The sequence below is a fragment of the Bacillus rossius genome, assembly GCF_032445375.1.
Source record: "Bacillus rossius redtenbacheri isolate Brsri chromosome 4 unlocalized genomic scaffold, Brsri_v3 Brsri_v3_scf4_1, whole genome shotgun sequence".
In the NCBI taxonomy this organism is placed as follows: domain Eukaryota; kingdom Metazoa; phylum Arthropoda; class Insecta; order Phasmatodea; family Bacillidae; genus Bacillus; species Bacillus rossius.
The window spans coordinates 22727295-22850037 of NW_026962010.1; the positions used below are offsets into that span (position 1 = coordinate 22727295).

At 38.1% G+C, this 122743-nt stretch overlaps 1 protein-coding gene across 1 annotated transcript; it reads right to left on the reverse strand.

The window, feature by feature from the left end:
* Positions 1-37504: 37504 nt before the first annotated feature.
* On the reverse strand, positions 37505-110957 carry LOC134541500 (excitatory amino acid transporter-like). Its single transcript, XM_063384994.1, has 12 exons — positions 110817-110957; positions 78284-78401; positions 76116-76224; positions 59523-59721; positions 52035-52242; positions 49653-49716; positions 48789-48888; positions 47564-47690; positions 46824-47057; positions 45507-45701; positions 43397-43531; positions 37505-41911 (listed from the first exon to the last, which is right to left on the reverse strand). Exons 2-12 carry the CDS (start codon positions 78370-78372, stop codon positions 41725-41727), a joined length of 1647 nt encoding a protein of 548 aa, XP_063241064.1. The 5' UTR covers positions 78373-78401; positions 110817-110957; the 3' UTR covers positions 37505-41724.
* Positions 110958-122743: the final 11786 nt, after the last annotated feature.

A 122743-nucleotide genomic window follows, 5' to 3' on the forward strand; every position in this document is an offset into this window, starting at 1 on the left:
AATTTTTCCCTCGAAAAGAGAAATTTTTAATTTGTGGAATTTTTTGAGATTTTTTGGCGGAACTTTATTCCACAGACATGGAAATTTTGGCGATTTTTGAGGAATTTTGGGCAAATTTTGCCCGATTTTGGCGGATTTTGGCGGTTTTTGAGGATCAAATTTAAGGTCAAGGTCAAAGGTCAAGATCACAACCATCCAAGATTGCCGCCGTAATGACAGAGATGGACGTGACGTCAGAGATGTGGCTCGGCACCACGCACCACCGCCTGGCGCCTGTCCCCGGTCCGGCTATTGTATACTACTGATAACACTTAATATTTTTTTGTATGATTGTTTAATAATGATGGTATGACTATTTCAAATTAGTTAGCGGTATATTGGGGTCTTTATACTTGCAATGGTACATAGTTTATTTGAATAACATGCTATGTTTATAGCCAGGAACTAGTTTACTTATATGAAAGATAAATTAGTCAGAGCTGATGATAAGCATATGTATTACAGAGACCGTTTAAAACGACTTATGTTTATATTCCTACAAAGTTTGACTGTATAAACCTGCAGGTATTTAGTTTAGGGTATAACACGTTTTACTTACATATATATATATTATTTAATGGCTATACATACACTTTATTACTATATTTAATAACGTCTTGTGGCTATATCGCTTTGTACTTCCTATTTATTGCCGCAAATTTTTTTTTAATAATATTGTTATGAATTAATTTTTTTAATAATTAAATTTATGTTTATTTGTAAATTAATGTTTATTTTTGAAAATTATCAAAAACTAATGGTTAAAAGCAGAGTCCTTTTATTATAATAAAAAAAATGAATAAATTTTAAAATTTATTATTAAACTATTTTTTTTAATTAATTGAAACCTATATGTTAATTTGGTAAAGGAAATAAATTTATTTTAAGAATTTATTTTTACAACTTTTTAATTAATTTAAATCTATGTTGATTTGTTGATTTATTATCAAAAACTTATGGTTATACGTGGATTCATTTTATAGTAAAAATTAATATATTTATTTAACATTATTTTAATGTTTTATCTCACATTATTTCACTACCATCGACCGACAAATACTACGTTTTTTTTTTGTTTTCATCGTTTACTTTGAGATTTTTTTCCTTTAGGGTTCTTTATAAAAGATGTTGTAAAATATTGCCGCCGCTACGTAATGATTTTCCAGAGTTGACACACAGAATTGAAGAGCGAATTGCTTCCATTACTCTAAAAACGTTTTTAACCAATGTGTTTGCTCGCGTTAGCACTATTGTTCTATATTTAGATCACTTGTTATTGTGTTTAAGCGGAGGTATTTGCCTTTTTCTCGGGGTTCGTATCCCATCCGGTGGGTACGAGTGGTTAGTTCAGTGTGTAAATGTGGCGGACGTTGCTGTGAGCCTGCGAGTGTTCTCGAGTTGCTCTCGTTTCCCTTTTAAAAGCGGAATGTAGTTGACGTTACAATGCATCGGTGTGGGGGTTATCTCTAAGTTAATTGTATCAATCGTGGAATTTCGCAACCAGTATATAGAGCGAATAAGAGATATAAAGAGAGAGAGAGAAAGAGAGAGAGATATGAAGAGAGAGGTTTTGTAGGTTTTTCATTAATGGTTTTACTATTGTGAGTTAGCGCACATACTTTTTAATAGTTGTAATTAGATTTATTTTTTAAATACATTGTAATTTTATCCTCCTAATTTTGCTACACAACATTTATACACTAAAAGATTCCTGTGAGGATAGTAAAAATATATATATATATATATATATATTCTTAATGCATGTGGCTGCAGAGATGAAATTGATGGTACTATCTTCTTTCCACCCAATGGTGCTATGATGAATATTTGTCTGTATGTTCGCTAGCTTTTTTTAATATTTATTTTTTCTAGTTCAATTGTGCTCACTTTCAAATACAATGCTTGGGGTGTAATGGAATTTTCTGCTTCATTGGGGTTAGTATTGAAAGGGTACTTTGATAAATATGTTTTGAATTTTTGTGACTTCTATAGTATTTATCTATCATTCATGCATATATTCGTGTGTCATTGTATCTCGATGAACTTATATTTTGTGGAATACGAGTGTTAAGTTGGCTAGTGCGATTTCTTACATTGTATATATTTAAGGTTTAGGAATAGCTAATATTATTTTACCAAGTTGTGTTCCGGCCTATTTTCACTTAAACTATGAGACTGCTAGCCTGGTTTAACGTACATGTTTGATTTTTTAGATGCGTCTTTTACAATAATTACATATTGGTTGCGCACTGGCAACCCCTTCTGTCTGTGAAGGACACGTCTGGCAACTCCTGCTGGGCTGCGGTGACCGGCAGAGTTTAAGGTCTTTATATGGGTTTGTGAAAGTGATGGAGAATATTCTATTAAGTGTGCTTGTGTTTAGCTACTATCGGTGCTGTTGTTTATATATTACAGTTCTCGTTGTTAATCAATGTAAATTTAGATTTAAAATAAGTATAAAGGTTCCAAACATGATGGTGGAAACATCCTGGAAGTGGTGTGTGTGTGTGTGTGTGTGTTACGATCTAACCTTGTGTTTCGATACATATGTGGGACAATGTGTGCTACTGCAATGATTATCATCCTTTATCCGCGAGGGGAATTGGTCTTTGAAGCTTCATCTTACTGATGATGCGTTTTTTCACCTTTCTGTGTTTGTAATGTCTGAACTCTGTTTACTTTTTTTGAAGTGATTCCATATTATTGGTAATTTGGTTTGCTTTTTAATTGATATATTTATAACTATATGCTTCTGGATAACCTAAGTCATTGTTAAGTGCATATTTTTGTAATATTTCTTTCTGTTTGTAACCCCTGGATGTTCTATTATTACTTCATTATGTGTACAGGCAACTACTGATGACAGTATGGTTCTAGATATACGACATACCCGAGGATTTTTTTTATATGTTTCGTGTTTAAATTGTTATAATTGTATGGTTGGTATCTAAATATACATAATTCCGTATTTATCGTTTCTTGTCACTACATAGCACTTGAGCAAACATCAAATTTCTTACACTAATCCATTTTTTTCTCAACTTGTTTGCGAACATACATAATTAAAATGATTTGTGCGAACAAGAGTTCGCAATTCCATTCAATATACTTAATTATAATGCGGTAACTCTCTTCCATATGTGTTTTTGAACTTAGGTTTCGTTTAGGTGAACAAAAAACTTTTACTTTTAGATGATGAATTTAATTTATTTGGGATGTGACATTTATTATAGGAAACGTGTTTTGTCGCACGCTTCATTATATTCATTTAGCTTAGTCCTTTAACTTTTACACGTCTTTAACGAGTGATTGTCTTTTTTAAGTCAGTGTCTTTAACTCTTTCTATTTCACATGTATGTTATTAGGGATGGTGTCTATTATCATCGAACATTTTGTGTTGGGGAAGCGATGTCTGATCTTTCTGAATGAGTTTTTTTTTTTTTACGCTGGTAGTGTATTTTTTTAAATATATATTTCTACTTAATTGTACTCTCATGTGTATACGTCAATATTTACCTAATTTTCTGTTCAGTTTAGACTTTTGAAATTGCTCTTTTGGTTCATTCTCCTGTCTTGTGTTTTTTTGAGGCTGTGGTATTTAATGTATTGTTTCTTTTATATTGTCGCGGGTTGAAATTTTGCAGGGTTGTTGAAATCAAATTTAGGGACTTTACTGACGGGACTCTGGGCTGGCTGCTCTGTTCACTCGTCAGCGCAAGTGGCGTGACCATGTAATTGGGGCACGGGGCCGGCGCGGCGCGCTGCGGGCTTGCAGAATTTTGTTTGTTTGTTTGGCCGCGCGCTGGCGCAGCCACGGGCCGCAGTTACTGGGGCGCGCTGTCGTAACAAGCCGCGCGGTGTGGCCTGCACATCGGGGTAGAGGGGGGTAGTCTTCCCAGATGTTCTAGTTAGTTGTTTAGTAAATTTGACTTCAATAACGAGCTTTTGTTATGGTAGGCGCGGCAGGGCGCGCGAATTGAAGCGCAAGTGAGTGGTGACTCGGGGCTCACTCAGGCGGAGGCTATGCGTCTCACCTGTGGTCACGAGTTGTTAGTTCGTTCGTGATGTAGGAATTCAGGCTCACTCAGGCGGAGGCTATGCGTCTCACCTGTGGTCACGAGTTGTTAGTTCGTTCGTGATGTAGGAATTCAGGCTCACTCAGGCGGAGGCTATGCGTCTCACCTGTGGTCACGAGTTGTTAGTTCGTTCGTGATGTAGGAATTCAAGCTTTCGGGCGGAAGCTATGGCCGACGCCAGAGGCCACGAGTCGTTTAATTTAAGTTAGGTCATAATGTAGTCATCTTCAAGCTTTCGGGCGGAGGCAATGGCCCTTGTCACTAGTCGTTTAGTTATAATTTTTTAAAATGTAATGTTCGTTCGGATTTTAAGGGCAGGAGAGGCCCCTACGTTAGTTTTAAGTAATCGATCAAGAAAGGCTTTTCGGAAAATGTGAGTATGGACTTATCTTTGTTTTAATTTTAAGTATTAATTATGATTTGAGGTATTCGGAAGGACTAGGGAAGTGTTTAGTGAAGTTCTCTCATTCTCTCTCTTGTAAGGTCGTTCAATCGTTAAGGATGTAAAGAGATTATTGTTTTAAATTGTAATCCCGCTATTTAAATGTTCTTTAAAATGATGTTGAGTATTTGACTTTAAGAATAAAATAATTTTAATTAAGTATTATGTTATTTTGCAAAATCTCCTTAGTTCAGCTCTCACCAGACATCCTGTACGGGATGACGAACCTATGATCCTAGGTACAGTAAAGTATTTTATGAAGTTAAGACTAGTTGATGCCAAGCGAGTTGTTTCTATGTAAAGAGCTACGATTCTCGCCCCCCCCCCTCTGAAGGTGGATCGTGACAGAAATGGTGGAGGCGCCGGGTAGGTGCACGTGACAGAAATGGTAGAGTTCGCCGGATAGGTTCTATTTCTGGAGAGAGAGAGAGGTAGATTTTTATGTTTATTATTAAGTTAGTTTCAGCTTCTGATAGCAGGTTATTAAGAGTTTACTTGAGGAGAGGATTACGGAATTTTAGTCTATAGTGGAGGAAGTCTTTGAGATTTTTTTTTTGACGTAACAGATGTTTATTTGAGGATACTTGTAAGGATAAAGTTTATAGTGATAAGTTGTTTTAAGTCGTTGAATTTATTGTAGATTTATATCGGGGATTATTACGTGAGGAGAATACGTTATAAGTTAAATGCTTATTAGAGATAATGCAAGTGGTTTAATTTAATTGAAGTTCATTTTAAGATTGTAGGTTAAGAGAATTATAATTTAAAATAAAGTTTTTTGTCGTAAATAGGAATTATTTTCAAGAGAAGTTTGTTTTGTTTTCGTGCGCGTAGGAGACGAGACGTACGAATTAAATCAGTCGAGGAAAGGATAAACGTTAGAAAGGAATTAAAGAGAAAACGAGAGTTTATGTAAAAGAGAGTTATAGAATTTATAGTGATGTTTTGTTTTAATTAGAAAAATGTTGAGAGTTGTTTCAGAACGACACGTCAGTGGACGTGGCAGAATGAACACGTGACGGGGAGGTGCTGAGACCTAGCGGAGAACGGAGGAACCGCAAGCGAGGGTTGGCGCACCTGATGGAATTCGGTGACGTCACGGGCTCATACGGAGACGTGGACAGGCCGTGACCTTGTTTTGATCAGCTGTACGGTAACTTAGCGATAAGAAAATAGACTATTGGTTAAATACATTTAAATTTAAGTGTGTTTTAGGAGAAGAGGAACTTTCAGTATGTAAGTAATTTAATTTAAGAAGTGTATGATGTATAGGCTAGAAGTGTTTCGTTGTAAGTTGTTTATGTTTTTGTTAGTTAAATTCTACCTCGGTTTTAAAAATATTTTTTGGGATTTGTAAACTTTATTAAGGAGGTACACTATAAAATCGATAAGCATTGAGAAAACTGGGAAGGCTAGATTTTGTGTGTAGAGGGAATTTACTCCAAAAGAACAGAGAGACAAAATTAATGTTTTCATTAGGGCGAGGGACCCTAAGGTGAGGCGTTGTGTCCCTGGGAAGAAAGGGAATTGTAGCGCAGACCATAGGAGATGGGCTGACTACGGAATTAAGGGTCAGGAGAATCCTGAGAGTTGTGAGTAGTTTGGGGCAGGAGTTCCCCATGGTAGTACCGAAGTGGCTATCCTGTATGGGATAGGGTACCATTTCAATGAAGTTTGTTGGTGGGGTTAGAGCCCCCTGTGTAGTGGGCCTATAGCAGATAGGCACTACAGTGAAATTTTTGGTTATTTTGTGAGGTAAATTCCCTGGAGGTTAAGTAAGATTGGATTCAGTTAGGAAGGAGGGAAATGAGAAACATTGCTGTAGAGAGTTAGTGTACTTGCCTAATGTGAAATTGAATTTTACTAAATTAATTTATAAGAAAGTTTTGTTCGGTAAATAAATAATAATGGAAGATAGCTAGATAATTAATTAATTTTTTTTGAGTAAGGTGTTTTAAGTAATGAAATAAAATAATGTGAAGAAGTTTGAATAATTGGGGAGGAATTTCTTTAAGAGTTTAGATAATTGTTTTTGAATTTATTGAGATATTCAGCCAGTGGAGTTTGAGTATGAGAGATACAGTGAGATCTCAAGGAAATTGGTTGTTTATTAATTAGGACGAATGAGATTTTATGATTTAGAGTCAGTAAGCATAGTTAAATTTACGACATAATATTTGTTGACAGTTTACAGTTATTAAGGAGAAAACAGAGTAATCTATTTATTTTTATTTTAAGGGTTTGAAGATAAGATTATGAATTTTTTTTTTGAAAGTTTCTTGGGCATGTTTGAATAATTTTTATTTGGATTTTAAGAAATTACAGAGAAAATTTAATTGATTTACATTAGTTTGGAAGTATGGAGGTTTAGTGTTCGATTAGCCCTAACTTGATGGTCGGATCCCAAAAGAATGCCGTAAAACCGATAGCCAATTGAGAGGAATGCGGTAGGCGCTTGTGTAGAGAGGGGTTGTGGGAAAACTCCTTGGGACTGATGGCAGATCAGGGGCCCTAAATAGTGTGTGATGCTGTAAAACCAGTGCAGAGAAAGCCTGGTATGCTTAAATTTTTGGGCACAGGTTATGTAAACCTGGGGTTCCATGGGATTTAGTCATGTTAGCTGCTGTGAGACATTAAGATTTCCAGGCTCCATAGTAAATTCAATGTAAATTTTTGTTTTCTTAAAATAATAAATTTGTTTTCAATTTTTTTGAGATATTTGATTTGTAACAGTGAATACAGACCCCGAGGAATAAGAGTTGTCATGCTGTGAGAGGAGAAGGTGGTAGGCCTAAAAGGGTACAGGCACCACAGAGGTTATGTGCATTGCATAATTTAAATATAAGGAAACTTGAGAATTTGAAATTTTGTTGTTGGGTTGGACACCCATAAGAAGAGTATAGGCAGAATTTTTATTGTTATGAGATGTCTAATTTAATTGAAAAGAAGAAAGTTTAAAGATGCAAGGTAACATTATTATTGTAATAATTGAAAGAGATTAAGAGGTAGAGAGAAATAGGCAGTTTTTGTTTGTAAGTACTAAAGTTTACAAATAGAAATTTAGTAACTAAGAATGAATAATAAGTTAAGTCTAGTGTAAAAGTTTTTTTTAAGTTTGTTAAGTTAAGAGTCACAAGTAAATTTTTTTTTTAGAGAGAATGTCTTTGATAGGAAGTATTAGAAACTTATGGGAATTTTAGGGTAACATAAATAATGTAGGTAATGAATAATAAATAGATGGTAGGTCTTAAGTTAGGATTAACATTTGAAGCAGAATTTAATTAAGAAGAAGGAAAATAAATAGGCCTAATGAAAAGAACAAAAAAGGATTTTATGGTAAAGCATTTTTTTTAAGTAATAAACAATGAATAATAATGTTGTTTCAGGGTAATGTGTACTAATAATACAATTTTTTTTTAGGACCAAAGAACAGGAATTATGTAATTTAAATTAACATGTATTTTTGAAACTGTTACAGATTCCTTAAGATGAGCTGAGTAGCAGTCCAGTTTACAAGATGACAAGAGTTCGAGAGACAAGATACAAGATCACTGAAACAAGAGCCAAGACTGAAGATTCAAGAGAAGAGAAAGCTGGCAGCCATGGACTTACAAGTGGAGATTAATAAGGTCATGTAAAGTTTTATTTTTTTTTATGGAAGACAGTAACTGGAGTTTTTTTTTTGTTATAAACATTATTTACAGAACTTTTTAGGTTATAGTAATGTAATGGAACTAGTGAGTTGTGGTAGCTGTCAAAAAGAACTAATACCTTAAGTTTAATTTTTAAAGTTAATTTTCTTAATTTACAGAGGGATTAGTAGTTTTTTTTTAAACCTTATTTAGGTTGGAATTTAAATACAATAGCTTATTATAAATGTGTACGAACAGTTCAAGTTCACAGTACTGATAGGTAGGTCAGATGATCTTATTGATTTTGATGATTTGTTGTTTTGAGTTGATTTTTAAGTGTTGTGAATTAGACAATGAAATAGTTCTGAAAACTTAAATTATTTCAAGCTAAGAAATAGTAAAGTTAATTGTAACTCAAAGGACACCAGAATTTAATTTTTTTTTGAATTAGTAATGTTTGAAAATTTTATACTTTACAAGAAAGGTTATAAACAAACAGATCGGATGGAACAAGGATGCAGTAAATCACAATTTCATTTAGAATTATTGATTAGCTTTTGAGGTTATGAAGTAAAAGTAATTATAGTTTAAAAGTTTGAATAAAAAAAAATGTTTTTTTTTATTTGTTTGAAATAGAAAGTTTAAAAGTTAATTAGTCATGATCTAGGTGGGTGATGGGGTGGGAATTGGCCACTCTTTTTCCCTATAACCTCCCTAACATGGCCTTCTATTACAACTAACAGAAATAAAGAAGAAGAAAAATGAAGAATTATTAGTTAGAATGTTTCTTTCATGAAGATACCTGATGAACTTTTACTGTTTGGAAGAATAGAAGCAAGGTTAGTCAGATATTTTTACTCAGAAGAAGAAGAAGATAAAGCAGTTTTATGACTCGACAAGCCAGAGATTGGTGTTTCCCCTCTGCGCTTCTATTGACTACGTTGTTTACTCTCATGGGATAGCTGGTTCGGCACCATGGAGAGAGATTGGTGGGCATTGTGGTTGCCCCCAGAAGAAAAGAAGAGTAGAAGAGGTTATGGGTGGGTCATGTGAACTGACCTTCAACCCAGTTACTTCGTGGGGACTATTTGCTGTATAGAGAAGATCAAGACTCAAGAGGTAGGGAAAATCATTGGAGGTCATGTTTCCCTTCCTTAAGTTTTTCCTATCAAATTATTTGCCTGATTAGATTATGCTAAGGGTGGGATACTTTATGTTAGCAGTTGAATTAATTAATTTTATTTTTTTGTGTGTTTGCATCCTTGCCCATCGATTGCAGTTTAGTAGTTAGTTTTGTATTTGTCAGGCGTGATGGTAATGCCTGTTGATGATGTTTCAGAATTGTAATCTGTTCGTGATGAGGATGGCACAACTCCGAAGCAGATGTGGGGAGAAGTTGTGAGCTGCCCTGGAAGCCAGTCCAGTAGCTGTTGGAGTTGAGTGGTGTTTGCTGATGGCCAGCCCAGGGAGCTACTCTTCTCGACAACACTGACTTCGAGGAGTTGCACCAACCTTCACGAGATAAGAGTTTAATTAATTGAAACACTGTAAGGACACTTAATTTTTTTTGAAGAACGAAAGAAGTATGGTAATAAACGGAAACTGAAAAAAAAATAATAATAATTATCAAGAATTTGCACATTGTTTAACGAATACTGAGAAACTAAGAACAGTAATTTAATTTGTAAAGAGAGCTTCACTAACAGAACAATTTATTTTAGAATTGAGAACTCGAGCCTCTGAAGGTTCCTGTGAGAACAAACCAGATAAAAGTTTTACATTTAATTTTATGAATACTTGTTGTTTTAAAATAAATCTTATGCAGAATCTAGATGTATGTTCAGACAGCAAGGAACTAAGAAAATTATTATTTTTGTGAAATGAGGAATTTATAGTTATGGTTTAATGGAAAAAGACAATTTGTAATTTTGAGGTAGCTCGATGGGGCTCGAGCTCTGTGAGGGGAGGGTTATGTCGCGGGTTGAAATTTTGCAGGGTTGTTGAAATCAAATTTAGGGACTTTACTGACGGGACTCTGGGCTGGCTGCTCTGTTCACTCGTCAGCGCAAGTGGCGTGACCATGTAATTGGGGCACGGGGCCGGCGCGGCGCGCTGCGGGCTTGCAGAATTTTGTTTGTTTGTTTGGCCGCGCGCTGGCGCAGCCACGGGCCGCAGTTACTGGGGCGCGCTGTCGTAACAAGCCGCGCGGTGTGGCCTGCACATCGGGGTAGAGGGGGGTAGTCTTCCCAGATGTTCTAGTTAGTTGTTTAGTAAATTTGACTTCAATAACGAGCTTTTGTTATGGTAGGCGCGGCAGGGCGCGCGAATTGAAGCGCAAGTGAGTGGTGACTCGGGGCTCACTCAGGCGGAGGCTATGCGTCTCACCTGTGGTCACGAGTTGTTAGTTCGTTCGTGATGTAGGAATTCAGGCTCACTCAGGCGGAGGCTATGCGTCTCACCTGTGGTCACGAGTTGTTAGTTCGTTCGTGATGTAGGAATTCAGGCTCACTCAGGCGGAGGCTATGCGTCTCACCTGTGGTCACGAGTTGTTAGTTCGTTCGTGATGTAGGAATTCAAGCTTTCGGGCGGAAGCTATGGCCGACGCCAGAGGCCACGAGTCGTTTAATTTAAGTTAGGTCATAATGTAGTCATCTTCAAGCTTTCGGGCGGAGGCAATGGCCCTTGTCACTAGTCGTTTAGTTATAATTTTTTAAAATGTAATGTTCGTTCGGATTTTAAGGGCAGGAGAGGCCCCTACGTTAGTTTTAAGTAATCGATCAAGAAAGGCTTTTCGGAAAATGTGAGTATGGACTTATCTTTGTTTTAATTTTAAGTATTAATTATGATTTGAGGTATTCGGAAGGACTAGGGAAGTGTTTAGTGAAGTTCTCTCATTCTCTCTCTTGTAAGGTCGTTCAATCGTTAAGGAAGTAAAGAGATTATTGTTTTAAATTGTAATCCCGCTATTTAAATGTTCTTTAAAATGATGTTGAGTATTTGACTTTAAGAATAAAATAATTTTAATTAAGTATTATGTTATTTTGCAAAATCTCCTTAGTTCAGCTCTCACCAGACATCCTGTACGGGATGACGAACCTATGATCCTAGGTACAGTAAAGTATTTTATGAAGTTAAGACTAGTTGATGCCAAGCGAGTTGTTTCTATGTAAAGAGCTACGATTCTCGCCCCCCCCCCTCTGAAGGTGGATCGTGACAATATAATACTTACAGTTATGGCGGTTACACCTGTTCTTATTGGCATACATGTGTCTTTTTAGTACAGCATCTGTAGTATATGGAATGTAATTTCTCCTGACCATCTCTGTGGGTTTATGAAGTGTTTGGGTTTGAGTCTTATGGTCGTTTCGATGTAGGTTGCAATATGCCTGTAGGCGTTGTTTTGGTTTTTTTTGAGTTGACTTGTTATTTCTGGTAACTATATTATGATAATATTAAAAGATTATATATGTGATAGTAGAATTTCAAGGAACGTTTATGATGAGAATTATACAGTTTTGTTTGTGTACATGCTTCAGTTACTTCAATACTTATTATTAGTATTATCCTGACACTATGTTTATTTTAATGTAAAGATTTTTTATATAGAAGAGAATTGGTTATTTTATGTCTGGCAATACATGGATTAGCACTAGTAGGTAGTACATAGTTGGTGGGCAATGATTATTCGTACACCACATGTTTACTTTCATGTAATTATTATTTTCTTTTTTACTCCTTGTCACTTGAAAGTCGTTGTCGGGCTTCGTCGTTCACGTTACTTAGTTTAAAGGCATGGGTGGTGTAATTAATAGTTTGCAAGGCATCCTTGTTTTAGATATTTTAATATATTATTTTTTTCTTGTTGGAGGCTTGTTTTCGGGGGCGGCTGCGTGTGTGTTACTACCGTCTGCCCTCCAGGCAAGTGAAAGTTACTTACTGGTGACCTCACGAGGTTTGCCGAGGCGACTGTGGCGGTCTCTTGGGGAAGGCAGATATAATTTTTGTGTTTTCTGGACTATCGCCGAAGCGATGTGGTGTTTGAGACATGGAATTGCTATGTCTGTTATTCTGTAAACGATTTTGGCTAAGTGGTTATTAATATGAATCATCGTGTGTTCTTTCACAAACATTACTGGTGTGTTCTATTCTGGTTTCGTCGGAATGGGATTATAGTGCTTCTTATGCTTAATGGAATGCATAGTAGTAGATTATATATTCTTACCTGAACCAGTAACCTTTTATTTTACGTTTTGTTATTAACGCCAGAGCTTTCTATGCTTATTGGGTGTAGTTATATAGGTTATTTTTTTACCCCGATATATCCTTAATTATTATTTACTAGTATGAAGTCTATAGTTGGTCTCTGTTTATTCATCTACCATATATAGAGATTGTTTTTTATCTAGCCTTGATGGGAAGTGAACAATAATCTTATAAGCATTTACAATATGACTCATATAATATTCTTTCACTCCATATTTAGAACACCACACTCTATGTCATGAGCGAAAGGGAAGGATGGATAACACTTAATATTTTTTTGTATGATTGTTTAATAATGATGGTATGACTATTTCAAATTAGTTAGCGGTATATTGGGGTCTTTATACTTGCAATGATACATAGTTTATTTGAATAACATGCTATGTTTATAGCCGGGAACTAGTTTACTTATATGAAAGATAAATTAGTCAGAGCTGATGATAAGCATATGTATTACAGAGACCGTTAAAACGACTTATGTTTATATTCCTACAAAGTTTGACTGTATAAACCTGCAGGTATTTAGTTTAGGGTATAACACGTTTTACTTACATATATATATATATTATTTAATGGCTATACATACACTTTATTACTATATTTAATAACGTCTTGTGGCTATATCGCTTTGTACTTCCTATTTATTGCCTACACAAATACTATAAAGTATTTTATTTATTAATGAATGTATACTAGCTGGGCTAGCACTAAAGACTCGTATGTGCGTCTTTTTAACAAATGGGAATAGCATGTTTTGTCTCTGGTGTTGTGCCGTTCGTTCGCGAGGTCGTATGTGGGCTGTGGTGTATTTTTCGGTTGCTTAATAACATATTTTGATTATGTAGGTATTTATGGTTATTGATATTTCTTTGTGTTGTCATTTATCGGGTCATGCCATTTGGTGTGTTGGAGAGTGTGGTAGTTTTATAATATTGTTCTCGTAGATAAATTTTTTTAAAATTCTGGTTTTGGTTTATTGTGATTTACTTATGGGTTGTGTTTAGCCTAGTGGTATTTGGGGGTCCGTCCTTATTTATTTCATCAATGTGTTACTGAATTAGTATTTTTATAACCTTTCTTGCTTTTGCTGTCGATTGTTTATTTTATTACGTCATATCTTTATTTTCGCGTTTGTTTTATTTTACGTATAGGGATGTCTTTTTACTCTTTGCATCATGCTGTCTCATTAAGCGATTATTATTTCATGGGAGTTTTCGCTGCTGAGGTTTTATCTGCATTGTGCTGAATTTGCGTTTGTGAGTGTCTGCTATATAATTTTGGTTGTTATTTACACTTGATTTAATGTTTTTGTCACATGCATTCGGCGGTTTCATGTATTACTGGGCTGTACGTTTTTAATTGTGTTCCACGCTTAGGCTCTCCTGCAAGTTGGTATAGCGCGCGGGCCAGGGTCGAAAAATATCTTTCTTTTCTCGCTGGCTTTCGTCGCACCAGGAATTTGTCAACAGTTTTCAGAGTGCGTCTACGGAGTACAGACGTGCGCTCCCGCTTTGTAATATATTTTATAAATTTACTTATCGTTAAACGCTGTCGGTTGTGCGGGTTGCTCTTCACACGGCGTATATAGGTGTTACTATTTTTAATATATCTTTTCGTCTGCGTTTTTATTTTTTTAATTACATATCGCCGGGGTGTAGTGGGTGCATTCCGGTGAGTTTTTCTTTTATGTATGCTTATTTGCGGTGCGCGAACAGACTTACAGCTCCCCTACACGGTCGTTTGTACAACGTTTGTTTATATTTATTTGTTACAAGTCGCCGGGGTGGGCGGGATGCGTTCCGGTGAGTTTTTATTTTATGTATGTTTATTTGCTATTTTTTTTATTACCTCGGTAACATACGTAATTTGTTTCTGACGATCGTGCCGCTGCTACATTTTATTTTTTAATTACTGAATGTTACGTGTTAACTGCAGGGGTCCTAACTATGCTTATTCATGCTATCGCTATGGCATATGTTATCTGGTACAGTACTATTAAATGGTGATCTAAGTTTTTAAACTATTCTTATTTTTATGTATTTACAATATTATAACTTTAACTATGCTTATTACTTCAAGCATATTTTACGTTACGTTTCTCGCTCTCCTCTGTGACATTAAAGATGGCGGTGTGTGTATGTGGCACTCCATTTAGTCTTAGCTAGTATGGCGGGGGTTTTTAAGCATGGCTGCAAATGATTTAGGCATAGCTAGTATGGTTGGGGTTTCTTTTAGGCATACTTGGGGGTGGGTGTTTTAAGCATACTAGGAGTGGGGGTGGCACCTATAGTTTATTTTTTTTATTACCTCGGTAACATACGTAATTTGTTTCTGACGATATTGCCGCAGCTACATTTTATTTTTAACTACTGAACGCTTCGTGTTAACTGCAGGGGTCCCTTAATACATTCCTGGTCGCACGAGCGGGGCTCTCAGCACGGTGTTTGTACTCGACGTAAAGTAATGCTTAACACATTGGCAGAGAGCCGATTACTACACATTGTTTGTATAATATTTATTTTTTACTTGACGTAAAATAATAGTAACTATGCTTAATACTTAACTTTCTTTACATACTTTTAAGTTTTACCTATGCTTATAACACTAAAACATATTCGTGAGCGGGCCGCTCCCGCTTTGTAATATATTTTATAGGTTTACTTATCGTTAAACGCTGTCGGTTGTGCGGATTGCACTCTACACGGCGTACATAGGTGTTACTATTTTTTTTAATATATCTTTTCGTCTGCGTTTTTATTTGTTACACGTCGCCGGGGTGGGTGGGGTGCGTTCCGGTGAGTTTTTATTTTATGTATGCTTATTTGCTATTTTTTTTATTACCTCGGTAACTTATGTCGATCGTGCCGCAGCTAATTACTTAATGCTACGTGTTAACTGCAGGGGTCCTAACTATGCTTATTTTCTGTTTTCCTAATATTATATAATTTAATTATGCTTATTACTTAAAGCATTTTTTTAAAGACATTATTGTGCTTATAATATGATGTGTGGTGTTATAATTGCGCAGTTTATGAGTGACGCTCCAGCAGACAACATCTCCCTGTCTCTGCGTGGGATTTTTGAGGGTATGTTTCTTTAGTCATAGCTGGTATGGCGGGGCTTTTACGCATACTGGTGGTGGGAGTGGGGTAGACATAGTTAGTATGGTGCCATTTTTGAGGTTATGTTTCTCCGGGTATTTAGTCATAGCTAGTATGGCGGTGTTTGTTTTAAGCATACTGGTGGTGGGGGTGGGGTAGACATAGCTAGTATGGCGCTTTTTTGAGGTTATGTTTCTCTCAGGTGTTTCGTCATAGCTATTATGGTGGTGTTTGTTTTAAACATACGCTGGGTGGTGGGGTTGCGGTATTTGCTTTTCGATATTTAAACATGGCGGTATTTTATTTCTTTTCCAAATTTAAATATGGCTGTTGGAAATTTAAATTTGGCGGTTTGGGCATAGCTAGTATGGCGGGGGTTTCTTTTAGGCATACTTGGGGTGTGTGTGTGTTTTAAGCTTACATCATGGTGGCATAGGCATAGCTAGTATGGCGGGGCCTTTACGCATATTTTTTTTAAATTTAAATATAGCGGTATTTTATTTCTCTTCGAAATATAAATATGGCGATTAAGCATACTCGGAGTGGAGGGTTTTCGTCATAGCTAATATAGGGGTGGGGTTTTATAGACATAGCTAGAATGATTGTATCATTTAAACATTTTTTTTTTCGAAATTTGGTGGTTGGGAATTAAACATTGCGATTAAGCATACTTGTAGTGGGGTTGGAGGGGTTTAGTGATAGCTAATATGGTGGTATTTGATTTTAGCATATTTTGTAATTTAACAATATGGTGGTATGCTTTTCGAAATTTAAAACATGACAGTTAAGCATAATGGCGGGGGTTTTAGGCATACTTGGGGTGGGGGTTTATAGACATAAATTTTTTTTTCGATTTATTTCTTTTCGAAATTTAAATATGACTGTTTAGGCATAGCTAGTATGGCGGGGGTTTTAAGCATACAACATGGCGCCTTTATTATGCTTATAATATTATTGGGGGGTTATAATTGCGCAGTTTATGAGTGACGCTCCAGCGGACAACATCTCGCTCTCTCTGCGTGGGATTTTTGAAGTTATGTTTCTTTAGTCATAGCTAGTATGGCGGTGTTTGTTTTTTTAGGCATACTGGTGGTGGGGGTGTGGTAGACATAGCTAGTATGGTGCCTTTTTGGGGTTATGTTTCTCCCAGGTATTTAGTCATAGCTAATATGGCGGGTTTTTTTTAAGCATACTGGTGGTGGGGGTGGGGTAGACATAGCTATTATGGTGCTTTTTTGAGGTTATGTTTCTCTCAGGTATTTAGTCATAGCTATTATGGTGGTGTTTGTTTTAAGCATACACTGGGGGGTGGGATTGCGGTAATTGCTAACGGTTTAGACATAGCTAGTATGGTTGCATATTTTTTCGAAATTTAAAGACATGGCAGCATATGTTCGTTATTTAATTCCCCATACTTCATCTGGTCCCGTGGTCTAGTGGTCAAGGCGTCCGCCTCGTAACCACGACGTTGGTGCGTCCCCGGGATCGAATCCACCCAGCGGCCAGGATTTTTTGTATACAATTCCCGCCTTCGGAGCGACGTTGGCGCGCTCCGGTAACTAAAGGCTGAACTAAGATGGCGGCCGCCAGCAGACAGAACAAGATGGCGGCCCCAGTGGCTGCGACGGTGGCGGGCCCTGGTAGCCAATGTCAACAACAATGGCGGTCCCCACATGACAAGATGGCGGCGCCCATGAAACAAGATGACGGCCCCCAGGCTGTTACTGGGGCCGGTGTTTACATTTCTATGTTTACATCGGTCACAGTAACGGCTTACTGCCCCTACTATTACTAATTTACAAATCTCTAATATCTACTACTATACTACTAGTTAAATATAGAGGAACTGTCGGTGTATAAAGTTACAGGTGAATTAAGTCAAGACCTATTCGCATTTTGGTATTTGTTGCAAGCTTGCAATTCAAAATCCCATGTCTTTCAGAAACACAACCGGCACTGGTGGTAAAGCCTACCAGGCGAGCCATGCCCATCGGACATAGGGAGTCAGCCCTAACACAACAGGCAGTAAACTCCCGGGAGCCAAACTTACACCTGCGTGCTTCGGACCATTTTTAATCAGCAAATTATTTCATTAATGTCTATAATTTAAGTTTCAACTCGCGGGAGACTGATTGGCCGATCGCTCAGCCAGCCACAGCACACTACGTAGGTCTGTGAGCCAAGATTGAATTTGGCATTTTATATTTTCCATGCATCTCTGGATCTTATTCGCCCAGTGATGAAATATATGGGTTTCTGCTTATGGCACATTTATCATAGATTTTTTGCGCAGTTCGGAAATAATAATGTTTTAAAAGTTCGAGTTTGAGCTCTCTGTGCATAGCCCTTACGGGGCATTACACAGGCGCATCTGTCGCAATACGAATACTCTTATTCTGAATTCTCTGTAGCTTGATTAAGTGAGATTCCGCTGCTGTTGCCCACACCGGCGCTGCATACGTCATTATTGGTTTTATTAGTGCGTTATAAATTATTATTCCGTTTTTAACAGAGCTACCTAAACGTCTGCTCATGACGGGGTAGAGGGCCATGAGCCTAGTGAATGCTGTTTTTCTTTTCGACTCTATGTGATCGCGCCATAGTAGTTTCCTATCCATGTGCACGCCTAAATATTTAACCACATTTTTGTAAGGAATTTGCTCATTGAAAAGTGTTAGTCGTGGTCTATCTTCGAGTGGCGGGAAATGTTTACGCGTAAAAACTATAGCTTCTGATTTAGTAGGGTTTACCTTAATTCGCCATTTTGTGCACCACTGTTCTATTGAATTTAACGCGGTTTGCAATCTGTCTGCTGCGAGTTCTAGAATACTAGATCTGCTAAACAATACCGTATCGTCCGCGTAGCAGCCAAACTGAACTGATCGGTGTGCGGGCTTAGGCATATCATGGATATAAATATTGAATAAAACCGGCCCCAAAATGCTGCCTTGTGGGACTCCTGCTTTAATTATTTTAAATCGGACTGTGTTCCTTCTGTCGTGACTCTAAACGATCGATTTTCTAAATACGAGGCCAGTAATTTAATATAACAATCGGGGAAGCCAGTTTTATATAATTTATAAATTAAGCCTTCATGAAGTACTCTATCAAAGGCTTTTTCTATGTCCAAAAACGCTGCGAGATTATAGCTATTCTGATTGAACGCAGTTATTATTTGTTCTGTCATACGGACCAGTTGATGTGTTGTTGAATGCGCTTTGCGAAAACCAAATTGTTCGTCCGGCAGTACGTTATTTTCTTTAATGTGAGCATTTAGTCGCTGCAGAATTATGCATTCAGCTACTTTTGACAATGTACTCAGCGGACTAATAGGCCTATAATTTTGGGGCAGTGTCTTATCTTTTCCGGATTTATGAAAAACTATCACATTCGCTTCTTTCCACTGCGATGGAAAATACTGTAGTTTAAGTATTCCATTTATTAATTGAACTAGGTATTCCAAAATTTCGTCGGGCAGTTTCTTAAGGACTACTGCCTGAATGCCATCGTTTCCCGGTGCCTTACGTGGTTTCATACGCCTGATAGCCTGTTTAACTACCTGAGATTCAGTTAAGTAAGGTTTTGAAGTTAAAGGCTGATTAAGTTTAATTGTAAGGTCTCTGTATATTCCGGCATTAAATTGCGGGTCACTGGGTTCGATATTAGGTTGAAAGGCTAATTCAAGGGTATTCGCGAAGGCTTGTGCCTTGTCTGTCGGTGTAAAAGCGAACCCAGTGCGAGTTTGTAGCGGAGGTATTTTATCTATCTAATGAAGGAATCGCTTTGTCATACTCCAGGTGCTACCATCTTGCACCTGTAGCTGAGAGACTTTCGTCTCCCATTGGCTGCTCCTCCATAGAGTTATTTCATCAGAAATTATTTTCTGTAATTCATTAATTCTCGCTTTAATGTCGCGCTGCCTACGTCGAGTGTATTCGCGCCTTAATCTATTTTTCTGAGAAATTAAATCCCTAATATAGACCGGCAGTTCATCTTGCTTAAATCTAACCACCTTTTCTGGGATGCACGAGTTAATTGCAGTTTGAATTTTAACTGTAAGTTCAGTGACTGCTGATTCGATGTTATCTTTCGTTTCGAAGTTGGCAGCATCGGCTGCAGGCAAATTATCGACTAAATACGTCTGAAAGCCTCTCCAGTCGGCTTTCTTGTAGTCTTTAATTTTTCTCGGAGGACTGATGTCAGTGTCCACATCATCGAATAGTAGATGTACTGGAAAAAGGTCAGACGACATTTCGTGGAGGACTCTGAGTTAGAATCCCGTTTGAACTCTCTTATTTAATGCAATATCTAAAATATCGGGGTTGTGCCTTAGTACTCCGCTGTCGTGAGTGGGCTCTGAGGGAGCATGTACTTGATAATTTTTTTAGACTCATGTCTTTGCAGCAGTAGGCCATTGGCTGTATTGCTCTGACAGTTCCAGTCTTTATGCTTGGCATTAATATCGCCGACTGCTAGGAATGTGGGAGCTGAGCCATATAAGATGTCCAGCTCGTTTTCAGTTAGTGACCTGCCCGGTGGTGCATACATCGAAATAAGCACTATTTGTTGTTTATTGAATTTAAAAGTAATTGCAACAGCTTCTAATTGATTAAATTCAGGTAAATGAAATTCACTATGTTGTATACTTCTGTGGATTAGTAGGGCAACCCCTCCACTTCTGGTATCGCGGTCGCGCCTATATTAAATAGTGTAATTTAAGATAGTTAGACGATCTGTTGGAATTAAGTGTGTTTCGTTTATCGCCGCGATTCTAATATTATGTTTAATTAAATGATCGGTAAATTCGATTATTTTATTTCTAATTCCTCGTGCATTCCAGTAAAGGATGGTACTTAATCTACTGTCTACGGGGGTTGTATGAATTATAAAACCTAAATTAAGTGTGTGCGGCATTAAAGCTGGCTGCTTATGCTGTCACGAAGCCCGAGGTGGCTTTTATTTTGTCCTCTATTGACTTGGACGGATTACACCAAATAGCCATTAAAATGCACATTGGTTCAGGACGTGTGTCAGGTTAGGGTCCTGTGTAATGGCATCCGATTGGCCTACGAGCTTCAGAAAGTCGCTCAAGTCCATCGCTGGCTTCTCCGCGGGATTTAGCTGCGGTGAAGCAGTTGGCAATATTGTTGGTGAGTCAGTCTGCAACGGGCTGGCTTGTTGTTTCCCAAGCGCGACTTTCTTGGAATCACTGGGGGGAGGGGTGGAGTTGGGTGGCGCCTTAGTACCTGGCTGATCCGTCACCTGACCTTGCGCCCGGCCTTTACCGTTTTTGTGCCCCGAATGGTGTTTTTTCGGGGGCCTCTGGAGCAGGGGCTGGCCTCTAGGCCTGGGTGGGTTTGCCAAGACAATGTCACTAATAGGGTTTCCCCCCTTTTCTTTTTTGACCCAGCGCTCTTAGCCGTTAGGCCCTACCGCCCTGGGGCCCCCATGGGCATGGATGCGGATACGCCGCATACGCAACCAGGAAGAGCGTTAGAGCTTTTGGCTATGCAAAGAGGTTGAGGCTACCCATCCCAGCTTATGCACCACCTCCGGCCCCCTACTCCACTCAACTCACCAGCAAGTTGGATGCTCCCTTAGCCCTCTGGAGTTATCACTTCTGGCGCCTACCCCAGTCTCCCGCCTCACACTGGGACTCCTCAATCACCCAGTGAACCCGCGGTCTGGTGGAGGCCTACCCAACCTCTTCCAGCTGTCCATGCTGGTAACCGGAGCTGTCCTCGTCGCTCACAACGTCAGCACGTCAAAGGGCTAGGGAACCCTGATACCTGCCCCTAAAGCACTCGGGGCACCACTCCCAAGTACGAGTCCTACCCAACAAGAATCCTGGGCCTTCGAGGAAACCTCAGCGGGGCACCATTCAAACATGGTGGATTCTCCCCGTACTACGACCAACTTTTGGTCTACTCGGTAGACTGTTCGCCGGTAGCTTGACCAGACCATCACGCTTCAGAGTGCAGCCACGGGGTGTCCTCGTCGCCTCGAAAAAACCCTCCGACCCGCCGTACCTCGGCCCAACGGGTTTACAGCCGGTTAAGGCCCGGATGCGACTGCACTCGTCGGGCGACGACCGTCGTCAGCCCCAGCTGGAAAATGGCAACTACAGTGCCCGGGCTGAAGGCACCTGGGGGTTGCCTCAGTACCTCCACCGACTACAAGGCTAAAGGGGAAACCTCGTCGTGCAGTTTAGAGCCCGTTTTTAGGCCCGATCGCCCGACACCATAACCACCATACCCAGTCCTTCCTTTACCATGGGGCCTGATCCATTCACTATGGTGCCCTTTGGGGACCGATGCACCGAGGCTCGGCCGTCGAACCCCCTGGAAAGGTTTCTATCGCATCTGCTGTTGCCCACAGATTCAGCCCTTTCACCATTTCCGGTCTCATACATGCAATTGAGGATGCACTGCGGCAGAGTTGGACCCGGCAGAGCCCTCTTTAGTTAGAGAGGTGCTATGACCAGAGGTTGGGGAACCCTCCCAACTTAGTCACCACGATCCTCCCCCAACAGTGGTGCCAACGTGGAGGTTTGCTAAGACAGGATACTCCAGTTCATGCCTATCGCTCAACACTGAATATTGGTTATGGCTCTGCCATTGCATGGGGGGGGGGGGGGGGGTAGCTCGGGGCTCGCCACGGCTGCCCTGGGGGCTGGGGGCAGTAGCCTGAGAGGCCGGCTTGTTGTGGGGGCGGGCGGACTTGAGCCGCGGCTGCTGCTCGCTTGTTTTCGCGCACTGCGCGTGTGGACTGCAGCTCTCTGTCTTTCCGCTCCTGTTGCGGGAGGTGACGCCAGTTCTCCCTCTTGTAGGCCATGCAGCCTCTATAATTGATGCAATGCGGGCCTTTATATCGCGCGCACTTTGCCTTCGTCCTGTCACCTCCCTGGGGGCAAACCTCGGTTTTGTGCCCTTGGCTGCACCATTGGCACACAGGGGAGGCTCTGCAGCCTTTTGCGGGGTGGCCAAACCTCTGACAGTTGCCACACTGGAGGGGGCCTTTGGGGTGTCGATAGTCCTTAACACGAATGCTGAGGCCTCCGAATGACTTCAGGTCGTAAATCCTTTATGGATTTATGGCCTTTGGAAGCTCTACGACTAACTTATTTATAGGCTGCCTGGTCTGCCTGTTGTACAGAAACCAGAAGTTCTGCACTGGAAGACCCATTGCGGCGAACTCGGCCTGAATGAATTGTTTGTCGGTGCTGCTATGCACTCGACAAAACACAAACTTGTTCGGGATCTCGTCCCGTTGCAGCAGCACAGAGTGTTGCACTCCGGCCTGCTCCAGTGCACGCACTGCCCTGTAGTACTCCTCCACAGTGGCAGTGTGAATCATGAGCTGGTCATGGCCGCGACTGACGCACTACCAGCGCTCCTGCAGTGCTGCATCCAACACTGTTTTAATGGCCGGGTAGCTGTGGCCAGAATCTACGAATACATACAGGGGTTTCACCTGCATTTTCTTTGCCTGAGGGGCAGGGTTTGGCGGGGCAGGGCTCGAACCTGCGGACGTGTTGGCGGCCGTTTGACTGGCCGAGTTGTTTGCCCTTCTGACGGGCTGCTTGCGAAGTCGCTCGGTCTGCTGCCTGGCGATCGCGGGGTTCGTCAGTGGGGAGCGCAGTCTTTCGTCCTTTCCTCTCGTTTTTTGATTTTTTGAAACGACTGTAGTGAAGCCGTCGTCGCTAGACATTTCAGTTTCGTCGTCACTCGGCAGGGGCACATCGATGCACTCCTGCATCACCTGCTCGTCGCTTAACTGGTCAGTCATGTCGCTAGTGTACACCCTACAACCTACTAACACCCACTGACCACGCACCCGGGATTAAGCCGGGTTGTGGCTAGTCTGTAGGGTTAGCTACAACCCGGGTTGTTTTGCACGCTTACACTTCCTAGAAAAACCTGGGAATACCACCTGGCCTGTGTGCGAGTAAACAAGCTGTTCCTGGAATCTCGCAGCTCCGCTTGATGCGTCCGTCCTCGGCCAAGGCTCGAAGCGAACTCGCCGAACTACTGATCATAGTCAGCGATAGGCGAAAACGCCCGAAATTGACCGAATCCTTAAGAAAGCCAAGCAGACCAGAATCCACCACAAAATCGTAGAACCATAAGAATAACATCGGCCATTATTTATACTCACATGGCATTATTTTATGTTGCCGGACCGCAGCAGAAGAAATGGCTGAACAAGTTGTGTGAAGCACCAGTTGAAATTATAGACCTGCAGACCGACTATGGCTGTTCTTCCCTTCGCAAGTTTAGTGCAATGTATGGCGCGAAGCAAGTTTAAACGAGTATGTGCCTGTACAAACTCGCAGCTTATGCGGATGAAATGGCACTCGCAGTGTGAGTAGGAGCCTGCATATATAAAATGCATGCAATGGTTCGAGCCTTCAGTTGTTGTCTGATCTGAAAGAAGATGTTTTCGTTTCATCCTGCTAACATGTACGTGAGCGTAAGACCTAGCTTCAGCAGTGTCGAGTACAGCTACTGGGATGCCGGGTATCTGCGCACATATATGGAAACTTGTGATGGAGGCGCACAGTACTGGCGGTTTTCGCACTTTCTTGTGTCTTAAGAACAGACTTAGCAGCTACTAGAATGCTGTGGACCTGGAAACTGTGTCGTCTATCATATGAGACTGCACACAATCCTTCCAGCTAACTTCGACGAGGTAGTCGCCTAGTCTGCACATGTAACACCAAACTTGGATGTGTTTCAACCTGTTGCGACCTGCGATGCTTCTACTCAGACATCCAAACGACATGTTTCTCGTCTTAGTTTAGTCAGTGATGCTGTATCAACAAGCACTAAGTCAAAGCAAAGTTGCAGCTGTGGTCGTAGACGTCGTCCATGTCTCATCAAGGCAGTCGTCGTCGAAGAATATGACCTGTCGGATACCTGTGTTCCTGTTGTAATGAAATTGTATTGAATTTTGTTAATAGACAATTTAATTAGTGTATTTTTTGATAACACCAGTTATATTCTTTTGATTCTAAATTACAGCATTAATCTATGCTTGTTCATAACATCTCTGTGGAAAAATTTATGTTTTGTTCTATAGACTAAACACTCTTTGTAATCAAATGTTTTAATTTTAAAACAAGCGCAGGCAGATGAAGGAAGGTTTTAAGAACATTAGCCTTGAAAAATGTTGAATGAAAAATACTAAAAAGTACTGTCAGTTTGTATGTGTTGATATATTTGTTAATTTGAGTCCTACCCTGAAGTTTTAAGGACTATCTACGGAGCAAGATTGGTGAATGTAAGGTTCACACTAGTAAATACATTAATAGGCGATTAGTTAACTGAAGAGTCGCTGATTTTAAACTAATTCTACCACATACTACTACAAGACTGCATCTGATACGTCGCTGCGTACTATCTGGATTGAGATAGTTTTCTTCAGCAGCAGTATCATCATTCTTCGAGTACACCAGCTTCGTCTAACTATTCTGAAAGACTAAAGATATTTTTTTTAAGATATTGTATTGACGAGATATTTCTTCAAATGTATGTATGGTAATGATATAGTGTTGATACGGTATATGTATATTTTTAGTTTGTAATAGAGTAATATTGTGAAATATTTAGTTGTATCCAAAATTTCACTTATTTTCATTAATTTCTGTTAAAGTTTGGGAAATTCATAATTTAAAGTTAACTTTGATTAATTAGGTATACTTCTTAACTATTCCAGGTAAAATTAGTATTTTCCCTCTGTAGTCTTGAGAGATTTAAAAATATTCTTTGTGCTATTAAAAGGAGCTAGTTTTTTTTTTTTTTACTGAGGCGAATAACTGTTTTGCAAGTATAATTTTTAATTGATTTTCATATTATTTAAGTATCTACCAGTAACCAGGTTTTGGATACAATTAATTAATTAGTAGTAATTTACTTAAAATTTAAGGATTTTTCTTGAAATATTTTTCTTTTTATTGATGAATTTTAGAATACCATTGAGTTAATAGGTAAAGTTTTTTATCAATGACTTGATATGAAAAGAATAGAGGAGGCCGGGGCTAGTTGCAACACTTTTAATATTTTGCATTGTAGTATTTATGTTTCGATAATAATCAAACTATAATAAAAGGAATGTTTTCTTAGAAACTCTTAGGTGTCACATAACATTACCAGAACATAGAAAGCAGTTAAGTATTAAAATCCTGAGCTATGTATTCATGGTGATGTAAGTGTTGCAATTTGCCCCAGATCTGGGGCAAGTTGCAACACCAGCTGGGGTAACTTGCAACACATACTCCCATGTATCAGAATCATCTGTTTCACAGTCGTTACACACATACATAGGGTCTTTTATTGCACAAGAGCAATGCGCCCATTTTTGGCAAGATGTGCACTGAACCCATTCTTCATTCCTGTTGTATTTTGTCATGCACACTAAACACATCTCGTTCTGTTCTTCACTACAACTAACTTCTTTAAAGTTTAATTTTCTTTTTGTTACTTTCTTACAATTTGCTGTCCTTTTTTCTTTCTTGTCAGTTTGTGAAGGTTTCTGAATTTTCTTTTTATTGATTACATGTAGTTTCCTTTCTTCAGCTTCAGCCTTTTTCCTTGTCCTTTCTTCACTGTTACGTTTTTCTTCTTCAATCGCTCTCTTTTCAGGAGGTCAGTGAGAACTGCAGAGTTCCTTTTCTTCCTCCCTCTGCAAGAGGTTTCCCCTCTAGGTGGAGCTTTTGGGAAAGGACGCACAATCTCTTGAATGGAAACACTTGGACCAGGTATTGCAAGAATGTTTGTTTCAGCACTTGTTTCAATAATGCTGGGTCCAGAATGCACATCAGGCTCAGAAGAAACGCTTCCCTTAATGCCTGTCTGACAACTGTGTGGATCTGGTCGGTCAGTAACGAAAGCAGGGGCAAAGTCTTCTTCTGAAAATATGTTAGGGTTGAAAGGCGAAATACCAGTTTTCTGAAAACCTGATGTAATGTTTGTTGGTGTCATAGAGTGCAAGAAGGCATCTTTCACTAGTGCTGGCAAATCGAATATGGTTAGAGTCTTGCCGGGATTTGTTTTGTGCCAGGAATTAATGTCAGTTTCACACCGCCCTTTAAAAGGTCCAAAAACTGAAATGTCCAAAGGCTGCAAGCGATGGGAACAGTGTGGAGGAAACGAAAGAAGAACTACGCCTCTTTTTTTGCACAAATCTATGACTTGGCAGCTGATGTGTGAACAGTGGTTGTCCAGAAGCAAAAGAACTGGATGTTCAGGAGATTGTAACGTAAGAGAGACAAAATGATCCATAAATGTGATGAATGTTTCCTCTGTTTGCCAACCAGATTTTGTGCTAGTACCTATGCAACCTATCGGTCCATCACGTATAAAGTGATCTTTGAAGTTCTTCCGAGGGAAAATAAACATGGGTGGCAAATTTGTTCATATTGCGCACACAGCTGCCGCTACAGTAATCATTTCTCCACGTTCTGCTGCAGTTACTGATCCTACTTGTTTGACTCCCCTTTTAGCAACTATTTTGCCAGGTTTCAAAACAGTTGCCACTCCAGTATTGTCCATATTGTAAATTCGGGAGGCTGAAATATTATGACGTGTGAGAACGGATGATAGTTTATTGAAAAATTCGGAAACGTTATGCATGTTGAACGAAGTACATCTCCCAAGGCTCGTGGCTTCAGGCTGCCTGACAGATAGTTCATTATTGCACTTCATAAAACCGGAAAACCAATCTGGACCGGCGCACTCATTAACTTTCCAAGGGTCCGGAATCTGTAATACCAACTTTAGTGCACACTCATATGCAAGCTTGCGCACTTCTGCTGGTGTTAGCCCAAACATAATTTCCGAATTACGTTTGAGATACTCGAAAAATTGACACTCTTGTTCGGTACTGAAAACACACCGCGGCTGTATATAACCCGCTGAGACAAAACTGAATTCAGGTTGTTCTGTTGTTATATCCATGTTTTTCTTCTTAAGTTTTTGTATATGTCTTGACAGTGTAGAAGAGTGAATGTTGTACATCTTTGCTATCTGTCGTACGGAACAGTCTTTGGAGTTTGGATTGGCTAAAACAAGTTTACCTGCCCTCTCCATGACATCCTGTGGTGTTTCCCCTCGATTCGTCCTCTTCTTATACGTTCTCATCGTAACTGCAATGGGAAAATAATAGCTATAATAACTAAAAATATTTATTATATTTTTTCACAAAATGCATTTATAAACATAAATATTATAAACAGTAATTGCGGCATTCTAGTTCTAGATTATTTGCTTTGGTTTCAAATATTCGTAACTTCAAAGATGGATTAAAACAATGTTTATGTATAAAATAGTTGAGTGAAGCCCTAAAAGTTTACAAAAACAAATTATGATAGTTAACATACGTGGGCTAATGTAACACGAACATATCGGTATAAACGTTGAAATCGAGTGAAATACAAATGAATTGATGTTTCACATTAAAAAAAGTATCCTTGATATCTTGGGTAAATTGCATGTGTTGCAACTAGCCCCGATATACAACTTGAATTTACTTACCGTCATTCACTTAGAGGCGTTGTTATAAAACATTTGTCATTATATACAGATAAGTACAACACTATAAGCTGCCCTCAGAAGTACAAATATATTAAATTTCGACAAACACATTCAACACAACAGCAGCTACGTAATCCGTGCGTGAGTTTACTCGCGAATACATTAGGTAGGAATGTTGTGCATGACTGAATCCAAGCGCGATCTGTTTACGACTTGTCGAACTAATACCGTTAAGATTACGTGTGGTTCCTTTCCTTCCCGTAGTGGTGCGACACTGGTACCATCGGTTAATGATTTAGAGCCACTGTTGCAACTTTCCCCTGTTGCAACTAGCCCCGGTCTCCCCTACGTGTTTCAATATTGACTATTCTCCGTTCACTCTTACCTGAGTTTTGGAATAAACAAAGCCTCTTGTAAACAAACATTCTCATTGGCTGCCGGCCGCCGTGCACATTATTCGTGCGCAAGAAATAGTCCCTTGGTTACGTACCATTTGTAACTATTTTTACACTGCCTTTTTTATAACAGTTGTTGATAAATAGCATTATAGTATTTCACCATTAATTTCCAATACAGTTGAATGTGTCAGCAAGTATTTACTTACAATTATGTTAGCAGACGCCGTGTGTACGGTGGCATAGACAAAAGGTACTGTACTGTGTACAGTTGATGCCCGGCGCAACAGTTGCATTTCGGATTCGCGCGTGCACGGCTGGTTATGGCTGACATCGGACCGAGTTTTGTAAAACACAGAACGGGAAAGCCTTTGAAAAGTGCACAGAAAAATATTGTGTTGAATGTTTTTTAAAACATTTTCAGACAAATTTCCAGATTGTCGTGTGCACGATATCGCGAGTTTAACTGCGGAATTTACGGCTGTTTCGAAGAGCAGTGTGCTTCGTGCAAGGAAAGAATTACAGGACACCGGGACATTAACATCTTTCGGGAAGAAAAGGAAACGTGAGTATCCTGTTATAAAAACTTGTGATGATTTTGTGAAGACGGTTATTAGGCGTAAAGTGCATAGGTTTTTCTTCGCAAATGAACCACCTACGCTGAACAAAGTGCTACGGTGCTTCCTGTTATATTACGTCTCCGTTATTTTATTAGCACCGACTGTACTGAAGTGTGTGTGTTGCAACTAGTGCTTGGCGCGCAAGATGAATTCAGCCTATCACTTGCTGACGCGGTGCAGTGATACGGCGGTGTTTGTTTATTTCAGAACTCAGCTAAGAGTGAACGGAGAATAGATAGCTAACAGCATTATGAAATCTGTACTGGGTCTGTTAAGTACAAGACCTAAGCAGCAAAAACATATTTTAAAATGGTAATATTTCTTCATTTCACTGGCAATTTTTGTAAAATAAAACATTGTTATAATATATATAAAATGTTTCCTGAAAAACATTAATGAAGAAACATTTTAACTATGTTGTTTGTATAACATTACTTATAAGGTGAAGTGTTTTCAGAATTTTACCTTTTCTTCTGTTATTTTTCAGACAGCTCCAAGGATGAGCGACCAAAATTTCAAAAGGTGTGCCACCGTTGGGTGATCAAAAATTCTATAAGTATTTTCAGAATTACTCTATGTAGTATATTTCCTAAAATGCCAATATCTATAATGTAAAATGTGGTCTAGTTGGGCGCCGTGAAAACTCTATAAAGTACTAGTGCTGTGATTGTGTATGTAGCACAACTACTAACCTCTACAGAATATTAACTAAAATATGTCTTGTTATGTTGATAGTGAAAATAAATTATTCTCAAGTTGTATGTACTGGTGTAGTTTGACTCAGTGTGAATACCAAACAATAAAATGTCGTATAATTCCTTAGTAGTATGTCTCCTTCTCTTTGGTGTAAGTATTCTGACCTTAAAATCAACAAATATAAGTAGTGTGTTTAAATGCATTAACTTCTCTATGACTGCTGATCTCAGTGTAATAAAAACTAATTATTCTTTCAAGACAATCCAAGCTAAATATTTCTGTCTATCTGGTTTAACATACACATGATATGTAAGTATGGTTATCAATCGGAAAAATAAAATATAATGAAAATTTAACTTTTTACTAGGGTCAAAATCATGGTTGTATGGGTGACAATACTCTTTTGCAACATATCCAACTGTAACATGAAAAGTGACAGAGTCAATGATTAGCAAGCAACATACAAATACCTTTGAGACAATTGTTCATGTTTAAATAGGTTTTTCATTAAACAAAATTTCAATATCCGTTATACTTAAATGTCTTTCAGAACTAATTACGTTTTACGTAATTGTATCACTGAATAATAGTTTGGTTATCAGTCAATATTTTAAATATTATTGAAACACATTTTAACTGGCAAATTAGTCTTTTCTTTGTTTTTACTAGCTCAGTCTCTTTCGGTAGATCAAACTGTCTCAAGACTTCTGGACCTGGGGCTATTCTTTAAACATTCAAGACAATTAATGACTTTAACAGATTTTAACTTTGATATCGTACATATTACTGATCAATGTCAGTTAACCAGGTCCAGTATGTACAAGCTACAAGTCTTTACGTAGTTAAGTAGTATTAAGTTGTTTTTGCGAGTTTCAAATTAGGTCTTGATCGTAAACATCATAGTTTAAGATATCTTGCCATTAAAATAGGACAGGTAACTTCTCGCTGTTCTTGTTAATTCGGGGATGGGGCAAATAAACCTCGTCGCGTCGTTACAATACCAAGAGGCTGTGGAAAACCTCTCCGAACCCCTGTCTCTCCTCCGATGTTGCTGGTTAGATCTCACTCTCCTCCGATGTCGCTGGTTGGGTCTCCGTCTCGATGCACCTCCTCTCGTGCTGCTGGTACTCCAGCAGGACTGGCGTCGGTCACCTGGAGTCGTCTAGAAGGATGATGTCCTCCGGTACACCGTCTACGATGCCGTCTACCGCTGTCGAACTCCTTCCATCTCGAAGATTGATAGTCCTTTTCTTCTTTTCTTCTTAATTCGTCGTTGATCCAGTTCTATTTATGCTGTTAGTCAAAACTTATCGTCGTCGTCGATTCTTTAGTAGAGCTTCGAACATCGGTAACTACCTCTTCTTCATTGTGTAATTCCGGTATTTATTATAAAATCATCAATTTCACGTAGATTCTAGCTATTCAGTCGTCGTACCAATGTTTTACGTGATATTCTTACATTCATTTATGACTAAATCACGGAGCTCTTTCTCTCTAATCCTTCTCCCATGATAGTAGAACAGAAACTCAAGTTCCAATTTGTTTCAAACAGTCAAAGCTTTCTCTATTGAACACTCTCCGAAATCACACTGGAAATACTAAATTCTTTAAATAAAATATATGCGCAGTCGAGCGTCCAATCACATATACTCTTTCCTCAGTAATGACCCAAAAACAATATTAAAAGGTGTAAGCTCATTTCCTATTCGTCGCCGTTTAACAAATGTTTGCAAAGACATTTCATAAAATTATTACTTAGATAAAACATGAAAATACTTAAAGAGTAAAACCAAATTGACCTGACCATAGAGATACAATACTGGTAAATATAATTCATAACAGGACTAAGACAAAGTCATAGAGGTAAGAAGTAAAATAATAAACATAAAATTCATTTCTATTGAGGGCTTCTCAAATACCTCTATAAAGGTATTTTTTAAACCTTTGTTTAATACTGCACGAAAAATATTTCATTAAACATGTTATCAAAATATTTTTAATAAAACCTTTAAAACCTTTGATTTTTAATATTTCTCTTAATTGTTACAACAATTCAAATCATTTTTTTCACTTGATGAAACTGGATAAAGCTACTCCAGCAATGCTTTCTTTTGCCGTGCTTTTTTTCTGTCCTTTAAATAATTAACACAAGAATTATAAATTAAGAAACATGATGAAAAAGAACACATAAAAGAGTAAAAAGTAAAAAAAAGTACCTGCACGAGTTTGGAACTTTGCTGCCGAGCACATATATTAATACAGCTTTTTTTTTAATTTGCGCTACGGCGGTACACGTAGCAAGACACGAACATACTCGATTATAAACAACGAATATAGCCGAAGGCCACGGGACCAGTCTGTTTCTTGAGCCTCGCATCCGCGTTGTTGCTCCTCCGTGAGAACACATTTTGCGCTACTTCAGCACGTGATTTGCATTGAAGAACCTATTTGCTAGTAAGATATGTATAGCATACTGAATATAATAAAATTAAACATATTTAATATTTGTCAGAAAAAGAACTTTCATCCTAGTTTGATATAATTTGGAAATTTTTCCATCAATATAGTTGAAACATTATACCGGAAATATATTTAAAACACTATTTGTGAACTATATTTAAAACTGTATTCCTGAAATATATTTGAAACGTTAATGAAAATATAATTTATAAATGTTAACTATATTTGAGTAAGAATCTTTTTAAAAATGTTTAATCAATTTAATATTTATTGAAACCACAGCCATGATCGAGACCGAAAAGAAACTGAACCATAGGTGCAGAATTCTATTCAACCATAAAATTGTGTTTTGCAGAAAGTTTTAAAAGCAAAGCTGCTTTCATTTCAGCAGTATCTGTTTATGATTTCCTATTGGTAGAACCAGCGATGATTTATTTTTGTGCTTGTACACAGAAACGAAAATAGTGGCTACGATGTGTTTGGTTTTGTTATGTGTTTTTAAGTCTTGCATTGAATTATTCTTAAGGAAGTGTTCCCGCAGATACCAATTACTTTTTCTGCTGTGTAGGGTTAGGTATATAATGTAAAGCTTTTGCTAAACTCTGGACAAGACACCTCTCGGTACTTAAAGAATGTGGACGATGAGATAAAAAAAACTCAGTGTAGCCCTATATGTGGTGAAAGTGAAAGTTAGGTGTTATTTGGGCTATTTGTTTGTGCGTTGGTAATAAATAATCGTGAAATGTGGACATACACATTGCAGGTAAAGTACAGTTTTCTGTTTACTAGTTCATGAATAAATTGTTTAATTTTTCATAACAATGTGATTTTGTTAACCTAGAAATAATAACATATTGAGTAAGTACAGGCAAATAGTATCTATTTACTTTTTTTAAGGGGGAAAATCTGAATGCATTGTAGTAGAAACCCTTCCTTTAAAGAACCTGTTTGTAAATATAGTGTAATAACTTTAATGGTAGCACAGCATGCTAGACGCCATGAAAACTGGAACTGCCAATTGAACAATTCGTTAAGTTCGTCACTATTAAAAAAGTGTGGTGTCATATATATTGACGTCGCGAATATTTGGCAGTCCATTCCAAATATTGTAAATATACAAACTGAAATTTGATTGGTTGCAAAGTGTCGCATGACGGTTACATATAAATATATAACGAGTTTGGTTTGTCTGTTACTCTCAGTTTGTAATAGTTTGTGGAAGAAAGAGGACAGTTACTCAACAGTGTTAATCCACACTCGGACTTGAAAGCTTAAACGATCAAGACCTCGATGGCATCTTTACCGTCTTTAGCGCAGAACTCGTTGACACCTGTATCATCAGCAATTGGTGGTTCTTCAACCCAGTCTGACATATCAACTTCAACAGCAATGTCAACTCCTTCATCAACTTCGGGGACCCTGACTGCAGCAACATCGATGGCAACACAGATCTTGATGACGACAGCTGCAGAGATTCCGACGGAAACGGCGCTGACAACTCCAGAGATCCAATAGAAGGTGTATCATAGTCACTGACAACACTAGAGGAGACTTTAATGTGTGCATCTTCTTCGGCAGCAGTGAAATCAATAACGGTGTTCCATAACCGAACTGTACGTACTGTGACAACATCAAAAAAAAAAGATTCGCGATTTTGTAATACACGATTGTAATAATAATAATTCTGAACTCATTAAGTATTAGTGCAATATGTGTCGTAGTCAGTTTATATAGACCTACTACGGAAGATTGAAAACACACATTTGGAATGTTTGCACAATCATCAGAATCAAGCTGTATCTTCTGTGACAAGACATTTGTATGCATAAAACAGACAAGGCATCATTAAATGTTTCACTGCCCTTTTAACGAAACTGAGAACTCTGTGTTGTGTGAAAATTGTCGTAATAAACTGCCATGTGGAACAGCCATGAAAATAATACATCTCAAGACATGTAAAGGACTTGTTTCGTATCCTAAGAAGACTGCAGAAATCGAGAAACACTAGTGATTTGTTTGTTTTGTACTTGCAGAAATTAGGTAATAAATATTTATTTGTAATTTTGTTGTTTCATTTCTTGAACCTGTCATTTATTTTTGGGAATATTAATTAAATTATCTTTTTTTTTTTCACAGAGGAAGGATTGAACCGAGGACAGAAATAGATTGAATCACTCAATATTTTAATAAGTGATTTTTTAATGATTGTGGAAATTTATTCCAAATTTATAACTTAATAATTAGAGAATTTATGATGGCGCCCAAATTTCAAGATGGCGGATGGCCCAGTAAAAAAATGATACCTGCATGCTAGCAGGAAAATTTAAACTAATATGGTGGCAGTGCCCTCTAGCAGACGAAAACAATATGTCGGATCCAAGCTGGCATACTCTAGCAGAAGAAGATAAGATGGCCGCCATGACATTATACTAGCTGGCTATATATCTACCTTGGTATTAGTGGTGGCTTCCATGAAGGAATGATATGTCGCCATTTTTAATCGATTGCCCTCACTGGGTTACAACCAATGACTCCATGATGTGAGTACATTTTTATTAAACTTTTATTTATAATTTTTATGAATTTTTTAATTTTTCCATTTAAATCGGATATTTATTGATTTCAAAGATGGTGGCCATAGCGAATTTTGCAACGATGACATCATACATGATGTCATTCATTTTATCAATTAATTTTTTTATAAATTAACAAATTTTTGATTAAAATCAGATAATAATTAGATATTTTAAATATGGCGACCATAATGAAAACTGCAATGGTTACATCATTATCCAAAATGGTGGAAAGTTCTAGAAAACAAAATGGTGGAAAAGAAAATTGCAGATTTGACATAAATCGAGATGGTGGATCCAAGATGGCAGCTGGGTTCAAGGACAATATCAAAGTTTAATGTCAAGGTCATCAAAGATGGCCACCGTGACCTCACAATCCAAAATGGCAGGCTTCCACACCCAGAACCCAGTAGCCGGAGCTCCATGCCTAAACTAGTTACCTGTGTACCTGAACATAAATAAGTGTGAGCTAAACGGCGATACTGTCTCGTCGCGCCTGGAGCGTGCGGGCTATTTAGGTGCTGCGGCCGCCGCCTTCGTCGGCAATCCTCGGAACTTCCGTCCAGTGGTCGGAAGCGGAAATGGCGCTCATCGAATGCAGCTGTCTAGGTTCGTCTGGATGTTTCGGTGAGCTTATTGAGCTCGTCCGAAGGGGTATACAAACCCCTCCACAGCTCATTTAGCAGGAGAAGAAGCCCAGCGGACCAGCCGAAGACCGCCACGCTGCCGGAACACCTCGCGAGATACACTGTCAACAAGCTGCACGCTGCCGCCACCCCACCGATGACGTCAGGATGTAACCCTACCTCAAAAGAGTGTCACAAGGAGGAGATGGAATTAGACTCTGGTGAGTCTCATCGCCCATACTTTGCTTGGGTTAAAAAAGTAGACTGGTTGCGATTATTTGGAGAAACGATTTAGTAATTTGGAAACTGTGGAAAGTAAGGAGTGACGAGTGGTAATTGTAAACTCGTATACCAAAGCTTTAGGAGCTCAATCAACCACGTAGTTAAGGTCTCAAGAGGCTGGTGGTGGTGGTGAGGTTTGGGAGGTGCAGACAAGCAAACCACAACATACATGACCAGGTTTAATATTTTTTCCAGTGGAGGTACAGACAAACAAACAAAATAGATCGTTTGTATTCAGTTACATTGTCGCATAGGTATAGAGTCACAGACAGCGAGTAGAATTTGCGAGAGAACAGGGACTCAGAAGTTTCAAGACTTGATGTCATAGTGAGTCTTGAGAAACTGGAGGGAGGTGCTGTTTCAAGAAACGAGTGTGTCAACTTGTGTCGCTTGTCACCAAGTTGGAAGAGCCGGGAAATGGCAGTCGCAGTTCGCAGTCGGGAGTGGAGCTCCTGTCGCTGACACTTGCTACAAAAGTCACCACCTGCGATGGACGAGCGTCGAACTGTGTGTGGCGCCCCGGGAGAAGATGTCGACCACCCGGAGCAGCAACTGGTTGGAACTTTGCTGCAGTATTCTGAGGCGAGTACGATTGGCATTGAAACCGCATTGGCAGGCAGTGCGTTACGTTGAAAACCTGGTATCCAGGCCCTTGCCAACTACTGATTTCTCTAAACATTGTTTTCTATAAAATTTGTGTTTGTCATGTTTACAGACCTGGTGCCATAGGGGAGGCAAACTTATACTGAAGCCTGGAATTTTAGAGACAAAAACTGTTGTGATAATGTTTTATTGACTTGGGAATGTACAATTGTGTGCTATCGTACTTATGCATTCACTCTCGCTCTTTAGTTTATATCTCTTGTTCTAGTCCTCTTCTAAGGAACAGTAACAAAATGACAATTAAATTTTACTATTGAAATAACAATAGTCCTTAAGCCAGCAGCGCATAGCTCAGCTTCGACATTTGTAGCCCAAGAACATAGCAGCGCATAGCTCAGCTTCGACATTTGTAGCCCAAGAACATATCTCTTATAAAGGAGCTCCAAGATTATTTTAACAAACTTAACCAAACATTGTTCTAGAAATTAAGGAGCAGCATGGCGAAGTTTCTCCAGCTTTGCAAGCAACCTCAGAGATTTTAATGTGTGCAGTGGTTTCAGCAGAAGGACAGCGGTAGTCAACAGTGACAGTTACAACGACAAAGGAAGCAGCAACTAACTGTGTTACACATTACCCAACTGTTTCAAAAACTTTGAAATTTGTGATGACATTTTACACGATTGTAAAAACAGATCTGAACGTGTTTAATATCAGTGAAACATTTGTTGTACCCAGTTCATAAACTATGGAAACTTGAAAAGGCACATGTAGTTTAGCAAAACACTGGTTAAACATTCACCCTGATCAAACGGTTTATTCTGTGTCAAAACATTAGCAAACATGTCTAGTGCAAAGCGTCATGAAATATTCCAATTTCCTTTTAATTAATTTGAAAAGTCTTCCCTGTTGAAACACGATGTGTATTTAGTTGATCTGATAAACTGAAATGTCATGCCAAGTCATGTAAATTACTCGCTTCACTCTCCAGGAGCATTGAGGTAATCAAAAAACGCTAACATTAAATTTCTTTGAATTTGTAGTAGAGTAAAAATTATATTCAAAATATTTTATTTGTGAAAATGTGTCGTTTTATTTCTTAAATGTAAAACTTTTATGGTAAAATTTCCGCTATAATACAGAGTGTTCATAAAAGAATGTTCCAATTTCAATGGTATATTATAATAGTTTAATTTAGACAATAAATTTGATCACAGATCAAATTGAAGGTAAACTAACACGGTTTTTCTTAAAAATGTCCACTATGTGCATCTTTAGTTATACAGCACACATCCAATTTAAAGTCGATTTCTTCCTGCACCTTGTTAAACATGTCTGGAGTAATGGAATTCTCTTTTGAATACTGTATCTCAACTCTGGCGGCGGAACATATACACATTATTTTATAAAGACCCAAAGTAAAAAAAATTACACAGCGTTTAGTCAAGTGAACGTGGAGGCCAGCGCAAAAGAGATCTGTCGTGTCGTCGGTGGATGTTTTTGCCACACGGGGATCACAATTGAACTCTAAACTAAACGCACTTTGAACTTAAATTACAGATGAACTCTTAGCAAATTGTGGAACACAAAACACTTTACGCTCAGGAGTCGCCATTTTGTGTAGGTGGCTCTGCAAGAGAAAACAACAAAGCAGTACTCGCGCATGCGCTAATCTAAAACTGGTTCAGTTACTCATTAATTGTGACCCTAAACCAACACTCTACAGCGCTTACTATTAATACTATTAAGATTTATAACATGGACATTATTTTAGGTACATACTGTATTAGAAACAAATTTGTTGAGAAAAATTGTGAAGGAACTAGAAAGGCAAGATAGCTATCATAATAAATTGACACGAATAGCCTTAATAAATAGCGATGACAAGACCACGAGATAACCAACGTGGCGGATGCGACCGAGTCTTAATGTGTTTCGTCGTCGCCTCACTTTGATTCCATGTTCCACTTGGCCAGGGGTCGGCAGACTTTCAGAGAGATGAACCGAATATCAAGTAAACAGATTCCCCAATTATCTAGAGAGCCGCAATATGTGTTTTCTCTGTAAGTACACGGAACTTTAAAACGATAAAAATGAGATGAAATCAAACTATTTTATTCAAAAATTCAATATAAAGTCTTAAAAATAAAGGCTACTTAGAAAAAAACGCTAAAATGTAAAAAAAAAAACTGTGGTTGTTATTAGTAGATCTCTACTGATAACATAAGAAAACCTAAAATATTTGGATTAGTTATTAAAATTAAAAAAAATTTACCTGGACTTTGTAAAATTTATTACTTCCTTGGAACGGTGACTTTGCATTGCTTTCGAAAGCTTAGCTTGCCTGGCAAGTAACTTCTTATTTTCCATTTTAGACATGATTATAAGTTGTCGATTAATTTACTTCATTTTCAATTTTTAATTGATTAATTGAAGATAATGTTTGTTCACATTAATAGGTAGAGCCAAAGATTGTTAGAATAGAAAATGCTAGTTTTTTTTTTGTTGTGTCATAGGTTTCAGGAAGCCTACTCCACGCAATCAAATATGATTGTCTCTATTGTAGGGATTTTTTTGCAGCCGTACATTTATGGTGATATATCAAATTTGATTTCTCTCTTTCGTAAGCTTCCAAGCGGTTGACGAGATCTGATTTGTTTTCGTGCTGTGGCAGCACTGTAAGTTGCAGAGCCTGTGTGCTGTGCGGTCTGCCGACCCCGGCTCTAGGGGCTACACACAGTAAATATATTATGTCTTTGTTTGATATAACTATGCCGCTTTGAGTTGTTTCAAAACTCTGACAGGTCCGGGTAAAAATATTTCAGGTGAGTATATATCGTTCCACTACAAGCAAAAAAACAAAACAAAAAATGAATAACTGTCCATCATGAAACGGTATTTCCCAAAATCCCGAAACAAATTTTCTGGTGCAGTGTTGTAATTTATGTGTGATTTATATAATACTATCTTATATACAACGGCGAGCAGCTTTGTCAAATTGTGACAAAATCTAAGTGTTTCTTGTTGATCAAATTTTTTCAACAAAATTTTTTAAATGAACCATAATCACTCCCTTATGCAACCACTTAGAAGAAATTACTGTGTCGTAAACAAAAATTAAACACTTCTTTAAGCTGAACACACATTGTCATCACTTATTCTGATCGATCATGCTTTATTTCACTGGTATCGTGGTTAACTTGCTTCAAGAAGATTACGTAGGATGATTGATGTCATCTTACGCCGCAGGTGAATGGTTTTGCACTGATGAAGATGTATAGGTAAATTATTTTGAGACCAAGGTGAGCCAAGCATGGTAGAAGAGCATGATTGGAAAGAGAAAGAGGATATTTTGATAATGTATTATTACTATGCATTGACCAGAAACGCAATACGATAAATTTTAACTTCCAGTATGGTAATTTGCCAGTGCATAGGCTACTTTCCTATGATCTTTGTACCTAATGATAATTGTCATTTAAGTTTATTATTAAGTCCAAATTAACTCCAAATATGTCAGTGTTTCGTAGTAGTGAGTTTGATACTAAATTGAGCACGTTAATATAGTACCTTCACGTAAAACTGTGAAAAAATCTAAATGCAAAAAATATTTGTTTTGAATTTGAGGTTGAACTCTTGATGAGTTTATTATTACTGAAATAATTTGAAGTGTCTAATAATTTATGGAATAAGACATATAAATAAAGAAATAAAGGATACAAGTGAAAACTGTTAAGTTTGCTTTCCAACATGTCATTTTAAACGCTGAATATATAAAAAAAATGGAAATCTTTTTTGGTGTATTTACTCAGAAAATTGTTTTTCTATACTTTACATGATACACAATATTAACAAAACACGTTTTGAGTATCGTAATATTTAAAGATTGCCAGCACTTAAGAGTCATTTTGTGCATGGCTGAGAGACAGTTCGATTTAAAAAAATGACACAAAGTGCTGACTTGACTTAACCTAACACACAAAAAATATTTAGTGAAGAGTTGTGGCTTTCCAGAGAGTAACACAAACTTATACCTAGGTAAAACTTATTATCTACATTATTAAAATACAATATCTTAACAATAACCCTTATAACAAACATTTATAGGATACATTAACGTAATACTCACTGATACACACGTAAAACACATTAAAGAAATATGAATTTATATTAAATTATTTATTCTTACTCACCAATAAATTTATTTCTATATTTTTGTAAATCTAACACTTGAGTAACATGTTCGGATCTTTTCCGTGGCGTGTATATCAATCAATACACTGCCGATGTAAAAATGCTATGCATGTGTGTGTGGCGAAGATCATGCAGGGAAGAATAACAATCAGTTTTGTTACTATGCTAAAAATAAATAAGATTTATTTTCAACTTTTGTACTTCGGAATGCTCACGCACATAAACATAAATGCGTATAGCTCCAACTTATACTTGCATGGAATGCGCCTTCCCAATAAATACTAACGTAATAATACTAATATTCAGATATCTATTCTCCTGTTTAATAATTTAGGTAGAATGGTCTACATTTGAATAGTATAAGTATGATTAATTATTTTTCTTAAGTGTATATCTTCCCTAGTGGATATATATATAATAAATGTGGTAAAGATTTTCAGTACCTAATTATTACGATAATTATATTATAAATTAATTTAGCTGCACAGTGTGGTAAAATTATACCTGTTAATCCATTAAGGTGACAAATCTCTCCAATTAATTTGGTTTTTAGTTTTCTAATACGATATAATATTAAAATAATAATTTTACTGCTACTTTAAACGTATTGAAATCAAATCGCGGATAAACCTCAACTTTTCTCCTGAAAATATAGCTGTAGTGGGAAAATAATTGGTTAGAAAGTTTAGAGTTGTGAAGTAAATATGATTAAATATAGTATTTTTTAAAGTCAGAGATATATGTTGACAAATTTAGCATAGGCTATACTCGTTATTGTTTACCCGGTAATTATCGAGTTCCCAAAACAGATGCCCGAATTTACGGCAGTGGCGAATCGGTCATTCCTGTGAAATATTTCATTCCCCTAGTTCACCCTCAATTTATATACTCAGACTGCTTATATAGTTTAGCCTGCAACTGCTATCAATAATCACTCGGTACAATATTTATAATTTTTTCATATGATTAATAAAAGAAATATCATTTTACGCGATGAATAATAGATATCTATATATGTACAACTCTATGCTAGCAAATGTTTAAATACTTGCACACTTACAAAGTGCATTGAATGAACAAATAACATGATGGTGGTACATTTGTGGAACTACTTCTACTATGTGTAATCCGGTCGCACTGAGGTGCCAGGTCGCGGAGCGGTGTTGCCAGGCCGTGGAGCGGTGTTGCCGGCTCACACCTTGGTGTCCACCAGGTCCTCGTCCAGGACCACCTCGGCCCTGCGCGGCGCCTCGCCGGGCGAGTCCCCGTCGACGCCCCTCTCGGCGTCCATGCGGTCCAGCTCCGCCTTGGACAGGTGGTACACGATGCCGGCGCCGAACGCGTCGCCCATCACGTTGATGGACGTGCGGATGCGGTCCCTGCAGGCACCGGCGCAACCACCTCGCTTCATCCACACCTCCCAGTGTTCCCCTTACTTTCGTCAGTGATACAACTGCCATGCAATTATGGTGATACTCCTACATTTGTTTTGGAGAAGGAAAATGTACCACATCTGTGTGGAAAATTTCCTATACAAACTTCCATTACATATTTAGGAATGATGCTGAAAATTTCTTACAGTGTAGGGCTGGCAATACAAAACATGGTATTTGAGGAAGAATGAGCTATGAAATAAACATGAACTAAAAAATATTATTACTCACTTAAAAATAAATGCAGACCAAAATGTTACCGTTTCTTCAAGTCTCTGAATGAAATATGAAACTCATAATATGTACCGCTTTCTATGCGGAAAATGTAGGGACTGTCTCAACAGCACTATTTACCCTAATATTCTTTGTAAGCGGTATCACAAGTGTTACGAGGCTGATAGAGACGTGGCCGGCTATCCAGGCCGGCGCGCCAGTCTGAGGGACTGCTAGAGGGGGCTCTGCCCTCTGGAGGGACGCGACACTGGTAGCACCCGTCTCTCTCCCTTCCTCAACTCGTACGACTAAAAGGACCTTGCATTAGTAGCGGATTTCTGGAAACCGCTTCACCTCTCCCCCAGCCTACCATGGAATCCGGGGCCTCTCTCTATCTCTAGAATATTCGGCAGGTTCCCAGAGCACAGTCGCGTGAAGTAGCGTAACTAGAACGCCATTAATCTGGCAGCTTCGAGTGTTTAATCGGGGGATTTCATGACGCGACGACCTTCCACCGAAACACAGAACAAGGGAGCAAGCAACCCGCGAGCTGCAGTGAAGTGAATATGGTGACATTTGGCGAGCGATAACGGGCAACGAGAGACGGGCTTCGCGCGGAGGTCGGAGCATCGGTCACGAGTGAGACTGCAGCGTGTTGGGACCAAGGTTTGTGGCAACAGACGAACAGTGGGGAGAGGAAATAGTGGACTAACGAAAGTGTGATTAACTTGTGGATAGTCATTTAGGGTGTTTTAATGTAAAAAATTGCGTAATTATTAGTTAATTAGCGACATACCTCAGCGTCATACGGATGAAGAAACCACATAATATCCTCATAACCATCCACGAATGTTTATATTAAGAAAACAATATGGTTTGAAGGTATGTGTGATGTACATAACTGTTATGATTACAGAAAAATTAGTATTTCTACTGAAATTTGCTCTTCTTCTCAGTGGCATATTTCAAAAAATTAACATCATTTCCATTTTGTGTTGAAGTAATTTACATTTTAATGGCTAAAAAAATTGCAGGCTTGGAACTCGTTAACAAAACTTAACATTGTGTGGTTTTAGGTATAAGGATAGAGACCAGGTTACTTCACACAATATAATGGAAACAATCACGCCACAGTGAGTTTTATTTAAAGAAAATCAACTAATCTGCCGATGAGGAAAGAGCACGTGTTCTAGGAGAGCCCTGCCGCGCGGCACTCACAGCAGCCAGTCGACGGCGAACAGCAGCGAGATGTCCTCGGTGGGGAGGCCGAGCGCCGTCAGCACCATCAGCATGGTGATGAGGGCGGCGCTGGGGATGGAGGCCGCCCCGATGCTGGCCAGGGTCGCCGTCAAGCTGCGTCACACGAGCAGCGAGCAGTGCACGTCAGCCTCTGAGCCCGACACGTGTCGACGCATCATGCACTCACAAGTCATAGACAATCAACATAGGTTTGCTATGGTAACAAAGAAGTGTGTGCGTGGAGTCCACGTGCGACAGCAGTGAAACCAAAACAAAAAAAACAAAAAAAAACCTAAAAGTTTATGTTTAAAAAAATATTTTACAAGGAATTCGTTATTTAATTTCACAAAAACATGAATAAATTTTGGTAATTAGTTTATGATAGCTAATTGGCTTATGATAGCAAAAATACGACACAAACGTTTGGGATTTAATATGTTCTCAATTCCTAGAAAATACAGCATCAATTGTTGCACTTCACCTAGTAGTTAGGGTATTAAGTTAATCGCACAAATCAATAACTCATTTTCACACGAATAAATACATTATAGATAATTTAATACAATACACGAAATATGGTTAGCCGTTACGAAACCTGAGGAGTAGACAAACGCAAGCAGCGTTACGAGAATTTAATAGCATCACTGCTGCTTATTTCTACCTCTCCCCTGCCGTCTCCCCTTCCAACCGTAACAACTATCATATAGCATGCTACGCTACGTACCTATCTCCACCCTCCCTTGTCATCTTCCCCATCTATCGCTAGTGCATACGTTGGAGTGGCGTCGCCGCTGACGCATTCTCCCCTCTCCCAATTCCCCCACTACGTACCTAACTATTCCTCTAAAGCGATCGTAAATTTCGTAACGCTCGAAAATTGTAGCGCCCTCGGCGACGAGTCGCATATGTCATACGAAGCCTACTACGTGCACATGCGCTGTCTTCCAGTTCTTTGAAAAAAAAACATTTACATGTTCTGCAAACAACACATTGGTATTCCAGTGTGTACACTCCTTGACGACAACACTGCCCCTGCTCGCAGCCTGGCCTCAGCAACTGACCATAGAATGAAAACCCTCACGGACACCAAATGGCAAGCTGGATCTATTGTTGTAGTCGTTGTCTCGCACTGGCTGGGTCCACCATGTGGCAAGTGAACCTCTGGGAACCCATGTTGTTGACCAGTTCACCCTCAGAGTCTCGAGGCACGCCATGGACCCGGTGCGAGATGCCACACCCACCTGACAATGATGATCTCGCCAATGCCCAGGCTGACGCCGTTCATCTGCGCGATGAAGATGGATGGGTCCACCACGTGGCAAGTGAACCTCTGGGAACCCATGTTGTTGACCAGTTCACCCTCAGAGTCTCGAGGCACGCCATGGACCTGGTGCGAGATGCCACACCCACCTGACAGTGATGATCTCGCCAATGCCCAGGCTGACGCCGTTCATATGCGCGATGAAGATGGATGGGTCCACCACGTGGCAAGTGAACCTCTGGGAACCCATGTTGTTGACCAGTTCACCCTCAGAGTCTCGAGGCACGCCATGGACCCGGTGCGAGATGCCACACCCACCTGACAGTGATGATCTCGCCAATGCCCAGGCTGACGCCGTTCATCTGCGCGATGAAGATGGATGGGTCCACCACGTGGCAAGTGAACCTCTGGGAACCCATGTTGTTGACCAGTTCACCCTCAGAGACTCGAGGCACGCCATGGACCCGGTGGTGAGAAGCCACACCCACCTGACAGTGATGATCTCGCCAATGCCCAGGCTGATGCCGTTCATCTGCGCGATGAAGATGGCTGGGTCCACCACGTGGCAAGTGAACCTCTGGGAACCCATGTTGTTGACCAGTTCACCCTCAGAGTCCCCAGGCACGCAATGGACCCGGTGGTGAGAAGCCACACTCACCTGACAGTGATGATCTCGCCAATGCCCAAGCTGACGCCGTTCATCTGCGCGATGAAGATGGCTGGGTCCACCACGTGACAAGTAAACCTCTGGGAACCCATGTTGTTGACCAGTTCACCCTCAGAATCCCCGGGCACGCCATGGACCCAGTGGCGAGAAACCACACCCACCTGACAGTGATGATCTCGCCAATGCCCAGGCTGACGCCGTTCATCTGCGCGATGAAGATGGCGGCCACGGCCTCGTAGAGCGCTGTGCCGTCCATGTTGACGGTGGCGCCCACGGCGGCCACGAAGCGAGTCACGCGCCGGTCGATGTGGTTGTTCTCCTCGAGGCACTGGAAGGTGACCGGCAGCGCGGCGGCACTGCACACGGTCCAAACAGTCATGGAAGGTCTTCAAAATACATACAAATAACCTTCAGACAATAGTTCTCACGGGTATTTCCAGTATCCCTTTCCAGGAAAAGCAACATAAGATTTGTTGGTAACTATAAGTATTTAGGTAACTTTTGCAGTCATAAACAAAGCACAAAATGTATGTGCTTATACAGTAACTTTTTCATCATAACTAATGGTAAGTGCTTCGTCACTACTATTGTCATCATTGTTCCTTGCTATTGACATGTGCATCTTCTTTAACCTTTTTTTCTGTTCAGCTCTTCTTGTTTCCCTTACTTTTTTCCTTACACATATTACAATATGCCTATTTTGAAGCTTAAATCAGTGTATACATACAACACACCAAAACAATGCAGTACTGCCAGACTACACATGAGCTCTTCCCTGTACGGTTGGGAGAAATTTCTCATTCCACTGCCCATTTTAATAATCCAATGGATTTACAACTAATAAAATGGCCTTATATTAATCTTTATGGTGGACGATTTCTTTTATTATAAAACTGATATTTTCTATGACAAAGTTCTTTAGTTCTTTCACTGAATATCAATGTAGAAACTCAAATTTTTTTTAATACAACAATTTTCTGAAATACCATCGCATTGGATTATGAGTAATTTGAATGCTGAAGATTATTTCAGTAGGTACATATAAATAAGATGGCTTTCTCTACTGGGAAAATAAATATATTTGTCAATTTGGAAATAAATTTATTTTTCGAAATACTCTTCATGTTTCCTAGTAACTCAATTTTAAGCACTCACCTGTGATAACAACAAAAAAAAACATTCAGTGACTTTAAAACAGGCCAAACCAGAAAGAATTTACCCTATAAATGGATGCCAACATAGGGCAACAGAGATAAACTCCTTGGGTGGGAAAATGACTGCCGGGAAAGGGTGTAGGCAAGGGAAAAAGACTCACCTGGAGGCTGTACCCAGCGCGGTGACCCAGGCCTGGAATATTCCCTGGAAGAAGATCTCTGGGTTGCGGCCCATGACGAAGAAGTTGATGGAGGACTATAGAGAGGCACTCCTCGGACGCGGAATGAGTGTGGAAAGGGGGGTGGGAAGTGGACAGGACTCACCTGGAGGCCGTGCCCAGCGCGGTGACCCAGGCCTGGAAGATGCCCTGGAAGAAGATCGCTGGGTTGCGGCGTGTGAAGAAGAAGAAGATGGATGGCAGCGTGATGAGGGCATGCACCAAGAGGCCCAAGATCACAGTGACCATGTAGAGCCCCAGCTGCTGCGCCGTTACTGCCATGTTGTCGATGCTCATGATCTTGCCGGCGATCAGACACAGGATGCCGACGGGTGAGCACCTGCAGTCAGCGCACCACAGCCGGGGCATTGAGACACCTCACGAACAGGGTATTTAAAATATACTATATGGTTTAACATCTCACAATAGTTGCAGGTGGACACATGCAAAAAAACAATTTTTATGAATCGGAAAAGGGAGCGGACATGTGTAAACAACAGTGACATCATTTATCTGAAGTAATTCTGGAAACCAATGAGAATCAAAAATTGAATGGTTGGACCTGGGTCCTTTGTAATGAGATATCAAAACGCTACAACTGAAAAACTTTGCTCGTTGGAGGTGTGGATTAAACTGGTGCATAAAGTTAAATAAAACTACAAAGAAATACCTATAGAGTATTTAAATATTGCAAATGTTTTTAAGAAAGAATAGTGAGAAATGAAGATTTCCTGAGAAGAATCTAAGAGCTAAGACATCCTTTTGGATATTCTACGACGAAAAGCCTACAATATGAGGCACACGATGGCTCAAGCATTGGCGTTTTATAACTATAGATTTACTCACCACATCACGATGCCAACCAGTTTCATGATGATGTCGTTGAGCACCATGAAGAAGTCCACCATCAGCCTCCCAGCAGCGCCCATCTGTCCAGCCACTAGGCCAAAAGCTATGCAGAACACGATCATGCCTGTGCCGGGAACAGAGCACACGCACAGATAAGCTTAACTGCGATGAATTAATTCTCATTAAACTAAAACGTTGTAGATTTTAATGGTGTAACTTGAATGTGTGTAATTTTCATTGTTGACTTGCTTGGCGCCTGAGGGCCCTCAAGTTGAATGTAAGATAGTGTGCCAATGTGTTAAAATGAGGGTAACACCCTAGTCTAGTGTACTTGTGATATCATATTAATACTTGGGGAATATTGTCATTACCTAATCATTGTGTGCTGTGCGGCAAATTTATGTTATATTTACACAGCCAGGCTCATCAGTGGAAATAGGCCTACTTTCAGATTAAATGCACTCTATGTGTATAAAATTTAATGTACAAATGAATGTGATTTGAATAATTTGGGCATGAATTGTTTTCAGAAAAGCACTGATTTGTAGATAAGTAAGATAATAGGATTGGAAAGGTCTTTAGGTGACATTACAAGACGTCAAAAGAGTGTAAATGTGTTAATAGTATCCTATAGTGCAAAAAAATGAAGTGCATGTATTTTCCATGTTTAAGTATGACTTCTTCGATACAAGAGTAATCATTGTTTTTATTCCATAGAAAAATCGTGAAGTTTAAGTTCTAAGGATGACCGGTTATTTATTGCATGCAAGAAATGAAACACGATGATTGTGTGGTGGAGTAGTGAACAGTTTTTTTTTGTTTGGGAAATGAAGTGGAAATATTTTACACTTGCAAGAGCCCCAATCAAGTTACGACTGTATAAAAATCTCAGTGGCAATTTTAACATCAATTACATCACTGTTAGAACATTGATAATACAACAGCTGAAAATATATGGGGTCATAATATCTATCCGAAAATTACACTTATCGTGCGGGTCACGTTTTGTCTTTATTGACAAGAGAAAGCTCAACTTGATGAATTTTAAAAGTGAGAGGAAAATTTATAGGCGCAGAAAAAATTTATCAAATCTAATTGTTTATTTCAGCAAAAGTATACACTTTTATGTTTGTATCAAAGGCTTTTCCAGTTAAAATGCTTCTATAAAACTGAAGTGTTGTGTTTGGAACTGTAACTACAAGTAGTTTACTACTGGTCTCACCCATGACGTTGGTGCCATCCTTGTACTCGAGCTCGTGCTTGAGGGAGAACCCGCCGGCCGGGTCGATGGAGGCATTCACCTTCGGCACCAGCTTCGGCACCTGCGGCACAGCAAGCAGGCTCTCACGAGAATACAAAGTGACTGAATGAGCAACTGATACAGCACACAAACCATGGTCAAAGTAGTGAGCACCGCATTAGTGTACAGTCATCAAGTCATCATATCTTAGCAGATGTTCTGAGCTTGCCTCTTAACAAAGGGTACAGTATAGTAGAGTTTTTAGCTTGCCTCTTAACCAACCATATAGTGTATAGTAGAGATGGGGGTTGTTCAGAACTTCTATATGTGCAGTTGTGATTTATTTTAAGTTTAGATTGTTGATTACTAATAATGCAAGGTCAATATAGACATTGCATTATTTGTAAATTATAACTTGAGACGATCACAATTGGCCTGGAAGGGCCGTTATTACTTTATCAGTGGCCAAGTATGGCTATTATGTCTAATTGTTCTAAAAATATTGACAGCTATGTTAGTAACTGACTGCGTACTATACTGCATTGATGGGAGTGGTTAAATGCATAGCCATTTAAATGTACGGCAAACATTCTGAAATAAATTTATAAGTAAAATTCTTGATAAAAAGGAATAAAGGAACCATGGGGTGATTTGGCTGGTAATTTGTATTTACTTTCTGTCACTAAGACAAAATGAATTGAAACTACTTCCCTTAACAAGCTTACATCTCGAAGCTATGCATTTATATTTATAAAGGTAAATATTATGCTCATGCGGTTTCAGAATTATATTTTATCGGTTTATGCAAGCGTGCGTGGAATTTATGGTGAGCCGGAGGACACTCACCTTCTTGTATGTGGTCTGCACTTGCTGGAAGCACGCTTGCATCAGGTTGTCCGGGAACATGTTCCTGCAACAACACTGCTGTCCAGTAACACTCTCTGAACTCTCCTCCATTCGCACTGAATACAACCCGAGAAACAAGCCATGCCCAAAATTTTTTCATCTTTTTCCCTCATCAATCATAACATAAGTTGGTTAGAAAAGACATTTGGTCTGGTAGTCAGGGAACCTACTTGATGGTTAGAAATTCACATGTTAAATTCCCAGTATCACACAGAGCTTGCAATCCGCCTGTGTTCGCAGCGTGTTCAGACACTAGCGCTGCGGATTCCTAGCGGCCAATCGCAGTGTGACGACACAGCAACTTCTTCCTCTGGCGACCGTGACTGAGCTGTCAAAGGGAAGCCCTCAATGACGTGTCTTGGTAATGCAACTGGCCGTACACACAAGTACTTACAGTTGCGTACCCCCCCAGCCATTAGATTAACTAACGTTAAGGGGGTGCCTCACATTTCAGGTAAAGATTTTATATTTACAGTAATCACATAAAAATTGTAGACTTGTATTGTTTACCAGTTACTGTGTTGTTCCTTCATAATTACAATGTGGAAGCCAAGAATGTTGAACAGTTCCAGAATCACCTCACCTAGTCAGGAGGTCATAGTCACCATCCCACGGAGATGTCTTACGATTACGTGTCTGGATAGCTCTAACTCTTGATAAATTAAGTAAAATACCGGGAAATATTCCTGATCTTTGTCAAATACCTGTGGAGAATCAACCTTAGTACTTTAAATTTAGAATATAACAAAAAAAATTCTCAAAGTGAATTAATTTGTTTGAAAAATGGAAGCCAATTTTCAATATCCACTGGCCATTGGCAATTTTCGCCAGGATTTAATTGTAGTAGAACACCATTTAACTAACCTAATGCAAATACTTATTTTGATACTCTTTGTTTGTTTCGTCCAGTCAACTTTATAAAAATAATTCGAAAGAGGATTGGAACGCTCAATGTAAATATGACGACCGTAAGGAAAAGTGCACCATTCGAGGAGTGGGACTTTCGATCTCAGGATATGCCCTATTATATACTACTTTTAAAATAAAAGTAAAACATAGGGATGGTGTTGTGACCTAAAATATTATTATCAGCTCAGAACCATTTGTTTATCAGTTCGGTTTTCGAAAACTACATAATGACGAAGGTTAGAATCTGAAACTACATCCTCGCCACATGAGCAAGGAATCTCAGTGATAATGGTCGAGAAAAACTCCAAGCCTCACAAACTAATTCTAAAGTTTTCATGTCATCTCAGTAGAGACACTTCCCACTTCGCAGTACATTAGACTGTCAGGCTGGATTTCACAGTCCTACAGCCATATACTTAAAAAAAAAATAAACTCTTAATTTACTACCTCTTGTGTAATATGCCAGCTTTCTCTTTGACTTGAACCCCACGGAATTTGCATAGCCATGTTCTAAACGTTAACCACTTATGATAAGCTTTCTTGAAGTGTCAAATTATGGTGGATCATTCACTCAAGGAAAAGAAAATCACGTATCGCGGAGTTACTGGAAAATATTGGTAAATAAATAAACTACAATTATTTTTCTCTCAACAATATAAAAAATGTTACATTCCTAAATTGGTTAATTTTTAATAATTCATAATACATATGTTTTGTCCTTCCTGACTTTTTCTGGACACAAACCGGTCTCTTCGTCTTCGTTATTACAAAGCATTAGATTAAATAAACAGGACTTACCAACTTTTTCTAATAACCACTCGATATTTTTAAAGGGCAGCTTGGTAATAAAGTGAAGTTGTGAAAACAGTTCCCCTACCAAAATATTACAGTATTGGCTTAGAAAGTCTACTTATGATCAACAGAGTAGTGTTAATAAAGTGGGTGTGGGCATGGTGTTGGTTACCAGATAATGTCGAGATAGGTGTCGGTTACCTTATAATGTCTAGGATGGTGTCGACTACTGGATAGTGTATAGCAAATGAAGGATACCAAATTATATCTAGGATGGTGTTGGTTAATGATTGATTTCGATGATGGTTTCTGTAATGGGATGATGTAGAAGATAGTGTCGGTTACAAGATTATGTTGGATACCGTATGATGTCTGGGATAGTGGGTTACCAAATTATGTCTTGGATGGTGTCGGCTACTGGATAATGTCGAGGTTGGTGTGGGCTACCTGATGATGTCAATGATGTTGTCGGTTACCAGATGATGTCAAGGATGGTATCGATTACCAGATGATGTTTAGGATGGTGTCGTTTATAGGAAAATTTCAATGATGGTGTCGGTTACAGGATGATGTCGAGGATGGTGTCAGTTACTAGATGATGTCAAGGATGGTATCGGTTACCGGATAATGTCGAGGATGGTGTCCAGAGTGGTGACATGAGCCTTAGTGGCGGGCGCCGCGACGATATTCTTGATGCGTGGGTCGCCCGGGTGGATCATCAGCACCATGACAATGCCCACTATGGCTGCCAGCACGGTGGTGGTGATGTAGTAGACCAGCGCCCGGCAGCCCATGCGGCCTGAGCAGCGCGCGTCCAGCTGCGCCATCCCTGCGGCATGCACCCAACACCAGTACGCCATCCCCTAGTATGCTCGTGATGTAACTAAGGCTGTCCCAGGCTCATGCCTCGACCAGCAAGTGTTCAAAAACTACTGGACATATTATACAACTAGCTCTACACTTGCAGCTGCATTATGTTCACCCTTCAACCATTTATGCACAAAATGCCAGCAGTAACTATGAGAAGTAAACCATAACTACTGGTTATATTAATAAAATCGCTCTATCCTTGCAGCTTCTCTGTGAACCTCTCGTTAAGCTCTGCATAATATGTGCGTGGTAACTATGGCAAGTATATCATAACAATGAGGCATATTACAAAACTCTCTCTACACTTGCAGCTCCACTATACTCACCCTTAACTAGCTATTCATAATATTGAGTGTAACTAAGACAAGTATACCGTAATTACTAGGCATAGTAAACAACTCGCTCTTATATTGCAACTGCCTTTGATCAACCTTTAACCAGCTCTGAACAATATGTGCGTGGTAACTATTTCGTGCACACCAGAAACACAGGACATATCAAGCTATTACTGTGCAAACAATAGCATGAGATATGTTCGCTTCTCAACCGAGCATGTAAAAAAGCTGCACAGTAACCTCGGCATTCGCATCAATTACTTTGGTGCATAATCCTCTGGCTACTTACTGAAGTAATCCATTGCTACCAGAATATACCGGTTATCATTTTTAGAATTGGGAAATGGCCCAGCGATGTCGATGGCTGTCCTCTCAACGGGGCCCCCTTCCTTGTAGGCCCTCATTTTCCCACGACACTGGTGTTGTGACCCTTTTATAGCCGACCATACTTCGCATTGTCTACACCAAGCCTCCTTATCCTGGAAAAACCTCAACCAATAGTAGCGTTGACGGATCTTGGCCAGGGTTTTGTTTACTCCTAGATGACCACCAGAGGTACCATCATGGATTTATTTCAACACCTCTGCCACTAGACTCTTTGGAAGGAGTAGTTGTATGAAACTACTTTTACATTTTGACTATCAAATGCCCTTATTAACAGCCCATTTACCATCCTCAATGAATCCCACTGTGTCAGTAAGCTTTCGCAGCTCTTTAATCACTGGAGCCCTCATGCCACATAGGACATCACGTACAATTCTTTAGCCAGCTTATAAAAGGTGCAAGGTCAGGATCTTGCCACTGCACTGCTTTCAAGCTCGCATTATCCCATTTATCTTCCCCGTTAGTTATTATCGTTTGACGAACATCTTTGATTCCCTCATGTTTCTCCCCCCACCCTAATTGCAATTGTTGCATTCTACCTTGCAAGGTTCCGGGAGAGGCTATCAGCATTGCTGTGAATTCGGCCTTTCCTGTGTTCTATCAGACAATCATACTGCTGCGATATCTTCCTGTGTGTCGTGCAGTCCCATTGAATGTGTCCTGGTTAATTACAGACAAAACACAGGGGGCGTCCTCCTGCTATTCTTATCTGGTTACCTGTAGTGTCATTCAGCTGCTTTTTTAATGTCCTGAGAATATCTACTTCATTAGTGGTGTTTCTGCCATTTTATCCACTGTAGGGCTCTAGTCCAGCTTTCCTTGTCCTGAGGCTTGTTTTTCTTGAGGCACTGCGTGCTGCCTCGATTTCCAGGACATGGTCCAAGGCCTTGCAGTTCTTCTTGTGCCAGGCCAAACGAAGAGTTTGCTGAACATCCGCATCTATAAGTACGTCTTTAAATGCACTCATGGCTAGCTGCTGGCGGAACTCTGTTGGTGCTTCTGGGTAGGCGAGGTTCACGAGTCGCTTGATGTCAGTTTCGTATATTTGGAGTGTTTCAGAAGATCGTTTTTGATTTGTCTTCAAAGCTGTTCTATACACCTTGCTTATGTGTCGGTCACCATACCTCAGCTCAAGGGCTTCCGCTAATATTAAATGTTTTTTCTGATATGGAACTGGAACGGTCTGCATTAGCTCTAGTGGAGATTCTCCTTAATTATCCGACAGCACTCCTAGGTCACAGCTTCTACACACCATTCGGTTGCATGTTCAAGTTGAATTAACCTTTTTTCCTGTCAGGCAAGTTGTTCTTGTTGTGAAAGGTGCTACTCCAAACTTTTCACTTTGCCTTCCAAGTGGATGCTGGTTTCATTGATTTTTTTTCATTTCTTCTTGGTTATTCTTGGTATACTCTATTTCGGTCTTTATAGCATTGTTCACCTCTCTTGGCTGTTCTTCATTTTATTCTTCATTTTTTGGCTATTATCAAATTTATTCTTCATATCTACTTGGATATTCTTAATTTCCTCTTAAGTACTTTTGTTGTTATTATTTATTTCCTCTTGTCTCTTCTTCATTTTTTCTTGACCCTTATTCTTTCCTCCATTTTATTTTTAATTTCAGGCAAGAAAGCCATTTTGTTTCCAAGTTCGTCGGCCACCATCTTTCGTGTGCTCATACACTACCAGCCTATCACTACTGTCATATGAACTACACTGCAATTTCCCATACGAGCTTACCTAAACCCCTACTAAAAATACCTCAAACTTTACTACTACTCCTACAACACTCAAAACTACAGTTCCTTAACTAACTAAATACTGGAATAACTAAATATGTATTAATGCATTACTTTTAAATTGTCATAAAATAACTGTATACTAAATATATTATTAGGACTATCTCACTTCTGATACAAAATGTTACGAGTATAATGTGGGGAGAAAACTGGATTTGTAAGGTATAGTCCAATTAATTGGTTCAGTTTTATTTATTACACCATGAAATAATTATGCACTCAACATTTCTGTCCACAACAGTTAGTCTTACACTGGTAATTGAAACATTGACACCTTACACTGAAGTCTGGCTCGACAGTGGTTCGCTCTCTGTCCGCCTCCATCCGCTTCCTTGGCACTCTCACACACGCTGCACCGCAGTATAGTCCCCAACTATCGCTCGTCAAAACCAACTAGCTCACCAGGTCTTAACTTACAGGTATTGCCTCCCGATAGATACGGTTCGCTCAGCACGGGTATCGCCAGTATCACTCCCCGAGGGGGAGACTCACTCCACTGCTCCGCTCTTCGCTCTTCGCTCGGAACTCTAGCGGAGACCGGCGTCTCTGATTTTATACTCTAGGCAGACTTTCTGGAACCACCCAGGGCGTAAGGGGGTTGGAAGTGTCACGTCACTTTGAGCCGACCCGACGCCCGAAAAGTCCAGAAAGGTGGTGTTTATTTGCGTCACTCCACGCGGCGGCTTCGGGAAACCCGCAGAATTCCCAGGCCACTGAAAGGGTCATTTGACAATAGCCTGAGGCGGGACTGCGATGGTGAGGAAGGGCGCAGGGGTGTAGCGAGGACACTTTTAATCCGGCCAGGCACACGTGGCATGCCTTGTCAGTGGACGGGCAGTGAAGTCACTGGTCGTGCGGGGCCATCAGCCTGCTCTGATCCTGGCGCACGTCACAGTCCTGTCTATGTTCTAAACAATATTCTTAAGAAGATAGTTCTGAAATTGTGATAATTAACCATTTTTCAGGCTGTGTTTTAAAGAAGATATAGCAGACTTTAAACAAACAAATTAAATTTATATCATATAAAATAAAACACTCTAAATTTTGTCAACTCCTAATAATGTTCGGAAAAATACTTTGTTTTAAAATTAATTGTTAACAAATAAGTGTGAATATTTAATAAATAATAATATAGTTGAAGTATATTTGAAGACAATTACACACTAAATATTGTTTTGAAGCCTAGTTACGCATGTAATATGACGATAATGAATGTTTAATAATATACAGTTTCATGTTATATTTAGCTCATTTACAGGCCTTACAGTAACCATGGTGGCGATTTTGTAGTTAGTACTTGTAATCCTTGGAATAAAAAAATGATTAATCAAGTATGTAAACAAAATCAAATCATGTGATTCATCGCAATAAAAATATCCCCTGAAAGATGACCTCAATGATGATTAATAAAGATAAGAATTTGTAGATTCATTGGCATGAAGTGTAAAATCCACATATCATTGTTGATTTATTTCAGAATCACACAGGTACAATAATTACAGCCTTGCAAGGTATTTTAATTTTCTCACAATTAGTTTACGAAGCAAATTACTCGTTTTCAATAGGTCTTCAGGACTAAAACCCTGTGAAAAACGAAAGTGTTAAACGTACAAGTTTAGGCATTTGAAAACAAGGCAAATACATAAAAAGTGGGATTGTTAAGCCAAAAGCTTAGTTCGGCAAAGATGACTTGTTATAACATTGACGGGGCAAATTATCTCAAAACTGAAGCATTACAGAATATCCATATTAATTCTGAAAATTTATATAGAGAGTAAAAAAATAAAGAAATTACAGTGTTTTGAAAGATACAATGCCCTAACCATTCTTCTAAAAAAGCACCATATTTGAGTATGGGTTGTGGTGGTATATACACAAAGATCATTCCTCACCTCGCCAGATCAAACAAAAAGTCATAAGACACTGAACTCGAATTTAAGAAGCCCAGGATTTCATGGTTTCAAAGCGACTGTGAGGATGGTTCGTTACTGCAAGGCGTAGCCGATTTCTTTCTAAATAACCTTGATAGGTTATAATTTTTATGTCCGAATTAACAATCTAGTTGATGAAAGGAAAAAAAAAGCACAGTGCAATGGCATAAACAAGGAGAGTCATGGCCTTAACTGTGACATGCGAGGATATTATGAGCGGCACAAGTAATATGATGGCATGAATGAACACCTCACTGAAGGAAGGACACAAGTATGACTGCGCTATGTTAAAATAGGAAAGAGTGAGAGTATTTCTCTCACCTGCCACTTTCTAGGACACAATAAGCAGCAGCAGGATATAGAGGGAGTGCATGAACACCTCACCAGGTAAAGAATATGAAATTGATTGCGCTATGAGAAGGTAGGAAGGAAGAAATTTATGCTCTCGCTTCTACAAGCGATGATACGATGAGCAGTGGGATGAACATCTTGTATGGCACACATCAAAACTTACCCAGGGGAAAGACAAACACATTACTGTATTATGAGAGTGTAGGGAGAAGGGAGGTCTGTGCTTTCACCTGTCATGAGCTAGGACACAATAATAAGAAGAAACATCATCTTGAAGGTACGCATGCACAAATTTCCAGGGGAAAGACAAGAGCATGACTGCACCATGAGAGTGTAGAAAGGAAGGAGTTAATCTCTCACGTGTCACTAGCTAGGGCACAATGAACAACGGAATGCGAATTCAGAGGACACACAAGCACATTTTGCTGGGGTAAGGACATAAGCATGACTGCTTTATGAGAGGGTAAGGAGGGGGGGGGGGGCTGGCTGTCATCTACCTGTGATGATCTATGACACAATGATCGGAAATATGGCAGTCTTGAGGGCATGCAAGAACATCGGGGGTAGAACACAAGCATTACTGGGCTATAAGAGTAAATATGGGAGGGTGGGCTAAATTCTCACCTGTGTCAGCTTGGACATAATAAGCAGCAGGAAAAGTATCATAATGGTGCGCATGACTCCTCGTCAGAGAAAGGACACGAACATGATTGTGCTGTGAATGGGTAGGAAGGAGTGAATGTTAATTTCTCACTTGCTGTGAGCGAGAATACAATGAACAGCAAGATGGATATCTTGATTGCACACATCAAATCTTATTGAGGGGGGATTGAGGGAAGACACATGCATGACTAAGCTATGAGAAGGTAAGTAGGAGGGATAGCTGTGCTATCACCTGTTAGAAGGTCGACACAATAAACAGCACGATCAGAATATGAGGGCGTGCAAGAACACCTCACTGGGGGAAGGACAAGAACATGACTGATCTATAAGAGAGAAGGAAGGAGGGAGAGTTAAGCACTCACCTGCTATGAGTAAGGATATGTTGAGTAGCATCTTGATACCTTGAATCAACATCTCACCGTAGGAAATAACATTCACAGTACTGCACTATGAGAGGGTAGAAGGGCAGGAGGACTGTGTTCTCCCATGTGATGAGCTTGGACACAATGAGAAGCAGAATAGTATCTTGTGGGCGCAAAGGAACACATATCCGGGCGAAGGACATGAACATGACTTCACTATGATTAAGTAGGAAGAAGGGAGAGTATGAAATGAATAACGCTATTTCTCAGCATTGATCAGCAAAGGTACCGCCTAAGTCGGCAGTGCTCGGAGGCTACAATATGTAAGCGTGAGGATTCGGATATTGACAGAAGGCGATTCTTTGTGAGTGGGAGTCATGACAAGGCGAGGTTAGCAAATTTGGAATGAGTTGGAGGGAGCATTGATGTCATCTACCGGTGTTTTTTATATGTGAGAATACGGGTAGTGATGGGGGGCGGTTCGTAGTGAGTAACGAAAAGGCGAGTTTAGTGCATTTGGTAAAATAGTAGGTGAGAGTCTTGATGTCACCTACCTGTGTTTTTTAACACTTGAGAATTCGGATATTGACTCAAGGGGGTTCGTCGTGAGCGGGAGTCATGACAAAACCAGGTTAGCTTATTTTTAACAATGAGTAGTTGTAAGTCTTGATGTCTTCCTGTGTATTTTTAGATGTTAGATTACAAACATTGTCAGAAGGCGGTTTGTCATGAGAAGGCAAGGTTAGCGTATTTGGAACAAAAGTAGGTGTGAGCCTGGGTATCGCCTGTGTGTTTTCACACACTAGAATACAAATACTGATGGAAGGCGGTTCATCGTGAGCAGGAGTCACAACAAAGCGAGTTAAACGCACTTGGATCGAGCAGGTGAAAGACTTGATGTCACCTACCTGTATATTTTACATGTGAAAATTCGGACATTGAAGAGCGGCATGTTTTTTGAATGAGAGTCGCAACAAAGCGAGGTTAGTGCATTTCTAACAGTTTATCGGTGGGAGTCATTTGTTGCCTGCCCGTTATTTTAAATATGAGAATACTGAAAATGGGGGATAGCTGGTTGTTTCATGAGCAGGAGTCACGGCAAGATGAGGCATTTGAGTAAAGGAGCCCTGGTGATACATTCTGATGCTGAGGTCCAGCTTAAAGAAATTTGATTATTTAATAAATGCTCTCTGTTATCTTAAGCATAATGATTTTAGTGATACAAATAATTTATATGCCACAGTAGTATCTAACAGAGTGTATTAATTTGTTTATTGGTCCTTTTGTTTTATTTCTAGTAAGAACTGTCATGGAATTGAAACATTAACATACTTTCATAAAATGGCTTACCCCTCGGCCCTAAACCACCATGATTGTGCCGTGCGAGGGTAGGAAGGAAGGAGAATATCGCTCTCACCTGCGACGAGCGAGGACACGATGAGCGGCAGGATGAGCATCTTGAGGGCCCGCATGAACACCTCGCCGGGGAAGGACACAATCATGATTGCGCCGTGCGAGGGCCGTGCTAACCGCAGCAGGAAGCCGACGGCTATCCCCGCCAGCACGGCAGCCACTGTCAGCACCAGCAGCATGTTGCCACGTGCCCAGCGCACCACCTGTGCAACAAGCACTAGCACTCAGGTAGCATCTCGGGAGAATTCCGCCGTCGGTTTGTTAGATATGGAACAGTTATTCTCTTATTTGCATGTTGTCACTAAATTAGGAATATTTAAAAAAAAGTTAGATTTCACTTAATGTAAACCTAATGAATGGTACTCCGAATAAGCATGATTTTATTAAAATTAAATATTATATCTTATGTTATGTTCTGATGCAGTTCATTTTTTTGAAGTGATGTTTTTGTCATTCGAAACATTTCATTCCTGGTTTTCGTATGCTGATAGTCACCATATCGGTTTTATGCATTACAACCACCAAATTGATATTTTTTTTGCTGCAGTTGCCATCTTGGATGATGTCACAGCCACCATATATATTTTTTCCTCTGGGGATCGTCATTTTCTGCTATTTGTTCCTAGAGGGCGCCAGCATCGCTCTGTCTCATCCATATGTGGTCGATGTTCCATTACCTATTAGTGTTGTTATGACCCTTACCTCATAATTTAATTTTTATACAAAAAAATTGCAAGCGATGTGATTCGAACCATAACAGCTTGTAAATCTGGGCTTGGTAAACATACGCCTCTGACCACTTTTTAAACTTATTTTTTATTATATTTAGTTACATATAATGCATAACAACACAAATGTAAAAATAAATAAATTACATGTTGGACTACATACAACATGCTTTTCCTGTGTGCAAAAATAATAACAACGATCGTTTAAACAAGTTAAAAACCAATACATAAAAACTTAAATACTTTCAGTCCAAAGATTTATACACACTCTATAAAATTATAAAATTAAATGGCAATTCATCTGAGTTCCTTAGTAAAAAATTAAATATAAAAAGTGAAATAGATCCACAGAAATATACACCCCACATTTACGGTCTTCCAAAGATTCATAAACCCGACATGCCTCTGCGCCCGATCATCAGTTGTTGTAATTCCCCATGCCAGAAACTATCAAAATATCTCCTGAAAATTGTTGAGCCACTAGCAGGACAGACAGATACATTTGTCAAAGATTCTAATCATTTTATTTCTATAGTCAAAACACTGAAAATAGAAAACAATGATACCCTGGTGAGTTTTGATGTCCAAAGCCTCTTCACTAATGTGCCAGTAGCCGAAACACTCAGCATTGTCAAGGCGAAATTGGAAGCTGATCCAACCCTAAAGGACAGAACTATAATACCAATCCCATCCATCATGGAAATGATTACCCTCTGTGTCACCACAACATATTTACAGTTCAAGGATATTTTCTACAAACAGACCGATGGCATGGCAATGGGCTCTTCTCTTTCACCATTTATGGCCAATATATTTATGGAAAACTTTGAGCAAGAAGCACTTAGCAAAAGTAATAGCCCTCCAAAAATCTGGCTCCGTTATGTGGATGATACCTTCACTGTCTGGCAACATGGACCTGAAACTTTGGAGGAATTTGTGAACCACCTCAACTCTCTGAGGCCATCAATAAAATTCACATATGAAAAAGAAACCAAAGGTAGCATTCCTTTCCTGGATGTACTAGTCAGCAGAAAAAACAACAGCCTGGAAACAAAAGTATACAGGAAACCTACGCACACAGGCCAATACCTTAATTTTGCATCCAACCATCCCAAAACAACAAAAACTGGCATAATTCACACACTAACCAACCGAGCTGAGATTATTTGTTCTGATGAGAAATCTATTGCGGTTGAACACAATCATATAAAAAAAGAACTCATAGCCAATGGTTACCCTGTCAACACCATCAAACAGCATTTGAAATCCAACAAAACACTCAAATCCACAGAAACTGAGAAACCTGCAGGAACCCTAGTTATTCCATATGTTCAAGGGCTTTCAGAAAAAATAAGACGCCTAGGAAATAAATATGGACTTCAAACAGCATTCCGTTCTAAATCTACTATTAAAAGTATTGTTACCAAGGTGAAACCAGCCACAGAAAAATTACAAACTCACAACTGTGTGTATCAAATCCCCTGTGAATGTGGCCACATGTACATAGGTGAAACTGGCAGAGCTCTATCCACCCGAATCAAAGAACACAAAAACAACTGCAAGAAGGGTGAAAACCTAAAATCCAGACTTGCTGAACATACATGGGAAAATAGCCACAAAATTCTCTGGGAAGACTCCACACCACTCATACAGGAATCCGATAAAATAAAAAGGAAAATCAAAGAATCAGCCTTCATTATTAGCAATAAAAATATTTTCAGCCAGCAGAGCATTGAATTAAAAAATATGTGGATCCCTTTGATAAAGAGAGAAACATCCCTGCAGCACAAAACAATAGCCAATACTCAACCCACCATAACCAATCCGCTTTAACTACATGGTGCACAGCCAATGGGGAGACAGCTCGTCTGTCATTGGCTGAGCAAGATGTAGCCCTTTCTCTGATAAATACCCTCATTTTCCAGCCCCTTCTCAGTCGCACCTGTGTTTCCGTACCATGTGCGTCTCTGCCTGAGGACAGGAGCAGATAGCAGTTCCCGAAACGTCGCTTGTTTCTGTTTAGGTAAAACTATTGTATTTGTTTGTTTTTTCGTTTTGTCATGTTTTTTGTCTCGCTTCAACTGTTGTGCTGAATTATTTTGGGTTTCAATATTTTTGTGTTGTCATCATTTGTGGGGATTTTTTCGTTCTCTTAGTACATTTTTCTTTGTTTTTTCTTTGTTTGCTGACCATATTCCTGTTTCGGAATATTTTGTGGTGTTCATATCCTTGTTGACAACAGCAATTGTTTGCTTAATTTTGTGTGTTTTTTGTATCTTTTTTTGAGTATTTTTATTTTTATTTATTTATTTTATTTATTAGTTTTTCTTCAACAGAAAAAGTTCTTAGCAATGGCGTATGTCCAAAAACTTACATCAAGTCATACAAATACACTATGTAGTCAAGCCAGATAGAACTGTATCCTTTCAAAACAAAAATAAGAATGTTAACCATGTTCGTAGCATGCCCCGGCAGGCCATGTTCCACCGCTCCTGTCGCAGGACTTGCACGGAGTTTCGCAGAGTCACCGGCCCCGTGACGTCCTTCAGGAGTTCTACAGCTTGCACGATGAACCACGCCGCCACTCTTCTCTTCACTGACGGAAACACGAAGAAGTCGAAGTGCATTAGACGCTTGTCGCTGACGTCACCTTGACCATCGTTGATAAGTCTTCGCACTCTTGTGCGACACCAGTGCCGTATCGGCACCGCATACGTGCAGTCACTTATTCTGTGCAAGGCTGTATCAATACTACCACAGAGCGCGCATGTAGGGTCGTCTGTTAGATGTATCCTGTATTTCCGCATTGCAGTGGCTGTTAGATTATTGTAGAAACTGTATGCTGCCGATCGTAAATCTGAAGAAATATTATTGTCCGCAATAATTCTCCAAGTTCGCATCCAATGGATACTTAGCGTGCGACTTACTATGACTGGTACTGTCTCCCAGGATTGTATGGTTCTGTGATACAGATTTTTGACTGAGGCAGTTGAGTCTTCAGGCACGGCTCGTACGACAGTAGCAAGCGCGTCTAGGGCTCTTCGGTATATGAGCGGCAGTCGCCCTGCTTTCGTCCAGACAGTTTTCTGTAGATACGCGTACATGTCCGTCTGTCGCAATACAGTAGCGATAGCTGTTGCGTGATCAATTGCTTCGCATTTTGCGCAACGATCGACAAGTCCCAGCCCCCCTTGGTTTGTAGGTAGGTAGAGTTGTGGTCTGGCTAATTTAAAGATATACGATTTCCACAGAAGATGTCCGACGTACGATAGAACACGAGCAATATATTATCTCGGTAGAGGAAAAATATGTGTCATATACCACATCTTTGCAAATAAAAAGGTATTTACCAGCGATACCCTTTGCAATATGTTCGTACGTCGAAAGATCATGCTTATTTTACTAGTGCGCAATTTATTTGTGACTAAGTCCCAGTTATGTTGCACAGTACGAGCTATATCTGCCTGAAAATACACACCTAGTGTTTTGATCTTATCCATGGATCGAAAAGGTCGTAAATCTTCAAAAATTACGTCTGTGCCACTCAGCTGCAACACCGCCGTTTTTGTAGCATTGACACACGACGGAAAATTTGTAGACAATTTGCAAATGTTTTGATTTCATCTTCGGATCTAATGATGCATGTGATATCGCCGGCATACGCATTAATTTTAAACGACATGTGGTTTACAGGAAAGCCTTGCAATTTGGTTTCTAACATTCGACATAAAGGTTCGATGGCAACAGTAAATTAAACCATTGACAATGGACAACCTTGTCTGAGAGAGCTCTCAATCGGTATAGGGTGCGTAAGAAAACCATTTACAATCAGCCGAGAGGATATTCCGGTGCATACTATTTTGACACAAGTTATTGTAGTGTCTGGGATTCCAAAATCGGTCACCACTCGGCCAATGAGACATTTAACAGACCGAGAATTTAAATAGGTATAGACATAAAAATAACAACACACAGTTTCGAGCTTGTAATATTTGTATTTGAAGGAACAATAGCATTACCTACTTCAGGCATTGCCACCAATTTTATTTTCACTACTTGCTACTAGGAGCAATAGTGTCAATTAGTGCACAGATTGTCTTTCAGAGGGCACTGCCAGAATCTTGTATCTAAAAATTAATACTAGGAAAACTAGTGTCATGTAGCACACAAATCATAAACTTGCAGAGGTCGCTACCACCACAGTGGTTAAAATTTTACCCATTAGAGTGCAGTAGTATTTACTACCATGACATCCGAATTATAGTTGGTAATATTAGTCACCATATTGAAAATCTGTAATTATTAACTTAGTAATTCGGAAAAAATACAAAAATTAAAAAAAAATAATTTAATAACTTATTGTTAAAATGGATTACTGTCCTGAATTATATCCCAGGTAATGTAATAAAAATTTAAAAACTAAATACTCTTTCAATAAAAAATGGTGAAATTTCCTAAAAGAGGCTTAAATTCCTCATAAACGTGCCTCTAGTTAGTCGATTATGACACATTTACCGCCATCAGGAAATTACTAATTATTAACTAAAAAATTTGAAAAATTAAAAAAAAATAAACATAAAAATATATCATTTAATTTAAATTTTAATTATAATAATTTCAATAACTTTGACATCACTATGCCTACAATGTCGGGTATATTGGCCAAGTGTATCCTAACTACGACTCCAGGTCATTCACCATGTCAAGCGTGTAGACCAAGCGAATCAGAAATAAGATGCATTCGTCTTCGACACTTTTCATATTATTCTAACAAATATGAATAATTTAAAGCAGACAAGACAAGAGTTTTCAAATCGTCAGACCTACAGGATGTATATAATGTGTAACAAGAAAATAGGAAACTAAGTACCTATGTTTTACGCTTACTATAGAACCGAAAAACCACGCAAAAGTATCATTTCTATTACAAGACCAATAGGTTTTGATACATTAAATATTCAGTCCTGACTACCAACATGACTACTTGTTAATGAGAAAAAGGACCTACATTTGTATGAACATCAACTCAGTAAGATATGAACCGATCCCATAAAAAGGATACTACCCAATCAGTAAAAATACGAGTTAATCAAAGGAATACGATCTCATCCATAGGATACGATCCCATAAGTAGGAAACGATGCAATCAAAGGTATACGAACTCATCAGTAGGATAGGATACAATTAGTAGATAAGATGAAATCAAAGGAATACTATCCCATCAAAAGGATATTCGATCTTTTAAGCAGGATACAATCAACATGATATCATACGATATGATCCCACCAGTAGAATAAGTTCCCATCAAAATAATACGATCGTATCTATAGGATAGCTCCTATCAGTAGGATACAATTCCATCAAAGGGATACGATATCATCAGTAGGAAACAATCACATTATTAAGTTACAATTATATAAGTAGGATACAATCCAATCAAAGGGATACAATCCTAAACAAGAAATACAATCCCATCAAAGAGAGATGTTCCCAACACGAAGACTTGATCCCATCAAAGAATACGGTTGACAGGATACAGTAGGAAACGATCTTATCATTAGGATACCTTATCATCAATGGGAAATGAACCCATCAAAGTTGTACAATATAATCAGTAGAATAAAAACCTATCAGTAGGATAAGATCCCATAAGTATGATACCATCCGATCAAAGGGATACAATCTCGTCAGAAGAATACGATCCCATCAGGAGGATGTGATCCTATTAAAGGGATACGACCCCATCAATAAGAATCATGCCCATTAAAAAGTTACTATTTATTTGATAGGATATGATCCCATCAATAGGATAATAACCTATCAGTACGATACAATCGGTAGGATATGATCGCAGGATACGATAGGATTCAGTTTCATCTGTCTACAATGGCACCATAATCATATGGATCCAAATATTTTAAATTAAATTTTGCACGAAAGCCCTTGATTGCTGGAATGGATTTATTATTACTCTCCATTTTTTAGTCATTGGAGACGATTCTGACATCTTAAAGTTAGAAATTGTATTATGAGGACTCAGTCTTAGCCAGAAATCAGATTTCAAGAAGTAACACAATCATTTTGAAATTCAATATATATATTATTTTTAAATTTTATACACATTCAGGTAAAACAAGTAATTATTGTATGTAGCCAGCTTTCCTCAGTTTTTTGAGTATGGAGACTACTTCGTTGATGTGCAAATAGTTTCTTACACTAAGCGAAGCCAGCACGATAGACCAATATGTTGTGAACCTTCCATCACGTGAAATCAATCTCTTCTGCTGCTGTCATATTCCTTGCATTTTCAAAACTAATGTTTTCAAGATCTTTGAATTCCTAAGTTTTAATACCTACCTCAAAGTCACTATCGTCATCGTCCCAGTGAAAACAAGCTAGATCAGAATAATGCATTTTAATGCTTCAACTCCATAATTTTTGTCTCATTGCTCAATCACAGTTTTCTGTTTTGGTAGCTTCAAATTCTGCTATATTGTAATTATTTTCTGAAAATGTGTTGTTATTGTCATTGTGTACCCGAAGATAAATAAGTGTGAGCCCCTACTAAATGCGATACTGTCCCGCTGCGCACGGAGTGCGTGGATTACTTGAGGGCCGCTGCCTCGTCGGTTCGGGGCACTTCGGCAATCTTCGGAACTCCCGTCCAGTGGTCGGAAGCGAAAATGGCGCTCATAGAAGCCGGCTGTCCAGGCTATTCTGGACGTTTCGACGGAGGTGTCGAAATCGTCTGAAGAGGTATAGAAACCCCTCCTCAGCTCGTTCAGCAGGAGAAGCAGCCCAGTGGACGATGGACGACGCCGAAGGCTGCCACGGGAACACCTCGTGAGCCTCGCTGACTACACTTTGCCTGAGTTGAAGAAATAGACTGGTCACGCAAAGTTGCAGAATCGACACAGAAATTGGGAGACTGTGGCAGTAAGGAGTAACTTGTCGTAATTTATACTCGTTTACCAAAGTTAAGCGCTCAAGCAACTACGTAGTTAAGGTCACGAGGGCAGGCAGCAGTGTGAGGTTTCGTGAGTTTCAGGCAAGCGAACCGGACTTAACATGGATTGTTTTTGATACTAAGCAGTGTATTTGAATTTTTCACCAAAAGAAGGTGCTAGAAGTTAAAGAAAAGTGTTTTTTTTTAATTTGTGGGTTTTTAATCATTGTGTTAATTTTCGAATTTGATTAATTAACTTCGCAAAGAAATTACATATTAAAATTATCGCTGGAAATCTAATTAAAAATAATCAAATTTATCTTTTAGACCTAAAATGAATTCATTGGCATCAAATAAAAGATATATTTTCATTGCTACATTAAACATATAATAAATAAATTTACGTAAGAAAAATTTCAATTTGAATCTTAAAATTTAATATTTTTGTGATTTCATATATTCGCAGGTATCAAATATAATTTACATTTGCATAATATTTAAAAAATTACATTTTAAATAAATATTTCGTGTATATTAAATTAAAGTGTTTGTTCTATTCATCAAATAACTAGTTCGCAATATTTTACTAACATACCATAATAAATCACACATAAGTGAACTGCTTTTAACTACAATTAAAAGAGACAGAATTAAAAATTTATTAGTATAAATTTAAATACAAAGTTTTTACAAAATAATAAATCAAATTAATTAGAATTGTATCTTCTGTCATGCATGAAATAAGACGTACACCAGTACTGCACGTGACGTGGTTGGACTAGATTGAATATCTCGCTGTCTTGCTAATGCGACGGAGAAAATATATAAATGCAAGTAAGTGCACTTATCCCTGAAACTGGCCTCGTCATCGGTTCTCAGCGGCATTCCATGAGGGGGGAGGGGGGCGAGAAGGATGATGGAAGGATACATCCCCCAAATATTTTTAGGAATCCTACAAAAACTATCATTTTCGCCAAAAAAAAAATAAATAAAGAATTTGAAAGCAAAAAGCATGTTGTATCCAACTCCGCTCCACACCCCTCAAAATTTTTTTTCTGCGTACGCTACTGTCGGTGCTTAATTTCAGAGCTTATTGTTAAACATCAAAATGTGACAGAAGAATTTGTGCTTACTTAGGATTGATAGTGTATATAATAGGTCATTTCTGAAAACATAAGCCTGCTAAGGATCGCGACTACCATCTGTACAACGACCAACCTAATGGCGCAATGCGTGACACGCGTCCTGCTGTAACAGCGACACTCCCTCTGTAAACAAATGACGGGCGGTTATGGGCGGTTAACTGAGCCTCCCCCTCTCATAAACCAGAGCACTGCCACTTACAACAGCGCGGTGATAGGCAACAATTACAGCGCGAACCAATCAGCACTCGTCAGTCGCGAAAGGAAGGCCTGGAAGGGGGAGAGGACTTCCCGCCACACGCTCTCTCACGCCTGCCTGTAACGACCTTGGCTGGTGGGCGTATACATCAAGGCATCAGTGTCGGGTACACGCAGCAAGGCATCAGTGTGACCTTGGCTGTCGTGTGCACGCATAAAGCATGAGTGCAACCTTGGCTGTCAGGTGCATCTAGGTTGGCCCGGCTAAACAACCCAGAACAGTAACAAGATAATTTGATCTGTGGAACGTTGTGGAACGATGGCTTTGGAATTATTTTTTTAAGTTCGTCTACCAACATTGAGGATGAATTATTTTTCCTAAGAGAGTATTTTTCTGCTAGAGTTTTAAAATAATTTTTTTTTGGACAGCAATTTGTTTTATTATAATTTTTTTCCAAAACAACACATGGATCACAACTTACATATGTCTAGGTGATTTCTGCACATTTTCACTGTTGCTCTTCGCTCGATTGTAAATAAAAAAATCCCTATGTTAAGTTCTTAACTAAGGCACGATATCCCGCGGATGGATCCTGGGAGGGTGATGGCGGTCACTCTGGGCCGATGCCGTCGTCTAGAGACGAACTTACAGTTTTATAAAAGTCCAAAAACATATTAAAATATTTACTCTTCGGCCTGGCTCCAACCAACAGGCGTGAAATCATCTATTCGTAAAATATAAGTTCATTTTCGTGAGATGTCAACGACTCGACCGCATGCGGAGACAATCAAGGACAACTATGTGAACAACGATGTTGTCTTCCCTTAAAACTGGGCGACACGCGTGTCATCCGACCAATCACAAAACAGTACCAGGTACATGACCATTTAAGGAAAGTGCGTTTATAAAATTTGTTCCCTTAAAATTTGGAAATTAACATCACACCACAGCACGGCTCGTCCTGATTGGCTGGCGAGGCAGCGCCCAGCGAAAGTTCTAGTTCATTGCTACGCAGTCGTGGTCTACGCTCTGGGTTTTCACAACAACCCAATAACTTGAGGGTTACAAATATTTTACTGGCGACAGAGTATCGAGTCCGTGTCTCGCCTGTGTCTTCCCTTCTTTTTAAACCTTCTAGAATATTCAGCCTCACTAACCAGAATATGCTTTAAGATTCTTAAAAACGTTATTAATAAACATTAATTTTCACTGACCGAGCCAAATAGAGAAAAATTAATGATAACAAAATAAAGAAACTTCATTCAACTTCATATAACATCTAACCAAAATTAATGTATACTATTTAAGTACAAACAAAAGACATTAAGTGCCTTTGCATAATAAAAGAAACTAGAGTATAAATTAATTATGAAACATGAAGAAAACATGAACATAACACTTTGTGAGTTAAGATGTTATTACTAGCAGAGGTCAGGAATTATGCTATGCTAAAGCTTGCATTTGGACATGAGGCCTGCATTAGATTTTGTCACCGCATGGGAAGTGTACGAATGTAACCGGATAATTTTGGTAATTATTATGGTGCTAAGGGCTTTACATAAAGTTCTCGAAACATTTTTATGATCTCACTTAAGAAAGTATGTGGTCAACTATTTTGACGACATAATCATTTATAGTAATCAGAGGAAGAACACATAACAAATGTGAAGTCGGTTCTAAAATATTTCAAGGAAGCCAATCTTACCGTCAATCCTGATAAAGTAATCTGGTCTCAGGAGCATGCTAAACTTTAAGGCTTTATTGTTCATAATGGTGAAATGTTGCTAGATTCTGAAAGAATGAAACCTATCTTCTCATTTCCGACGCCCAAATAAATGCAAGGCGTGGGAAAAGTTCTTGGTACAGTCGGTTAATATGGTAAATTCATTTGTCGGAGGAGGTTTCTCCGCTAAATATATTTTAAAACAAAAAGATTGTGCAGTCTTTGCGTGGGGGAGTGAACTGGTAGAAGCCTTAAATAAAGTAAAGACAATCCTCTCATCACAGCCAATATTACAATTACTTGATTTTGAACAATAAATTTGTACTGCATGTGGATGCTACAAATTTAGCTCTTGGGGTGTTTTAGCTATGGGAAAAAATGGAGACTTTTGCCAGTAGCTTTTGCCAGTAAGATACTTGGTCCTACCGAGTATCGATCATTCGCTTATAAAAAGAGACCATGGGGTGCGTGTGAGGGACCGAAAAGTTTGTGGACTATCTTGAAACAGCTGAATTCAAACTATGCATCGACAATGAAGCTCTAACATGGTTATCAAAGTCAAAGAAACAATTAAGGCAACTGAAGTAGCTGGTGGAAAGTTTGAGCGATTTTATGTTTATAATCAAACATGTGTTAAGTACAGTGAATATAATGGCCGACTCACTGTTTCGAATGTACGATCCCGCAGAATTTAACTAGTCAGAAACCGCAGGAAAACGTACCACATAAGGACTAAATTTGTTGTGATTCATATCGGAATCCTTTATTTATCTCAGGCAGAGGAAAAGTTGAGATCCGGAGTGACAACGAATTGCCGAAGAAATACATGTTCAGATCAGTAGTACAGATTGTATAAAGAAGGGACATTTGGGTTGGGTTAACAAGAGCCGTTAACTCCAAGCTCTCGTACTGGAGAAATTAATGGACATGGTTTTCGACTAATATCATCGATCATATTATTGGTCTCCTTTTGGTCAAGAGAAAACAGATAAAGGTATAACCTAAAAATTCTATTGCCCCAATGTACAGAAATAATTTCGAGAGAAAGTAAACAATTGCGAGATTTATCAGTAATGTTAAGTTAAAAATACTCGAGACTTATGACCATTTAGTAGTTCACCTCCCACTTTCGTGTGGGAGAGGGTGTTTATGAATTTATTGGGGTGGTCACTCAGATCCAGTCTCTTAATGTTAGAGGACGGATTTTTGATATTCGTGTTGGCGTTCGCTATGATCAATTAGAAGGCAGGGAGTATTGTAAAAATCCTTACTGAGTGAGCCTTCCCCTTTTCTTGGGTCACTGGCGTATTTTGTCATGGATAACGGTAAGAAATTTATCTTTGTGGCGATAGGAAATATGGCTGTTTCTGGGGAACACATCCAGTGCAACTCAGCCCTTATCAGTCGTATGACTAAGGTGGCTTTGAGTGCATACTATCATGAGAGTAAAGAAAATTGAAATTCGTCCCGTAATGTAATTATTCAGGTCAGGATGTTCTTAGACGTGATTTGCTACACCCTATGATAAATACCTGGGAGCTTCATGTGGATTAGCCGCCCAAAAGGGCAGATACGACAGGCAGGGAATACTTGGTTGGGCGAGTGAGGTTTCCTCTAAGGCCCTGGATCTGATTGGATAGGACTTACACTTGGTGATGGTGATCCGATCGCTTGGAGCAGACTCTAAGGCTTCTCTAGCCCTCTGAAGAATCGACGTTGTGAGAGACGAAACAGTTCCGGTTACTAGCCTGGACAGCTAAGAGAGGTTGAATAGTCCTCCACCAGACCACGGATTTTAAGGGGTCCCAGTGAGATGTGATAGTACGGGGTAGGCACCAGCAGTGCTGATATGGTCAAAGGGCTAAGAACACAGCTAACTGTCTGGTTAGCTAAGTGAGGCAGGGGGCCAAGGTGGTGACTATGCTGGGATGGGTAGCCCTAACCTCTGGTCATAGCTAAAGCTCTAACACCTTTCCTGATAAAAAAGGGGGAGCAATTCCTATACAGTTCTGGCTCCATCTATCGGCTCTAGAATGTTTGGATACGGATCTGTAGGTTGACTTCTAAACTACCCTATAAGGGCGCAGACTTGGGAGGGGAGGTAGAGGATAAGCCAGCCTTCGGGTCAGAAACACTGCTAAGGCTCCAGTCTACAGGAGGAAGCGAGTGTGTGCGTACTCGCCAGGTGGACGAGAAGCAGTTAGCCGCGGCTGAACGAAGGAACAACCTGAACCAACGAGTGGTTGGCTTGATACCCGTCCACCCGCACCGGGGAGCGAGCAGCTACTCGCACTCCAGACCGGAATACAGCCGACCAGCGAGTCACCCGGAGACGACGAGTTGTAGTTCCGGAGACCAGCAGCTTCGGAGGAGACCAGAGCAGCGACTGGACTCCAGAGAGTCGCCGGAGAGGATTAGATGCGGAACAAACTACAAGGCGAGTAGTAAACTGTTGTCTGCCCACAGACTCAGTGGGAGCACAAGGTGCGTGTAAGCCGAGGGATCAAGACAAGAAACAACGTACTGAAGGTTGTCTAGCAGTTGTAGACAGTTGACATGACAACAAATAATAGTTTTTCTAGCGTGTTTAACCTGACGAGTAAAGGGAGAGTCGTAACCAGATGAAATAGTACTCGCTACGTGTCGTTTGGATGTTCTATTCCCGTAGACAATTTGGAAAAAAAGGCTATGAATAGTAATTATGATATTTGTTGTAATTCTTCAAGTGTGCACTTGAAGGGTCACTAGTTATTCTTATGTGTGGCATAGGAGGATGGAGCCAGGAGACTATGTGTGCAGTGTAACGACTACATTACGTCAACATATATGCAGATTATTTACACTGTTGTTTTAATGGTTGTGCCACGTACCTCTGCATGTTGTTTCCCTTTAGCTGGTAATTATCCTACCGCTGCAATAAAAGAATAACCTGGTGAAATAATTGCGATGTTTTTAACATAGAGCTCTTTGTAAGGAATCTGTATAAGTAAATAATATTTTAAGAAATAATATTAAAATTATTGCGTATTGTTTTATTAAATGCCTTATTAAAAATTAAATTTTGTGAAACAAATAATAATTTTTTTTTATTGTGGTTGTAGATGAGCTTCGGACTTCAAACTGATTTCATATTATGTTATTACTAGCTGCAATACCCGGCGTTGCCCGGGCTGAACACAGAGTGAAAGAGACATTTTACGAAATCAGATGTAGTTAGTAATTGTCTTCTTAATTTGAATGTCAAGCGTGAAAATTAATTTATATCACTTTCAGATCCCGACAGACGTTGTTCTGCCAGTTTGAGTTATTTACCTGGTCTGTATGTAATTTAGACTTTATAAAGCAATATAGAAAAATCTGAAAAATAAGAGATTACTAATATTGAAAAGATTCCATTATCTAGCTAATGCTCGGCCTGCATTGCAATGCCTCATTCAGTTTTGTTTTGTAATATGTTTGAAGTAGGTCCACATATAAAAATCATCTATCCATCTCTCTATATATATTTATCTCTTTCTACATATATATACATCTATGTATCTCTCTATCTCTCTCTATCTCTTTATATCTACATATATACTTCACACTATCTCTATATATTCTATATATAAGTCTCTATATAGCTCTATACATCAGTAGGTATATCTCTTTATCTAACCCATTTCATTCTCTATACCCCGCTCTATCTCAACTTATCTATCCATCTCTATCTCACTCTATATATATACATATCACTCTATCTCTGTCTCTCTTTTATATTTAAATAAATTGTGTCATGCGTGCGCACTTATACAACAAAAACAGACGAAGTGCCGCTATATAAAATGAAATAAACACATTTTTGACACGATTCGTGCTCCAACTATTGAAAAATAGTTATACCGTCTCAGTAACCTTCATGGGCATGCGCATAACAAATCACCAACATTTCATCGCAATCGGATGAATGGTTTAGGAACGCATACGGCACAAACAAACGAAAATTAAAGACATGACAAACGCATCAAACGATAGTGCGTTTAAAATTCAAGGCAACTATATCTATTGACAAAGTTAAGAACAAAACTGTTATTAGCGCCTTTATTTTGCTAGCCGCTGCGAGCTCCACTAAGCGGACTGGTCTCACCAACGAGAAATATATTAATTTGCCAGACATTACTATGACGTGTATGATCGTGTCAGACAGAGAAATGACACTCACTCACTATTACTATGTCTATGACCTATGATTTTTTCTATTATAAAATGAAATTATCATTTTTTCACTCCCTTAGGGATGGAATTTAATATTAATATGGGGCCTATGTGTTAATCCAGGTTATAAGCTAGCTGTAGGCCAAATTTCATTCAAATCCATTCAGTAGTTTTTACGTGAAAGAGTAACAAACATCAATCCTTACTTACAAACTTTCGCGTTTATAATATTAGTAGGATTCCGTTATAAAAATTTAAGCAGTGATTTACACCAGACTCTTATTACCTTAATATAATAATCTTAATCTACTAATGGTCTTAAATTCCTGTAGTTGATGAGACTGACAAACTTGCTGCAGGTTCCTCAAGGCCGGTATGCATCTTTGGTGAGAGAAAGTATTTAAGATGTAATACGTACGTATTTAAGATGTAATACGTACGGATAATGTTAAACTAAACAAAGTTTTACAACCTCTGCAACACTTGTGATTGTTGTTAAATGATTTCAGTAAAATAATTCGAGCTAACCACTTGCTACAAAATTTAATGGGAAAAACAATGTAATCCTTGATTATTTTAATGAAATGATTTATGACAGCGACTAGTTTTTCGATGTTGTAGAACTTTGCTCATTTAAAATTTATCCAGATGCTTAATGTTTCATTTCAAATATTTTATTATTACCAATACAAAAATTGTTCTGTTACAACTTCACAGGCGTATTCCAGTTATAGGAAGCTCTTTAGACAATAAGTCGTTTATATATTCAGGTTTTTTTCCCACTATGACTCTGCAGCCCAAATTTGTGGGCCTTTTTCATACTCAGTCTGTATACCTTCAATATCATTTTGTAAGAAGGTTCTGTGTTGACGGACGCTCCAACATATTAACTGATGAAATCCTCTGCTCGATTTCTGTTATGCAATAATATGCTCACATTATTGGGAGTTAATGGTATTCGTACTGTATCACAGCGAAAGCTAACACAGTGATGCTCTTCTGACCACCCTCTTTGTTACTTTTGGTTCATCAAACACCACGAACTCTCCAATCACAACAGTAGTAACACAATGTCTTTGCCACGGATACGCAAGATGCATCAAAAATTCAAAAGCTCATAGCCATGGGAACGAAGAAAGCATCAACAATGAAATGGCGAAATTTAATCAAAACTTGCTAATCTTTTGCGGTATATCACGGCACCTTCTGCGTGGAATCTAGTGCAAGGGTCACTCAAAACGCCCCCCCCCCCCTTTCAATGTGACAGCTAGGAATGAGATATCACCTATATTTGTCATGCTTGGTTATGAAAAAAAGGATATGGTTTTTAATTGTTATATATCTCTGGCTCCCATCACCGTAAGGAGATAAACCTTTACGTAAATCCATAAACTTTTGAACACAAAAAGTTCCATTGAAATTGGTTCAGTAGTTTTTCCATGATGTTCGAACAAACAAACAGACAATAAACAAAGAGACTTCTGTGTTTTATGATTATATATCCGGCTTCTGTCCTCGTAGTGAGATAAAATATATATTAGTTTTTAAGACAGATCAGAAGCTCTCAAAAGCAAAATCGGTGGATTAGTTTTGGCGTCAACCTCAAGAAAACAAACGAGGAAACAGACTAACTAACTACAGTATAGAAAGAAAAGCAGTACTGACCTGGTCCGTCCATGACCGCAGCTTGATGGGGTCAGGCTTGGAGGCGACGCTGCCCACGGGGAAGAGGACCTCCTGCAGTTCTTGTTTGTTGTCCTCCTCCTCCGCGGACCTGCATCGTCATACCTTCCAGCTGTTTCCAGCTGTTTCCAGCCCTGGACTCCAGACACCGCGACCACATCACGGATCATGCTTTTTATCCATACGAGTTGGTTATTACGTTTACGGAATATTTATCATTTTACACCTTCAAGACTATACCTGAAGGGCAAACCTAATATTGAGTATTTTTCTTTTTTTTTAAATATATTAATACGCCGTTGATATACAAACAATTATAATAATTACTAGGTAATGCACGGCATGCGTTGTTTGAGGTAGGTATACATATATAAAGCATCTCTGTATCCTTATCTCTAATCCTCTAATTGTCTATGTATATCTCAGTATCTCTCTCTATATCTCTATATCCATATATATCTACATCTCTCTATCTATCTTTAGCTCACTATCTCTATATATACATAACTGTGTATACATATTTCCCTCTATCTCATATATCTCTTCTCTATAAACTTATATATCTTTATATATCACTCTACAGCAATGACAGTATTAAAAATCTACATTTTTAATCTACTTATATGTTTATCTATATTTTTACCTGTGGCAGTGGTGATACAGGAATATAAAATCTCGCACATATTCGAATGCAATGTTGAGCCAAAATTTCAAAGCAATAGATAAAGAACTTGCTGAGATTTAAGATTATACCATATGAACATTTACTATTTTATTTAGAATGATGTTATTATATACAACACCTCAAACCATTAGGTTAATGTAATATTCCATTTTGTCATTAGTTAACACACTTATATGTGTATTACACATACGTGAAAATAATTTTTATTTGTTTCTGAATTTTAACTTCTTATACAGCTTTATATTTCCCCTTTTAAAATGATGCGAATGTGTGATGCATTTTGGGCCAATAGGAATGTGAGCTGAAACATATTTACTAGACAAGTCAAATTTAAGTGCCTGCACGGCTCTATTCCACCAATTTCACTCAACAAACCAGACGTATATGCAACTGGTAAACATGGCGGACGTTGCTGTAAGCAGGCGGGGTTTTCCCGGAGTACTCCCAATCCTCCCAACCATTAATTCCACCAGTGTTCAGTTGGGATCTCATTACCCCTCGTCAACATTAGTTAGTTACCTCAATGTCGCTGACATGTGAAGCTAAATCGTTCATTCGTATATTCATTCTATCATTTTTTGTACGTTCATTCTATAATTCATTCGTACATTATATCTATAATTCATAAATAAATTCGTACTTTCATGAATAAATGCTTTCATCCGTACATTCATTCTATAATTCGTTCGTACATTATTTCTATAATTCATACATAAATTCGTACTTTCATTAATTAATGCTTTCATCCGTACATTCATTCTATATTTCATTCGTACATTATTTCTATAATTCATAAATATATTCGTACTTTCATTAATTAATTCTTTAATCCGTACATTCATTTCATAATTAATAGGTACATTCATCAATTAACTGATTGAATCATTCATTTGTCCACTCGTGCCACTGCAGGAACTGCAGAGGAAGGTGGACGCCTGGTGGTGCAGCAGTCGGTGGGCCGGGCTCTGCGCTTGTAGCAGTTCCCGCGCACTGAGCGACAGGTCGCGGCGACCTGAGAGCGGTCGCAACCACACAACCAAGAGGGAGAGATAAAGAAGTGCAACTCTTACAGCAGGAAATGAAAACACGTTTTGCGTGACATGTGACGCCATCTGTCGGATGGGCCCATAACTACTGGCAAAAAAAAAAAAAAACTCGGCCGGGAGGTTCCTGTCCGATGTGTTAGGATTATAATTTCAATTTATTTGACCACTAATTGCTTAGTAACATAGATTTAAACTGTACAAAAAGAAACTCTTAATGCTGTTTTCTAATAAAAAAATTTATGTTCTAAATAAATTAGTAGGAGATGCAAAATTTCTGGCATGCCACACCATAAAAATATGTGGCTACCAAAATAAAGTAAATCAATTTTCAGTGGTTTGTTTGCCTCTCAGAATCATTGAAGCAGTGTTGGTAATATATAATGAAAGCTGCCATCTAGCGGGATGGGTGTCGGTCTCACCCGTCCTCGCGGTCCTGGCCGGCCTGGTCCTCGTGCTCGGCCCCGGGTGCGCGCGCCACCGCCTTGCCCGCGGGCACCACGGAGGACATGGCGGGTCTCCCTGGCCGCCCGGCCTACTCTGCGGACAGCAGAGCCCCTTCGCTCCAGCGCACTCCCTGGTTCTGCACGCGCTTCCTCAAGCAGCTTGTGGCCGTGCAGTCGCCATCATCAGGTAACTGCTCCCTGATGATAGCGACTGCAGGGTCGACCGTCACGTCGGTGGATTAGTCGCACAAGGACACGGCTACAACCCAGAAGCCAAGCTGCTTCAGACAGTGGCCGTGAAAGCCTGCGAACATTTAAGTGTTTCCTGTTCTGTAAAGTGTTACATTTCACATTTACCATTTACCGGGTATATTAAAAAAAAAAAAGACTATTGCCCATCTCTATTTTTTCTTGCTTTAGAGCTTCATTTCAAAATGTTCTAAATACCATTGTACTGTATGTGAATTTTATTTTTGGTGTTTCCGTTAAAACAATATTGAAGTCCGATAATCCGACAAAATTTCTACTTCAGCTGGGCCGTGATCTCAAAACTTCTGGATTAAAGGTATTTCTCTGTTACGTACTATTATCACAAAGAGTGGTTGTAAAATTGTTGGTTTGTAAAATGCAGAACTCGAAAACGTATGTACCGAATGAAGAAATAATTTCACTGTTATAAAGATACATAATACCAAATTGACTCAGTCTGTGTTAAAATAAAGAGCACGTGTAACTCAGTACACGTGATAGAAGTGAAACCTCTTTGGCAATTTAAACCTCGACTCATGAGCATTTCGTACGGGGTAAAACGTCAGAGTGACAGAAAGAGAGAGAAAGAGAGAGAGAGAGAGAGAGAAAGAGAGAAAGTAGAAAATTTTGTAATAATGATTAATTAACAATAAATATTACTCAATGTTGAAATACTCACCTCACAAAAAAAAATAAACTTTGCTTGTTGCTGTTTCTTCAAACTATTCTGTCATTTGGAACACGTCAAATCTCTAAACGAAATATAAAATTCGTAACAGGTAGCGCTATCTATGCTGGTTATGTAGGGACTTTCTCAATAGCGCTCTCTACGCTGCTGGTTTAAGGAGGAACGCGAGTGCACTGGTAGCAAATATAAAATTTAAGGCATTCGCAGCTGAATGTATAGGATACATATATCTATTTTCTGAAACAAGCGCATGCACATACTCTCTGTATTATTCTTTCGTTCATCTCTCACTCGGTTATATTTTGTTTTTGGTGGAGGACGAATCATTGCACAAAGTGGATAACGAAAACGAGCCCAGCAACATATATAGCTCTTTGGCCAAGTACTTATTCTCTGTCCTTTTCGCGTCAGAAACAATGTTTCACGTAAACGTTGCATTAAAATTTTGGCTTGAAATTTTACTCTCATCGTGCCCAAAGAGGTTTCATTTCAAATACGATCTTCCAAGCGGATGAAAACGACGAAATTGGCCGCTATTTTGCATAACTCTGATTTAAACCGATGGAGATACATCAAAATAAGCATGTCGTGCTGACATATGGTGTGCTCGAAATATGGTTTCTTACATCCATACTAGTTGTGGAACCCGGCTTCGCACGGCTAAGTTATATGTTAAAGTTAAATATGCTGCCAAAAATATAATTTAAAAAAAAAAGAACACAGTGCAAGTATAAGAGCATCAAGTGTATGATTTTTACATTATAATCAATTTATAGGAACGTGAGTATTAATTTCCATTTATTTTAATTATTCCAAACAAATTTTGTGAAGTTAATGCAATGCCAGTTGTTTCGGAACAGTTTGGTTAGAATGAATTATTGTGATATTTATAAAAATTTAAATTTGCTCTAAAGGATGAAGAAATATAAACAAAAAAATTGGCTCACTTGTACTCTGGAGCATACGTAATTGCGAAACACCAACTTATAGTACATAAGTATAAGTAGAGTGATGAGCGGCCAAGAAAAAGAGTAAAAATCAACACTTGTGTTGCGGAGCAACATGGCTACCAAACAAAATTTATTTTTTATTCACGCCGTACTGACGTGAATGGCGTAACGATCCTAGCTTGAAAAAAAATTAGAATTTAAAACATAACATAAAAAAGTAATAATGGAATTTAAGAAAAAATGGCTACTCAAACAACAAACAGAAAAACTCTATTTTTATTATAGATTTCTGAAGAAGGTACCCAGCGTAGCCCGGAAGTGGCTACAATTCATTCTAGAAAATAATATAAGTAAAAAAATGTATGTTTTTTATTGAAGAAATGAAAACACTAGTGGATGTGGTATGTGGATATTTTTGTTTAAACCGGTTGCAAACAGTAATTTTTCTCTCATTTTAACATCAAGTGTGCCAAATTTAATCAAGAAGAACTGAGCTCGATACAACAAAATGTAAGCCCAAGCCTAGTTATTATTTTTAACGCAGACATAATGGTTTTAAGGCATTTTATTATTTACACTAGTGATATATAAACAAAAATAAATAATATTAAAATGTGCCTGTTCCAAAATATTTATTGTTTAGAATTAAGAATCAAGTATTTACTGAGGGATGATTTTAAGAAAAGGAAAAAAAGGTTTCGACATAAATGCACTTGCATTATTAAATTAATATACATATGATTTTAATGTTTTTAAAACCTACTGTTAAGAAAATTCATACAAACTTTCAATATCAATCTCACCATTTCAGGGATTAAATTTCACAAATGACATACAAGCCATAATACGCTTTTGGGCAAAATTTTCAGTTCATAGGCCTTAATGTTTTGGAGATTTCGTGATGAGTGAGTGTATTTGTATTTTAAACGTATTAAGATTTGCTCAAATTCCAACAATTATATTTACTTGATATATATATATATAAAACAAGTGAATATAATTGTTATATCTTTATGCTGTCTTTCTATAATTACCTTTGCCATCACACTGTATTCCTTAAATAAATTTTAATTTTGAGGACCAGAACCTAAAACGATTATTTGAACTTAATATTAATATAGATATCAGTTTATAAAGTGGTTATTAATAAAAGCAAAGTTCAGAACCTTGCATCTAGAGGCGATATCGCGCTAGAAGCACCAGCGAGCGTCGCACTTATCATACCTTCTCACTAACAGAAATACACCCCTGATTAAGCGGGCCCCTTAAGGCCCAAACAAAGAATTTTCCCGGTCTGTAGTTTTACCTTATATACGTAAGTACATTTATATAAATATAGACACTTGTGTATTTTTACCAAGCGTTTTATTTCAGTCAATGAACCCTCGTAAGGCGTTTACCGTGGCTAGTATACGATGTAGACATATTCTTGTCATCTGCGCACGGGACTCACATTGGCTCACAATTTCTCACCAGAACTGTCAAATTCATATGTTTTAAACATTTACACGTGTTTTTTTACAAATAACATTTAAACTATTTGCTAAAATGATAGAATACCTATAAATTAATTACTAGTCGTAGAACACTTATAATGACATATAAATCTTTAAAAAAATTGAAGCTTTACTAAAAAAACCGCTACAACATTGATTTTATAACGAAAAAAAATTAAAGTAGTCACATTAATTTGATCCTTTAATTTGTAAATAAGCCAGTCAATGATGGACACAAATACACATTATAAACTTTAACATGGGCGCACATAATAGGTTATAGGTATCTATATTTATGCACAGTATTTGCCACCAACACGGACCACACTGTCTAAATGTATTGCGAAACAGACTGCTTGCAACAACGAGCTATGATATTTGAGATTTTATCTGTAAAGTGAAATACAAAATATTATCAAATTGACAAGATATAGGAGATCTTTCACCTTAAAAAGAGTCGTGCTGTGAAATAGGATAAAAACATCCATTCTCGCCGCATGACCTTGATGCCTCAGCGAACATGCGACCGAAAACCTCGGCTCGGAGAACCGAGCAAATGCAAACGACCAGGGGACATTCCTTGGTCAGGCATCACCGTGTTCGGAACAGCCCTGACGTGATTGTACCGTTCGAGAAAGAACAATGCTCCTTCCGTTGAAAATTATGCATCACATGAGGGAGCACGTATCGGCTACCCTTCAACACCTCTTGTTCCTTAACCACCTCTAGATCACTCTATCGGTTACTGAAACGTCTGATCCCTGTGACACAAGATCATTAAACAGTGTACGAACTGAAAACCACCTATAAATTTCCCCTAAACACTAGTCATTTAAATGTACGGTTTTCGAAATACATTGACATACCGAGCCCGACCATGCAGCAATGTTTTTACATAGCTGTATGGTTTGTGGTATCTGAGTTGCAAAGCGTTGGGGTCCTCTGCTGACTGGTTGGTTTACTCGGGCGCTGCCACTAGCACTATCACTGTAGCACCACTAGATAATTGCAGTGTCGTACTGAAGTATCTACTCGAAACATGCCGAATTTGCCACGAGAGTTTCGTAACTGAGCTCAGAGAAGACTACCAAATTTCAATCGGATGCACGTACAGAATTGAGAATATCCGCTGCATCATTTACAATCTCAACTTACTCTTACGTGTCCTAAAATCATGCATTGATAACACCAAAGAGTACCTTAACATAATAATACGGTACTTAGCAAAATATTCTCAGCTCCGTTTGGATTTGAGTTCTCTTTATATATGGATGACGGTCAATAGAAAAAAATGTTTATAGAAATAGTTTAGTTTATAAGCTAATGTTTACGAGATTGAGTAGCATATAAAAGTATGTCCAGCGGCTGGGTGCTGGGCGAGGAACAGTAGACTGATATACCATCTTGGATTCTGATGTCACTGCGGCCAACTTAAATGACCGTGTGTTCTTTGAATGATTCATGCAATGGATAATTTTGTTTTAATGCAGTTTTTATGGACATACGTCATTGCAGTTTGGCACTGTTTACCATGGAAAAATTCTAAAAAAAACAACAAAAAAACAAAAAAAAAATGAAGATAAAAATTAAGAGAAAACAAGAATGAATCAGCTGATGTCGGACAAATGGAACCAAAGATGAAACCAAACAAGTATTATGCACAACACAATGACGACAGCACGGACAAAAATATGTTGTTGCCTATGTTGACATTTTTTGACTGTTCTTTCGTAATTGTGTTGTCCATAATAAGTACTTCTTTGGTTCCATAGTTGGTTCCATTTGTCTGATATCAGCTGATTCAGTCTTGTTTCCTCTGAATTTCTTAATCTTTATATTATTTTCTTTTTTATGTTCGGAATTTTTCCATGTCAAACAGTGCGAAATTTCAATGGCGTATGTCCACAAAATTGCATTAAATTCAATGACCGTGCACTTGAACTTGATATTTATCATTGACTTTGACCTTATAACATCCGCCAAATTGGATTCCTCCATCATGAATTCTAGAAATTTCCGCCATCTTGGAATCAAGCACACTGCTCCCCGAATATTGCACATTTTGCTATGGTGAAATTAACATAGAGAACCCCACTCCCCGGACATTGCAATTTTCGTTACAACGAAATCATCGTCGAGCACTTCGCTCTCCGCACGTAGAATTAATCGTTATGATTCGAACATTCCGCTATTTTGAAATTACAGCATCACGACGGCCATCTAGAAAATCCGTATTACTGACGTATAAAATCGGGACACAATTTTAAAATCATAAAAATATATTAGTTACAATTTTAATAAAAAAATCGCTTTCGGCACAGCCTACAGGCGTAGGTAGATTTTGAAGTACCTTTTTCTTCTGGAAATATTCTGGAAACTCTTTATCAACTCATGGAACATTTTAAGAACGTAATGTAGCCTTCACAACACCCTATATGTCCGCCAATATTTAAAAAAAAGATAGATTTAAAATTTTCTCATATTTCATGCAGCGATAATATATTGAATGTTTTTTACTTAATGATTCCAGCCTTGAATGTCTTAACGAATTTAATACTATCCCTACTAATGTATTATTTTTGAAATACAAACACTATTTTTCATGCATTGCACGTGGTCGTATTAATTTTTTTTGGACAGTAATATTAAGATGGTTTTTAATACATTCCGAAGAATTTGACATTTTGAAATTTATAAATGTTTTAAATTTTAACCCCTGTTTTTACTGTAATAGTTAGTTTCATCTAAAACGGTTTTATCCAAATGAATTAGATAAAGTTTAGGAGTTTACCATAATTTTTAATGTATATTATACTATATCTATTAAAAAAGTAATGACATTTTGTCTTCTACCCATGTTATTTCCACCCCTTGCAGTAATGATATGTAGTATAAAATGTAGTTTACACAAAAGTTTTTAACAATATTTAAAATTTTAAACAAAAATTAAAAATTAATTGTATAGAGTACATGCTAGGGAAGTTTTATTAATTTTATGGTTATTTAAGCCCCTTGCAGTAATGGTTCGTACTATCGAAAATGGTTTCAGACAAACATTTTAGGTAAAAATTGTAAGATTTACAAACAATATGAACGGATTTGATAGTGTACTTACTAACGGATTTATTATAATTAAAAAAAAATCTATCCCTAGTTTTTACAACCCCTTGCAGCAATGGTTCGTCTAATCAAAAATTGTTTATGACAAATGTTTTAGATAAAAATTATAAGATTTACCAACAATTCGTACGAATTCGATGTTGTGCGAATGAGGGAGTTTATATATTTTTTAATCCTCCAACCCTTTTTTTCTTCAAACACTTTCAGTTAGGGTTGGTCGAATCAAAAACTTATTCAGACAAAAGATTTTGTTACTACACCTACTGAGTTTAATATAATACTCTCAAATGGATGTGATATTTTCTATATTATGAAGTTACAGCTATTTTTCTGTTTTTCAGAAAAACTTCCCTATTTCTATCCCTTTGGTCGATTTAGACTGAGATTATCCACTACTTGATTTTATGTATCAGTTTGGAAGTGATTTGTGAAAAATTGTGTAAATATAAATAAATAAAAGCAGTAAGTAAATATTCTTCCGGCGCCAGGAGTAGGAGTGTGGACTGTGGATTGTGTCCGCCATCTTGGATTCTGAAGTCTTAGTGGCCATTTTGGATGATCTTGACCTTTGACATTGACCCCAGCAGCCATCTTGGTTCCGCCATATTGAATACAACCATCTTGGTTTCTGCCATTTTGTTTTCTATAACTTTCCACCATTTTGAATTATGACATCATTTCAATTCGTTACGGATGCTATCTTAAAAATCCGTTATTACTATCAGAAACATAGGAAAAAAATTTTCATTTATAAAAATATTTAATCAATACAATTTTAATAAAATTTTATTAAAAAAACACATTATGGAGTCCTCAGCTCAAAACCGGTGAAGAAAAAAAATGGCGACTGATACATCGCCATGGTAGCTTCTGACAGACTGACACCCCACCATCAAATAAACATGGGAGAATAAGTGCGGGGTTTATAAAATAAAAACCAAATTTTTTTAAATTGATGTATTTTGTTTAAAACCATTTAATTATAAAATAAATATGTCTTTCATTTAATATCATTCTTACACTTACACATTCTAGTTTGTGTTGCCTAAAGTGTTCATTGAGTATATTATAAAACATTAGCATACCTGAAACTTCGAGTTAACATGTACTTTTAACATTTTAAATTTGACGTTGATTAAGGTCAATGACTGAAATATCGCGTGTTATCAAATATTAGTCCTTCTTGTAACTGTTGTGATTTAAAAGACTGTAAGAATTTGAGGATAGTATGACAAATAGGTGACATCGGTTTGATATTCCACTTGAATGAAATTAGTGGACTACAATGCTTGGTTGAGCTTAGAAGGAAACATAGAATAAATGGAACAAAGAGGTATACAACTTGGTTGGTATCGGTGGTTAAAACAAAAAATGGGACAGTGTAGTATTATGCTTTGTGGGCCTAGGTAGGATATAACGAAAAAAGTATCGATGGTATACGATAGTTATGATACGATTGGCAGTATACATTTGTTAAGTTAGCTTAGATTAGGTTAGGTAAGAATCATTAAATTAATGGTAAGTGGATTTTGTTAAGTAAGGGGCCTGTAATCACTTATGATACTGTGGATTTTTCTTAGGTTTTCAATACATGTGTTATTAAGCTAAGGCATGATTAGCATATCACTATAAAACTTTTTCGTTGAATATGATTTGGGGTGTAATGAGATATTTTTGTATTTGGTAGATATTTGGTGTAAATCTTGCAATATATTTTATAGTAATCATCAAGTACATTAGGTTTAGCTCATACTGTGAGTCTGGCTAAACGAAGCTTTTATCATGTACGTTCGAAAGAGGTCTTTTAAAGCATAAAGCACGGTGAATATGTCTGCACAGTAGGTCTTGTGGTTTGGAGAAGTTTGGCTTCCATGCCTGACATTTTTCATGACCTGGATGAAAGGCATGACAAGTATCGAAAAATAAACCCCCGTGGTTCGTATACGTTTGGTATAAATGTCTGATATTTGGTCATGGCTTGTTTGATAGGAATTCCTAGCATCGAAAAAGGTCTTGTGATTTGGAGACACTTGGTCCATACATTTGTATTTGGCATTATAGTAATCATAAGGAGCAATGAATACTGATCCCATTATATGTGTAATGATATTGAGTAACATATATATGTATTCGTTTGGGTAGTTGTGTTGTATAGAGTACTGATTTGCATGTGAATATTATTAATGAAATAAATATTTTAGAGACTAAATTACTTTTTTTAATCGAGCAAATGTCGAACCGTGTACTGAAATGGATATAATCAGTAAATATATTGAAAAATTATTTTTTTATTATTTTTAGATTTTTTGGAATTTGTTACTAAATAATTAAAGAATTTTAGATACTGGAGAATAAAGCATCGACAGCTTACTGACGGCTTGTAGATGGGGAATTAAAGTCGGTTTGGAGACTTTTGGTCAATCATTTATTTACTAACAATTTTTAGCATAAATTTATCATTTTTTGATTGAAAAAGGATCGAACCGGGGATTGAAATAGAATGAATCAATCAATATATTGATGAGTTATTATTTTTTAATCAATATTTGGAATTTTGTCCGAATTGCTAGCATTAAATTTCCAGATTTTAAGGATGACGGCCAAGATGGCCAACAAGACGACGGGAACCTTGGTAATAAATTCTAATGAACTATTGTGGGTAAAAATTAAATCAATATGGTGGCGGCAGCCTCTATCTGATGTTTGTACTGCACAACACTAGTATTTCTAGTAGCAAGTATTGAAAAATAAAAGATACCGGTTCGGTCTTGAACAGGTGATGCTATTATTTCTTGAAACTAAAAAAAATACATGTCTGAATATGCGTATTATATTTTATGTATTATTTGACAAATGTCTTGATGATCGTGCAGTTAAAGGTGTGTTTTCCAACCTCGAGCTATTATGGTTCGTATCACAGTGATTAAAATGTATGTTTTTAAAAAAAATTAAATATAATATGTCGATAAGGACTGTAGATAACAACATTGGAAGGTAATGTAACATATGCCTTACGTGCATGAAATAAAGCTATGCTGACGCACTCTAAGAACAAACCCAGATGGATATATAAAAGATGGCGGCCTCCAGCAGAACAAAAGACCTAAAATTAATGTCACTATGCCATCCAAGATGGCGGTCTCCAGCAGACGAAAACAATATGGCAGTTGTGATGTCATAATCGAAGACGAAAACCTGATGTGGTTGTGATTTCATAATACAAGATGGTGACTTTCATTGCATCTTCGATAGACGACTTGTGCGGGCGACGAACTGCTGAAAACTGAAGGTTCTCAGGTCATCGGATCATTATTTATAGCCTAAAAGGATTATGAGTGGGGTAGGGTGGTCAGAAAATTGGATGCGATTGTCGTGAAGGAGACAGGGAAGGGGAAGGGTGACAATTTCTTGGAGAAAAAGAAACGTCGGTAAGAGGTGAAAGGGGATATTTAGAAGAACAAATAATTTTTTTGATATTTCGAGGTTTAGGGGGAATATTCTAAGAAAAAATTGTTTTGGTTTTGGGTTAAGAGGTGGAGGGGGAAAATACAAAAAAAAAAAAAAAATGGGAAAGGGGGGGTTGTGGGACTGGGTGTTGGGGAAGTGGGTGTTGGGGCAGAGGAATGAGGGGAAGGATATGCATTGGTATTAGTGGTGGGGGTTCAGTCTGCCAGCAAGGATCTGTTGCCATTTTTATTTTGCCCTACCGGGTTCGAACCGAGAACTCCATAATGTAAGTGTTTTTTTTAAATATTATATTACAATTTGATTAATTACTTTTTTATAAATTTAAAATGTTTCAACATTTTATAATAATAATTACGGATTATCAAAATGGCGTCCATAACGAAAATTGTAACGATGACATTATAATAAAAATGGGTGGTAAGTTCTAGAAAACAAAATGGTGGAAAACAAAATGCCGGATGCCATTTTGGGAAATCAGAGATGGCGAATCCAAGATGGCCACCATGAAATCAGACTCTAAGATGACGGATTAATGTACATACCTATTTCTGGCGCCAGAGGAACATTTACATAATACTAATATATAGCCTATATAAAATTTGAGTTAACAATAGTTTTGGGGTCGATGGATCACGAAACGAATAACTGTGTAAAAATTTTCCGGAAGTCTCACCACGGTAACGGGTATCACGGAATCCTCGCCTCAAACGGCAAAAAATAATGACGACTTGGTCCTTCCTCCACGGAAGCTACCAGCAGACTGACTCCCAGTGCTGCCAGATGAAATTTTAAAATATGAGTAGAAAAATTCAGTAGATCTGGAAAAAATTCAGTAGATTTTTCACAACACGCAAAAAAACACTAATATTGCGTCAAAAAGTGTTAAGCAATTGTAATTTTAGCATAAAATATTTATATCCGTTATCTACAGCTTTCTATCAGTTTATCCTTGAAAAAACAAAATGCTATAATATAATGTGAAAAAATTGTACCATAACAATAACATCTATTTTCTACTCATTTCAAAAAGCAAATACATGAAAAATGCAATAAGACAAAATGATACTAAAATTATAAGATTTCATTTTTCTTCAAAATTACAGCTAATTCAAACTGTCAAGCACAAATCCTAAATTAGTTTTCAGCTTACATTTTCAGTTCATTTTTTTTTGTCTCGTACATTGATGCAGTCATTTCATTCAGTAGTTCACCTGTAACTGGAAACTCAAAACAATTTGAATTTGACAGCATCCTTTTTGTATGTAGAAGCCCAATGACTGTTTCTGTAGAAAGTGAGTTGCGCTGCTTTGTTTTCATAATGTTTACTGTTGAAAAAATTCTTTCAACCGTTGCACTAGAATGGGGCAAGCATAACAAAGCTTCAATAAAAGCAATAAGATTCGGAAACATAGGTGAACCATCCCCAGTTTTCATATTCTTAACGTAAAGCCAAAATTCCTTGGTTGATATGTTTTCATCAAAAGTGAATTCATGGTTCCGTAGAAGTCGCCACTCCGTGTCCAAGGATTGTATCATATCATCTGCGACAATGTTTGGGAATTTGCAGGCAAGATGAGCAATAGATCTCAATTTCTTTTGTAAAACACACTTTGGATCTAAAATTTCAAATTCCTTTAGTAACACATTTCCAAAGTCAAAACGCTTGTATATCTGACTTGCTGCCTCAATAAAAAACTCCAAACACCGAATTCTAAATCCATGAAGTGCTTCTTTTGTTAACCCAGCCATGCCTTTTGCCAACAATGAATTAACCTTTGCACCTAGGTACATGTTTTCAAGAGGTAAAAAATATTTTGGATTTTTAAACTGCACATCTTCTATTGCAGTTGATTTTAAATGGTCTTCTGAAATGAAACAGTCAAGTAATGTATGCACTACTGATGACACAGATGCATACAATAAATGTATTTGAGGCTTTTCTGCTTGCATTTGTTTGTTAAGTTTATTGAACAGTTCGAGAACAAAATCAAGAAAAGCAAGATAAAGCTTCTGAACTGGGTCATTTAACATGTTCAGAATAGTTTATGCTGCTTGTAAACGATCAGTGATAACAGAATTAGTAAAAAACAGCTTGAGAGCTTCATACTGCTCCAAAAGTCTAACTACTACTGCTTGTAAGGACAGCCACCGGGTCTGGGCTGGATGTAACATCTTATGTGGTTTGATATTAACAAAAACTTGAAACTCAACAAAGCTGCTAATACGTTTTGGACTGGACTGAAAGTAGTTATACACATCTCGTGTGAGGTCCTCAACTGCCCTAGGGAGTTTCATGCATGCATAGCTTGCACACAGATGAAATGAGTGACATACACATTTCATGACAAATAGATTTGGAATATCTTGAATAAGCCTGGTTGAAAGTGAATTGTGTTTTCCAGTCATCACATTAGCTCCATCACATGCTAACCCTACCATATTATCTTTATATGCTATTCCAGCATCATTCAATGCATTGGTTATGTGCCTATACAGACTCTCAGCAGAGGCGTCCTGCACAGGTATAAGTCCAAAAAATGCATCACTTACAGTACAATCTTTCACTGTTATTGCCACTATACACAAATGTTTTATGCAACCCTTATCAGTGCTTTCATCAACAATGATTGAAAATTTATTTTCTTGCAGCACTTTGTTTAGATTTTGACTACTGATTTTTCCAGTAACATTTTTAACAATAGCTGTTGCCTTGGTTCGTTTGCAAACCAAATGACTTGCAACAGTTGAATCAGGACAAACCGATTTTATAAGCTGGGGAAGGTGTTCCATGATGTGGAAAGGCAGATTGTGTTCTGCTAGGAAAGCTGCCAATCGTATTTCCCCTTCTTTAACTTGTGTTTCTAGTTTAATCTTCTTATTCATTGAAGGCATATCAAGCAGTGTATGTTGCTTAGAAACAGCAGTAACATTTGTAAGATGTTTCTTACCTTTAGAGTGTTTTTCAATTTCCACTTTGCCTGCAGCACTCACAGATAAATCACACATGCATGCTTTGCAGTATGCATAGCCCTCACCCTTTTTACTTATAGAAAGCCACCCAGTAAATGCTGGATTGCTCTCCCAACTAACATTATATTTCTGAAGGTATTTTCGTTTTTTCGCACTCACTGAACTTTCACTGCTGGAACAACTTGGATTTGTATCACTTTCCATGATCTATAAACTATAATGAGTTACTTGGTTTAGGTTACATCAAATATGAGAGAACAGATATCAAAACAAACAATATTCAATTATAGATTGGTAACACCGCAGATGAATGGATAATATGGAGACGCAACATTCGGCACAGATATTTTGTTCTTGTAGCTATGGTCACAACTCACAAACGCTGCTGAACATGAGCATGACGACTACTTTAAGGCTGTAGTTTACTTTAAACATGTCAATGTCAATACACATCACTTGTGTGCACTTCTCTATGATTTCCGTTGCGTGAAAACAAAAAAAAAGATGTTACTATTTACTTAAAATGAATATACATAGTACAATTTAAATTAATGGCAAGAAAGTGCAAAATATCAGTAGATTTCGACTTTTTTCAGTAGTTCAGTAGACGATCCCGGAATTCAGTAGATCTACTGAAATTTCAGTAGATCTGGCAGCACTGATGACTCCCCACCACTAAAGCCAAGGAATATAATATTACATAATCGAGTACGATGTCATGACAGCCATATTGGATCTATTATTTTGATCTTATCTGCTAGAGATTTCTGTCCTCATATTACTTATTGTTTAACCCGGTAGAGTACGGAAGAATTTTTTACCGTAGTATCTGCTATCTTGTCAGCTATCTTGGCCAATATCTTGAAAGTATGGAATTATTATTAACCTAGAATTTCGCCAAAATATTCGAAAAATCATCAACAATTTCAGCAATTAATATACTGTCTGACGCAATAGATCCCTGTCCTTGTTTAGATTCTTACTCGGTAAAAAAACACTAATTTAATAGAAATAATTTAAAAAAAATTACAAGAGCCTTAACTTCTTCTTCCCTCCGCCTTTGGTAAGCCAACAATGATATATTGACAAACAAAATAAAAAATTGGTTGTCTGTAAAGTCGGTTTACGGACGATAGTTTAACGTGACAACGTCATAACAAAACATTGATGAAATGATTGATCCAGAAGAAAATAAAATATCATATTTGGCCTGAGACTGAGCCGTAATAGGTTTTTGCAACCAAATCATTTAGGCATTAAAATTATTATATTCTTTGAGTAAGTATTTTTTTTAATTTTTCAATCTTTTGCATGATAAAATCTACCTCTGTATACTTTTATGAATAAAATTGAATCATTTTTATTGAATTATCACTATTTTGTATGGATACAAAGGAGTTAAATGAAATGTGCAATTGACTTAATAAATTTACTTTTATTTGCATTCATTAATTCAAATATATTTATGACTTTTGAAGTGTCGTGCGTGCCGTATTTATTTTTACAAGTACAAAAAAAATTCAGCCGCCGGGATTTGATCTGCCAACCTACCGATTGTTAGTCAGCGATGTTAACCGAACAGGCACGAGGCCATATTGGAAACAAATGTTTCAGATGTTATAAATTAATAGTATTCCACGCACGATATTTGTTTGAATTTCTTTTAACTAGCATATTCTCTGTTGGACTCGAAATATTTACTTGCTCGTGGGCTCATAACTATAATACGGTGTGTGATTTAGTTGATCAAATAATAACTCATGACAAATAATTACCAATGTTAAACTAAAGCGTGAAAAGTATCATGCCAGCAATAAATATTTAGTTACACAGCTAAAACAACACTCATACAACACTGTTTAAATATACTTATTTACACTAGTAATTAAAATAATACGTACTTATAAGAACGCCATTTCCTTGCGAATATACTCCCGCGGCGCGGTGCAAAACAATAGCCTCGAACCCCGCTATGTTGTCGTCTGCCCCAAGCCGTGTGTGGCGACATGCGCAGGCGTGATCCAACCGGCGCGACCCGCCTATCCCTGCAGCATGGCGGGGTGAAACCTGAGAAGTACGCCGCCACGTGCCGGCCGAGTTCTCTGTACCGTCCGCCACATACCAGAGAGATGCCACGCATGCGTAAACAGGACACATCCGTAGTGGGACATCCGTAGTGGGACATCTGTAGTGGGACAATTTTTCGTGCGTGCAGCCAGCGTTCATCGATTTATTAGACGTTGTTACGTCAAAAAAAACATATACATGGAATGACGATACAATTAATTAAGTCCTTAGTTAAAATCTTAGTTAATACAAAAATTATTTATGCTCTAAAATATTTATTTAAATAATAATCCTCACCGCAAACAAAGATGTGTCCCGGCTGGATAAATGTGATACTAGATATCACTATCACTACAATAGTAGTGTAGCTTAGCTGGTCTACGGCAGGGTAAAGGGGCCGGATTGTTGATTGTCGACCGCCATCTTTGATTGTGATATCATGACGGCCATATTGAATGATGTCGTCACCGATGTTCAATTCGTTTCAGTCACCATCTTGAATTTTGACGTCACGGCGGTGTTTTGGGATGTTGATGTGACCTTTGTACTTTTCGTAATGGTCTCTATCTTGAAAATCCGTAAATTTAATCTAGAAAATCAGTTTTTTTAAACATAAAAAATTAACTACTAAAACTTTAATACAAATAACCTTTGCAATTTTGAAATTTGTCCAACATCTTAAAAACAGTAATTTTTATGATATAATATAGGGCAAATTATAAAAATTTGTAACAAAAATAATTTAAATACGATTTTATTGATTTTGAACCTTGACCTTTGACCATAACCTTAAACTTAACCTTGACAGATATCTTGGATTATTATGCAATTATCAACATTTTGAAAATAATATGCCAATGTTGAAATTTTCATCACGGGAGCAAAATAAAAACATCTATAATTATTTAGCTAGAAATTCGCGGAATACTCCAAAAGTCATAAAAAAATTTGTTAAAATAAAGATTGATTCAATCGATTGAAGTGCGTGGTTTGAAAATTTACCTATTAAAAAAGATAATTTAATGTTAAAATACAATTATTTAATAAATCATGTTCAGAATCCTAAAAGCTGCTTAAGTTCCTCATCTATAAGCCTTCAGGAAGCCGATGATGACATAACAACCACCATCTTGGAAGTTCGTATTCGTTGACCTAGAAATGCGGAAAAAATTCCATATTAATCAAAAAAAAAAGTTTAATAATGTAAAAAAAAAAGATTTGATAAATTTTCGCCCTTGTTTCATCACCAGATAGAACAGATTTAAATAAATTCATAAATATATATTAAACAGTCTAAGGTCAGGGATATATTGAAATCACGTTTTGCCTTGCGTAAAAAATAACTTCCAATACATGTTAAGTTAAAAGTATTCGTATTCGACTAGTCAAAGTACCTTAATTCAAGCTCGTTAAACACAAAGTTTTAAAAATGTTCACGAGGCTAGACGAAGCCGAAGAGGCCCGTCTGCCGGCGCGCGGGGAGAGAATCGCAAGATGGAAATGGAGCATCTGGAGACGAGCTACTTGCTCGAGGCAAGCGACGCACCAACTATCACAGCAATACGTAAAAACTCAGCTGAAATCAAAACTCAGTACATGTAGAGTACTTGTTAGAATGAATTCCAAGTACGAAAAACGGAACGAGGTTAGAAAACTAACTTAACAAAGTATAATATGCGTCCTGAAAAATATTGTAGTGCATATACCAGAGTCCAACCCATGTAATATGCTACAAAAAAGACATCGCCACGAAAAATAAGAAACAACAATTCTTCATACAGGAGAAATGAATCAGAACCACGAGGTATTTTTCGTCGATACTCAGTGAACCTTTTGAACAGATGATGTACAAATACATGCGTATAGACCAAGCGTCTCCAAACCAAGAGGTATTTTTCGACGATACTCGATGAACACTTAAAACAGGCATGCATAATGCTAGGCCTTTAGATAAGGCATCTACGAACAACGAAACCAATGATGGCCTTACTTACCATTTCTTATGGATGCATTTTCGTCAATAAGGCAGCATTTCGCAAAAAGGAAGCAAATTTTGAAGCACAAACAACAGAATAGCACATTCAGAAGAACATTTAGCAAAAAAGAAGCATATTTGGAAGTACAATCCTAAAAATAGAGCACAATCGGAAGCACAATAAAAAAAGTAAGCACATTTGGATGCACTATCATCAAAAGGAAGCACATTTGTCAAAAAGGAAGCACAACTGTCAAAAAGAAAACACATTTGTCAAAAAGGAAGTACATTTAGGAAGCACATTCACAAAAAGAGAGCAAGCACATTCACAAAAAGAGAGCACATTTAGAAACACACTCAAAAGAAGAAAACACATTTAAAACAAAATAAAAAGGAAGCACATTCGTAAGCACATTCGACAAAAAAGGAAGTAATTTTTAAGCACATTCGACCAAAAGGAAGCACAGTTGGAAGCACATTCAAAAAAGGAAGAACATAAAAAAAAAACAATGTGGTAGCACATTCGACAAAATGAAGCACATTTAGAAGCACATGAAAAAAGTGAAATACATTTGGAAGCACATGAAAAAAGTGAAATACATTTGGAAGCACATTCGACAAAAAAAGGAAACACATTTGGAAGCACAATCCAAATAAGTAAGCTGTATTATGAGAACTTTGTTTAGTTACATATCTGATTTCGAGACATAAAACAATAACTTTTTGAATACAAATGATAATTATTTTTTTAATATTTTTCGCATTATAATAAAACAAGTCTTTATGTATGTAGCCAGCAACTCTCAGTTCTTTGAGTATGAAGGCTTGGCTTTACAATTCAACTGTGTATTTCTAAGCTCTCTTCTCAAGTAAACTACTTGCTACACCGAAGATAGCTTATCATTTTGTGTTTTAGATTTTTAACACAACATCATTATTCTCGAGTTGCCTTGCATTCTTTCTCAAGATAAATTACTTTCTGCAGATCTTACATCTGTGTCCTTTCTATACAGCTGCAGGCAACTAAACATTATCCATCTTAGCTTCTGAGACAAATACCAGATGCAAACTGAGATTTTTAAATTGGAGCATTTACTTAAATAATGACTTTTGGAAGCAAAGACTGTTAAAGGATAGCATAAATTGGCGATCGCATTCTACTGAGTTGAATGTTTGTGAAAATGTACATCCTTTTATTTAAATGTGCTTAGTCAAGCCTGTTATTTTCATATCCTACTACTGAGATCGTATCCCTGCGACGAGATCGTATCCCTGCTACGAGATCGAATCCCTGTGCAAAATCGTATCCCTCTGGCGAGATCGCATCTCGCGACAGATCGTATCCCTGCAATGGGATCGTATGCCTGCGATTGGAACATACCCCTGCGATGAGATCGTATCCCTGAGATGAAATCGTATCCATGTGATAAGATCGTATTCTACCAATGTGAAATTTCGTTAAAATGCATGTTTTTTTAATGTTCTTCCTTTTTTAATGTTGTTAAGACTTGCATATTAATGTAAATGGTTCGTGTTTTAACTCGCATATTATTCCAGAGGCCATGAGTATATGTAAGCGAGGACTGTACGACACGACTCTCAGTTTGTTACTGACTATGGCGGTGTAATAATCACCTAGTTTGTCTCATATGGTGCATAAGTCACGTAATTACCTGTTATTGTGAACTTCATGGCATATTTACAATCTTTAACGTCAAACACGATTAAAGTTTTACTATCGTCTGTGGAAACCCTGACGATGGCAGTGGAGATACAGTTGGCATCCTCAAGGACAACCACGAATACCTTGATGGAAGCTGTACCATCGGCTGCAGCGATCTCGTCAGCGACTACGCAGATCCCGATTAAATATGTAGCATCGTCACCAAAAACAATAGCAGAGACTTCAACTGGCGTGGTTCCACCAGCAGAAGAGACTTTAATTCCTGCAGTGCTGGCTGCTAAGGAAACCACGATGAATGACGGTTCACTCTCGATGGAGACTTTAATGGCTGGGGATTCGCCAACAATTATCAAGCATCGATTTCGTTACTGTGAAAAGATATTCTCGAACAATATTAATGCTCGATGACATGAGAAGAGAGAATGTTCTTAGAATCTTCCGCGCAAAATTTTCGGCTGTAAAAATTGTCGCAGGCAATTTACAAAAAATAATATATTGAAAAGACACTTGATGATATGTAAAGGCCCTGCTGCGTGGCAGAACGTAAAGGTTACGCTACAACAGCGATGGATTGATTCGCTTAAGAATACATCGGGGATTGGTACTATAGAACTTACATCAGCATCTGTTTCGAGCTTGAAATGTTCGTCTTCATCAAATAGGTATCCTTGCAGCTACTGCGATATGTCGTTCGCATTTTCCCATGATGCACAGAGACACGAGTGAAGGAATTGTATGAAGAGTACTTCTCGTATGAAGTTTCGCTACGATCAGTGCCATGTTTGGTTTACGCGTATTAACAGTTTGAGACGACATGCGAAAAACTCTATAGGTGAAGTCCGTTCACCTGCTGTGGAACTACCTGCAGACATTTCGACTCCTCGGTTTATGTTGGAGACTTGTATGCGTACAAGCACTAAAACAAATGTTCAGCAACCGATTGCGATGATGTCTGGACAAGAATCTAAGCCTAAGAGGTGCTTGGTGCATTACATGTAAATGATAACGAATTTCACTTGGCTAAATGTGCATAATGTGGAATGTTGAAAGACTACTACTATCTAAATACATTAAGTGAGTCAAAATACAATTTTCTTTTGTTGATGATATCCAGCGGAACATAATCAATCAGCTTACTTATGAAGTAGCAACGTACAGATCTTTAAAATATAACATGTGGCTGGACTGTGTATATGTCAATCCATTTCCGTTCAAGGACAAAGTGAAGAAGTGAGCATTCAAGGCAGTAAATACTCCCATTTTAAATTCCAACGATGTGAAGCAGTCTGTTAAACACAATATCGAGAAACTCTGTCGGGAAGAAAAAGACTATATAGGAAAAGGATCTTACTTGTCTCTGTCTTCATCGAACCATTTAGAGCTGAGAATCAGTTAGTTTATGCCAATGCAGAACTAAATGTTTATTAGATTGCTAACTTTCACATTTGTTCCTGTAGTAGAGTAGAAATTATATAATTTTTTTTATTGGTAACAATTTTCCATTTTTTTCGAATCTGTATTTGTTTTGGTAATTTAATTACATTATCTTTTTAATTATTGATCATGGATCGAACCAAGGACTATAATGGTTCGATTCAAACATTGTTTTAACAAGTGATTTTTGTGATAATTATTTGAATTTAGTCCCGAAGTTCTAGCTTAATAAATATAGATTTCCAATATCTCGGCCAAGACTGCAAACAAGATGACGGACGTCCTGGAAATAAATAATTACTGCACTCTAGCTGGTAACAATTAAAATAACATAGCTGTAGCACACTCTAGAGAACTAAAACACTTAGTCGGATCCAAGATGGCGGCCTCTAGCAATCGAAAAAAATAAAGTGGGCGTGATTTTATACTGGCTGATGCAATATACACATTGGCATTAGTGGTGGGAGGTCAGTCTGTCGGTGATCTCCATGGAGGATGGATGTGCGGGAAAACTAACCCTCACAGTATGATTGATATTTATTTTAAATATAAATATTGCCAGTGAAACCTAGAGTGTCATAGATTTGTAAATAAAAAAAATGATCACTGCAGAAGTTAATTATAGCAATATTTAAATATTCGTATCTAGCGTTGCCTTTAATAGTTGGGCGCAAAACACGTATCAAAAGTTCTTAAAATATCAAATTTAAAAGTTTTTGCCGGCTAATTTATCACTCAGTTAGAGTCATGAGTTGTTTAGTACTCTACCACTGGGATAGTATCTAGTTGCAATTTATTCCTATTTGTACACACATACCTGATGAAACTATTTCTTGGCATACAATTCTTTAATTATTTCATACAGCAAAACATTTTATCTAGAACTCACTTTTAACAATCCGAAACTTCCATTTTCATTTTAAAACTTCTTTTTTTTTTTTTACAAGCCAGCAAAGATATTGCACTTCTTTGCAAAAACCAAAGCACATAAAATAAAATAATCTTTTCTCATAGTGTTCATTCGAGTCCAAAGACAAAAAAAAAATTATTCAGTTTCATAGTGCTGTGAATATGGCATATTTACAGATTGCCGCTTCCATACTAAATTTACACATAAGTTTGTTAAAGTTTGTATGTTTCAATTAAACTATGGAACTGAATCACTGCAGAGGGTTGGTAACACTGAGTGTGCAGACGTCGTAAACTGTTCCGATTCCTCGCCGCTCCAAGCACAGTTGCACGTAGTAAACAAAGTCTCAGCTTACCTTGCCACTGTTGTCAGGAAACACTTGATGATAATACTTTACCGTGGCCTCAAAATAAATTTGTTTTTCATCTTCGGTTGTGATGGTGCCATCGTTGTACCCCGGGTCCTAGATGAGAGTATCCTCGTCCGATGTCAAATACTGACACATCGTTCATCGTTGCCGTAACGAGGAGTCGTCGCATTTCCAGACAATCCCATGTCTGGAATACTGCTGATAGCAGTTCCGCTGCGGGATCGCTGGGAGACTTGGGATACCAGACAAGCGTGCATGATCAACAATAGTATATACTTTCGTTACCATTATCGTCAACCATGAACACTATGTTGATGTATTCTACATCCGTACAGTTACTCGTCGTAAATTCTTCTATAACACACGTCTCACACTGTATTTGTCATTATGTTTAATCATTCGCGCACTTAACGTTAAGCGTTCATGATTACTCGAACTGTTCGTTTGCGCCTTAAATATTATATCGAACCTCTTCACCTCTTGTGACCCTAATAAAACTTATTTATAAAAAAAAACTTCTTCAGTGATCATTTTTCATTAACCTTAAACAATAGCAAATTAAATATTGGATAATTATACATAATATACTATAATCGTTAGTTACAAACTAAATTGTAAGTATTTAGGATATGTGGACGAAAGGGATGTCCATTTCAGTGTCACGTAACCCTGTGGGATTACAATTACGAGTTTTGTTTGTTTTCTACTGCGAGACGAGGAAGTATGCTCACAAAAAAAAATTAAGGAATCACGCAATTATATCAAGCAATACACTGTTGGGATCAATATAGATTAGTTTAGACATGTTTGCACTGCAACGCATGTATGTGATGCTGATGTAGGCCTTTATCTGATGCCAATACTGTACTTAGAAAGGCTGTATTCACTACTATTATATGATTCTCAAATATTGTGTCATTAAATATAGGTAGACTTATACTTAGTAGGGTATAAATACATTTTCTATGCGTGTGTATACAATGCTCATCGCAGAAAAAAAATATTGATTAACAAAGTGCGGCTCAATGGTGCAATAAATATTTAGGCTAACAGTACATCCCAAATAGGTCAACGCCAAGGAATTTGAACATTAAAGTTCGTACTGAACCTAAAATAGCCTGGGAGTTCACACATGACTCCAAACTAAATAAACTGGATAACGAATACAAAACATTAAACAATAAACACTAAACATGGTACACTAATCCAGTTCACCCGACACTTGTATTCATCAGTTTTCCTTTTAACCAAAGAAAATGACCTTATACACACCGTTGAACAAATTGAGGTTAATATAAATGTCCTCAACTTCTTTTTTTTTATATTTATACTGACACAATAATACGGGTTGACGTAGTTAAAACGTAATAGTAGCTTCATACCGCGCTGTTGGTTTCTTCATATTACAGGAGTATGATATGGCCTTAATTGATTTATGTTGAAATTACCAATATGTTGTCCAGTCGTAACATCTTGTATAGAGCATCCCACTCTTAGATTGCAGTGTGGAAGTAAATGGGCGCATTCTCTCTCTCTCTAACACACGCCGATTGCCGTTAGCACTGTCCTTGTTTCTTCGTGCGTTGTTGCCAAATATCAAACGAAATTTAAAATTTAAATTTTTGGATCAAGCTTTTTTTAATATTGTATAGAATCAAAATACGCATCAGGCAATGCATATTTTGAATACTTAACAATATTTTAAGTGTCCGAAAAAATTAAAAAACATAACTTATTCGCTGCGAACTGTTTTGAAGTATTCCGATATGTTTCACATCAAAAAAAGAAAACCTACATGTGTATTTCATTCAGATTTTTTTTATTAGTAAATTAATGCCTTAGGACGCCACCGAACAAATGTTAAGACAAAAACTGTACAGGTTTCACTTAAATAATTTTTTTAATATATTGAAATGCATTTTCTCACAAACTGAAACATCAAAAAGTTGACCCGCGGAAAAATATTTTTCTATTAAAGATATATGGGGGACGAAAGCGAGAAAAATGTTCACAATGAATTGAATTAGTTTATAAAAGCAGCCCCATCTCAATTGCTTCTACAGTTTCCGTGGAAATAGCTGTTAAAGATGTGTCTTATCAGTACAAGAGTGCGCGCTGCCTTCGTAAGAGGAAACAGGTTCGTGTGTTTAGATAAGTGGGGTTCTGTCCTACAAGCAATTTCAAATACATGGCTTCCTTAGTCAACTAAAAATATTATAATCGATTCTTGAACATAATATGTAAAATGTATGAAATAAATACGAAGGAATTCAATAGCGATCATGGTACAAAATTTTGAATTACTTTTCTATCCTTCTCAACACCAAGCATCTTATTAAACATTGTTTTAGACAAAGTTTTGGAAAATAACTATGATATTATTACAAACAATTTAAACAGATTTGATAAGGTGTCTACTAAGGCAGTTACGTTTTTTTGTCCGGTGAAAATTTTTTTCGAACCCATGCAGTTATGGCTGGTCGTATCAAAAATGTATTTAGAAAACATTTTTCGGCATAAGGTAATGCGAGTTATCATACGTTAAAACGGATTCCATATTATTCATATTATGGGAGTTGTTACGATTTTTCTGTTTTTCAAAAAATCTTCCCCATTTCGAACCAATTGTTCGGATTTTTCCCATAACTTACTCGACCGAGAATTTCCATTACTGTATTTTATTTATCATTTTGGACATGACTTGTCCAAAAATACGGCATTTATCGGACCCATGAAAATGTGATATATATATATATATATGGGATTTTTAGAACAGAAAAGAAAACTATAAGAAATTTTCGTCTACAATAGGTAGTTTTTATTTTAAATTTACATAAAAGTGGCATTATTACAAATTTATATGTGTAATAGTATAAAATATTATAAATTACGATATGATTTCTTAAAATGCTTCTTGTTCGACCCAAATTACAAATACACGCATCTACTGAAATTCGTAATGTGTTAGAGATTTGGCAACAGCGCGCGCCATAAGCCGTGTACTGCAATCTAAGAGTGGGACGGGCTATAGCGTGTAGCAATTTTGTCTAATTATGCCTGCCACCTGATATGGTCCGCTGTATAACATGAATAGTTTACGTGTGACTTGTGACCACTTGTTGCTTGTTGGTGCGGTCCTTTTTAGTACTAGATCTCCAACCTTAAAGTTGCTAATGCGAGAGGTTTTATTTCGCTTCTGGCAACCTTTCGCTTCTGGCGATCTTTCGCTTCTGCCACCAGACGATCGTGGACAAGTGATTCTACTTCCTCCCTCGTAGGTAGTATTACATTACTAACAGTTTGTTGATGACCGCTGCCTGTCGTTAATAACAGCAGTGAGGTCATCAGTCATGTTGCTAAGTTGTTGATCTGACTGTAATGTATTGTCATTAGGCGGTATAGGAGCCTGCCTATCAAAATATCCGTGAGGTGGATATGAGAATATCGGTGGTGGACAGCTGAAATCGGGACGTTGCTGAACCGTTGCATATGATGTCAGCTGCTGTTGTGGCTGACGGTACTGATGGTGTGACGACCCACTGTCTGACTTCCGACGAGGCGAAGCTGATTCCTCCTCGCGGCCGCTGTGTTTGCTCGACTGTTCCTCCCGCTTATTATTTCGCGGCTGTTTTTGTAGTTGTATTTGGCTATAATTTTCGTCGTCACTGTCAGCACGGTTGCGTTTTCCCCACTAGTTGTTTCTTTTCTTTCCTCCTCTATAATGGTTGTATGACTTGTTCTGATAGCTACCTTTACAGTACTGCCAACTGTTAAGGTTCACGTGCCTAGTTTCATTATTTCCCTTCCATGGCTGGTACAAGGTCACTGGTTTTTGCTGTGTTGGCTTCTCTACTTCAGTAGAGTTCCGTGACAGTCGTTCCAATCGGTCGAATGCTACTAGCTGTTCACGAAATTCCGTGATGCCGTCGAAATGTCTTCCGGTAAAATGTATTTGGTACCTAATTGGGAGCTGAGATATAAGCATAGACACAAATTCTTGAAGATCCATTTGTAGATCTAAATATCTCGTTTTCTCATACATTTGTGAGAAATGATTTTCCAAGGATTTGGATATTCCTGGATAATATTTCTCTGCATGCAGGCGTGACCTCAAATTTCCCTGCACTCGTGTATTCCAAAATTGTTGTCGGAATTTGTCTTTGAATTCGGCGTAAGTGTGCGTTGAGACTTGGCTCAACTCCCACCAATTATACGCGTGATCTTTAAGTGCCGAATTCATGCATCTCAAACATTCTTCGTCTGTCAAATTAAACATGGACGCATAGTCTTCAAATTTTTTAATAAATTGCATTGGATTTTCGTTTTCTCCAGCTGAGAACTGTGGTAACGACTCAGACCATTGACGAATAGGGTGATGCATAACCGCTACCTGGTCTAATACTCTCTTACATGACGTAGGTCTAGGCGAGTCTTGTGCCTCGTCGTGCGTGTAGTTAACTGTGCGAATACGCTCGTGTGTGTGCTTATCAGCATTGGTCGTTACATCTGCTGATGGTACACTAGTATTAATTATATTCTCAAGACGTAATTGAAGCACCTTTTCTTCCAGATGTACTACACGTACGTCTAACTGTGCGTTAGTTTCATTATGTTTTTCCTGTACGAGTGTAATGCGTTCGTCTACTTCCGCATGGTGTTGGTTTATTGCCTCGTTAACTATTGCATGACATGCACTGTTTATTTCATTAATGTTGTTACTATTTCGTGCAGCCTGCTCAGCTATTTGTTCTACACGACCTTCCAATTGGTTATGACGATCAGTTATTTCCTGAGATAATGCATGAGTTGAATCATCACATCGTTTCCGTACATCTATCAGCTGTTGCTTTGTACTTTCTATATGTGTCTCCAATCTGTTACTGATTGTTACAACACTGCTATTTACTTCATTCAGTCCTTGCCTAAATTCTTGCGTAAGCTCAGTTTTAAGGTGTTGTGTTTGTTGCGTAAGCTCAGTTTTCATTTGTTGTGTTTGTCGTGTAAGCTCAGTTTTCATTTGTTGCGTTTGTTGCGCAAGGTGTTGTGTTTGTTGCGTACGCTCAGTTTTAAGATCAGTTTTAAGGTCAGTTTTCATTTGTGATAAACTTTCCATGACCATCTGCATCATGGAAGACAAATCCGTCGGTGATCCTGACGGAACTGACTGCTCAGTTAACATGGCAGGCTCTGGCCGCTCCAGATGCTGGCTTGCCTCTACATCGTCACTATCTATTTGTACAGGAGACGCTACAATGGGTTGCAACCTATAGGTAACTGATTCTTCACTGTTATCCCTAGAATTACGTACAGAGCTCGTACGGCTGCGTCCACGAGTTTCCATTGTACACTAATTATAGTAATCACAAAAAAAATTACAACTTGATTTTTAGAAAGGCCCCACGTTATGGTGTCAGTTCTGCGGGGAAACTAACCCTCACAGTATGATTGATATTTATTTTAAATATAAATACTGCCAGTGTAACCTAGAGTGTCATAGATTTGTAAATAAAAAAATGATCACTGCAGAAGTTAATTATAGCAATATTTAAATATTCGTATCTAGCGTTGCCTTTAATAGTTGGGCGCAAAACACGTATCAAAAGTTCTTAAAATATCAAATTTAAAAGTTTTTGCCGGCTAATTTATCACTCAGTTAGAGTCATGAGTTGTTTAGTACTCTACCACTGGGATAGTATCTAGTGGCAATTTATTCCTATTTGTACACACATACCTGATGAAACTATTTCTTGGCATACAATTCTTTAATTATTTCATACAGCAAAACATTTTATTTAGAACTCACTATTAACAATCCGAAACTTCCATTTTCATTTTAAAACGTCTTTTTTTTTTTACAAGGCAGCAAAGATATTGCACTTCTTTGCAAAAACCAAAGCACATAAAATAAAATAATCTTTTCTCATAGTGTTCATTCGAGTCCAAAGACAAAAAAAAATTATTCAGTTTCATAGTGCTGTGAATATGGAATATTTACAGATGTATCACCATTTTCTGCTCTCGCCGGTTTCGAACCGAATATTTAATGACATAAGTGCTTTTTTAATTATTATTTTTGAAAAATTATATTGAAATAATTTTTTATAAATATAATTTTTTTCTATATTTTAAAATTAATAACTACCAATTTTGAAGATGACGGACGATTTAAAAAAAATTAGAATGTTTTTTATAGAAATTTTACTAATTAATTTTTTTTATTAAATTAAACATCTTTTTGTGATAATCTACTATAAATATACGAATTTTAAAGATGGCAGCTGTAACGAAAATGTAAACGGTTACATAATTATTCTAATGGCGGCCATGATGTTCTAATAATCGTGGTCATGACCTCGGCAGCTAAATGCTGCTTGTAGATGCGGTCTTTAAGTAGCTTTCCGGACTTTTCAAGCAACTATAACTTTTGAGTAAAACGAGACATTTTCCCTCAAAATTGGAATTTTTTTCTCGAAATAGGGAAATGTTTATTTTTCGGTTTTTTTTTGATATTTTTTATCGGATTTTTTTCTCCGAAAACTGGAAATTTTGGCGGATTTGTGAGAATTTTGGGCATATTTCAATGAATGTTGAGTCCTTTTGTTGCTATTTTTGGAAATTTTGTAGGTTAAGGTCAAAGGTCAAGCTCATGTTCATCCAAGATGGACACCATGACATCACCATCCAAGATGGTGACCGTAACTACAAGTGCAACAGTGACATAAAAATCCCAGATGGCTGTCGACAATCAACTTTCCAAATCCCTGAACCCTGTCGCAGGACCGGCTAAGATACACTACTTACAATAAAGACAGTATTCGGTGTATTATTTTTAATACGATAGTGTCAACTACAGGCATAGGTATTGGCTAACTGACTCTAAACCATGTAGTTTTTTGGTCAGTACTATGTATGCAATACGCCCAAGTAAAAACTTATGAAAAGCATACAGAACAAGCTTCTCCTAACCACGAACACTCTCTTTTTCCGGTTTAATATGCCGTTAACCAAGTAATGTCCAATGTCAGACCACGACGTAAGGCCACGTTAAATATATGGCTTATAAGCCTAGTGAATCCGAACCACAGGGCCTTTTTTTTTTTCGATATTACTCATTTATTTCCAACAATTATGTCATACTTAAAACCAGCACACAAAAATCTCCGATTTGCCAGACCTATTGAATGGATGTAATCGATTACAAAAAATAGGCCAATTAAAGAAGCACTTTTTACTCCTACTATAGAACTGAGAATCTCTCTGAAATGTTTTATGCTAACTACATGCCCAACATATATTAAACCATTAAACATTCAGTCCTGACAACAGTTCTGACACGCACATTTGACGAAAAGTCCAATCGTTTGTACAAACATTCTACTCAATACTATACGATCCCATCAGTAGAAATAGGAACCCATCAAAGGGATACGATATCATCAGTAGAACTATAACAGATTACTGAACTCATGCAATAAATCAGCAAGAAGTCATGGAAGAGAATATAAAGTATGATTCCTCCCTAGATATGAAGATCTGAAAATATTTTACCTGCAGATTCACGGCAGTTTATATACTTTGTTGGAATGTACCGGAATGAAGTACGAGTCTGAAGTTGAACACATCGCCCTTGTGACTGCGCAGGAAGCAGTAAACGAGTTAAATGTGTCTGTTGCTACGATGGTAAGTCTCGGAGTGTTGATATTTTTAATAGAATTTTCAATTATGATTGTTAAATACTAATGTTATGACTTTGGAAGGACTTTCCTGTTCCCTACACGATTCTAAGAAAATGAACGAACGAAAGGATAACAATAATAGAACAGTGACAACTGTCATCAAGTTAAGTCCACTGTTAAAAATATCCACTTTAAGTTCACCAAGAAATCCAGTTACAAATCATCCCGAGATCTTGTTTATAGTTATTAGGTTCACTGACTTTATACAGGAACTCGATGGACTCTTCGTCCTTCCACAATCAAGTCAAACCTGATTGCAACTGAACACAGTAAGATTATCCAGTTGTCTGGATCTGCGAAGTCTTCGTTTACTTTGAGATGCATTAATACTTGAAAAGTCTTTGAATTTTCTGTAAATCTAAAAAGTGCAGGAGATCATACCAGTCATAGAGCCATTGCAAAAAACAACAGAAACAACACATATACAGTGAAACCGGATACATCTACAGGAAACTTAATAAACGACGATGAATATTTTTGATGAGTTCGCGTTTGCTTTGGTCTGTTATTTGCCATGTTCCGTTGACTGACGTCAGGATAATGGAACCAGCCAAGGCTGCAGAGAGAGGATCTCCGAGACGGCGGCGCGCTGACACATAAACCCCCTCCTCCACGGAACACTGCGGCTCACATTCGGGAAATCCCGGTTCCGAAAGTGCCGGGAATTCCCGGTACTTTTTGTTATAGTAAAATAAGCAGGAATTTAAAATAGATTCCCTGATCTTTCGATACCTGACATCGACAGCAGAACATTTCGTTTTCACTGCGCGCTGAGGTAACCCCTGGCGAGGCGATCATGCGGGGGGTGAGGGGAGCGAGTGTCGCTCCTCAGTCGGTAGTCTGTGTCCGGACTGCTGTGTGCTGCAGCTTGTGCTTGTCCAGGCAATACTCTTCAAATAACTATAAGTTTTCATTTCAGTTTGTTATGAAAAGACAAATAAAGTTATATTAAGTTAAAATTTATGTGATTTTGAATGGGCTGAAACGATTATTTGTTTAAATGTCATTTTTTCTTTTACAAATTTAATGGTTGAGAGTAAGACAGAAATTTAAGTGATTTTCTCACGTTATTAGATACATTTTCAATACAAAATTTGTAACACAAATATTTATCTTTTTACTTTTGGTCACTACAACGTGTTTAATCGTTCAAAACTTACTATTTGTACTTCAATCACAGACTGCTGCAGCATTGATAAAATAAAATAAAAAAACTAGCTAGTACCGAAAGTACTCCGAGTTCTAGGGTACATTGCAGACTAGTATCGGATAACACGTCAGCACCCCTGGCACTGGCAGACTCACAGTCAGTCGAGCGGGCGGCTGATAGGAGAGCTGATTGCAGGACCCGAAGGCCCAATTGAACAGTCGTCCTTCCAGGCGAGGGGAAGTATTACTCCATTTGAACAATTCGCAGAATATTGGCTTGTATTTTACTTGCATGGCCATGCAATGTCTCGACTTCACCGGCAAGGTGGCACTTTAAGATTTTATTCTGTAGAATTCGGAATTAAATGAAAAAATATATAAATTTATAAAGGTAACATACAGGTATGTTTATATCTTTCCCAAGCTGGCTAAATACAGAATACGATTTCTGGTGAGTGAACATCAACGGAATTTGTTAAAATAAAATAATAACTAGGCCCGCTGCGTTTTTGGCCCATAGAAAGTTTATAGACTGTAATTTTTATGCTAGTTTTAATTATTTTATTATTGTTTTTAATTAATGTTTTAAGCGTGGTAATTGATTTTAAACCTTCTTTCGGTTTTGACTTCGATTAGGTTTAATTTTATGGCCCTAAAAATTTTTAATAACACCATGGTGAATTTTTGCAAAGGTTGGTAAGATATATAAAAAATTTTTTTAAACATTAAATGTAGTTTGCGTATTGAATAATACTTTTACGTAAATTGGTTTATGCATTTACCAAAGTGTTATTTTCAAATTAGTTTCGATTTTGACTTGTAAAAATAAAAACGTTTATTTAACTGGCAGAAAGAGGTGGTTGAGAAAGGGTCGGTATGACGTCGTCAAGACTGGAGTGAAGAGTGTTCGGTGACCCGCGCGCCAAGTTGGAGTTGCGATACGCACGATCTAGTTCGACCAACGATTTACACAGTTAGTTACTATGTCAGTGCGAGAGTGTGCGACTGAATGGCTGGAAATGGTGGGAAAATGGTGCGCCCTGGATACGGGCGTATGATCATGGGAGGGCGCTACTTGCCTTCGACATGTCTGCAAGATCATGTAGTTTATGGCAAACGACTTGCATATTTTACGACAGTTTTTTGTAGAAAACTCCAAAATACAAGTAACTGAAGCCAGCTGATGAATTAGCTGCCCTTTGAAAACGTGCGTGCTGACGAGGTGTTCCTATTTTCCTGTTTGCTAGGCACGAAGTACTTTACAATGCTTGGGCGAGACCTGCATGTTTAGCATATCGAAAGAGGAATCCTATCGGTCAGTATATAAAGGAATATTATTTGTGTTTATGTGGCCAATCGTAGATGAACACAAAATTATCCCCTGTCTTTAGAGCAGAGGGGAATTGGTTCGAGCCATATATATGTATATATAAAAGACCCGTGTATTTAGGTAGATTTTTAAAAATAAAATATGTAAAGACATGTAACTGATTTGTAAAAGGCCGTAAATAATTTTAGTTGCATGAAAGTGTTCTTCGGCAGAGCAAAAGCTCTGATAGATTTTGGAGGTTTAATTTTAGCAAATATTGGTCAATGCGTGTAAAAATTAAAAATTAAATATTAACATTTTAAATGTTAGTGCAGTATGTCTCACTTTGTATATAGTCGTTTAACTCAAAGAATAGGATTTTCTCTGTTGCGAAAATAATTGTTGCAAACAATGTTTGCTTTGATTCTCTTAAATGCACGTTCCTTCAACATTTTTATAGTAATTAAAAAAATTCGCGTTAACGCACTTCTGTTGAATGGAACAGTACGTGTAAGTGTGCAAAAAAAAATTACGTTCCTACGGAAATTCAATTGGTAAAATTTTGCACTTTATTGAGTCTGCTCCCAGACAGGGGTTCAAGTTGTGGTGCTTACTCAATGAATATTTTCTTGGCTTTAAAAAAAAAAAAAAAAAAAATAGAAAATAACAGTAGCACACATCAAGCAAACCAAACTGGCTTCAGAACACAATAAACAACGCGTACAAAAGAAAATGACATGGGAATGCATTAACAAATCATGGCGGATGGAGTGATTACGTTATTGGCCCGTCTGCATGGCCGCTGGATTGCGCCCGTAGAGTTGTTACATCACACATGTTTCCAGAGAACATAATCACAATCGCTACCTACACGAAAGTTGAGAAAATGCACTACTCCGCATGATAAAGAACTTGGAACACAGCAGGCGGTTACCAGTATCCAGGAGGCAGCGGCCGGCGGCGGGCATGCCTCGTCACCCCAGAGGCGCGCCAACTGCTGCGCCGGGCCCCATGGCTGGACGAGGCCCCCACAACCACTCCTCCCGTCGCGCGGGGCCACTTGACACTGCGTGACAGCGACCTGCTGCCCCCGGCCCAACTGCCTCTCCCTCCCAGGATGTGGGTACTCTAGCCCGCGGGGTGGCCTCATCCGCCGCGTGGCCGTGACGTCAGCTTCAGCCCGGGGTCGTCCCCTCAGGTGCTGTGTCGGTGCGACACCAGCTCGCAGACTGCGCCTCTCTCTGTCTCCGTGGGGAGGGGCCGTCTGCACGTCCACGCGCTTTTTTCAAAACAGAATATGACTGTCGTGTGTGGACATTAACATTGTTTTATTCCAAAACTTAATCGAAATTGCATTCTACATTTTAATACTGCACCTGTGTTAATTTTGTGTACATTTCAATGCGTTTTTTCCTGCCTTAGCGAAGGAAAAATTAACAGTTAAATACTCTTAAAACATTATAAGGTTGAATATAACAGAGCATAAATTATTTATAATTAATCCCGTTTGTTAAAATGGTTTTTAAAATTTCAATAAAGTAATTTTTTTTTTGTTGGAGGAAGGAGGTGGGTGCGAAAAGGGGGAGGGGGGGGGGGTCCCAAGAAGCGTGGCAGTGGCGTACTCACGAAGAAGGTCTTTGGCGTAACCACAAATAGAAGCAGAGGCAGACTTAAGCAGCGTGACAGTCATTCACTGATAACGGTATATACAGATACAAAAAAAAAAGGTTTTGAGAGCATGTATAGGTACACAGATTCACTGTAACAGCACTGTAGATATTTCACACTATTCCTGCACAATGAGCCGTGCTAGAGTGTTCTATTTGTAGCCTTCCCTATCGAAGCTCAGGCACATCAGCTAGTATACAATAATTATCCTGCGAGATTAAAACAGTTGACGACAAAGTTTATACTTTTGATTATGATACCTGATGGAACAAAAATAATTGTAGAGAAATACCACGAATTAAAAAACAACAAATATACAGGTTGATGATATGGCCATGTTTAAAATATCGAAGCCTGCAAGTTCATTTATGAAAAAATGTACGTAAATATATAAATGTTGGTGGAGAATATTGCCTATTTAGTTCCTTTACAATCCTTACTAGAAGGAAGGAACATGCATTGTAACTGCACAGTTCAGGTGTGGAGTGCAATGTGGATGGTACCATACGAACTGAGATAATGTTTATTGCTTCCGTGATACTATCACGTGATGAATACTAGCGCAAAACGTCTTACGGACAAGAAACATTAAGAATGGAAACAGAGAGGATGGTGTGTATCTCTGGGGACGTGGTTTTGTTTCCAGCCAAGCAATCCTGATTGCGTATTTAAACACCGTTTCTTGAAATCGCTCAAAAAACAGGCAGGGCTCACATTTAGACCAAATATTAACTATAATTAATAAGTAATGTGTGTTTTATTCCCATATACTTGTATGTTTGTGAAGTTTTCTTTGACGAGAAAGTTTCTACAGTTCAAAGCTGTATACGAATACATAGGGATGCGTCCATAGCAAACACATCCTTACATTCCTTGGCGAATGCAGCCACATTGTAGAGGACACATTTATAATGGACGGGTAGTATCCGAATGCTTTTAGAGCTAGCACCACCTGTTTGCAGTTGGTTGCGAGATCTACGAATATTCAGCAACACGTAAATAAATTAAAAAAAAAATAACATGACTGTTATAAATGCCAGCGGTCAAAATAAAAGATCTTTGAATTTCAAAATATATAAAAAATATTTATAATGAGAATTAAATACCTCTTTGAGTTAAAGTTCACCAATCGGTAATCGTGATTATGGTTTTTTATCTTTATTTGAGTTATCACTTATACTTATAACGTTTTAAACAAATTTTATGTCAAAAATCTAAGGTAATATTATATAAAAAAATAAAACACTATTCCGAAGCTATTGACGTATCAGTGGATGCGAGTGTCGCATACCTAGAAACCTCGATTTTAGTGAATGCATGTAGGGATGCATCGGCATCTCTTGTGAGAATCCAGAAGCAATGCGAAAATGGCCGCGTCCACTACGATGCACTTCTAGTAGATCCCTTAGCTCAGGGACTCATTAGTTAGTATTCGGATGCAGCTCAAGAAATAATTAAAGGATGGTGTCAACGTACCCAGAGAAAGTATGATGCTACAAGAATTGCTGTCACTGAAAATGAATAGTGAGTATAAAAATTCCTACTGGTAATACTTAAAGGCGCAAGTATATTTCGACATGACCTAAATGGCAATGAGCTTGAGATTGGCTAAGTGTCTGTAAGTAGGGTCTGTGCTATGCCACTAGATAAACCTACAATGAATAAAAATTATAAAAAATTTGAAAAAAGATTGACATTGTGACTACTAAGGGAGTAATGACTTTTTTTTTAGCTTTAAATCCCGATTTGTTTCAACGCTTTAGCATGAAATACGGCATTTTTTGACAAATACCACATTAGAGTTGCAACAGTTTTCTTGAATTACAAGAATTCGAAAACATTAAATAAATCTCTTTGAAATAAGTCAATATCTTTTGTGTAAAACACACAATTAGTTATGGGAAAGTGGTAGGAACACACATTTAACATGGAAAACATACTTATAACACTACATTCTTTATGATGTAAGTACTATCCTGTAGCACAACAGACATACGATGTAACCCAGAAACAGTCTCTTTGATTGCCTACCTCATAGAGGTGGCACGTGAGTAGATAGGAATAGCCGATTCAAGCGCAGGCGCAGGATCCAGGATCCGGCGGCCATCTTGGATGACGTCATCTAATCCATGATAATCCGTATGCCAAGCTATGATAATCCGTATGCCAATATATGCTAATCCGTATGCCAATCTATGCTAATCTGTATGCCAATCTATGCTATTCCGTATGCCAATCTATGCTAATCCATGCTAATCCATACCAATCTATGCATCTAGAAATTTCCACCAACATCGAATCGTGACGTATCCGTTGCACTGGGACGATTGTGATATTAAAAGTATTTATAATAAACAAGCAAGTAAGATGGTGGTAGAAGAGATTGATTACACATCGTGGAAAGATTCAAACTTGCTGGTTCACCGGCTAAGACATGGCTCGCTTTGTGCAGGAAACTATTCGTGCATAAAAGGAATATCCTTCATTCTCAAAGAACTGAGGAAAGCTGGCTACATACAATAATTGCTTATTTTACTTGTATTTGTATAATGTTAAGAAATAAGTTAAATATAATGTTTTTATTTCTTGCATTCTGATTTCTAACTAAGACTTAGTTCTCGTAACTTGTGTTTCCAAATGTGCTGCCTTTTTGAGGGTGCTTCCAAAATGTGCTTCCTTTTTGTTGATGGTGCTTCCAAATGTGCTGTCTTTTTTGATTGTGCTTCTAAAATGTTCTGCCTTTCTTATGGTGCTTCCAAAATGTGCTTCCTTTTGGTTGATGGTGCTTCCAAATGTGCTGCCTTTTTTATTGTGCTTCCAAAATGTGCTGCCTTATGTTGATGGTGCTTCCAAAATGTGCTGTCTTTTCGTTGATGGTGAGTAGTATAGGAATGGGGCTTCTGGCACAGGCTTCAGGCTGTGGTGCCTGTGGTGACACCCGCCATCTTGGATTGTGACGTCACGGCGGCCATCTTGGATGACCTTGACCTTGAACTTTGACCTTGACCTTTAATTTGATCCTCAAAAATCGCCAAAATCCGCCAAAATTGGGCAAAATTTGCCCAAAATTCCTCAAAATTCGCCAAAATTTCCATTTTTGTGAAAAAAAATTCCGCCAAAAAATCTCAAAAAATTCCACAAATTAAAAATTTCTCTTTTCGAGGGAAAAATTTCCCGTTTCGAGGGAAAAATTCCCGTTTTTAGTCCTTAAAAATCCCAGCTGCTGAAAATTCCTAAAACTGGCTTAAGCATCCTTAACTCAAGCCTCAGTTAAGCCATTTATAGGATTATGACGTCACCGTTGCATTTTCCGTTACGCCCGCCATCTTTAAATTTTTATTTATTATTCGATTTTAATGAATTTTTTTTAAAAATTATAAAAAAATTAAATTAATAAAATTTTAATATATTTTTTTTTAAAATTGTACCTTTTAGACACGGAGTTCGGAGTCCTCGGTTCGAACCCGACGAGGGCAAAAAAAATTAAAAATGGCGACCGATCCTTCCTCACAGTGGCTGCAGGCAGACTGACTCCCAACACTTTTTTTTTTCAAAGCATATATAACGTCACCTAGTATGACGTCATGTCCGCCATCTTGTCTTCATTGCTGGAGACCTCCATCTTGTTTTCATCGGCGAGAGTGCGCTGATGCCATGTTAGTTTAATTCGTACCCGCCAGAGTGCAGTAATCATTTATTATTGCTGTGACACCCACCATCTTGAAATTTGGACGCCATCTTGGAATTTTGTAATTATTTAGCTAGAAATTCGGGAAAAATTCCAAAATTCATTAAATAAATCACTCATTAATTTACATATTGATTCGATCGATTCCTGTCCTTGGTTTGATACCCGATCGATGCAATAATGTTTAATTTTATGTAAAAAAAATAATAATTTCAATAAACCACGTTCAACATTATTAAAGAGACTTTAAATCATCTACTACCATCATCCTATCAGACATCAAGACCACCATATTGTAAATTCGTAATTTTAATGCTAGAGATTCGGATAAAGTTCAAAATTCATTAAATAAATTTGTAATCTAAATGATGATTGATTAGATCGACTTAGGTCCTTGGTTCGATCCCTGGCCGATACAAAACAACTTTAATTTAAAAAAATACTAAAAAAGTGTTAGGTTTGAGAAAATAAAAACACCACAAGTTCTTTTAAAAAAATTTTATTACATAAATTCAATACACTACTACAAGTACAAAAAAAAACACTGACAAATTACTAAAGCCTTTTGGATTCCTCGATTCAAACAGTCTTCTTATTGTACGGACTAAGCCTTTTACATGACTTTAAATGTCTATCCGATCCGGTCATCAACGCAGCCAGAGACGGACTGAAGTTCATATCACTTATATAGTCTCATTAGCCGGTACAACACATGAGTCAAATCAATAAACATGTTCATTATACGTCTCGGAGCATTTTTTATAATGACGATGTAAGCTATCGAGACGTGAAATTAGTTTATTGCACTTATTGCACTGAAATTGTATTCTTTGAACATTATAAGAATAACCGCTTCTTTCATGTCTGCGAGCATTTGAGGTGATAGTAAATGATACACCACAGTATTTGCACTGATGCGAAGTACGCTCTTCATTTATTGAAGTATTCAATGCTGATGAAACTTCAGCTAATGGTGGAACAGTACATATCGAAGTCTCCTCCAGTGTTGTCAGAGACGTTGCCAACGGGATCTGCTCCAACATCGTCGGCGCCGACGTCATGGTTCCCGTAGTCGATGGTACATCCTCCATCGAGTACGACGTTAAAGTCGGCAAAGATGCCATCGAAGTCTCAAGAACAAGCAATTACACGTCTTATGCACCAGAAGAAACAAACTAGATGATCCGTACACCGTCGACGTCAGTAACAAAACTGAGCGTCCTGCTGTCTAGGACTCGCTTATATACATGCACCGTATGGAATAATACGATAGTCAAACCAAGAACATTTTACTAAAATACTAGAGTCAAAACAACATTAAAAAAATAGAAGCACCATCAAAAAAAAAAGGAAGCACACTTGGAAGCACCTTCAAAAAAGGAAAAAAAAAATAAAAATTGGAAGCACCATCAAAAAAAAAAGGAAGCACACTTGGAAGCACCTTCAAAAAAGGGAAAAAAAAATTGGAAGCACCGACTACGAAAAGGCAGCACATTTGGCAGCACCGACAACGAAAAGGCAGCACATTTGGAAGCACCGACAACGCAAAGGCAGCACATTTGGAAGCACCGACTACGAAAAAGCAGCACATTTGGAAGCACCGCCTACGAAAAGGCAGCACATTTGGAAGCACCGACAACGAAAAGGCAGCACATTTGGAAGCACCGACAACGAAAAGGCAGCACATTTGGAAGCACCGACTACGAAAAGGCAGCACATTTGGAAGCACCGACAACGAAAAGGCAGCACATTTGGCAGCACCGACAACGAAAAGGCAGCACATTTGGCAGCACCGACAACGAAAAGGCAGCACATTTGGCAGCACCGACAACGAAAAGGCAGCACATTTGGAAGCACCGACAACGAAAAGGCAGCACAGTTGGAAGCACCGACAACGCAAAGGCAGCACATTTGGAAGCACCGACTACGAAAAGACAGCACATTTGGAAGCACCGCCTACGAAAAGGCAGCACATTTGAAAGCTCCGACAACGAAAAGGCAGCACATTTGGAAGCACCGACAACGAAAAGGCAGCACATTTGGAAGCACCGACTACGAAAAGGCAGCACATTTGGAAGCACCGACAACGAAAAGGCAGCACATTTGGAAGCACCGACAACGAAAAGGCAGCATATTTGGAAGCACCATCATCGAAAAGACAGCACATTTGGAAGCACCGACAACGAAAAGGCAGCACATTTGGAAGCACCGACAACGAAAAGGCAGCACATTTGGAAGCACAATCATCGAAAAGGCAGCACATTTGGAAGCTCCATCAACAAAAAAAAAAAAGGCAACAAGGAAGCACAAGTTACGAGATCTAAGTCTTAGAAATCAGAATACAAGAAATAAAAACATTAAATTCTTATAATTTAAATTGTTTATTTTATTGCTTTACATTATACAAATGCAAGTAAAACAAGCCATTATTGTATGTAGCCAGCATTCCTCAGTTCCTTGAGTATGAAGGATATTTCTTTGATGCACGAATAGTTTCCTGCACAAAGCGAACCATGTAGAAGTCTTAGCCGGTCAACCAATATGTTTGGATCTTTCCATGATGTGTAATCAATCTCTTCTACCACCATCTTCCTTGCACCTTTATAAATATTATGATCTCTGGTGTCTTCCATTTTACCACCAACCTCAGGGTAACTTTCATGTTTGAGACGGTGATCATCACAAGCTTGATCAGATTTATTTAATATATCACGTCGTTTCCACCGTTTCGGTCTCAGGACACCGCCACATTCTTCGATCTTGGCAGCTTTAGGTGCTTCATCATAGTCTATGTCTTTGTCATCAGCCTCAGAGTCACTGTAACAATCACCGTAGAAGGATTCGTCTTCACCCAATTTTCCGTAATATTTCGATGTTGATGATGTTGAAGCGTCTTCATCGTCTTCATGCTTCCTTTTTAGGAGTCCATCATTTTTACAAAGTAGGAAAGATCTACTTGAATTCGGCTGGAATATATTCTCACTTTTCACGTTAAGGATTCTTCCATTGTCTTCATTCTTCCGTAAATCATCAACCTCCTTCAATTTAAGTTCTTTGTCGAGATCGGAAGAGCCAAGAAAATTATTGTGGTAATGCAGATCACTCTTCCTTAGGATGGTAGATTCATCGTTGTACTCTAGCTTGTACGCAGGCTTGGCGCTACAAGTTCTTCCATGTCTTTTTAGGCTCTCTCTCCGCGTAAACGACTTGCTACATCGAACACAACTTATCATATTGCGCAGTGGATTTTTAACACAGTCATTCTTCTCGTGTTGTCTTTTATTCTTTCTCAAGATAAAATCTTTACTGCAAAACTTACACCTATGTTCTTTCGATACAGCGTCAGATCCCAAATCAGAATTCATATTAGTTACTGAGACTAATGCCAGATACCAATTGAGTGTTTTAAATTAGATTCAATAATTAAATAGAAATTTTTTCATATTTCATCAGCGAGAATTAATATATCTCCTGCAAAAGTACTTTATGCATGTAGTTCTGCTTTTCAACAACAGATGTCGCCACATGTTGCTTGCAGGTAAATAATATTTAGTTATTTTATGCGGGATGCGGGATGCTCACTATCGATCGCAAAAGAAGGATGGCTTCGCTAGACTCCAAGGAAAAGGAAGTTCGTCTTGCATGTTGGTGCTCCACAGATGTCTCATGGCATAATATTAATTTGACTGAGTAATGATATGTGTTAATTCCACCTTATAAAAATATTACAAGTTTTGATTTAGTAGCAGAAATTATCGAATTAAATGTAACTCCAAATAAAATGACATGTCTCATTAGACAAAAAAAAAAAATCCATGCAGAGAGCGGTTTCTCAGAATAGTCAGAAACACTTGAAGAAACCACAGGAATGATTGCAAGAACACGAGAAAACCATCTAAATATTGACAAGAATATTCAGGAGCACACGGAGATAACCACCATAATATTGACAAGAATAATCGGAAGCACACGGAGAAAACCGCCACAAGTTTTCTTTGTTATCATAAAATTACAGAAAAAAATCAAAAATAAAAAAAAACACAACAAATTCAAAAACTGATTATGCTAGCTTGTGAACTTCTCATTGTTGAGCAAAGATAGAGTTCTAGTCCAAGCCAGAATCAGTTTTTGAATTTGTTGTGTTTTTTTTTTATTTTTGATTTTTTTCTGTAATTTTATGATAACAAAGAAAACTTGTGGCGGTTTTCTCCGTGTGCTTCCGATTATTCTTGTCAATATTATGGTGGTTATCTCCGTGTGCTCCTGAATATTCTTGTCAATATTTAGATGGTTTTCTCGTGTTCTTGCAATCATTCCTGTGGTTTCTTCAAGTGTTTCTGACTATTCTGAGAAACCGCTCTCTGCATGGATATTTTTTTTTTTTGTCTAATGAGACATGTCATTTTATTTGGAGTTACATTTAATTCGATAATTTCTGCTACTAAATCAAAACTTGTAATATTTTTATAAGGTGGAATTAACACATATCATTACTCAGTCAAATTAATATTATGCCATGAGACATCTGTGGAGCACCAACATGCAAGACGAACTTCCTTTTCCTTGGAGTCTAGCGAAGCCATCCTTCTTTTGCGATCGATAGTGAGCATCCCGCATCCCGCATAAAATAACTAAATATTATTTACCTGCAAGCAACATGTGGCGACATCTGTTGTTGAAAAGCAGAACTACATGCATAAAGTACTTTTGCAGGAGATATATTAATTCTCGCTGATGAAATATGAAAAAATTTCTATGTAAGTATTGAATCTAATTTAAAACACTCAATTGGTATCTGGCATTAGTCTCAGTAACTAATATGAATTCTGATTTGGGATCTGACGCTGTATCGAAAGAACATAGGTGTAAGTTTTGCAGTAAAGATTTTATCTTGAGAAAGAATAAAAGACAACACGAGAAGAATGACTGTGTTAAAAATCCACTGCGCAATATGATAAGTTGTGTTCGATGTAGCAAGTCGTTTACGCGGAGAGAGAGCCTAAAAAGACATGGAAGAACTTGTAGCGCCAAGCCTGCGTACAAGCTAGAGTACAACGATGAATCTACCATCCTAAGGAAGAGTGATCTGCATTACCACAATAATTTTCTTGGCTCTTCCGATCTCGACAAAGAACTTAAATTGAAGGAGGTTGATGATTTACGGAAGAATGAAGACAATGGAAGAATCCTTAACGTGAAAAGTGAGAATATATTCCAGCCGAATTCAAGTAGATCTTTCCTACTTTGTAAAAATGATGGACTCCTAAAAAGGAAGCATGAAGACGATGAAGACGCTTCAACATCATCAACATCGAAATATTACGGAAAATTGGGTGAAGACGAATCCTTCTACGGTGATTGTTACAGTGACTCTGAGGCTGATGACAAAGACATAGACTATGATGAAGCACCTAAAGCTGCCAAGATCGAAGAATGTGGCGGTGTCCTGAGACCGAAACGGTGGAAACGACGTGATATATTAAATAAATCTGATCAAGCTTGTGATGATCACCGTCTCAAACATGAAAGTTACCCTGAGGTTGGTGGTAAAATGGAAGACACCAGAGATCATAATATTTATAAAGGTGCAAGGAAGATGGTGGTAGAAGAGATTGATTACACATCATGGAAAGATCCAAACATATTGGTTGACCGGCTAAGACTTCTACATGGTTCGCTTTGTGCAGGAAACTATTCGTGCATCAAAGAAATATCCTTCATACTCAAGGAACTGAGGAATGCTGGCTACATACAATAATGGCTTGTTTTACTTGCATTTGTATAATGTAAAGCAATAAAATAAACAATTTAAATTATAAGAATTTAATGTTTTTATTTCTTGTATTCTGATTTCTAAGACTTAGATCTCGTAACTTGTGCTTCCTTGTTGCCTTTTTTTTTTTGTTGATGGAGCTTCCAAATGTGCTGCCTTTTCGATGATGGTGCTTCCAAATGTGCTGCCTTTTCGTTGTCGGTGCTTCCAAATGTGCTGCCTTTTCGTTGTCGGTGCTTCCAAATGTGCTGTCTTTTCGATGATGGTGCTTCCAAATGTGCTGCCTTTTCGTTGTCGGTGCTTCCAAATGTGCTGCCTTTTCGTTGTCGGTGCTTCCAAATGTGCTGCCTTTTCGTAGTCGGTGCTTCCAAATGTGCTGCCTTTTCGTTGTCGGTGCTTCCAAATGTGCTGCCTTTTCGTTGTCGGAGCTTTCAAATGTGCTGCCTTTTCGTAGGCGGTGCTTCCAAATGTGCTGTCTTTTCGTAGTCGGTGCTTCCAAATGTGCTGCCTTTGCGTTGTCGGTGCTTCCAACAGTGCTGCCTTTTCGTTGTCGGTGCTTCCAAATGTGCTGCCTTTTCGTTGTCGGTGCTGCCAAATGTGCTGCCTTTTCGTTGTCGGTGCTGCCAAATGTGCTGCCTTTTCGTTGTCGGTGCTGCCAAATGTGCTGCCTTTTCGTTGTCGGTGCTTCCAAATGTGCTGCCTTTTCGTAGTCGGTGCTTCCAAATGTGCTGCCTTTTCGTTGTCGGTGCTTCCAAATGTGCTGCCTTTTCGTTGTCGGTGCTTCCAAATGTGCTGCCTTTTCGTAGGCGGTGCTTCCAAATGTGCTGCTTTTTCGTAGTCGGTGCTTTCAAATGTGCTGCCTTTGCGTTGTCGGTGCTTCCAAATGTGCTGCCTTTTCGTTGTCGGTGCTGCCAAATGTGCTGCCTTTTCGTAGTCGGTGCTTCCAATTTTTTTTTCCCTTTTTTGAAGGTGCTTCCAAGTGTGCTTCCTTTTTTTTTTTGATGGTGCTTCCAATTTTTTTTTTCCTTTTTTGAAGGTGCTTCCAAGTGTGCTTCCTTTTTTTTTTTGATGGTGCTTCTATTTTTTTAATGTTGTTTTGACTCTAGTATTTTAGTAAAATGTTCTTGGTTTGACTATCGTATTATTCCATACGGTGCATGTATATAAGCGAGTCCTAGACAGCAGGACGCTCAGTTTTGTTACTGACGTCGACGGTGTACGGATCATCTAGTTTGTTTCTTCTGGTGCATAAGACGTGTAATTGCTTGTTCTTGAGACTTCGATGGCATCTTTGCCGACTTTAACGTCGTACTCGATGGAGGATGTACCATCGACTACGGGAACCATGACGTCGGCGCCGACGATGTTGGAGCAGATCCCGTTGGCAACGTCTCTGACAACACTGGAGGAGACTTCGATATGTACTGTTCCACCATTAGCTGAAGTTTCATCAGCATTGAATACTTCAATAAATGAAGAGCGTACTTCGCATCAGTGCAAATACTGTGGTGTATCATTTACTATCACCTCAAATGCTCGCAGACATGAAAGAAGCGGTTGTTCTTATAATGTTCAAAGAATACAATTTCAGTGCAATAAGTGCAATAAACTAATTTCACGTCTCGATAGCTTACATCGTCATTATAAAAAATGCTCCGAGACGTATAATGAACATGTTTATTGATTTGACTCATGTGTTGTACCGGCTAATGAGACTATATAAGTGATATGA

Bases quoted from the DNA above. Each gene is read 5' to 3' on its own strand.
- LOC134541500 (XM_063384994.1), bottom strand. From the start codon at position 78,372: ATGTCCTCCGTGGTGCCCGCGGGCAAGGCGGTGGCGCGCGCACCCGGG. The intron at 52,243-59,522 runs GTGAGAGCGATA...TGCATGCCGCAG, and splicing joins CGTGTCCTCGCTCGTCGCAG to GGATGGCGCAGCTGGACGCG. The intron at 45,702-46,823 runs GTGAGTCCTGTC...GACCGTGTGCAG, and splicing joins GCGCTGGGCACGGCCTCCAG to TGCCGCCGCGCTGCCGGTCA.